The sequence below is a fragment of the Dermacentor andersoni genome, chromosome 3 (assembly GCF_023375885.2).
Source record: "Dermacentor andersoni chromosome 3, qqDerAnde1_hic_scaffold, whole genome shotgun sequence".
Lineage (NCBI taxonomy): Eukaryota > Metazoa > Arthropoda > Arachnida > Ixodida > Ixodidae > Dermacentor > Dermacentor andersoni.
Genome location: NC_092816.1, coordinates 202,865,454 through 203,009,632, shown reverse-complemented (window position 1 = coordinate 203,009,632; position 144,179 = coordinate 202,865,454). Strand labels below are relative to the sequence as shown.

The 144,179-nt window shown below is 46.4% G+C and overlaps 2 protein-coding genes across 3 annotated transcripts; both read left to right on the top strand.

Moving 5' to 3' along the window:
• The first annotated feature begins 35,747 nt into the window (after positions 1 to 35,747).
• Positions 35,748 to 134,163, top strand: LOC126524355 (glycosyltransferase 8 domain-containing protein 1-like). Its single transcript, XM_050172683.3, has 8 exons — positions 35,748 to 36,056; positions 46,812 to 46,916; positions 52,368 to 52,663; positions 58,264 to 58,351; positions 83,713 to 83,813; positions 96,690 to 96,856; positions 116,025 to 116,125; positions 125,323 to 134,163. The coding sequence occupies exons 1-8, from the start codon at positions 36,014 to 36,016 to the stop codon at positions 125,568 to 125,570; spliced, it is 1,149 nt and encodes a 382-aa protein (XP_050028640.2). The 5' UTR covers positions 35,748 to 36,013; the 3' UTR covers positions 125,571 to 134,163.
• A 3,036-nt stretch (positions 134,164 to 137,199) lies between these two features.
• On the top strand, positions 137,200 to 143,748 carry LOC140216817 (uncharacterized). Of its 2 annotated transcripts, XM_072287393.1 has the most exons (3): positions 137,261 to 138,408; positions 138,498 to 140,646; positions 141,103 to 143,748. In XM_072287393.1, the coding sequence occupies exons 1-2, from the start codon at positions 137,754 to 137,756 to the stop codon at positions 138,647 to 138,649; spliced, it is 807 nt and encodes a 268-aa protein (XP_072143494.1). In that variant the 5' UTR covers positions 137,261 to 137,753; the 3' UTR covers positions 138,650 to 140,646; positions 141,103 to 143,748. The 2 variants fall into 2 exon arrangements, 1 of the variants encoding a protein (XP_072143494.1); XR_011893513.1 differs by lacking the exon at positions 138,498 to 140,646 and having other exon boundaries at positions 137,200 to 138,408.
• Positions 143,749 to 144,179: the final 431 nt, after the last annotated feature.

Here is a 144,179-nt window from a genome sequence, read left to right as displayed (position 1 = left end):
AAGGCCTTCTGTTAGCCATGGGTATTGTATTTCAACACTATCAGTGCAATGTTGCATGAAAAAAACCTATTCTTGGAGTGAATTATTGTTCAGCTTGATATCATGATACTGCTGCATGGTTGTTATTTAACTCTGCAAGAGAATGGTCCTGCCATCCTACCAAGAGTGCATTTCATGGGTATTACTCTCTTTCTTTTGGCATTAGTTTATGAGGCTCATAGATATGTATCTGTGTCAACAATAACACCTGACATCTAATTTTGTGCAACATGCACTACATTTAATCAGATAAAAGTTGAATGTTTTGTCTCTTGGACCAGTCTGCTCAGTAGTAGGAGGTCGAGACCACAAATGAGAATGGCTGGCCAAGATCTGTGGTGTATGTCCCGTGTTATGCATCTGACAAGATTTCATGGTAGCAAGAAGACATGTCAGACACGATGTGATCTTTCTAGTTATTGTGCACAGAGTTATCAGCATGATAATATCCTTAATGCTATAAACAGTACCTCCAGCAAGCAGTCTATATGCTTATGCCTTTTTTTTTGCTTATGGCAACAAAATACAACATCCTTTGAAACATGCTCACTTGCTGTCTGATGCACAAAATGAAGAACGCTGCCTTCTCTAAATTTATTAGCAACAAGAAAGCCACTCTGGAAGCAATTATATTGACACGTGTACTTATATTTAACGGGCAACCACGTTTCGCCGCCTAACAAATGTTATCGCACAGCGCGGGACGCGTCTGCATGTATCCGAAGTTTCTGGAAAGTTATCGATGCTTCTATCCGCTGTCTGTTGTCGCCGAACCTTGTATTATCTGATTTCATCGCGTGACTCGAATGTTGTAGAACTTTGTGGAAGGCATGCGGGTCCCAACGATTAGTCTGGAACATTCGACGACTGTTGTATAAAAGCCGACGCGCTTGACCCGCTGATCAGATTTTCGACGATCGCCGAGCGTGTTCGCCGCTATCGTTGTGCTTTAAGTGTAGCCTGTTTTGTGGGCACAGGTTCGCCCGATAAAAGCTAGTTTTGTCTTTCACAGTACTGCTACTGTGTTCTTTGGCGTCACTACCACGTGACATCTGGTGGAGGTGCTTTTTGTTCATGTACCGGACGCCCCCGACAAGCCCGGACCGCAAAAAGGACACCAACGTAGTCCCGGACCATCGAGCAAGCCGCCGTCTTCAACAGCTACCCCCGGAGCACGGACTTCTACCTGAGAAAACCAAGAAGATTGTGGCCAAAGCAACCCCAATGGCAGCCCCAGCGTCCCCCATCGTGCTGCAGCAGCCCAGGGAACCACCGACGTTCCGCGGTTCCACATTTGAGGACCCGGAAAGCTGGCTGGAAACATATGAGAGGGTCGCTACGTTTAATAGCTGGAACAATGACGACAAACTGCGATATGTCTTCTTCGCACTGGAAGACGCTGCCAGGACGTGGTTCGAGAACCGCGAAGCCACCTTGACGACCTGGGACCTGTTCCGAAGCGGCTTCCTGCAAACATTCGCAAACGTCGTACGCCGAGAACGAGCCCAAGCGCTATTAGAATCCCGGGTGCAGCTACCTAATGAGACAACCGCGTTCTTCACGGAGGAAATGAGCCGTCTATTCCGTCACGCTGACCCCGAAATGCCCGAGGAGAAGAAAGTCCGCCTACTCATGCGTGGTGTGAAAGAGGAACTTTTTGCCGGAATGGTACGAAGCCCACCGAAGACCGTCGACGAGTTTCTTCGCGAGGCCATCAGCATCGAGAAGACACTCGAGATGCGAAACCGGCAATTCGATCGCCGCACGAACTCTACAAACTACGCCGTGGTTCAATCACTGGCTACCGACGATCTACGAGAGACTATCAGAGCGGTCGTATGGAAGGAGCTGCAGAAGTTCTACCCAAGGTCGCAGTCCCAAGTGGATCCAATCGCTGAAATCGTCAAAGAAGAGGTTCAGCGATCGCTTGGAGTGCCTGAGGTGCAACCACGATTACCGCAGCCCCAGCCAGAAGCGATGACCTACGCCGCCGTCGCACGCCGTCAAGGTCCCCCTCCGCGACCACACCAGGGCCCTGCAACGACGCAATTCCGTCGTCCGCCGCCGCCAGCACGCCCACCCGTCGCCCAGCGCACCTACGCGAGGAAGACGGACATTTGGCGAGCCCCCGACCACCGTCCGCTCTGCTATCACTGCGGAGAAGCCGGCCATGTGTATCGCCGATGCCCATACCGGGAGATGGGACTGCGAGGTTTCGCCGTCAATGCTCCGCGCCCGCAGCGAGGTGAACTCCCTCGCGATATCGCCGACTACCTCGCCGCTACTCAGTGGAGCCCTCGACGACCGTCCCGTTCGCCGTCACCAGGCCGCTACCTGTCGCCGCAGCGCCGTCCATACACTGGCCCAGCCCGGGGCCGGTCAGCGAGCCCGTATCCGGAAAACTAAAAACAGCAACCGATGGAGGTGCGGTTGCTGTTCGTCGAACTGACGAAGATCCTCCGCCGCCGACGAAGACGCCGAAGAAACCATCTCGACGACATAATAACGACACGCCGCCGTCCCGAGGAAGTCAGGAAGCCAAGACTACACCGACGAAAGACGACTTGACGACGCGACGTACCAGCTTCAGTTCAACACGACGCAGCCGTGATCCGACGCCAAGACCCAACTGCAACGCTAGACAGAGAACCACCGACCTCGACGTGCTTCTCGACGGCCACGCAGTCACCGCCTTAGTAGACGCAGGAGCCGATTACTCCGTCATGAGTGGACCCATCGCCGCCCAGTTGAGGAAAGTTAAGACTGCATGGGAAGGCCCTCAAATTCGGACCGCTGGAGGACACCTGATTACGCCGACTGGGATCTGCACGGCAAGAATTACCGTTCATGACCGGACTTATCCTGCCACCTTCGTTGTCCTCCAACAGTGTTCACGAGACGTCATTCTCGGCATGGACTTCCTGAATCAACATGGCGCAGTCATCGACCTGAAGTCGAAATCGATAACGCTGTCACCAGATCAAGCGATACCGCCGGAGAGCTGTCGTAGTCACCACGCCTTGAGTGTGCTCGAAGATCAAGTGAGCATCCCGCCGCGCGCCAGCATTATTATTTCCGTCGGCACTGAAACACCCGCTGACGTAGAAGGCGTCATCGAGGGCGACCAACATCTACTGCTCGACCGTGAAATTTGCTTCGCAAGAGGGATCGCTAGACTCCACGGAGGGCAAGTGGAAGTTATGCTAACCAATTTCAGCCAAGAGTTCAAGCACATCAACAAGGGCACGACAATCGCATACATCGAGGAAATTGTGGAAACCAGCAATGCCTTTGTCCTCTCGGATTCAGCCGCATCTACCCCGATGAGCATTGTTCCCGAACCAGACTTCGACGTGAATCCAAGTCTTCCTATGAGTAAGCAGGAACAGATCAGAAGTCTTCTCCGACGATACAAAGACTGCTTTTCGACGTCATCGAGGATTCGACAAACACCAGTTGCAAAGCATCGCATAATAACCGAAGAGAGCGCTCGACCACTCCGCCAGAGCCCTTACCGAGTTTCGACGCGAGGACGTGAAGCTATTAGGCAACAAGTCGACGAAATGCTGCGCGACGACATCATCCAGCCGTCGAAAAGCCCGTGGGCCTCTCCTGTAGTCCTGGTAAAGAAAAAGGACGGAACCCTACGCTTCTGCGTCGATTATCGTCGACTGAACAAGATCACGAAGAAGGATGTGTACCCCCTTCCAAGGATAGACGACGCATTGGATCGGCTCTGCAACGCTGAATACTTCTCGTCGATGGACCTCAAGTCTGGCTACTGGCAAATAGAAGCCGACGAGAGAGATCGCGAAAAGACTGCCTTCATCACGCCAGACGGCCTCTACGAGTTCAAGGTCATGCCATTCGGACTGTGCTCGGCGCCTGCAACGTTTCAGCGCGTCATGGACACGGTGTTAGCCGGACTGAAGTGGCAGACGTGCCTTGTTTACCTGGATGACATCGTTGTCTTCGCCGGAAATTTCGACGATCACCTTAGGCGGCTTGCGACAGTGTTAGAAGCCATCAAATCATCAGGGCTCACTCTGAAGCCGGAAAAGTGCCGCTTCGCTTACGATGAGCTTTTGTTCCTAGGCCACGTGGTCAGCAAATCAGGAGTACGCCCCGACCCACAGAAGACAGCTGCCATCGCAAAGTTCCCGCAGCCAACCGACACGAAGGCAGTGCGCAGATTTCTTGGCATGTGTGCCTACTATAGGCGCTTTGTCAAGGACTTCTCACGCATCGCGGAGCCGCTAACACATCTAACCAAATGTGATGTCGCGTTCAAGTGGGAAACGCCGCAGGCCAAGGCATTTCAAGAACTCAAACGACGCACGCAGTCGCCGCCGGTACTTGCACACTTCGACGAGGACGCCGATACCGAAATCCACACTGACGCCAGTAGCCTAGGCCTCGGTGCCGTCCTAGTCCAGAGAAAAGATGGACATGAACACGCGATAGCTTACGCTAGCCGGTCGTTGTCAAAAGCGGAAGGCAATTATTCTACAACCGAAAAGGAATGCCTCGCCATCGTTTGGGCTACAGCGAAATTTCGCCCTTACCTCTATGGCAGGCCATTCAAAGTGGTCAGCGACCATCACGCGTTGTGTTGGCTAGCTAACTTAAAGGACCCTTCAGGACGGCTGGCGCGGTGGAGCCTCAGACTACAAGAATACGACATCACTGTAACATACAAGTCCGGAAGAAAACATTCAGATGCCGATTGCCTATCCCGCGCCCCCATTGACCCACCGCCGCAAGATGACGAGGATGACGACGCCTTCCTTGGCATAATAAGCGCGGAAGACTTCGCCGAACAACAACGAGGGGACCCGGAGCTAAAAGCCCTAGCCGAGTATTTGGAAGGGAACACCGACGTTGTCCCTAGGGCATTTAAGCGCGGGTTGTCGTCGTTCACGCTACAAAACAACCTGCTCGTGAAGAAGAACTTCTCACCAGTCCGCGCCAGCTACCTTCTTGTTGTACCGTCAGCGCTGCGTCCAGAAATACTGCACGCCCTACACGACGATCCAACCGCTGGGCACCTCGGATTCTCCCGGACGCTGTCGAGAATACAGGAAAGGTATTACTGGCCGCGTCTGACCGCCGAAGTCGCCCGTTACGTCAAGACATGCCGAGACTGTCAACGACGCAAGACACCACCGACAAGGCCAGCAGGATTACTACAGCCGATCGAACCTCCTCGCCGACCATTCCAGCAGATTGGGATGGATTTGTTGGGGCCGTTTCCGATATCAACATCCGGGAATAAGTGGATCGTCGTGGCGACGGACTATCTCACCCGCTTTGCTGAAACTAAAGCTCTACCAAAAGGCAGCGCAGCCGAAGTGGCGAAATTTTTCGTCGAGAACATCCTGCTGCGACATGGTGCCCCAGAAGTCCTCATCACCGACAGAGGAACGGCTTTTACAGCAGAGCTCATGCAAGCCATTCTGCAATACAGCCAGACAAGCCACAGGAGGACAACTGCCTACCATCCGCAGACGAATGGTCTCACGGAGCGCCTGAACAAGACCCTCGCCGACATGCTAGCAATGTACGTCGACGTCGAACACAAGACGTGGGACGCGGTCCTGCCGTACGTAACCTTTGCGTACAACACGGCGGTGCAAAAAACAACACAGATCACGCCGTTTAAGCTGGTTTACGGCAGGAACCCGACGACGACGCTTGACGCCATGCTGCCGCACGTAACTGACGAAGAGAATGTTGACGTCGCTAGCTACCTCCAGCGCGCCGAAGAAGCCCGACAACTCGCCCGCCTGCGAATCAAGAGCCAGCAGAGGACCGACAGCCGACACTACAACCTCCGACGACGCTTCGTCGAGTACCAGCCCGGTGACCGTGTTTGGGTTTGGACCCCTATACGACGACGAGGACTGAGCGAGAAGCTTTTGCGTCGCTATTTCGGACCGTACAAGATCATCCGACGTATTGCCGCACTGGACTATGAGGTCGTGCCAGACGGAATGTCGCATTCACAGCGGCGCCGCACACGATCTGAAGTGGTCCACGTGGTGCGTCTGAAACCCTTTTACGGACGCTGACGAACTTCCTTATTTTTGTTTTCTTTGCTACGGGTGTTTTTCTTTGTTGCTTTCATTTGTATGCAGCATCGGGTCGATGCTTTTTTTTAAGAGGGGGGTATTGACACGTGTACTTATATTTAACGGGCAACCACGTTTCGCCGCCTAACAAATGTTATCGCACAGCGCGGGACGCGTCTGCATGTATCCGAAGTTTCTGGAAAGTTATCGATGCTTCTATCCGCTGTCTGTTGTCGCCGAACCTTGTATTATCTGATTTCATCGCGTGACTCGAATGTTGTAGAACTTTGTGGAAGGCATGCGGGTCCCAACGATTAGTCTGGAACATTCGACGACTGTTGTATAAAAGCCGACGCGCTTGACCCGCTGATCAGATTTTCGACGATCGCCGAGCGTGTTCGCCGCTATCGTTGTGCTTTAAGTGTAGCCTGTTTTGTGGGCACAGGTTCGCCCAATAAAAGCTAGTTTTGTCTTTCACAGTACTGCTACTGTGTTCTTTGGCGTCACTACCACTACCAATATACATACACAGCAACACACACTAAAACCTACAAATGGGAGAAAAAACACAAACTAGGCTAACAATAAAAGAAACCTGACACCCAACAAGTGTTACATGTTACTCAAGTATGCACATTCAACCTGAGTTAGAGAGATAGATGGTCGACTCCCGCACTCCTGTGCATGCATGTGGATATGTTAAGCCTCAGCTACTCTTTCCATATAACTATCCCCATGTTTGTGAAATCTGGTGTACAACCGCAAGAACAATGATGGCTTGACAGGTGGTTCACCTTTCAATGAGTTCTATAAGGAGGATGCATCAACTCTTCCAGCCAATGTACACATTACCACATGAAAGCAGCAGCTTATAAACAGCACAACACCATACAGCACAAATTTTATATTTGCCACGTGTTATTAAACTTACATCATTAAAGTACATTAGAATTGGTGCTAAGGCTGGTGCACAATATATGCATATACTTTAAACAATCATAAATAATGCAGGAGCTTGGAATATGATTGACTATTCTCGGAACTGCTTTGATAATACAAAAGTCAAGGCTTTGTTTTTGGCATCACCCACTCCAATTCGGTTTCTTTTTTTTTTTTCCAATTGAAGCATTGGCAAGGTTTGTGCCATGCGCTTCGACTGTGATTCTTCCTTGTTCGCGCACGGCCATGATCATAATACAAGAAAATCGCCCCAGTAACGCAGTGGTCCCTGCCTACTTTTTCATATACTTTACCGCAATACATTACGTATGCTTCACCGCATAACATGACTGTATTGCGGCAAAGCTGATTTTATGGAACTGACATTATGTAACGGATCTTTTGTCCTTCTGCTGCTCGCATGAGCATAAGCTCGAAAAGCCACAAAATACAGACTTGGTTGCTGCTGGTTGATTTCTAGCTAACATTTCGAGACGTCCACGTTGTTTACAAAACATTTGGTGAAGTTTCTCGCGCTCGGACGCGCTTCAAAAGGCAGCGTGACCACCTATAATTAAGGCAGTCATAAGCGCCAACGAAATCCACACAAGGTACATCAACTTCCACAAAGCTGCTGCGCAACGACATCAACAACTGGCACAGGGGCCACCCAGGAGCTCGCAAACGCTGCGATGACATCCACACAAACCACGTCGCTTTCCACAAAGCTATTGGGCAACACGATCAGTCACAGGCACTGGTGAAGTCCGCAAAACACTATATGGGCAGAACTACTACGGCCATACTCAATGACTTCGCCACAAGCTCTCACATTTAGCGACATCAAACAGCTACAATCACTTCTCCACAGCCACGGACACAAGCGAAGACCGCACCATACCGCACGGGCAGAACGGAAGCACCGATTCAGGGCTCTCGTCGCGTTCATCGCTTTAGCGCCACCTATTTAAATATAATATACGGAGCCAAGCCAAACCATTATTTAGCGTCTATTTGGGTGAACCTAACGCTTTCGGGCCCTAAGCGTTCGAACGACCAGGGCACTATAACGGTTACCCCCCCTTTCCACTCCGTCGACCGGGTCGCAGGAACGGCGGCCTTCGGAATGTCCTATTTAAGAGATTCTTCGGACGTTCACACGATTGAACTACTAGGATCTACACGAAATTCACATATTTTAATCCTATGGATGTCCGAAAGATGTTTTCAACGAGATGTCCCATCCCGGCCATATGTGGGACCAACACACGCAATCCAACACGTACTACGTGATTATATCGCGGAAAGTCTCTTCCACGGCTGCCTTCCGCGCACGCTCTTCCGAAGACATCTCACCCAGCAACGTGAAGCTGCTGCATCAGGATCAAACTTTCGATGCAGACGATAAATGGAGAAAGTTGGAATAAACGAACGAAACTGTATAAGCATACGGGGAAGAAACGCCACAAAGCGGTAGGCAGAGCGCCGGAACAGCTGCGTATTACCACCTACCTCAAGGCGTAACCGAATCAATCGTGTCCTACACCCTCCGAACAGGTCGAGAAAGCCGAGTACTGCAATCTCTGCAACGGCTGCAACCCCTGCAGTAGAATAGAGCAGCAACTGTCTTTATCCAGTCCAATTACCATTGTCTGTTGCATGGACGCTTTGCGCTGATTTGCCCGTAATTGGTCACATGATTTAACGCCGCCATCTTTTTGAATCTCTTCGCCCTTCTCTGTAGGCTCGGAATGCCTGAAGAATGTTGGGTTGGTGCGCTCCGCGCTCACAGCCTCTCAGACGCTCAGTTCGCGCGTTCTCTGTGAACGTGGTGGTTGGTGCTCATGAGTTAGCCAGCGTGAACGTTTGTCAGTTCCAGGTGAACGTTTTCGTCGTGCGCTTTGGAGCTCCATTTCCGCGGCGCCTGTTAGTCTTGCGCCTATCAAGAGGTAAGTGACAGTTCATTAAGTCAGTGTTTTCTATTAGCAGCAGCGCAATTTTTTCAACTACAGTGTCGTGTCTGCGCGTAATCGAATGACTGGCATTGTAGATACTCATGGTTTACAGCGATGGTAACACCAATCAGCGATTGACCATCCGTTGTTCTACGTTTGGTCGCATCCTACTGGTTTTCTGCAAACTTCCTACCTTACTCTGTCCTTTATTTCTGCGCAACACTGAGCTCTGCCGAAAAGAAATTTCTGACTGCGAAACATTAGAACGAACTCCTTCCATGTAGCCCACAGGATGGGCCCGCGAGAGTTATCATTGTGTCTTTCCTGAACAGTGGCGAATAACAACAAAATGAATATTATTAATAATATCTTCCCGACACACACTGTCCGGAATAGCCCAGCTTCAGCGTCGTTTGCTTTTTCTTTACGTAACCGCAATTACGAGAGCAATCAATCGTACAACTGCGTAAGTTGCAAGAGGTGAAATTTTGTACGCATTTCGATCACGGTCGGGACACTTGCTGCACATTATGGCCGGCTACGCTGCTGAATTTTCGCATGCCTGTCTTTAGGACTGTTATATTGCTCTTGCCAAACAGGGCCAATCACGTTTCTTGGGATAACGACACTTTTGGGCGGCTTAGACTTCTACTTAGTTAAACGAGATCGGATGCTACCATGGTGATGACATCAAGGGAAGTTTACTCCTCGGCTGTCTGTGACGAACGAAGCTTTGCGCCGACGTAATTGCTCGTTCGCACGTGGTCGTATCTTTTAGTACGATCAGTGCAACCTTTTCTCAGTTGACTGATTCTTTCGCGTGCTCGTACTGATAACAGTGTGGCTTGAATTTCGGTACGTGTGCTGTTGGCGTTTTCTTTGCGTAACAGCGATTGCCAAAGTAACCGTAAAACTGTGTACGTTCGGAATAATAGAACATTTGTTCGCGTTTGCATAGGGATCTGAGAATTTGCTGCCTGTGATGGCCGGTAGCGCTGCTGAATTTAACCACGCGTGTACTTAAAGCAGGTGTTGTTTTTGGCTAACAGTGTCGTGCACGTTGTCGTAATAACGAAACATCTGGGCGACTTCTTAGACTTCTGCTTATTTACACGTGAACGGATGCATGCTAGTGCAGTGTTAAGCTCCACTTCACGCCTCAGCTCTGTAACGACGAAACGTGTACGCTGATGAGCTCGTTCGCACGTGATCGCATATTTTTTTTTTTTTTTAATATGAGAGTTTGTCAGAGTTGACTCTATCACGGGCTCTTAGTGTGTAACCCTGTCGCTTAAGCTTTGCCTGGCATTGGTGTTTTGTTTGCTTAACGATCGCCATAGCAATTGTAAAAGCTCCGTAGGGATGGATTAACTGAATTTCCTTTACTTATTTATTTCCATACCCTGAATGTCACGTAGGGCGTTACAAAGAGGGGTGGGATTCTGTACAAGAAGTGTAAATCGGGGTTGTGAAGGATGGTCGAACAGGTTGTCGCTGTCGCTAGACTGAAGGCATAAACGTGCAAGTTTCTACGTAAACTTTGGACGCCGAATACAGATGTAGACGTCTGTATCACCATCGAAGCACTTGCTGCACGTGACCGTTAATTGGCCGGCCACACTGCTGAACATTGCCACGGTTGTCTTTACAGCTGGTGTACCAGCCGTAAAGACAATGGTGGTAAAGTTCAGCAGTGCGGCCGGTCAATTCACCACCCCGTATATATATATATATATATATATATATATATATATATAACGTAACGAGTAACGAAACTATTGGGCGACTTGTTAGGCTTCTGAGGTCCGACGCATGCTATTACGATGGTAATAGCATGCACCGTCTCAGCTTCCTTTAACGATCGACGCATTTACGCCACTTATATTATAGCTTGTTCGCACGTGGTTGTATCGTGTCGTATTTGTAATGGGGAACGTCTGTCGATCTGCGTTGACAGCTAAATTTGTGTCACACGCCCACCCTCACTGATTAACCGTGTCGCTTGAGCTTCGTCTGCCTTGTCTGTTTTCTTTGCGTAACCGCGATTGCGAGAGCGATCGTAAAATGGCGTGCGGTTGAAATAACTAAACATTTGTGGGCATTTGTATCGCTATGGCAGTACTTGTTGCACGTGATGGTTGGCCGGCCGCACTGCTGAATTTTCTCACGTGTTTCTGTCAGACAATGCGGTACACGTTCGTTTCTGGGAATAACGAAACTGTTGGGCAACTTTTTCTGTACTTCTGCTTGTTTGCAAGTTGTCGGGTGCACGCTAGTATGATTGTGAGGTCACGCTTACGTCTGAGCTGTCCGGATCGAAACGTTCGCGCTATTAGACTGTTGCTCAGTCGCATGCTGTCAGTTTTATTAATGGAGGACGTTTGTCTCGGTTGACTGTTAGTTAAATTTCTGTCATGCGACTTGGCTAGTTAAGCGTGTCGCTTAAGCGTCGTCTGCTGTTCGAGTTTCTTGTGCCTAACCGCGCGATTGCGAGAGCAATCGTAAAACAGCGTAAGGCTACTGTGATTAAACTTTTGTAAGTATCTGTATCACGATCCGAGTGCTTTTGCACGTGATGGTTGGCGGGCCATGCTGCTGAATTCTCAAGTCACTTTTAGGCCCGTTTATTGCTCGTGCCAAAGAATGGCACACGCTTGCGTTTATGGAAATAACGAAACCGTTGGGTAACTTCTGAAACTGCTGCTTATTTACACGTTCTCGGGTGTATGCTAGTATGATGGTGAGGTCAAGCTTACGTCTGAGCTGTCTGAAACGATCGAAACGTTTACGCCTCTTATTAGATAATTGCTCCGATTGCCCACGTTGTCGTATCTTTAGTAATGGAGTCGCGGCCACGGCGCCCGCATTTCGATGAGGGCGAAATCCTAAAACATCCGTGTACTTTAGATTTAGGTCGACGTTAAGAGCCCCAGGTGGTCCAAATTATTCCGGAGCCCCCCACTATGGTGTGCTTCATTATCAGATCGTTGTTTTGGCAGGTAACCGAATAATTTATTTTTTTAGTAATGGAGAACGTTGTCTATTTTGACTGTTAATTAAATTACTGTCAGGTGATTTACCATGTCACTAAAGCTTCGTCTACCGTTTGAGTTTTCTTCGCGTAACCGCGATTGCAAGAGTAATTGTACAACCGCGGAAGTTCCGAATAATGGAACTATATTGTAGGCATCTGTATTTCAATGGCAGCACCTCGCGCACAGGGCGGTTGACCAAGCGTGCTGCTTCAGCTTTCTTCTCGCATTTGCTATCATTTGGGCTAGCGTGTGTGCTGACATGTGTGCGCGACGCGCTGGACAAGATTAGGAGATTGTTACATCCCCGATTTGTGATTGTATTTTTTACTGAAGCTATATAGTCGACATCCGCCTAATTTTTTTTTTTTTTTTTTGCAATACAAATTGTAGGGACACTCTTGACAAAATTCCGCTGACGCGGACGTGCGCCGTGGTGAGTTGTGGCTTCGTGGACGCTGTTCCCGCGCAGCTTAGTGTCGAAGGTCGCGTAAACTTGGCTCTGGAAACGCATTGTTGCCGAAAGCAGCAAGAAGCGATCGCTTGTCGCTGCTGCCCGGCTTCATCACGCCAGCGTTCATACAGCGTGTTAACCGTCAGTGAGATGCGTTCATGTTCGGCTTTGCGCACGACGTCAAGTTTCTTAATGTAACAAGAAAGCGAAGGCTTACTGTAATGTACACTGGCGATAACGCGTACAGCTGCTTAGTTATAGGTGTCTGGTAATTTGCTGTCTCAATCACTGCTTCGCACTTCGGCCGAAACTGCGACATGTTTTGTTATTATCAGCCCACTTGACATAGCTATTCTTAGGTAGAGACTAGAATAATTCATTTTATCTTTGTACAGAGTTGAAATCATTACAACTTCTTTTCTGATAACTGCAAGCTCAGCGAGTTTGTATTAAGCCACAAGGAAGCGAAGTTGTTGTCAGAACCTGCAGATTGCTGTTAAAAGAGCAGGTTGTTAACATGCACATTGTGGATATCAATTTTCGTACAAATTTCTAACACGTTTTTATTGCATACTTTACAGCCATGCATACTGTGTTCCTGCCATTAGCCTGGTGTCACTTTGGGTCGACATCATTCTTTGTTGATGATCAGCAAAGAAACAAGCCCACGGAAATCTACTAACTTTCTTAAACCTATGATCTCAATAGTGTATTTTTGTGTCTGCGACCACTGGAACCGATCCTTCAGGATGACTAGTAAATTATGAAGCGTACCCGTGATCTCTTCTGTTCCGCATCTGCAACCATGGATGAAAGGCTGCACCCAGCCTTTCAAGTGTGGTAACTTCCTTACGGGCCGATGTACTTATGAACTCTGGGTTAATTTTTGTCTGTGTGACTGTCCAAGTAAGTGCACAGAAATGATCCACTAAATTTCTTTGTACAAGTGAACTGCAATTTAGTTGTCTGCGACAGCTGAGCCAGCCTCCAGTGAGCCTTAGTAAAATGTTTAGTCACCAAGATACCTGTGATCTTTTCAGACGTATTTGTATCTGCTGCCATGGAAGAACAGTCATGCTCTGTCTCTGGTACCTTCCATCGAGGCTGTCTGATACCCGTGAATTTTTAGGATGAACTTGTGTTTGTGTGGGGCCGCTGAAGCCTACACAAATCCTAAAGTATATTAAATGATGGGGTTTTACGTGCCAAAGCCACTTTCTGTTTATGAGGCACGCCATAGTGGGGGACTCCGGAAATTTAGACCACCTGGGGTTCTCTAAAGTGCACCCAGATCTAATACACGGGTGTTTTCGCATTTCGCCCGCATCGAAAAGCAGCCACCGAGGCCGAAATTCGATCGCGCTACCTCGTGCTCAGCAGCCCAACACCCCCCAAACCCTGTTAGCTTTTCGTACGAGGGAACTCGTATAATGCATTTTTCTGTCTATGACTGCTGAAGCGAGCATGCTGCAAGCCTTTAGTTTATTGTGCAGTCGCCAAGGTACCTGTGACGGCTTCAGCAATATCTGGCTGCAATCACGGAAACGTCGCATTCAGTTTCTGTTTACCTGCTTAGAGTGATTCGAGCCTGTGAACACTTACGGCGAATTTCTGTTGTGTTTGTCACCACTCAAGTACAGCAAGTATCATCTAACTTCTAGTACCTGTGAAATCAGTTTGGTTTTGTGCCGAAGCAGATGTCTTTTAAGTGCTTTTGTATCTGAACTCTCCAGTCATATGCGTGTTTGCAACTGCTTAAGTGATCCTTTAGTAATTTTATTATTGCGCCGTGTATGTATCAAATCTTTAGTACTTTTACTGTGGGCAACCACTGAAGCATGCCCGCAGAAAGCCTGGAGTAGCCTCCTTCATGGCTGAGACACCTGTGAACTTTCCAGCAAATATTTCATTTATGTGCCTGCGACCGTTGACGTGAGCCAGTCTGCAGTAGCCCTCCTGTTAACTTCCTTTGTACCCCCCATCCTTTAAGAGGGCTTTTAAAATTCTTTTACTGACCGAGGTGCATCTGCAAAATAAAAGCTCAACTGAAATGGTCTCGTCGCTACATCATCATCATCAGCAGCAGCAGCAGCAGCAGCAGCAGCAGCAGCAGCCTGGTTACGCCCACTGCAGGGCAAAGGCCTCTCCCATACTTCTCCAACTACCCCTGTCATGTACTAATTGTGGCCATGTTGTCCCTGCAAACTTCTTAATCTCATCCGCCCACCTAACTTTCTTCCGCCCCCTGCTACCCTTCCCTTCCCTTGGAATCCAGTCCGTAACCCTTAATGACCATCGGTTGTCTTCCCTCCTCATTACATGTCCTGCCTATGCCCATTTCTTTTTCTTGATTTCAACTAAGATGTCGTTAACTCGCGTTTGTTCCCTCACCCAATCTGCTCTTTTCTTATCCCTTAACGTTACACCTATCATTCTTTCCATAGCTCGTTGCGTCGTCCTCAATTTAATTAGAACCCTTTTCGTAAGCCTTCAGGTTTCTGCCCCGTACGTGAGTACTGGTAAGACACAGCTGTTATATACTTTTCTCTTGAGAAATAATGGCAACCTGCTGTTTATGATCCGAGAATTCCTGCCAACGCACCCCAGCCCTTTTTATTCTTCTGATTATTTCAGTCTCATGATCTGGATCCGCAGTCACTACCTGTCCTAAGTAGATGTATCCCCTTACCACTTCCAGTGCCTCGCTACCTATCGTAAACTGCTGTTCTCTTCCGAGACTGTTACACATTAGTTTTCTGCAGATTAATTTTTAGACCCACCCTTCGGCTTTGCCTCTCCAGGTCAGTGAGCATGCATTGCAGTTGGTCCCCTGAGTTACTAAGCAAGGCAATATCATCAGCGAATCTCAAGTTACTAAGGCATTCTCCATTAACTCTTATCCCCAATTCTTCCCAATCCAGATCTCTGAATACCTCCTGTAAACACGCTGTGAATAGCATTGGAGAGATCGTATCTCCCTGCCTGACGTCTTTCTTTATTGGGATTTTGTTGCTTTCTTTATGGAGGACTACGGTGGCTGTGGAGCCGCTATAGATATCTTTCAATATTTTTACATACGGCTCGTCTACACCCTTATTCCGCAATGCCTCCATGACTGCTGAGGTTTCGACTGAGTCAAACGCTTTCTCGTAATCAATGAAAGCTATACATAAGGGTTGGTTATATTCCACACATTTTTCGATCACCTGATTGATAGTGTGAATATGGTCTATTGTTGAGTAGCCTTTACAGAATCCGGCCTGGTCCTTTGGTTGACGGAAGTCTAAGGTGCTCCTGATTCTATTTGCAATTACCTTAGTAAATACTTTGTAGGCAACGGACAGTAAGCTGATCGGTCTATAATTTTTCAAGTCTTTGGCGTCCCCTTTCTTATGGATTAGGATTATGTTAGCGTTTTTCCAAGATTCCGGTACGCTCGAAGTCATGAGGCATTGCGTATACAGAGTGGACAGTTTTTCTAGAACAATCCGCCCACCATCCTTCAACAAATCTGCTGTTACCTGATCCTCCCCAGCTGCCTTCCCCCTTTGCATAGCTCCCAAGGCTTTCTTTACTTCTTCCGGCGTTACTTGTGGGATTTCAAATTCCTCTGGGCTATTCTCTCTTCCATTATCGACGTGGGTGCCACTGGTACTGTATAAATCTCTATAGAACTCCTCAGCCACTTGAACGATCTCATCCATATTAGTAATGATACTGCCGGCTTTGTCTCTTAACACATACACGAAAGTCTCGTCGCTACACGAAAGTGTTAATGTTTGCTCTGTTGACCTTTACCAGAACTTGTTATGGATGCATAGTAAATTTGCTCTATAAATGGATGATCATACAACAGCTGTTTGTGTCTATATGTGACCACCGAACTAGTCTCAAGTATTTTTGGTAATGCCTAATGTAGTTGTGACACCTTTAGCATAACTCAAGTTAGTGTGTGTGTAACTACTGAATATGGCCTAGGGAAAGGCTCTGGCAACCTGAAGTGACTAACATATCTGAACTGTTCAGCAAATTTAGCATTGATGTGCCTTCGACCACGGAAGTGAGCCCACAGCAAGGCTCTTGATAACTTCCGTAATGGCCCCACTGCGAATTCTTTAATTTTCTTGCTACCCACAGTGCATTTGTAAACAGTATAATCCATGCGCACTTTTACTAACCATGGTGCGTCATAAATAACTCCTAGTGACTGAGCTTATATGATGAAATTATTGAGTTTTATTTGTTTGCGTTGATGCACTTTACTGAAATTTGAGAGTTGAACTCGTGATCCTGCAACTGTTTTATTGAAATAAATGCTGTATCTTTAATGAGATTGTCAAACTATTCAGTCACCTGCAGAACTTAGTTCTATAGCTTCATTCCAGCTAGCACAAAAAAAGTATAGCTTGCATGTCCATATGTTTTGAATTAATGCATTTTTATCAAGTTGTATGTAATGTATTAGCTTACCGTAGCAGGTAATTATGCGCACAATGCTTCGCTGTACTGCAGCCTTCTTTAAGTGCTTTGAGATACGGTTGGCTGCATTCCCGGCCGGTCTCCTGGTGCTTCAGCTTTTGCATGACAAAAAGCTTTGGTCGCCTTATTGGGCCGCTGGGATGGATCTTCAAGAGCCATGCAATTATTTTTCATCTTTGCCCCCCAAGCCAACACAAGAGCAGGCAAAACTTACTTTGTTAATGGTATGTAAGATGCAACAGGCCTGCTGCACTGCTAGGGCACATGATGAGGAACGTCTCCATTATGTTAATTTATAACCGACAAGGACATCCTGCGGATATCCTAAATCCACTACCAAATGTCCCACAAAAGTTCTTTGGACGATTGGTAACAATGTCTCAGACGTCCTGCATTCTGACCAAAATGTGCTTAGGAGGTACACGGGATTATACAATAAAAATAATCCACATTTAGACATCTTTTGGACGTCCGAATATACCATTATGACGTTCGTGGAACGTTTCTATGAACGCCAATTCGCGTGCATGAGACAATCCCACGGACATGCAAGAATGATCAGCTGGCTTCTAAGATATGTCCTTGGGACGTTCAAATGTCCCGTTTCGGATCTGTGCTTGACATCTGTAGGACATTGATCGTCCCATGGGTTGTTTACGGAGGTATGAGCCATTGCTTAGGGGGATATATGCCATTCGTTGTCTTACATGACGGACAGATTTAATTTTGAAGCAATTTAATTTTGAAGAATCGCAAGCGGCAGTGCCGGGCGGATGCTGCTAATCACGCCACCGAGCAAAATCGAGACATCGAACGCAAGCAACCTTGCGCCCAATATACAGAGCTTTGGATTAGTGGTTCCGCACATTCCATCCCAGCTACAACTATGGGAAAACCACAATTAGTGCGCACTCCTGAGCAAGAAGCTGCCTACCGCGAGCGTCAGCGAGAATTGGCTCATGAATGGGATCGTCGTCCTAGGGCCAACCCCGAGCTGCGCGCCAGAGATGCCGGGTTTAAACGGCAGCGCCGGGAAGCCGATCCCAAAGTGTGCAAAAAAGAAAGGAAAAAAACTGGGAGAACCGCAAAAAAGAAACCATTCCTAAAGCATGCTCACCACCCGAAGCACGCGAATGCGAAAATGAGGTGAAAGAATGAGGAAACAAAAGATTTACAATACGGACTGCCTGCGAAGTTTGACTTGAATGGTGTAACACTCGGTGTAACTAACACAGCTTCGCTGTTCGACCTTCTTCCCGGACGGGAAGGGGCGGTGTGATATGAAGAACTTTATTTAATTGATTATTTTTTCCAACACTCGACTAAACGCCGCGTTTTTTAGGTATGAGCCATTGCAACGAGCCACCTGAGGCGTTCACTTTAATACATCTAAGGAGAAAGGCGGTTCTGTATCATGAAATCGCAGTGAATACGTAGAACCACGATACGAGCAGCACCACTAGCAGCTATGACACTTAAAGGGACACTAAAGCGAAACAATAAATCAGTTTAGTCTAATCAAGCATTGTTTGAGAACCCTGCAGGCAGTCATTTCAAAAAAATAGTTTGATTATTAGGTGAGAAAATGATGGCCCAAGTATCAGTATTTGAATTTCGCGCCGAAACCCCAGCGCCGGTACGTCAGCGTGACGTCAGGGATACCAAAGTATGTTTTCGCATTTGGGCCGCGTTGGCTGAATAAAGGTTCCCGAAACTTGCCATGTTTAACACTTGGTTCCTTTAGAACACAATGTAGTCAATCTGTTCCGCTATATATAATTAGTAGGCCCTAGAAAATGCCATCAAAATCCAAGACGTCACAGCCCCCAGGTGCGGGAACTTAAGTAGGCGTCGCCACCCGTATTTCGTTCTTGCGCTTTTTCTGGCTTAACAAACGTCTTATCGTTGTAAGAGTGGTGTTTTTGGTGTTGTAGAACGGTAATTTACTGATGCACAAGAAATCATTTTTCACTTTAGTGTCCCTTTAAGAAGGAAGTCAGGAAGTACTGTCAAATTACCTGTTAAAGCCGGACAACAGAAAATTCAGTGCCTGTGGAAAATAGCTTAAACGGCTCGTGTGGATGCTCATGAGGAAAAGGGATAATTTGGTGTTACAAGCGGTTAGGCTGGTATACCCTTCATATAGTTGGCGTACTTCTGCGAGCGCTCTGGTAAAAGAAAAAAACAGGTCTAGATTGCTTGCAACAGCGGCGCCAACGTGACCAATTAAAGTACATGCACTTGCTATTCCACGATAAACTTGGTATACATAAACACACATACGTAAAGCCAATGTCCAGACGATCCACCCAATCGCATCATAATAAAATATCAAAGAAATATTCTAGCCATACTAAAATATTCGCACATTCTTTCTTTCCGAAGACAATTCGTGATAGGAACCGACTACCAGCCAGCAGTGCGGAATGGCCAACTACAGATACATTTGTACAAGCACTTCAGCTGTAATCATTTTAGTAATCAGCTGCAATCGCCAGTGCTTCAAACGCTGCGCGTGTGCTTTACTTGTTCTTTTTCTTTTTATTATTGCTTTTTGACAGGACATTGTAGCAGGTGAGTGCTACATGAGTGCATTTCTTAACTTCTTGTTGGTTTGTGTAAGACGCTTGTTGTGCTCTTCATTTCTCTTATGCATGAAGACATTGTTCTGTTCTTTTCTGTCAACCACTCCTGCTAACAGCCTCATCTGGAGGCTAGCAGTACTGTATAAACAAATAAATAAATAAATAACGTTTTTCAAATCCCCTTCCTAACCTCTAACCTTCTTCGGACTTCGTAGCAAAGGACCGCGCAAGAGAGACTGCGATAACGACACTATAGCGACATCAGAACTGGCGCAAAAGACGCCGTACGCGTTGGCGTACGCAGCACAGTACGGGGGCTATGAGCAAGTGTCAGGGCACCTAGGCAAGTAAAAACAAAAAAAAACGAAGAAAACAAAAGGTCGACTGCACGCGACGGCGCCAGCGCCACCAGGTTACTCTTCTACAGCAATAGGGACACGCAGACCTCATCGCCTGCCCTTGCCGGAGAGAGAGAGAAAAAACTTTATTTTCATGTTGGGTGGTATGGTGGAAAGGCCCTCAGTCCAGAGCCTCGCTTGCGGCATTCTTCAGTGCAGCACTGATAAACGCCGCAAGGTACCGTTGGTCGTCGGCGCTGGCTGTTTCTGTCAGCCAGCCGGCATGCGGTTTAGAGGAAAGATTTGTGGGGGCAGGAAGGGGAGGTGGGGGTGGTCCACAGGACCAGAGCATATGGGATGTGTTCGGGTGTTCGCCACAATATCGGCAGGGTGGGAATCTTCAGTAAGAGGCCGCGGAGGAGGTGCATTCGCGCTGGTGTAGGGAGTGTTTCAGTCTGGGCCTGACGAATCAGTACACCCTGTTCACGGGTGAGCACTTTGCTGAGCTTCGGGAACTTGCGTCTTGCCTCTTCATATGGCCGCAGAAGCAGGGGAGCCCACATTTTCGTCTGGGCTGGTCGCGGAATGCAGGGCGCCTGGTTCAAAGTCTTGCAGGCGAGCTGATTAGCTCTTTCATTTCCCGGCAGCCCATCATGACCAGATATCCAGATGATTTCCAGAGTACCCTGAAGGTGCTCTTGAATAAATGTCGAAATGTGGGCCGGGAGATCGCTGTGCAACAATTTCCTGCAAGCCGCCATGAAGTCCGTAAATATGATTCTTGGGTAGGCTGAGTTACTAATGGGCATGTGTTTGGTCGCGGTTGCGATGGCTGTCAGTTCCGCTAAGGTCGGATCTGTCTCTGGGAGTAACTCAGTATGTACAGTTTGGAGGTCGTTATTCACGACGGATATATAGCGGAGCCCCGTGCACCAACGCTAGCATCAGCGTAGAAGTATATGTCGTCAGGGTGTCTTGCCGTGTACCTCTTGAAGTAGGCAACTCGCTGTCATCGCCTCTCCTTGCCTCGTTCTGGATTCATATGGCGTGGTAGTGGAGCTATGGTTAGGAGTTCGCGTTGTTTCGGGGGTAGTGGGCGCGTGTTCAGAAGGGGCGCAGCTTCTGGATGATGACCGATGCTATGGAGGATGTGCGTGCCTTGACACGTGCGCTGCAAACGCAGTTCTTGGCGACGACGATGAATGCTGACTAGTTCCGCCACTGTGTTATGGCAACCGATGTCAAGGAGGAGCTTAGTGCTGGCACTAAACGGGATGCCGATGGCCAGCTTTGTCGCCTTCCGGATGAGCGCATCAAGGCGATTGATATCTTGCTGACGGAGATTGGTATAGGTCAAGTGATAGCGCAGGCGCGACATAATTAGTGCGTTTTTTAGTTGAAGCATATCCGCCTCTTTCACTCCATTTGCTCGGTTGGAGACCCTACGCATCATGTGCAGCACCTGTTCTCCTTGCCTGAGCAGGTGCTGCACCGTCGCAGCGGGACCTCCATCTTTCTGGATATGGAGACCGAGGATCTTAATACATTTAGGTTGGGAAATCGGCACGCCTTCGTTTACAATTTGTATGGTGGGCGGTCTCCATCTTTTGTGATGGACCCGTAGCAACTCAGATTTTTCCGGCGCACATCTAAGGCCAATAGTTAGCTGGAGGGCTCTGGCGGAAAGATAAAATAATGTCGCTGCCTTTAGTTTTATTCAGGTGGCTTAGTGGCAGCAGTATCAGTTTGAGAAGCGGAGTTCAGTCAACGTTTATAGTTTCGCAGTCTTCTGATCGGCCGTTATTCCCGCGACAACCTCCGGTCACGGCTAGCGCGATTGTGGGGAACGGGCCGACGGCCTCGTCAAAATGGTTCGCAAAACGGATGATTTATAGCTAGCACGTGAGTTCCTCGGTCAGGATCGAGAGGTTTGGGCAATTAGCAAGGCTACGGTCCATCACCTGTCAGCTGCTCAAATCGGCACGGCCACTCCGGAGATGGGGACAAAGTCAGTGTACGATCCACCTTCCCCTGTTTGGGCCCAGTGATGTGCGTGTGTTTCCGGTAGAGCTCCCTTCGGAGGGAAAGGGCAACAGGCCTCCGGATTGGTGGGACTTGATGTCATCGGTCTCCTGACGCCGGATTGTGGGAGGCGACTGAACAATGACGACGCAGGGCATAACAAGAGCAACGGACGGCGGGAGTGATCGGCTACTACAACTTCTTCACGAACTTTTTCTGTAATACACCGAATTTTCTTGTAAATACGTGAATATGAACGTGTTTGTGAAACGTCCTGGACATCGAGCCCAGCCCCGCGTTCCCTTACCCCTCCACGAGTAAAGTAAAGTTCCCCATCTTTGGACCCGCAGTCGCAACAACGGTGATGTGATAGCTCAGTATGCATGATACATTCTTTCATGTATCCGAATTACAGTTACTGACACACGTCTTGCAAGACGCACCATGATACAGATACAAGATACCCAAAGAATATCGAAGATAGTATCTGAGATAATACGGGAGATACGTGGAGATATCTGAGATACGGTAACAGCCAGCGACCGGTAATTGTAAAGAATAGTGCAAACCATCTATTTTTATTTTTGTGTTCAGATGAACCGGAAGGTACTTCTTTCTTACTTCTTTCTTTCTTTCTCTCTCTTTTGAGTTAATTGTGGATATGAACGACTGAGTTTTAAGTGCTTGTGCTCATACATGTTTTTTGAAGTTTCTGCAGAAGATGGCGAAAGTTATAGAAGAAAGGAGAGGGAGAAATAGGTTTTCTATAGTGCTCATATGGTTTGCTACCGCGCACTGGGGTAAGGGGATAACGAGGTAAAAATAGAGAGAACGGAGGGAGGTAAACCGCTAGCTGCGCGCGCATTCTGAACAGAGAGAGAAAGCGCGAAAGAAATGCAGGAAGGTTAACCAGGTTGCACCTGGTTAACCTCACTCTCAAGACCCTCAACATGTAGAAACAGGGGCTAAAGGTAAACGGGGGGGGGGGGGGGGGGAATATGCAAACTCTTACTTGCATCCAGGCCCCGCGGTGTTGACGTTGCCGGTTGCCGCTGATGCGGCGGCTGTCATGCGGCGGTGTTGTAACGGGCTCCGCAACTGGGTCGTGTACCGCTGGCCGTGCCCGGATCGAGCAGCAGCAGCCGCCACTCCTCGTTCTCGAGCTCCATTCTGCCGCCTGCCCGGACGGTAAAGGCAATGAGGAGAGGAAGAGGGGGAGAGCACTGAGCCATGGCACCGTACGAATCGTCGCCAAGCATATGGCATGCTGATCTGTCATATTTAATTTCGTTGCGTATGTTTCCACCTTAAAGGCCCGAAGGAATTACATGAGCGGGGAGGGGGTTCAAGGGTTAACATCAACTGCTTCGATAAAATAAATAAAATAAATAAAAAGAACCGAGAAAAAAGATATTCAGTAAAGAAATAAACCCTGTGTAGATGTGAGTTATAAGTCGAGTACAGAGTAATTATACCGTAGCAAACATAATAAGGATAAACGCACTAAATAGCTAGAGTATGCAATACTCGATTTGTGCTCCATGCGCGAGGCGCCAATGTGTAGGGTTGTTACCGAAAATTGGCATTTATCTTTTGCGCGGATATAACGTGACCTTCATCGTGTCGAAGGGCGGTTCCGTCCGGAGTTCACAAGGCTCGTGTCACTTGTGCTTACAAGAGCAACACCCTCAGTGGATGTTGTTGACCCGAATGTGTTTCAAGAGTTTGTCGGCACAAAGGGATTCTAAAGCCTTTCGGCAGACAATAAATAATCGAAAGTTGAGTTATCTAATAAACAAAATACAGTAATGCACATCGCTGCGAGATACGCGAGATCACGCGTTTCGACCCCCTGCACGGTTTCCGCTGTAGTCAGCATGTATGTAGCCAACGGCTGCATATATAGGGACAGCGAGAGGAAACTAGCGCCATGCTTTGCAACAGTAGCTTTGGAGCTGTACCCTGAGATTGTACACTCCATCGCGCCTATTGCGACCACCTTATCTTTTCTTGGCGGCGTCTTTCTCCTAGGAGCTGCATAGGTTAGGCTGAAAATAGTTCCATCTGCTCCTACTTGCACATACTGTCATCGCTGAATCCTGGCAGCCTACACAAGATTTTCCAGTGCCGTGCGTAAATATTTAGTGTTTTACGAACACTCGATAACTTCTAGAAACTTAAGGAGATTTCAAACATTATTTTAAGATCTCCTTGGCCTAATCACGCTGCAACCGCGGGAGAAGATGCGGTTCTGGGATGACAGCATGCATGATCCAACGTATATGCGATGAACTTCCTCGCACAAAACAAAATATATTTTACATTATATGCACGTGAGTTGCGGCGCACGTCGTGCACGTGTAAACAAGTTACGTGCGAGCACGCGAGTGGTGACAGGCTTCGTCGTCTGGAATACAGACACGCATTTTCTTTCTGAGGTTCCGTCAAACGTACGGAGCGTATTAATGCTTGTATCAGACTGCATCGCGCTGTCAAGGTGTAAAAAGGAGGAAATCGCTCCTTAGTCCGACTGGATCTTGTGAGAATGACTATACCGCTTTCCATTTTTTTTTTTTTCCATACACGAATTCTCTCCTTGTGAACACGGTGTCCACTCTGCGTGTGGTCCGCAAAGCATCGGTGTATACGTCAGGGGCGTTTCGATGCCGTTGGTATCAACGCCGTATAGCCAAGCAAGCACGTGTGAGTTGAGCCTGACGCAGTTCTATCATAAACGGACCGGCTTTCGTATAGCATCGCTTGCGGGGTTATTAATGTGAAGTTTACTTCAAAAATCAGCCCGTGTATCACACGGGGCGCGATCATTTTGAAGTGTTACGGATTTTTCTTTAATCGCCTGTAGCACCAGAGCGTAAGTCTTGTCGATGAACTGGATTATTCGTTAGAGGCCGCGGACGTTACTATAGCACAAGAAATCGAAACACACATTCAACCAAATAACAAGAAATTAACTAATTAACTTCTATATATTTACACTACGGCCCCTATTGCAATTTACGAATTCTATAGCCAGTGAGTATAGCATAACGTATTCACTTGAAATGAATTTCCAGGATGACACCAGTTTCGAGGTATTATTTCCCAGAGTGTGGGAAAAAATACGTGGGCATTCCGGTTACTCTTGTGCTTCAATGCATAAAAGAGTGTTTTGTCAAAAGAAAAAAAATAAGTGGAACAAAAGTGCTTTTTTACGGCGAGTTTGATGTCGCATATCTCCAAACAGGTGTCATTCTAGAATATTATTCCAAGTAAATACGCATGGCTAACTCGCCGGCTACAATTACTAAATTCCTATATGTGTCGAAAACTGATTAATAAGAAATGAATTAGTGAATATTTAATTAGTTGAATATGTATTTTGATTTATAGTGCAAGTAATGTCCAGCTCTTTGAATAATCCAGCTCAAGGGCCCGAATTAGGTTATCTCCAATGCGCGATTTTTTTTTTAAATTCCACATAACTATATCATATCACTCCGTATATTTACAGCAGGATGTCCTATAAAGTTCAGTGTTTGACGGAAGCCCGTCTGGTCGGGATGAAACATGGTTAAAAGGTAAAAAACCCGGGGCACTTCGCCGACCAAATAAAGACTTAAAAGAAACAAGACGTTTCTTTTAAGTCTTTATTTGGTCGGCGAAGTGCCCCGGGTTTTTTACCTTTTAACCAGGATGTCCTATAGTTCAAAAGCTCTCCGACGTCTGCACCCCATCTGTGCGTTCGACTTCGGCAACGCTTTAACTTTCGTAACGCTGGATTAACATATTTAAGAAGAGATATTGCAAAAAACGACAAAGCAATTTAATGTGCTAGTAAACCTGATAACGATGTTTAACAGGTGAGACGATGGCGAAACGCTCAGCCTTCTCAATATCATGAACTGAACCTTAGTTAAATGTTCCTGAAGCGGCGAGCTCCTGAAATCCATGCGAACAATTAATCCAAGGTCCACCGCATAACGTTAGCGGAGCGCCACAAATAATGTCCATTTGGCACTCAAGGCAAGATTTCTCATCAATTCTTCGTCCATTTTCGGTTTGCTGGTCCATACTCGTAGTACAGTCAGAAACCCAGTTATAACGAAAGCTGATGCGATAAAGATAGCTCGACATACAGGGTGTCCCGTCCCAACTATCATGCACCAAGTTTTAAAAATATGCGAATGCCACGTGGCTGGACAGAACAAAAGTAATGCTGTTTGCCGTCGCTTGGAGATACTCAAACTACATTATTTATTCCGCCTGATTAGATAATTAATCTTAATCAATTATTAAACTTCTCAAATATGATGATTAGGTGAAAAGTGCCAATGAGAAAATTGTAGAGCAGCGTGAAAGTCTCCCGATACAGCTTTCTGTTGCTCAATACGTGCTACATAAAAGTGTTTTTCCGAGCGTGAAAGAAGCCCGCGAATACACGCAAAGTTCCTCGAGCAGCCAGTCGCGTGCATTTGAGGGCCTCTTTCATGCCCAGAAAAACACTTTTATGTAGCACGTATTGAGTAATACAAAGCTGTATCGGGGGTTTTTCATGACGCTGTACAATTTTCTCATTGACACATTTAATCTAAGTATAATATTTGAGAAATTCATTAATTAATTAAGAGAAAATATGTAAATAGGCGGAAGGCAGGAAATAATCTTGCGCATCCCCAAGCGACGGCAAATAACATTATCTTGGTTCTGTCCAGCGACGTGGCATTTGCTTTCTTTCTTATTTTGAAATATTGACACGTGATAGCAGGGACACCGTGTATGTATATCAGGCAATTCGATATGTCCAAATTCGCCTATATGACGTTCTGAAACGAACTTCACACGTTGGTCACATATTGATTTGTTATGTCGAGTAGATAAAACGAAGCCGGGAAAATAATCCACTTACTGAAAACGAAACTACGCGTTGTAGGCAGCATCGTTTGCATGTTCGTTAAAGTTTTCCTCTGCGTCACTACAAGAACGGCGTTCTCGATGCGCGATATCGTGTAACCTGTTCCAGTCCGCTTCACTTAATGTCGTCACCGTGTATAGCGGCGCAGCACACTCACCGAAAAAGTGTGTCCTGAGGCGTGGAACGAGGCCGCTGCTCAGCTGGCAGCGGATGGGGTGAGTTCGATGTATTCGGTGTGCGGCTCGTTATGAGAGAGTTATTTTACATGAGTGTCGATCAGCAGGCTTCGCGTGTTCGATAGAAGAGTGGTTTTACTTCCTCCGGGTTCGTTCCGTTTTCTTCGGCCGCGCTACGAGAGACCCCGTAGCAGGAAACTCCGGATTAATTTGGCCCCCGTGGGGTTTTTTATAACGTGCACCCAAATCCAGGTGTAGATGAACTTTATTTTTTTTTCATTCCGTTCCCATCGGAATGTGCGGTCGCTGAGGTGGCATGTTCATCTGAAGTATCTGTAGTGTTCCACCGAAATAATGCCTTTTTCCGCCGGTAAATTCTTGCTGCATGACTTGTCGCCCACGAATCCTCAGAAACGTGTTGATTTTATCGCATATCATGGTCAGGGTTATACAAGCCTGCGGACTACGGAGAATCTCCACGTCCATGGAGAAAGTGCAGCTTTCTCCTCAGGTTTGTTCAAGTAAACACCACTTCTCTTTAACTGATAAAAGTGTAACGTTGTGCGACGGTTTACTTCGTCATCACGTTGCATCCTATTTGGCGACGACGCCGCATCTAGCACGCATCCTTTCAAATGTACTTTGAGCGCGTGTTACGTCGGAGGTGTTGATAAAAAGGACCTCTCAAGAACTGACGTCAATTTTCGAGGAAACCTGTAGCAGAAACAGTGCTAAACAAATAACATACCGTGTCCCGGTTTCAAGTCAGAGCACGAAATTTTGTCCTTAATTCTTCTGGGGTTTAGCTTTGAAAGTGACAACAAACCGATGCCTGCGAGGGTGGATGTGCAAACCTTTTTTTTTTTTATGTGCAAACCCTTCCTCTACCCTTGTCAACCTTTTAGCAGTCCGGCGTTCGTGTTGTCTTTCTGTTCTCGTCCGTGTTCAATTGTGCGCTGGAACGATGTTTCAAAATGCTAATCACAACCAACTAGCCCAGCTCTCGATACATAGCGATATACTTTCTAGTACATTGGGCCCTTTCTCCCTCCTCCTTTATGTGCAAACCCTACCCTTGTCAACCTTTTAGCAGTCCGGCGTTCGTGTTGTCTTTCTCTTCTCGTCCGTGTTCAATTGTGCGCTGGAACGATGTTTCATAATGCTAATCACAACCAACTAGCCCAGCTATCCATACTTAGAGGGTGGATAACAGGTTGAAGGACAATGTCAGCAGCCCAATAGGTGTGGCTCACTATATCCTCTGTAGGCAACTCTCAGAGGGTTTAGAAATTCACGTCTGTGCGCCCAGAAATAAAGCTACAACGTATTTATTTTGAAGTCTCGAAATATAGTCTGCGGTAACATTTCTTGCCATACATTGTTCTACACGGTGCGCTTCACGTTTGATGTGTCTAAAAAAAATTTGGCGTGATTGCCCAGCTAAATGTTATTTTTAACCCGACGCCCTGCACACTGCTGCAAGCATATACGATGTTACAGCTTGCATCCTTTAGCGGGAAGTGTTTATCGTGCAGGCCTCAACAACACACGCGAAAAAAATCTTATTGAACTGCCAAGCACACGAGTACTTATATATGATGACGGCGTGTTGGGCTAATAATGCCGAAAATCAACGAAAGGAAGGCTAAACGGGGCGAAACAGTTCGCAGATATTAGTTATTTGACCGTCGAAGTGATAAAATCAGCCATAAAAGAAGCGAGCCGCTGCGTATGTAGAGTGGCAAATGAAATGCCAGCCAGAGGCAGCGAAGTTCCAAACATCGGCGCACTCAGTTACGTCACGGCAGATGTCGCATGTTTGCTCACAGATGGGAGCGTCTGTCGATACGAACGGCGACAGCCCCCGCCGTGTGCTGCGCACTTGGACGTATTCTGCACATGTGTGCTGTGTTGGCGAGCGGCGAACTGCTACTGCCGTTCGGCAAGTGCTGCGCAAGTCGACGTGCATCCATAGTACGAGTCGTCGCGGATACGCCTATATATAGTGAGGCGCGATAGGGCGTGACAAAACTATAGCGTTGCGCGCTATACGGGCATTCGTGCAAGGTGTGCACACACTAGAATCTGCGTACGAGAGACCGCGTGTGCTAAACATTTCTGCCGACAGTGTTCGGTGAGAGGGGAACTTTTAGCGGGAAAGCTGCGCGTACCCGAACGTCATGTTTTGCGTTGCTGACCCCCCGCCTCTCTCTCTCTTTCCATACATATATCTGTGCGCGTGTGTTTGTAGGTGTGCTGCAGCCTCACTGCCTTATATTCTCCAAACGTTCGCTTCTTGTCGAAAGGGTTACACCGCACTATGTGCTCTGCATTTCTAACTTATCATTTCATACCAGTTTTGCTTTCCAAGATGAGTGCGCCGCTTTATGAAATGAAAAATTGTAAGAAATTAAAAGTTAGCGAGCCCAGAGGCCGATTAGCGTGCGCAGGCACGTACCCTGGCTTTTTTTCGGAGGGGGGGAGCAACCCTAGGTAACTTTTCTATGCAAATGAGGAGGGGGGTTGTACCTTTACTAGTACAAATGTGAATAACGCCCATCATTCGCCATAAAAACACGTAAACGCTCAGAACATCAATGAAAAAAGGCATATCTTACAGGTACGCCTGCGAGATAGACCTCTCCTTTACTTGGCCAACAAAGAACCACGTCAAATGCACTCACGCAGAAAAGAAGCGTAAAATAAACATTACTATAGTAGTATCCGACTTTAAAAAACAGCAGTGGCAACCAAGGCAGACGGACCACACGGGGTTGTTTTACTCCGCCAGCCAATCACAGAAGCAAAAAAATCGGCGTCATGCAGCCTTTTCATAATGGCGTCGTACTTGATACCTCCGGAATGTCTGCTATTTTGAAGTTTTTTCATTGGCGGAAGCAACGAGGTGTGCAACAGACATGGACAAAGTGTGTGGAGTCTGAGCATTTCACTCTTCAAAACTCTGGGGTACAGTTCATTTCACTGCTGAACCCGTTTTCCTCATGAAAATTCACTTCCAAGTGAAGTGAAACTTGACAATAAATTGTTACAGTGAAGCAACCATTTTATTTAGTTCAATAAAGAATTAGGCTTTCGCATTCAACAATAATAGGCGAGGGAGAAACGTATAAAATTACGCGCTAATAATCTCATTTTTGTAGTTACGGCCTTATTTTTGTAACCGGAAAAGTTTGAAGTAAGAATTATTTTCAGTCTCGCGGTGGAACAGTGGCTAGCGGTCGTGAGGGCGTGGGCGGGGCTTCAGTGCAGACTTAAGTTGCATCCGACTGTAGTCGCGTTTTTTAAATGAGCTCTGCAAGAACTATAGAAAAATATATATTTGCGGAACAATCACAGTTCTTTTATATCCCTCGTTTACAGATCTACCAAGTGCCCAAACCGACTCATATTATTATTTGGGAAGTTACGTAACGATGCGTGGCCGCCAGTCCCGTACAACCGTGTAGAGCGCAGAACGCTGCGGTTCTAGACGTACTGCGCCCACCGCGGAAGGTTAGAAAAACGCCCACATAAGCACAGCAGAGAAGTGGCTACGTCAGACCGTTTGATGACTGTAGAAGCGTCAGAAGTGTATGCCGCTTAATTTCGGGGGAGGGGGCCGGGCGCCCCCCCCCCCCCCCTCCCTGGTTGCGTGCCTGACCGTGCGGACCCTTTCCCATTAAGATCTTTAAACTAAATGTGAACTATGCCTCTCCCGTCCATTTTCTCCCCTACCTGCCGTCCCGGACTTTAATTAATTATGTAATGGATAAATAAATAAATCTATCAAACTAATCTCCAAGGGAGGAACGGCGAGTCGGGAAAAGACTGTTTACAAAAAGTCGATGAAACCCAGTCTCTAAGGCCAATAATTTTCTCTCTCGCTCATTTCCCAGATTCCTTAGGCTGACCTCACACTTACACAGGTGGTTTACGAACCACTTTGTGGTAATAGTCGTGGAAGTCATGGTCATGCCATCCCTACAGCATAGGTTGTCGTACATTTGCATTTATCTCCTCTTTCTTCCCTCGTGCTATTGTGCGCTGCAACAGCCTACCCGATACGATTGTCTTATGCAGTGACCGGAATACATCCCGCGCAAAAGATAAATGCTCATTTCTGGTAACAACACTAAACATTGGCGCATTGCGCATTGAGCACAAATCGCGTATTGCGTACTCTAGCTATTTACTGCGTTTAGCCTTATTATGTTTGCTACTGTATAATTGCTCTGTACTCAACTTATAACTGATATCTACATAGGATTTATTTCCTTACTGAATATCGTTATTCTCGGTTTTTGCTGGTCTTCTTTTTGTTCATTTATTTTTTTAGTTTATTTTATCGAAGCAGTTGACGTTAACCCTCGAACGAGCACCCTCCCTCCCCGCTCATGCAATTCCTTCGGGCCTTTAAGGTGGAAACATACGCAACGAAATTAAAAATGACAGATCAGCATGCCATATGCTTGGCGACGATTCGTACGGTGCCATAGCTCAGTACTCTCCCCCTCTTCCTCTCACCCTCCCCATTACCTTTACCATCCGGGCAGGCGGCAGAATGGGGCTCGAGAACGAGGAGCGGCTGCTGCTGCTCGATCCGGGTACGGTCAGCGATACACGGCCCCAGTTGCGGAGCCCGTTACAACACCGCCGCCATGACAGCCGCCGCATCAGCGGCAACCGGCAACGTCAACACCGCGGGGCCCGGATGCAAGTAAGAGTATGCGTACTCCCCCCCTCCCCCACCCCGTATACACTCTTAAAATTTTCACACCCTTAAGGGCGCAATGCGGGTGTATTTATCTTTTCACCCTTCTAAACACCTTTTTTTAAGGAAAAGGGTGTTGAATAAGAAAACACCCTTGGAACACCCCAGTCTTTCTAATTTACACCGTAATTACAAGGAAGTAAGTGAACAAGCTTACAGTATATGATAAATGAACATTGGCAGTTAACGCGTTGATATTGGCTATACATGAAACGCGCGCTACCTGCGCTTGGATCAGGTAGCTGGAATGATTAGATCGGGGCATCTAGGCAGCGGCGCACTGACTTCGAACAACGGTCAAAAATGAAGTTTCCCACGAATGTTGATATCGAACGGATGACACTAACGCGCCGACTTTGCATAGCCAGATATCTGCGAAAGGCTTTGCATGATCAATGGTAAAATATTTACAACACTATCACTGAATACTTAAAGGTGTGCGACCAGTTAGACTGGGAATGGTTAGGAGTGAGGGCTAACGGTAAGTAGCTCACCAACTTACGGTTTGTAGATGACATTGGCATACTCAGCCACGCTGCAGACTATTTGCAACAAACGTTTGAGGACCTTAGCGAACAAAGTGTAAGAGTCTGATTGAAAGTTAGTATGCAGAAGAGAAAAGTGACGTTCCACAGCCTGGCGAGAGAACGAAATGTCATGGTCGGCAGTCAGCCTCTAGAACCTGCGCAGAAATACGTTTATTGAGGTTAATTACTCACAGGGGCCTCTGATCAAGGAAATTAACAAAAATAAAAAATTAGTCGGAGAGCTTACGGCAGTCATTACTAAATCATGACCATGCAGCTTACTGCTAATCATTGCTTTCTACCGTTGCTAATGTATGGGGCCGAAACTTGGAAGTTGCCAAAGAAACTTGGGAAGACGTTGAGGACCTCGCAACGAGCGATGGAATGAAAAATATTAGGCATGGCGATAATAGACTGTAAGACAGCGATATGGATTAGAGAGCGAATGGGGATAGCTGATATTCTAAGAGGAAGTAGTCGTGCTGGGCAGACATTGCAATGCGTAAGGGAGAGAAGTGCTGGTCTATTGGAGTTGCAGAATGGGTGCTAAGGGAAGGGAAGCACAGTCGAGGACGGCAGAGAATAAGGTGGACGTGATGGAATTAGGAAACTTGAAGACACGTGGAACCAGTTAGCACAAGACAGGGGTATTGGAGATTGCAATAAAACACGTTGTGGGGCTAGTTGGTGCATAGCTTTCAATAGATGAAGCGCCAATAGTGACGGCACACAAGAAGGAATACAGACAGGACAAGACGCTGGAGATCGCTGGAGAAGCTTTCGTTTGTGACGCGTTGCGCCAGGGCGAGAACGGCGTGTTGCGTGGATTAGACTGCGTTCTGGAGTGTGTAATCGTGCTTTGAAGTGAGGCTAGCATGTCCTAAACCTCTGAGAGCACATGGCCCACGGCTCCCTCTTGGAGGGCCCGCTTTTTGGGGGCTGGTGTCAGTGGAGCGTCGTGGCTAGAGGAGTGGGACGCTTCGGCGGGTGCTGTAGGAGCGGGTGTCCAGGATTGTTTAAGGTCGCTAACCTCTTGTGAGGGCTTGTGAATTAGGTCGCGCATAATGGCATTTTCTTTTTTGAGGTGAGCTATTTCTGCGTTATCATTGGTGTTCGTGGACTGAGGAGAAGGTGTGTTGCGACCCTCTCGCGAGGCGCCCGTAAGGGCTTCTGCGAAGCTCACCTTGTCAGTAGGAGACTTGGCGGGTGTGGTAGAGGTAGATCTGGATCGGGAACGGCGCTGTCTTGAACGTGAAGGGGTCCGGGAAAAATGTTGCCTCGAGCGTGAGGGAGACCGGGATCTGGAGCGGGGCTTGGAGTTCCAAGTCGGGAAGTCACTTTCTTGAATGGTGCCTTAAGCATTGCAGCTCGGCGTTCGCCGATGCGCTTGCGAATAACGTACGGTGTCTTGTAGCGAGCCGTATACGATTTGTACGCCGTAAGATAGGGGCCGCCGTACAATGAGCATTTGAGTTTACGCGTGTGATCGGGAGGTGGGTTGCGGACTCCTCAACCTCGGCAGATCTTGTTATTGGGAAAAGGGCAGACATCCATGCGGTGTTCGAGGCGGCCGCATTGGTAGCAAATTTCTACTTGCTTGCGGAATAATGAGCATGGGATTAAGGTGGCTCCGTAACGGATCAGATATGGCACGTCGGGGCCACTGAAGGCGATAACAACAGTGGTTGTGGTTCCAATGCGTTTTGCGGCTTGTGCGAGGGGGTTGCGGGTATTGACGATATCGGTGTTGATTTGCTGTGGGGTATCGGAGAGGTGGATTCCGCGGATCACTCCCTTCTTCGTGTCCTCGGCGGCCGTCTCATATGCGTTAACATGATGCGTGACCCCATTGACTTGAATGGATTTTATGAAGATATACCGGTCGGCGTTCTGCAGACTCGGCGTACTGAGAACGACAACGTTTTGTTGGGTGTTGGGGCACACGGTGTCTTGTTGAATATCTGCTGGGATGAGCTGTGCGGCTTGGAGTACGCGGCTGTAGTCACGGTAGGGCTACCAATTTTGGCGATGAGCCAGCCTTGAGAACTTGTGCTTTGACTGGTGGCCTGGTCTTGGAGCGGGAACGAGTGCTTGAGGTTTGGGTGGAGTGTGTTTCGGGTGAAGAGTCGTCCCTCAACTTCGCCGGTTGGCGAAGGCGAGTTGTTCACCAGCCCATCTCGGCGGCCACTTCGAGATCCATGCTCGTTGCTGGGGCCGAGAAACTTGATCGGTGATACTGAGCTCGCTCGAGTGCGCGCCACGCATCCAGTGCGCCTGCCTTGCACGCGCGGCGGCTGTGGTGTGGGCGATTCACAAAAATGTTCGCAGCAGAGGGAAATGGAGTGTCCCACCTGACATTGAAGCGTCCACGGAGTCCTGGTATCTTCACGGATCGACTGGTGTAAAAATTAGGCCACAATTCGCAAGAAAATGCTTCAAAATCATTTCGCGAACACGGAGCCGACGCGAGCACGTCTACACTCCTCGGCGATCGCAGCGCCTCTCCCAACGTACCTTCAGACGCAAAGTTCTGCCTCGTGTTGGAGAAATTGCGGGGCGCGGTAGTGCTGAACTTAGCGTCCCAAGTTGGCGGCTGGACGTAACTATATTTATTCAGTCGTGTTTTTTACTAATTGTAACAACGTGTCATTATTTCGCATTATTGGCGGCTAGGGAGCCTACATTTGGCCCGGCTGCATGGGGGGGAGCGCGGCATGTTGGCGGCGCCTCCAGGACACCAAAGCGGTAACGGGGACACCAAAGCTAGTACACGGACTGGTCCGCAGGCTCGCCGAGGCCTGCGCGAACCAAGGGTGCCCAAGATCGGCTGTCCTCGACAGCCAATTTTTTCTGCGAACACCCGCTGGCACGCTTCGGCCTCCGCGGCCGCAACCCACGGGCCGCCCTGCTTCCGGCTTGGATCCCCCTGCTACCCCTTGGGTGCCCGGGAGATCCTGCGCCGCCTGCTTTATTATTTTATTATAACCTCAGGTGTTTCTCTTGAGGCCTCCGTTTGCCGGTTACATGTGCCCTCCTGGAGCAGTGCTTGCAAAAACTCCAATCTATCGTCACGACGAAGAAAGCGACCCGCGACTTATACAACACCAGTCAGAACTTTGCCCCTTCAGACACAGCGATCACCAAATGGGGCGTCTATGCACTGCCTCACCGCGCAGGCACCCAGTGGCAGGGCGAAACTAACTCTACCGCACTCCGCAATGCCGGCATGACATACAACTCGCGCCAACTGCGTAGTGTCTAGGCTGCAACGAGCAAAAGCCCCCAGATTTTCTCTCTCGCACCCGCTCTTACTCGCGCCTGCGCACAAACGACTGGCGATCCCTCAAATGAACGTCGTGTCTCTAGTGCTGATGTTAAAGCATAGAGTTTCTCACTAGTGAGGAACTCTATGTGTTAAAGTACCGAGCCCCGTCACTGTAGTTTAACCTTCTTGGCGCCGCCTAGCGCCGTCCAAGCCGCTCGTCGCACTTTGTCGGTGGAGTATTGCTGGCCGTCTTTATCCAGGTCTGTTTGCGCGTCTGGCAACGGCGTCAAATATTTGTTTATTTTTCTAAGCACACCGCCGTAAAATGTGTGCCGCCGGCCGTGCGCGGGATGAGTTTCGCCCTGTGTAGCTAATGCGCGATGAGTGCGTTAATGACAGTAAACTAGTCTAATTGTAATACTCCCAGGACACACATACGTAGGAAAAGATGGCGATGCTGAAACGCTCGCACAACACCTGCCTCGTCAAAGGTAAGCGACTTTCTTGGGTCCGGCAGAGGCTGTAATAGCCGTATGCGCGCGTCCAACCGCGTCGAAAAAAGAAAAAAAAGAAAAAGGGGAACGTTTCAGTATGATGTGGGTCCGTCGACAGCCGCTAAGCTTCCCTCATAATTATAGAGAGTCAGCGATTGGTCTCTTCGAGAGCCGCGCTCGTTGGCGTTTCCGTAAAGGTGTTCAGAAACTTTTCGAATATCAGCAGGGGCCTAATCGGTCGCATAATGCGATGACAGCGGTCGTCCTTGAATTTATTCAGGGCGACGATCGGATGACGAGGTTGCTCCATATTCGCGCGTCTGAACAAACTTTCCGGATGTTTCTGTAATGGCATAGTGTTCCTATGCCGTGCGTCGTTTGATAATGCGGTGTACACGAAAGCACTAAGTTTTCTGATAGGCATCAAAGCCTGATATGGGGCTTGTTTATAAGAACAATGATATTGTATTCATGCACAGTGAAGTATTTAAGTGCTTCGGCTGTCGCGAACAACGAGTGATTAAAATGGAGATGTTCGACTGGGCGCTGTAGCTACAATTCGCCGATCGGCTTGTTTCTTGTAATAAACCGAAAGTGCTTCGTACGTACCAAGAGAAAACAGCTATCGGGACGCGGGAACTTGTTCCAGAGACTGCTTGAGTGGAGTCGTATAAGTGTTTGCTTAAGAGTGACTTGCTTTGCCGTTGTTTGCACGCTGTACCAATTGTAGCTACGTTGGTTGTAGTGGCTAACGAGAAAGACTGCCTCCGGAGGAGAAACCTGTGCCTCAGGCTTGAAATTTAAGCACTTTTCGAAGCGAACCTTTTGTGACATCTTTTCTGCTGTAAACATGAAGTGAAATACAATGGTGCCTCGATTCACGAACTCATTTATTTCCGTGGCCCACGTCGCGAACCAAATTTGATGTGAACCGAAGGAGAGTTTCCCTTGGGAAACGATTTATAAATATAGTTAATCTTATTCAGACTCTGATGATGTCCACATAACTTATTTAAACACATGAATAGTCAATACACAAACGTGTTTGCTGTTCATTACTGTACAGTGCAGTATAGTAAAGTGATCGTGTGAATAGAGAGAACACTTCTGGTTAGAGGGACAGGCATGGGAGCAGCAGGCGTGGAACATCGCGTGGATATCCTTTATGAGCTTTCTCCTCTCTTCTTTGTCTCTAAGCTGCAGGCACATGTTCTGGCAAAGTCTGGCAATGGCGCTTGTTTTATTTTTTGGCACAGTGCGCAACCTAACCGTCCAGTTATGAGTGACCACTTTGTTGTTCATCAGGTAAAACACTGGGCTTGTTTCAGGTGTGTTCAGTGGCGTAGTAGGGGGGGGAGTGGGTTGAAGGAGACACACTGAAGACGTGCCCCCCTCCCAAAAAGAAATTAGCTTAGTGTGCAGCCTTCCCAGGCTTTGCCTCACCTAAAAATAATTCTGGCTATACCACTGATTATATTTCAGCAGTGCTTCTCAAAGAAGTCCTGCTATGAATTCAATTTGTCAAGAGTAAATTATAAAGCACTGCTGTTAGCCTCCCTGTCATGCTTTTCCCCGCTATAAAGTTCCTCTGCAAAAGCCTTCTGTTGCTCACAGTGAAGTTCAGCAAGTTCTTCTGTTGTTAGCCTCTCTTTATGGTCTTCCGCAAGTTCCTCCATGCCTCCATGATCGACGTCCAGATCCATGATACTGCATACCACTTCTGCATGTTTCCAAAGTATGAATAGGATACTCCTACCCATGGACACAATCTCCTCAACCTCAATCTCTCCACATGATCCCCTCACCACCTCTGCACCACATCCTTCGATATTACATTCAGTGACACATTCTGGTTGCAGGCGTTCTTTCAAACTTTGCAGTGCTATTAAAAGAACATTGCATTGCATGGATAACTACACTTTAAGCTTAGAAATCAATTCAGATGTAATATTATTATAAGTAAATTTGTTTTATTTAACAATAAACAAGACATCATGCCAACATCACACAAGCTATCTCCATGAACCCGGTACGAGGTTTGTGAACTGAGATGGAGTTTGTGGATCGAGGTAAACTTTTGCAAATGCTGCTGTTTGTGAACTGAATTCTCCATGAACAGAAGCGTTCATAAACCGTGGCATCACTGTATGGTCAGTTGATCCCACAGATTTGACCGTTGAGTTTCTCTCTCTTGCAAGCATGCGGACTGTATATTTTTGTAGAAAAAGAAAGAATGACAGCACAACATAAAAAAGCCCTCAGCGTGGTATAACGTAGCTTCTAAATGTTTGAAAAGTAATATCCACCAAGAACACTTTAGTATTTGGCTTTACTTCGTACCTATGATTATGCCTGTCTGTCACTTCGACGGAAAAATCTGAGATGAACAGTGCAATGGCAATATTTAAGAGGGTACACTAGGACAATTGGACATGCCCTTGTATATCTGTACATGGATGAACCGCACGTTTCTCTTCTCCCTTCAGGGAAGTTGCCACTCTTGGAAGAGTATGGGAACGACGAGTCAAGGCTTTGGCTGGGACACATTAAACAATCTTCGGTGAAAGATTATGCAAAGGCTACCTGGGTTATTATACCTGCCGTGGCGGCATAGTGGCTATGGCATTGTGCTGCTAAGCCCGAGGGCGCAGGATCAAATCACAGTCGCTGCAACCACATTTCGATGGGGGTGAAATGCAAGAATGCTCGTGTTCTGTGCATTGGGCGGAGTTTAAAGAACCGCAGGTGGTCAAAATAAATTCCGAGTCCCCCGCTACGATGTGCCTAATAGTCATATTGCTACGGAACAATGACGAACCAATGACGAAGAGGCGAGCAGTAAGAAGACGACGATTGGAGGCTAGCGCGGGCTGTTGCCTCTTGGCCAAGTGCGGCGTATTACATTGTAAATATACTTGTATATAGCTTTTCATCTGCGTCTTCTTACGTAACATATCTGGTGGAGGTGGACGTTCCCTGTACCTCGTCACGGAGCTTCGCAGTGGACGGTACGTCGAGCCTAGCTTCATGGCTCCCGGCGATGACAACTCGACTCAGCCGCCTCCGACACCTGCTGCCACTTCGACGACCTACATCACTCTCCCTGCTCCTCGTGATCCTGGCGTATTCTCGGGCAAAGATGGGGAAGACGTCGAGGACTGGATCAGCCTGTACGAACACGTCAGCCGCATTAACCGGTGGGACCCTACTATCATGCTCGCCAACGTAGTCTTTTACCTCGGTGGCACACCTCGAGTTTAGTTTCGGACGCACAAAGATGAGCTTACCACTTGGGATTCGCTCAAGCAAAAGCTCCGAGACTTGTTCGGCAACCCCTACGGCCACAAACTTGCCGCGCAGAAGGCGCTTTCCGGCCGTGTGCAGACGTCAACAGAGCCCTAGGTCACGTACATTCAGGACGTCTTGGCTCTGTGCCGCAAAGTTGATGCACACATGACTGAGTCAGACAAGGTATCCCACATCCTCAAAGGCATTGCCAATGACGCCTTCAACTTGCTCGTATTCAACAACGTCGCGATGGTGGATGCTGTTATAAAAGAGTGCCGCCGCCTGGAACTCGCTAAAAGCCGACGTATCGACCAGCAGTTTGCCCGTTTGCCCAACACCCCCGTGACATCTTCCTCTGCCGACGCTCCTCGTCCCAACAACACTGGTGATATTACCAAGATCGTCCGGCATGAGATTGAGGCCGCCTATCCGGCTGCCTTCGATTCCAGCCCCACCAACGCACCTGCAGTCACGGTTTCCCTGATCCAGGCAGTTGTCCGCCAGGAGTTCGAAAACGTGGGCCTTCACACCTGCTCGGCCCATCGCCCTGATACCCATCCGGCTTCTTCGATTCCGCCCCGTCCCGCATCTTCTTACCCACCACGTTTCCGCAACCCATCTGAATGGCGCACTGCTGACAACAAGCCCATTTGTTTTCACTGCTGTTGTATCGGGCACATTTCTCGGCACTGTCGAAGTCGCTGGACTTCCCCGACCCGGTCTGCTTATACTGCCTACTCTCGCCCCTCATGTGGCCCTTCTCGATCCTATTCCGCACGCTCCGATAATGCCGCCACTGACTCTCCTGCGCCGAACAGCCCCTATTCTCGTTCATCTTCGCCCCAACGACGACAATCTCGCTCTCCCCAGCCCCGTCACTCCTTTTCGCCGACTCCCTTCGGACGCCGCTCCCAGCCGGAAAACTAGATGATGCAGCGCCTCGAGGTGACGCTGCATTGCTCCCTATGCCACCAAATCCTCTACTGACGTTGCCCACTCACCTGAACTTTCTTGACATGCAAGTCGACAGTGTTCCTGTATCTGCTCTTATAGACACTGGGGCGCATTTGTCGGTAATGAGCGCTGACTTTCGTACCCGCCTGAAAAAAATAATCACGCCCGCCACGACGCATGTTGTCCGTGTCGCCGATAACGGAACAGCCCCGTAATTGGTATGTGTGCCACCCATGTCTCCTTCGCCGATCGCTCCACAATTGCGCTATTCACAGTCATCGCCCACTGTCCCCACGACATCTTCCTCGGCTTAGACTTCCTCTCCGCACATTCTGCTCTCATCGATTGTTCCGCCAGTACTCTCCGCCTTGACCTGCCTGTTCTGGATCCCACTGAACCACACCCCAGTCGCCTCAGTTCCGTCGACTTCGTTCGCTTGCCACCTTCGGCACTGACTTAGTTGAGCTAGTGTCATCCCCACCAGTGCCCGATGGTCACTATATCGCGGCTCCTATGCAAGACGTCCTCCTTACACACGGGATCACGGTACCTCATACCGTTTTATCTATTACGCCGAATTGTGTCTGCCTGCCAGTGGTCAATTTTGGCTTGACGACACAAGTGCTGCCACGCGGGATGTCTGTGGCCCAGCTTTGCTCATTCGAGGATCACTCAATAGCATCTATTGAGGTAGACGACAATTCAGCCGATCCTCCTCTACCATCGCAGTCGACAACTTGTACCATCGCCGACTTACAGAAAATGATTGCGCCCGACATGCCGTCCGAGCACGCTCGTGAGCTCTACTGCGTTCTGTTTTCCTACAACGATATTTTTTACTTTAACGATTGTCCTTTGGCCCAAACTACAGCTGTTAAACATCGCATTAATACCAGCGATGCCCCTCCTATTCATCGCCGCCCGTATCGAGTGTCACCGGCTGAGCGTCAAGTTATTCACGCAGAAGTTCGCAAAATGCTTGCCAAGAAAATCATAGAACCGTCATGTAGTCCATGGGCGTCATCTGTTGTACTGGTAAAAAAGAAGGATGGCTCATGGCGCTCTTGCGTGGCTTATCGGCACCTTAACAGGGTTACCAAAGAGGACGTGTATCCCCTACCTCGGATCGATGACGCCCTTGACTGCCTCCATGGTGCTCACTACTTCTCCTCTATTGACCTCCGCTCCGGCTACTGGCAGATTGCCGTGGACGATCTCGACCGCGGGAAGACTGCTTTTGTAACTCCGGACGGTCTTTATCAATTTAAAGTGATGCCGTTCGGTCTATGTAACGCTCCTGCCACTTTTGAACGCATGATGGACTCCGTTCTTCACGGTTTCAAATGGTCCACATGCCTGTGCTACTTGGACGACGTTATAGTATTCTCCCCAACGTTTGCTACGCACCTCGAGCACCTCTCGGTAGTCCTGGACGTTTTTCGTCGTGCCGGTCTGCAACTGAACGCATCGAAGTGCCAATTCGGCCGTCGCCAGATTACCGTCCTTGGGCATCTCATTGACGCGAACGGAGTGCAACCGGACCCAGGCAAGATCCATGCTGTTACGCACTTCCCTGTTCCGAAGTGTGTCAAGGATGTGCGTAACGTCATTGGCCTTTGTTCCTACTTCCGCCGTTTCGTAAACAATTTCGCGGCCATAGCACGACCACTAACCGAGCTTTTGAAAAAAGATGCCCCTTTCCAGTGGGGTGATAACGAGGCCTCTGCATTCTCGCATCTAATCGACGTTCTCACAACGCCTCCCGTTCTGGCCCATTTCGATCCTTCTGCGCCTAGCGAAGTCCGTACTGATGCCAGCGGTCACGGAATTGGCGCAGTACTGGCCCAACGCCAGCGCGGCAACGACCGTGTTATCGCTTACGCCAGCAGGCTCCTCTCACCCTCCGAGCGCAACTATTCCATCACTGAGCGTTAGTGTCTGGCCCTAGTTTGGGCGGTTGCGAAGTTCCGCCCATACTTATATGGCCGACCTTTTTCCGTTGTCACAGACCATCACGCGCTTTGCTGGTTATGCTCACTGAAAGATTCTACAGGAAGACTTGGTCGCTGGGCCTTACGCCTCCAAGAATATTCATATACTGTCACCTACAAATCTGGCCGACTACACAAGGACGCTGACTGCCTGTCTCGTTACCCGGTAGACGAGCCTGACGACGCCAACAGTAGTACCGACAACGGCATTTTCTCTGTGTCTGCCTTTGCTAACATCGCCGATGAGCAGTACCGAGACCTACCGCTGCGAGCACTCATCGAGCGTCTGCGCTCTACACCTACCGACGCGTCCGTTCGCCGATATGTCCTCCAGGACGGCATTCTGTACCGAAGGAACTTCCTCCCTGACGAATCTGATCTTCTTCTTGTCGTGCCAAAACATCTACGACAGACTGTGCTCTGTGAGATGCATGACGCACCTACTGCAGGACATCTTGGCGTAACCCGCACGTACGACCGCGTCCGCCGCCGCTTCTATTGGCCTGGTCTCGCTCGCTCCGTCCGACGCTATGTTGCTGCCTGTGATACCTGCCAGCGTCGGAAAACACCTCAGGTGCTACCTGCGGGTCATCTCCAGCCGATCACTGTCCCTGTGGAACCGTTTTTTCGTGTTGGATTAGACCTCCTCGGTCCCTTTCCCACGTCATCCTCTGGGAACAAATGGGTAGCCGTCGCAACTTATTACGCCACCCGATACGCTATCACGTGGGCTCTCCCTACCAGTTGCGCCACTGACGTAGCGGACTTTCTCTTGCATGACATTATCTTACTTCATGGCGCCCCGCGACAGCTGCTCACTGACCGTGATCGTAACTTCCTCTCGAAAGTTATCGCCGACATTGTACGTTCCTGCTCCACTCAACACAAGCTGACTACCTCATACCATCCTCAAACCAATGGCCTGACAGAGCGGTTAAACCGTACTCTTACCGATATGCTGTCCAAGTACGTTTCCAAGGACCACCACGACTGGGACATTGCCCTTCCTTACGTCACATTTGCTTATAATTCTTCCCGGCACGACACCGCCGGATTTTCTCCCTTTTATCTACTCTACGGTCGCGAACCGACCTTGCCCCTTGACACGGCACTTCCTCCTGCTTCGATCTCAACAAGCGAGTATGCGCGCGACGCCATTGCCCTCGCCGACCATGCACGCCAGCTTGCCCGTGCTCGACTGACAGACTCGCAAAGCACTCAGCAGCGTCAGTACAACGCCCGCCACCGTGACGTACAGTTTTCGCCTGGTGCGCTCGTGCTCTTGTGGTCGCCCTCTCGTCACGTCGGACTTTCAGAAAAGCTCCTTTCGCGATACACAGGGCCCTACCGCGTGCTGCGACAGGTGACGCCTGTGACGTACGAAATTGCTCCTGTGAGCTCAACCTCGTCATCTACTCTAGCATCTAGTGATGTCGTGCAGGTCAGTAGGCTCAAGGCCTACTACACTGCTTCCGAGTCCGGCCTTTAGTCGCTCCGGGATGGCGCTTTTGCCGCCGGGGGTAGTGCTACGGAATAGTATCACCAATGACGAAGAGGCGAGCAGTAAGAAGACGACGACGATTGGAGGCTAGCGCGGGCTGTTGCCTCTTGGCCAAGTGCGGCATATTACGTTGTAAATATACTTGTATATAGCTTTTTATCTGCGTCTTCTTACGTAACAATATCTTGGTATTGGCATGTGAAACCCCAGAATTTAATTTCTCAGTTGGGTTATTGCAATGGAAGGCAAACAAGACACAGAGCATCCATATTTCAGTTGCTTATAACTTTCGTTATCTTTTTTACCTGTCATGGACCTTTTGTCTTATATATTCTGCTTTTTGAATATAACTAAGATAGTCACTATTTTCAACATCGTTCTGGGCATGTGATCATATTTCATAGCTCTGTTGTCTCATTAACATGATACAGTGAAGCTTACCTTCCAAGACAATCTTCATAGTGCAGCATTAACTTGTTATGGACAGTATTGAAGTAATGCAGTGGTTGGTGGGACAATTTTAACTCTTTTTCTAATGATTATCACTGCAATCGTTATCGCAATTCATATCACTACAGCCATTGATGGGTGCAGTCTTCAAGAGGGAGCAATCCTCCCATTGTGCACTCTTGAAGAGCATATCCATCCTCTTGCTTCTGGTCACTGTTTTCGATTCTAGATGACACCACGTATCAGATTTAATTGGGGAGCCTATGGGCAAGTGCTTTTTTTCAAAAAAGTTTAGCCGCTGTTCCCCATCAAATTCAGTGGGCTGTCAGTTTGTGTCCCAGGCTGTTCAGAAGTCGTGGTGCATTTCTGCCTCTTTTTGTTGCACACTGACATGTGCGGATGTTGGCATCATATTAATCAAATTTCTGTAAGTTAGTTTTATTGCAACAAATGTGGACAGCCTGCATCCACGTTCAGTGTATATGCTGCCTTATCCTTTAACTGTACACATCAAATTTATTCCTTTACATTTGTATGTTGTACAAAACACTGAAAGCAACAAATTCTGAAGCATGGTGGCTCCATAATTAGACAAGGTAAATGTGTCGTATATAGAGCTCACATAGGCTATAGTATTTCTTTTGTGGCTGAGGTCAAGGTCTATTGAAGAAATGGGACTACTTGAGCATCACCACTCATCGTTGGGAACGTAGCCTGTCAGAATGGTCTCTCACAATTTTGTAACCCACATCACTAAATTTAGTGGAAAGTTTCATCCACAATTTAACTTGTGGTGGCAGATACCCATAGAACGGCTTGTCACCACCTAACACAAGACTTACATGAAGGCTACATAAAGTTCGTTAGAGCTGCTGTATATGCTCACAGAGTAATTCTAATGTTAGTGGCCTTGTCTGTAGTTCTTATCAATACTATGGGCCGCTTGGGATCTTAAATTAAACAATATTGGCTGCCTGTCACTTACTGCATTTCCTACAAGTTTCTGGGAAATTTGGTAAAATTTTTTTCATCCGCTGCAGTACAAAAAAGGATAAGAATAATGTTTAGGACAGTGAAGCAAGAAATGAATTTCTCATAGAGGTAATGACTTCAGGGAAGCATCCACAGCAGTGCTTTATTTCCAGACTGAAATTATGCTTCACAATAATGTTTGAATTTCTGCTCTATTGCCACAATGGTAATTTAATAATGGCAAAGAAATATGATATCTGTGAGGCAGGCATTAACCCTCTATGGAATAGTGTTGCCTACAGTAAACAAAACAATTTTTTTTTTTTTTGCCGAGTTGCAGTTTTGAGCGTAGAGTTTCTTCCTAAATCTCTTTGGCGGACACTGAATGGTAGGCTGTGAGCTTGTTTTGTCGGATTAAAGCAGGAAAAGAGGACGAGGAAAATGAAGTTTGGTGCATGGCTCGCTTTCTCTTTAAGGCACCGTCAGGGAACAAAGACCAGTGATGTGAAATCCCTGGCTGCAATGGTGTAACACAGTTAATGTAGAGGAAATGCAGTGGTACACCTCTGTGTTGCATTCACTGTGGACTGTCTGTACAAGTTCCACAGGGAAGTTTTCCCTCGGTGTTCTGCCTGGTGTTGCCCACAGGTAGAAAGCCTATTGCTGAAATAGTTTCTGCAAATTATTTTTATATTTGTTGAATATTCTTATTCTTGGTATATTGTGCACATTTTAATGAAAAATGAAAATTTCCTTCAGATACTTTTATGTGTGGTCCTTAACGTTTTTTTATAATTTACTGTTGAGGGTACAATTGCAAAAAGAAGTTTGTAGAAAGCAGCCAAGAAAAAAGATTTAAATGATCCTATGGTGTGACCATGCAGCATAACATTGGAGCAGCCATTGCATTGGTAGAACATTTACACATGTAATGTAGCACCCTATTCTCGGCTGCAAGATGTTTATTCATGGCACCATTGGTGTCCAAGCTTTCACTTGAAATTGCACTGTTTGTTTTGTTTTATGGAAGCACTTGTAGTGATATTATCGTCTATCACCAGAGTATACCTCAGTGATAATTGATGAATAAACAAGAAAAAGCTAACAGGTAGTGTCAAATGAACATTTCAAAGTACAATCATTAAAAAAAATGTAAAGAAGGGCTCATGGGAACTGTGGCCTCACCACATGATAGGCAAGCAATAATTTCTAGTCGCCGAGCTAGCCCAGAGAACATATGGGCAGACAGCGGGTGGTTAAGGCTAGTTGTGAGAAGGGAGTCGCTAAGAACTACCTTGAACAAAACAGTGGCTTGGAAGGTCCGGCAGCCTTGGAGGGCCTACTCCCCTAAAATCAATGCACAAGTAGGCGTAGGAGAAAAAAAGGGGCATCACCAAAGAGGGCTCAGCAAGTCTGTCTGCCTGACATGGAACTCCTTTCTAATCTGTTTCCTTCATACAGGTTTGCGATGCTTTCACAGCAAACAGGAGTGCTGTTTGAAAATAGCCTGCACCACATGACCATGTCATCAGGTGCATGTCTGCTTGAATTTGTTCCACTTTTTCATTGTCACCAGAGGAACAATGTACTTTGCAGGTCTCTTCGCTTCCTTGGCGGTGACGTGCCTTGTTGGCCTCTACTATGGCTACCGGCTCATGGTTTCCAACGAGGCCAAGTTCTCGTTTGGCCGGTCTGCGGGTGGTAATGAGATTCACCTTATTTTGGCATGCTGTTTCAGGAACAGGCACTGGAAATTTGCTGCCGTAGCCTGCAGTGTTGCATTTCATGCCTCGAGACATGTTATGGCACATTCGACTGGTCATATTATAGTGCTGTCAGAGCACTTTGATGGTCGTGCAAAATGACAATGAAGCTGTATTACAAAAATCAAGAGACGTTTGTAGCATTATTTCTGCTTTGTTAACACTATAGGAGTGTGCTTATTGTCACACTGAAGGTTAGTTACTTCGTTAAACTTCGTTTTTAACTATTTTTGAAGCTTCGTGTGAGTGCTCTAAAATGGACAGCTCAATTTGCCATTACAAATAAATGCCGTGGCAGCCTAGTAGTTGCTGAACTTGAGGTTGGGGGTTCAAATCTCTGCTGCCATAGTTACGTTTCAATGTGAGGGTGGAATGTAAAAACACTCGCAATGCTTGGGGTGCAAGAACCCTTTCATAATACCTTTGTTGCCTTGGGATGTTAAACCCAATCAATCAGTCAATCATCCTCAAGTGAAAAACAGAGAAATGCAGAGATAAGCTATACTGACTTGCAACGTCCTTTGTGTGACATCTGATAGTGCTAGCACATTTAGTTTCTTTGGAAGTGGTATGACATTAATGAAATTGAAGCCACTAAAAGGAATGATGAATCACTTATCTGTATCTGCTATGATTGTAATTTTCTCCTTGTTCATCTCTGCCTTTTCTTAACTTAAGCTTTAAATTCTTGGGCTTTATGTGCCAAAAGCACGATGTGATTATGAGGCTTTCTTGCTTAAGCTTAAAGGGACACTAAAGCAAAACACTAATCCAGTTTAGGCAGATAAAGCATTCTTTCATAATTCTGCTGTCATTAATTTCGATATGATACGTGGATTACTAGAAGAGAAAATGAAAGTCAATGTTTCACTTTTTGAATTTCGCGCCGAAACTGCAACCCCAGTACATGAGTGTGATGTCAGGGATTTCAAAGTATATTTTTCATATTTGGGCTGCATTAGCTCAGTAAAGGTTCCTGAAACTTGCCAAGCTCAGTCATTGACTCTTTTAGAGCACAATGTAGTCTGGCGCAAACGAATTAACTGGGCCGTAGCAGATGCTGTCAAAATTCGTGGCATTACGGTTTGCTGGTGTGGGAACTTGAAGGCAATTGCCCCACCCATCTTTCATCTTTGTGCTTTTCTCTGGCTTACCAGGTGTATTCTCGTGGTAGGGGTGGTGTCTTTTGTGTGTGTGTGTGGAAGGATAATCTACTAATACAGAAGAAATCATTTTTCCACTCTTTGGTGTCCCTTTAAGCTTAAACTTAAGCTTTATTGTGGTCACAGGAAGTCATAAGGTTTTACTGCAGTAGCGGATAAAAGCTGAAAGTGCGACTGATAAGCCTGCACACCCCGTAAGTAAGCAGGGTCAGTGGACAAGTGTGACTGCATTTAACAGCATTTGCACTTGGGCTTGCTAAAGACACAAGCCTCAAGAGGACATTCGGTACTACAGAGCAAGACCACTAATGAGCATTGCTGCATCGTGATGCCTGCTAACACAATGCACAGTGTGTGTAGTAGCCTTTGGCACATGAATATTTTTGCTAAGCAGGACGTATGCTGGTGCTTTTCTCAGCTCACATAGTATTTGTGTCATCACTTGAAGGCGATTACACCACCCATCTTTCATCTTTGTGCGTTTCTCTTGCTTACCAGGTGTATTCTCATGGTAGGGGTGGTGTCTTTTTTGTATGTGTGTGGAAGGGTAATATACCAATACAGAAGAAATCGTTTTTCTACTCTTTACTGTCCCTTTAAGCTGTCAGGCTTAAGGACACTTAAGGTCACTGACAGGCTAAACGTGCTCAGCCTGTCAGTGACACGGTCAGGCTGAGCAGGTGTCACTTGTGGCGCAGTACCAAGGCAGTAATTCTAAAAGTATACTGGACAGGTGCTCGCACCAGTCCACTGACGCCAAGTGGGGTGGCACATGCTGCACCTGATTGGTCAGTTCAAAAGTGCATGCACCAGGCCACACCTGAACTTTTGTCTGATTGTTGCCATGAACCACACATAGATTTACCAGATCACAAATACGCGACACCAACACCATTTGTAGCTTATCGGGACGAAAATTTGGCTTCTTAGTGGCACATGATTTGTCTTTAACTTGAGCACTGCATGGGAGACAAGGGAGTGGAGACGACATGCCACTGCACTGGCAACTAAAATTTATTTGAAAGTTAACCTTCATAGATAGACCTCACCACAAGCACTCGTGTGGCAGAGGAGATTCTAATTGCCATATGCAAACTACACAATGGAACAGAAATTGATAGGCACAACATCAGGAGACGGATTGAAGATCGTTCTGAGAGGGCAAACAGGTGCAGCTGAAGTGCTAGTGAAGATTAAAGAGACAGTGAAAAGGAATCTTAGGTTGGGCTGTGTTAGGGAAGTATGGTTTAGCAATAGCAAGTACAGCCACTCCTAATTGTGAGAGATGACTTGGTAGACCAGAAGAGATTTGCAAACGAAAGACAGATGGCGATGACACCTTGAAGTTCTTGCCCCAGCACACCATGACGTTTTGACAGTTCCTATTCAGGTCTTGTTAGTTCTTAACCACTGAAGAAGGGGCTACACTCATTCTAAATTATCTGTACACGCACCTCATTAAGATTAGAGAATGTATCCTGCATCAAAAGGTCCTTACTGCAGAAAATAATTCAAAATTTGTGACGCCACACCGATGTACCGACCTGACACAGAGGTTTTAGTGGGAAATTCAAACAAAGATATTTGTTCTTTGTATTTTTCTCAGGTAATCAACCCTCTTTGACCAAATGAATGGAACTTGGATTTTAAAAGAATGTTTGGCCAGTATAAGCGGTTCTAGTGTTGCTCTATAGTGTCCCTTTAATGGGTGGACATGGAGCTTGGCAGGTCATGTAATGCATGGAGCAGATAACTGGTGGTATATTAGGTTAACAGAATGGGTGCCGAGGGAAAGGAAGTCTACACGAGGACGATATAGGTATAGTTTATGGCACAAGATTGCAAAGTATGCAGGCTTAGGAGTGTGAAAATGTGACAGTGGTGACTGGAGATTGCTGGTGTAGGCCCTTGCACTGCATTAAACAAAAGCAGTATCGACACATAGCTTTCAGATTGCTTATGCTTATGCTTCTCATGTGCAAAAGGATCATACAAGCATGAGGGTTGGGAAACATTTAAAAGATATTTTTACTTGATATTGAAGTTGTCTTAGCTGTCTCGGGTGCCATCGACAATATTGTGATGTCACGACACAGAGTAAAATTTGCTGACATCATGTAGCAATAAGGCTAGATATGATGGTATTGCTTGTTAAAGAAAGCTACCGCATAAATAATCTTCAATGATTATCTAAGTTAATGCGAAGCATTTCTCTTCTGAAGGTGGCACAAAGCTTAAACTAATTCGCTTCCTCCTGGGAAAACACTCGCTCGAGGACTGCCACATATGCCGTGAAATTTTTCTTCGGCAGAGTGCTTTTGAAGATATGTATCTGCACTCAGCGATTGCCGGTCCTCTAATCGGAGCCACTTAGTCTCGGCGAACTTCAGCTCGGCGCATCGCTGTTCTTTGGCTGCGCGTCACTTCTCTTCTTGCTCGCGCTTCCCAGCAGTACGCTGCTCCTCGACCGAGCATTGCCTCTCTGCCTGCTCGTGCTCCACGGCCGCGCATATGTCATCGTCCCGTTGCTTTGCCTCCTGCCTTGCCACTTGGGTACCCATCGCACACCTGAGAAGTCTCAGCAGGGCGTTTGCACTCTTACACTTCTCTTGTGCTTGATACTTTCGAGTACCCATGGTAGTATCTGCAAGTAGAGGCCTATTGCCAACATGGCGCACCTAGTGCAACCGAGCCACATCTATTTGTGGTGCATCCACCGATACCGGCTAGTACCGTCGAGTGAAGGCAGGCGGCAGCACCAATGCAGTAGTGGTGAGTGAGCAAGTGTGTGTGAGCGCAGCACACATTGTCAACGAACGTTGCGACCTTGGCTTTGACTAGGCTAAGAAATGCTTCGCATTTAAAAAGTAAGCAAGTGTGCTGCCTGTGTTTTGTCTGGCTACGCTTGTGTGTGGCAGCTGCAAGCGATAGCAGGAACAGAGCCAGCTGCTGTGTCGTAATGTCATGACACATTCACTCTCTACTACCAAAGCCAAAACTGCTTCATAGAAACAAGTATTGCGGAAAATTATTTAGGGCACTTGGCTATTTTTCCTAACTTATAGACTAAGGCATTACAGCCTTCATTTAACATGCACAAAAAAGAAAAATTTTTACAATGTCATGTCATTATGACACTACAGAGAAACACTAAATTCAGTTTAGACTAATAAACTATTCTTTAAAAACTGTATAGTATTTATAATTTTTCAGTGAGAGGTTGATTCCTAAAAAGGAAAATGGGGGCGAAACTTCCTGTTCTTATAAATTTGTACCGAAACCCGAGTGACAAGTACATCATCGTGATGTCACATTTTTATTGTCTTGTATATGGGCCATTGTAACGCAGCAAAAGTTTTTAAAACTTGTGAAGTTCAGTCTTTGGCTTGTTTAGTATATGATGCAGCCCATCTTCACGGTCAAGAAATTAACTAGTCTCGAGAAGGCACCGTAAACGTCTGTGACATCATGGCAAGCTTGTGCGGGAATGTCACGTCTGTGTCGCGAGCCGTCCTTCTTTTTTGGGTTTCTAAGCTTCCTCTCATGGCAAGAATGGCTTTCATGGTATTGGAGAAGGGTAATACACTGTAATGCAGCTCATTCTGATTTGCTCTTTCATGTCTCTTTAACCACTTACTCGTTCTTTTGTACAGAAGGGCACCAAATGTGCTCGTCTTTCTTTTAATTCTAATTCTCACTCGCTTAACTGGATTAAAAAAGAAAGTGATAAATGTATGGCTTACCTTTTATATTCGCCCAAAATATTAGTGGGGCACAACCGCTCTCAGAAAGGAATTGAAATCATCATAGAATGTGTTCAAGTGCAAGAACTCAAATTTACAACACAAAGTGAGTTGATGATTTCAATGTGCAAAACAACACTAGAAAATCGCTCACAGATGAAGGCACATGGAAAACCACATTTCAGTGCAACATGTCCTCCGTGTGCCTTCGTCAGTGTCAGAATTTCTAGCGCCATTCCCGCATTGAAGATGAACAATCAACTAGCTGATACATTTGCTTTGATGATTTTACGAGTGTGGTTTGTCTCCGGCAAGCAAATAAGAAAGAGCTGGGCACTGCATGAGGATGGCTCGTCTTTGGCAATATTGGTACAGACACCCCGAATGAGTACAGCTCGGGCTCGGCTGTTGAAGGGTGAAGATAGGCTTGCAATGGTGACATTGATTGCAGTGTTTTCTTTGACGACCAAATGTTGCAATCAGGTGAACCTCTGGTCGAGTCTGACGAAGGTGGCCCGGGCGGATCCTCTGCTCCTGTGCACGTAGTGCTGGTAACATCCAATGCTGGTCTCGGTGGCGCTGTAGCAGCTATGGTGAGCGCAGTGCGTCACACCCGCCGGCCAACTTCCTCGCTACACTTCCACGTGGTGACGGACAACGCCACCCAGTTTCATCTACATGCCTGGATGCACCAGGCACAGCTCGCGCAGTTCCAGTACGAGGTGCTCACGTTCCCGCAGACACCACTCGTTGCTCCCGAGCTTGCCAGCATCCTGCAAGTAAGGGAGGCTTCTGGATTTTTATATCATCATTTGTGAGAGGATTTTTCACCGTTTCAAAGACCAAGCGCAAGGAAGTTTCATTTTTGCTAAATAGGTTATACATGAGCAGTACGCACTATTGAAGCAGCTTAGGCTAAGCTGCAAGACTTGTTTTTGTCTAGTTTCTTTTTTTGTTAACAGCTTTAAATAGCACTCAAGCAGTCAGTGCAGGCAATGCAGGGTGATTAAAAACACCCGCTGTGGCAGCCCATTGCGCTGCAGAGCTCAATGTTGCGCATTTGATCCCCCACTGCCATGGAAGACGCATTTCGGTGGGGCCAAAAATGTGCAAGTGCACTTAGATTTCATCATCATCATCATCAGCCTGGCTGCGCCCACTGCAGGGCAAAGGCCTCTGCCATACTTCTCCAACTACCCCAGTCATGTGCTAATTGTGGCCATGTTGTCCCTGCAAACTTCTTAATCTCATCCACCCACCTAACTTTCCGCCGCCCCCTGCTACGCTTCTCTTCTCTTGGAATCGAGTCCGTAACCCTTAATGACCATCGGTTATCTTCCCTCCTCATTACATACCCTGTCCATACCCATTTCCTTTTCTTGATTTCAACTAAGATGTCATTAACTCATGTTTGTTCCCTCACCCAATCTGCTCTCTTCTTATCCCTTAATGTTACACCCATGATTCTTCTTTCCATAGCTCGTTGCATTGTCCTCAATTTAAGTAGAACCCTTTTCGTAAACCTCCACGTTTCTGCCCTGTAGGTGAGTACTGGTAAGACACAGCTGTTATATACTTTGCTTTTGAGGGATAATGGCAACCTGCTGTTCATGATCTGAGAATGCCTGCCAAATGCACCCCAACCCATTCTTATTCTTCTGATTATTTCAGTCTCATGATCCGGATCCGCAGTCACTACCTGTCCTAAGTAGATGTGTCCCCTTACCACTTTCAGTGCCTTGCTACCTATCGTAAACTGCTGTTCTCTTCCGAGGCTGTTAAACATTACTTTAGTTTCCTGTAAATTAATTTTTAGACCCACCCTTCTGCTTTGCCTGTCCAGGTCAGTGAGCATGCATTGCAATTGGCCCCTGAGCTACTGAGCAAGGCAATATCATCAGCGAATCGCAAGTTACTAAGGTATTCTCCGTTAACTCTTATCCCCAATTCTTCCCAAACCAGGTGTCTGAATACCTCCTGTAAAAACGCTGTGAATAGCATTGGAGAGGTCATATCTCCCTGCCTGACGCCTTTCTTTATTGGGATTTTGTTGCTTTCATTATGGAGGACTACGGTGGCTGTGGAGCCGCTATAGATATCTTTCAGTATTTTTACATACAGCTCGTCTACACCCCGATTCCGTAATGCCTGCATGACTGCTGAGGTTTCGACTGAATCAAACGGTTTCTCGTAATCAATCAAAGCTATATATAAGGGTTGGTTATATTCGGCACATTTCTCTATCACCTGATTGATAATGTGAATATGGTCTATTATTGAGTAGCCTTTACGAAATCCTGCCTGGTTCTTTGGTTGACGGAAGTCTAAGGTGTTCCTGATTCTATTTGCGATTACCTGAGTAAATACTTTGTAGGCAACGTACAATAAGCTGATCGGTCTATAATTTTTCAAGTCTCTGGCATCCCCTTTCTTATGGATTAGGATTATGTTGGCGTTCTTCTAAGATCCTGGTATGCTCGAGGTCATGAGGCATTCCGTATACAGGGTGGCCAGTCTTTCTAGAGCAATGTTCCCACCATCCTTCAACAAATATGCTGTTACCCAATCCTCCCCAGCTGCCTTCTCCCTTTGCATAGCTCCCAAGGCTTTCTTTACTTCTTCCGGCATTACTTGTGAGATGTCAAATTCCTCTAGACTATTCTGTCTTCCATTATCGTTGTGGGTGCCACTGGTACTGTATAACTCTCTATAGAACTCCTCAGCCACTTGAACAATCTCATCCATATTAGTAATGGAATTGCCGGCTTTGTCTCTTAGCGTATACATCTGATTCTTGCCTATTCCTAGTTTCTTCTTCACTGCTTTTAGGCTTCCTCCTTTCCTAAGAGCATGCTCAATTCTATCCATATTATACTTCCATATGTCAGCTATCTTACGCGTGTTGATTAACTTCGAAAGTTCTGCCAGTTCTATTCTAGCTGTAGGGTTAGAGGCTTTCATACATTGGCGTTTCTTAATCAGATCTTTCGTCTCTTGCGATAGCTTACGGGTATCCTGTCTAACGAAGTTACCACCAACTTCTATTGCACACTCCTTAATGGTGCCCATAAGATTGTCGTTCATTGCTTCAACACTAAGGTCCTCTTTCCGAGTTAAAGTCAAATACCTGTTCTGCAGCTGGATCCGGAATTCCTCTATTTTCATGCTTACCGCTAACCCATTGATTGGCTTCTTATGTACCAGTTTCTTCCGTTCCCTCTTCAAGTCTAGGCTAATTCGAGACCTTATCATCGTATGGTCACTGCAGCACACTTGCCGAGCACGTCCACATCTTGTATGATGCCAGGGTTAGCGCAGAGTATGAAGTCTATTTCATTTCTAGTCTCGCCATTCGGGCTCCTCCATGTCCACTTTCGTTTATCCCGCTTGTGGAAGAAGCTATTCATTATCCGCAAATTATACCGGTCTGGAAACTCTACTAATAACTCTCCCCTGCTATTCCTATAACCTATGCCATATTCCCCCACTGACTTGTCTCCCGCCTGCTTCTTGCCTACACCGACATTGAAGTCACCCATCAGTATAGTGTATTTTGTTTTGGCTTTACCCATCGTCGATTCCACATCTTCATAGAAGCTTTCAACTTGTTGGTCATCATGACTGGAAGTAGGCACGTAGACCTATACGACCTACAATTTGTACCTCTTATTAAGTTTCATAACAAGACCTGCCACCCTCTCATTAATGCTGTAGAGTTCCTGTATGTTACTGGCTATGTCCTTATTAATCATAAATCCGACTCCTAGTTCTCGTCTCTCCGCTAAGCCCCGTTAGCACAGGACGTGCCCGCATTTTAGCACTTTATGTGCTTCATTTGTCCTCCTAACCTCACTGAGCCCTATTATATCCCATTTAATGCCCGCTAATTCCTCCAATAGCACTGCTAGACTCGCCTCGCTAGATAATGTTCTACCGTTAAACGTTGCCAGGATCAGATTCCAATGGCGGCCTGTCCGGATCCAGAGATTCTTAGCACTCTCTGCTTCGTCACAGGTCTGACCGCTGCCATGGTCAGTTGCTTCGCAGCTGCTGGGGACTGAGGGCTGGGGTTTGATTGTTGTAGTCATATAGGAGGTTGTGGCCAAGTACTGCACCAGGGTGGCCAATCTTGCTCTGGTGAGGCAGTGCGTTACCGGTTCTGGTCACCGGGATCAGGCTGCACTCCAGGCCTGTTTATGCAATTTTGTCAGCATGCGAATTTTTTTTTAATCCGGGGGAAAATTGCGCAGCACCAAGATTTGAACCACGGTCCTCTTGCACGCAAGGCGGATGCTCTACTTCTACGCCATTGCGTATTCGCGTAATGTGCACTGAGATTTAGGTGCACAATAAAGAACGCTTGATAGTCAAAATAATCTGCCTCATATTCATGTTGTGGCATTGGCTTTTAAAAACAGAGAATGTAAACTTCTTTAACCTTGTGGTTAACAGATATGACACAGTTACCAGCATTGCTTCTGAGATGTTTTGTGTTGCGTGGGCATCACTAAATTTATGAGGTCATGCTTAGGCATTGTGCTGGTTCTCAGTATTCAGGGTTCTGCATCATTTCCAGCAAGCAATAGTGGCAAATTTTAATGCGTCAGCATTGGCACACTCATGCAACTGGAAACCCGGCGGCACCCGTCTGTTACCTAGCAGTGTGGGAGAGCCTGAAAGAGTGAGGAGGATGATGAAAGTGCGTGTTGTCAAAATTAGAGAGGAGGGATGAATGAGGGAGAGGGTGTGTAAAGGAGGGAGAGGGTGATTAGATGTCGCACCTTAGGAGCTTGTAGGAATGCAGGTGGCATGCGACATAGCGCTTCGGTGTTCCCAGCTGGCAGACCACCAGGGTTGAGGAAGGAATCGCGCTATGGTGGACTGCAGCAGACTTTGCAGGTTGCGTGGGGCATATGACAGGTTCAGAAATGCCTTGTGAAGGTGCGTATCTTTGAGCACAGCGTGAAGTGGCATGTCTAAGGCATTGTTAGGGAGCCTTGTGGTGTGCTTCAGCTGTTTGGTTACTCATGGCTGGTGAAGGGTTAATGCTAGCGCATTTCCATTTGATCAACCATTTGTTTGTTCTTCAAGTTTCAGTGTCAGAAATATCTATTCTTGTGAACATTTTGTGTAACTTGAGCTCATACTTGAAGTGGAAAATATTGCATGACACTCCTATGTGTTATCTACAACATCTGAAACTAGGCTCCTTACATGGTCCAAATTTTGTTGCGCCTTTAATTGTTATACGGTGACCTGCAAATTTTTATGATTCTACTCTCTTTGCACTCAGTTATCCTAAGAAGTTTGAGCTTTACTGTACGCAGCAATCATGTCCTAGAAAATGCAGTTTGCGCATTTGTAATGTCGTTCTAGGCTGTAATGCCCATTAAAATCGTTCTCATGCAGGCTGAGAGAGATGTGGAAATAATATTTGGCATAGGGAGAGTCAAAGAACTGAAGATGAATTCCAGGATCTAGAGACCAAAAATTGATAGCTTGCTCTGTCAAATTTTTTCTTTGTTTTCTTTATGGTACCTAATATTTTCCTATATTATTTACATTGTAGACATTGCACTTGCGCTTGACCTTTTCCATCCCCCCTATGTAATGCTCTAATGGGCCCTTAGAGTACTTAAATAAATAAATAAAAATGTCTGAAAAAATTATTCATGAGCCATTCTGCCCTGCGAAGGTGGAAGACCAGCAAAGCTGTTTAGTGCACTACACAGAGGTGACCCAGAATATTGAACAAAGGTAAAAACATATTTATCAGCCTAATCTGTGGTCATTGTGGCAATATAGATACGGACACACATTCACGTATCACCTCTGTTATTAACTGTGCCTGTCATGCAAGACAATAAATGGCTCATACCCCCTTAAGCAATGGCTCATGCCCCTGTAAACACGGCCTCCCCATTACGGTGGCAGAAGAGAAGTCAAATTCTACCCTGGATTGATGAGCAGCAATGGAGCCAGCTGTAGAAGAATACGATGAACAGAACACGTGAGCAGTGACACTAGCACGTTTGCACGGTTGGCACCGAGAATTTGTCAAGTCCTTTTTGAAAAAGTTGTATCTACAAAATATTTTTTTTTCCAAGAACATCTGTTCTTACCTTTGAGAGTGGGACCTCTTTAGGTCCTACGTGTTGCAAGGGTAGTTAAAGGGTGCTTTACAAGTGCCTGAGCTCACAGGGGTATGTGCCATTGAGCTTGGACCCTTTCTGCACTATCGCCAGGATAGGCCCACATGATGATTTGTTTTTGTTAACATCTCAGGCACATTTTCTTTCCAGATCCCAGCCATAAACAGCTTTGCTGGAATACTTTTGACTCTGTTTTCTAAATGTCTCTGTTGCAACCTGCTTTTCAGCTGCTGCACGCCAAGCTCTACCTTAGCCGGCTGCTGCCTTCACTGAGAGGTCCAGTCATAGTGCTGGATGATGATGTCATCGTGCAAGGTACGGTGGGCCCTTACCTTCTAAATTTCACATTGTTACTTACATTGTTGTCTAACAGTATCTTCTATGCTGCTCCTAAAGTGTGGATTTTATGCAAATACCTGATGTGGCTATAGCAGGTTGTTTTCACAGTAGACTGGTTTGGGATCTTCTTAAAGGCCATGGTACGTTGTCTGCAGTAATATGCATTTGGTGCCTTGAATAAGAAGAAACATCTAGAGTTGCCAGCCACTGCACGCCGACTCACGCCACAGAAGTACACCAGAGGCAGAACGAGATCACCGTGAAACTGTTGCCTGTGCATCACGTGTTCACTCTCCCAGAGTTTTGCTGAGCAAGTTGAAATGCTGAGTACTACACAAGCAACAGAAGCCCCGAATTTTGCAGTTGCATTCCGGAATCTACACGAATGGTTTGAAAGCAATGTTTCTGTTCTCAAAGAATTGTCATCAAGTGGTAGAGGAAGGACAATTAATTATGACATGCATCCTTTGTATCAGGCCTTGAAGAACGATGCTAGAAGATGTGAGCTTAGTGTAGTGCTGTCAGCGTCCAACATGTTACCGTGGATTTACTGGGCCCTACAGGAAAAAGTGGAGGGAGCCTAATGGTGGCATAGCCAGAAATTTTGGGAGGGGGGGGGGGGAAGGGAGGGAGGACATGTTCCACACCTTGAATGAGGAGGAGGAGTAAAGGGAGGGTGGTTGTCGGCTGCATAGTAACAGAAAAATTTTGAGGGGAGGCATGCGTCTAGAGGGCCAGCCCCAGGCTGCGCCACTGGAGCCGAATAAGATTTTAAAATTGTTGCAGTATCAAGCTTAAACAGCAGGTACACTTATATCGGATATAACAATGAGCATCTGATGCGCCGTCAACTTTTCAATGTCTTCTATGGTAGGATCAACCTGACTACAATGCGCTCATGCCGCATTATCAATTATTACAAATAAATATAGCTAATATGTGTGTGCACCAAAAAGAAAAAGAATGCAACATCCTTGGTGAAAAAAATGCGCACCACGTTGCCACACCCACCTTTGTTCCGTGTGCCCCGCACGGCACACCTTCGTCACATCGCACCACCAGCCTCGTACACTCCTCTCCCTTCCACCCTCTCGCTGACGCCGGAAAGGTGGAAGCGGTACGTGAGAGAGGCCACGAAGGCATGCCGTGCTGGGCCCATGGCAGAAAGGCGGGTTGTGGCAAAGCAGCTGTAATTTTTTTTTTTCTTTTCCTGCATTTTGTGTTCCTTTTCTTTCCTGTGCAGACACCCAGCAGCCAGTTTTTAGTTGTTATAGCCATTAATGCACTATGGGAACATTGTAGTAAGAGGTTCACCTTACCATAAAACTCGCACAGCTCATTGTGTAGGTTTGAGTAATGTCAAAATCTGAGTAATGCTAAAAGTGGGTTCGACTGGGGCTTCTGTCTGTCTACCTAAAAGCTTTGTACACTTCTCCTTCCTGCTTTTTTACAATTATCGGTTATAACTGCGGGAAAAACCTCCACCTATGCGCCATGTAAGGTGGAGGTTTTTAACTCACAGGCTTCTTTGCCTAATTTCTTGTGTATGGCCTGGCTGCTGTTGGCTGGTGGGTCGGTCAGTAATCTTGGCAAATAAGTTTCTGGATGTATACATAGGAAGGTTATGTGTGCTAAATGCTGGTACCAGCTTATAAAACCCTTGCATGCCGACTTACAAAGTAGCTTGAGTAAGGACACCTTTGTTCTGCGTAACAGAAAAATTTATTCCTACATAAAACCTGAACAAATAATGTTGCCTTGCCAGTATACTACAGCAACAGCATACTGACCTGTTAATGAAACCGCTCTATATATTTAGTGGATTCTTTGATTTACTTGACCTTCATTGGTTTATCGATTCCATATGCCACACTGGGTGTTTGCCACTCTTGGCCAACCCTCGAAAATTGGTATGGGCCACTGTGACACAACAGGTACAGAATACCTAAATGCACCGAATTTTCGTAGGTTTAAAGAAAATAATAGTGCACCTTAATATAACATGTCTCTGACTTATTTGAGAAAAATATAGCATACCCCCAGCCCCTTAACGTTTGTAATCAGAAAAAATGAGATATGAAGAATTTACTTTCACAGAAGGGCAATCTTTTTGCAAGATGAACTGCTTTCACAATAAAAGAATGCGTCGTCGTCGCTGTTTCTCATTATTGGCCACAGATACCAAGCACACAAAGGCGGTATTCTATACTGATCTATTTTACAGATACAGTAGAATCTCGTTACAACTAACTTTGCGGGACCGCCGAATTTAATTCGTTAATTCGAATTATTCTAGTACTGAAAAACCAATATTTTCATGTCAGTAATGTAACACAACAAAAAAAATTACATACCTTTGCAGCAGATGCATGTGTTTGTATGTAAATACCTTATTTACTTGCATAATGATCACACTCGCATAATGATCGTACGCCTGAATTTTGTCGTCAAAATTGAATCTTTTTTCTTTGCCGCGTAATGATCGCACCCCAAACTTGTCGAAGCGACATGTTGTGTGCCAAGTTTAGCTAATGATGATTGCGCTTACGATCTGTCAAATGCTGTCGAATGCTACGCGAACGACTCTTCAAGACATACGAAGCAACCTGCACCAAACATTCCAAACAATCTTAAGCAGATTCCCCATTTCATTCCTTTCATCACTTCCTGCACTTCCATGAAAAAAGCTACAGCCAAACTTGCCTTGGCTTTATTACTTGTAGGCTTTGAAATGGTTGTGGTCAGCAACAACAACAACAAAAAAGGCGCCTTTCGATTCTTATCTTCTGCACTCATAGGCACGCAACAAATCACAAGCGGCAACAATAGTAGCCACGTTTACACCGATACGCTAGAAATGTACCTTATTTATATGCCGACATTTGTAACACAGCTAAGATATTCGCCCACCCTTAGCGGAAACGTGCCGTATTAGGATAGTAGTGCAGACAAATGCTGAAGTTTCCACAGCATGCCCACCATGTGTTTCTATGTCACTGGCAGCTAAGCGTGCCCATCTCCGTTTTCATCTCCTCAAAGTGGACATGGCTGCGTTACTGCCGCAAACTTGCCGATATTAACAATATTATTCATTACTGATACGGAAGAAACTGTTTCAATGCCCGTGATGTACTCATAGAGAAGAAAAAAAAATCTCGTTTGGTGCATTCGGCTTGCCCCGCCGGCCGCCATTGTTGTTTTGGTGTCCCGCTCTGTTACAGCAGCAGCCGCCTGTTTGTTGACCTGTTGTCATTTCGCGGGAAATTTAACTCACATAATGATCGCACCCCTGAATTTGTGTCAATATTTTTGACGAAAAAGTTTGATCATTATGCGACTAAATACGGTAATAAATGAGAACGCTGGGCACAGGTTAACTACAGTTTATTGCTTGAAGAAGTCTGTAATCTTCTTCTGGCGAGTAGACAGCAAGCGCTGCAGGACGAACGCCTCCACATCCTCGATATTCCTCTGAACATCATCGGGGACTTACAGCGCCCAAGGAATGATCGTGTCTTTTCTAGAAAAATTTAAACATCCGTGCAGGAAACAGTCTCTTCCTCTTCATGTGTTGATCCAGTGTTGGCATCATCTTCGTTACTACTGCAATCTTCTTGCTCACGCTCTTTATTCATAATTTCTTCATTGATGAGCTGCGCAGATGTAGCCGCCGCGCTGTCGCTGTCAATGTAATCATCGAAGGTCACTGCAGTGTCGACGGGGAGCTTCTCGGTAAGCTCATTCCACAGTTCTGGGTTGAGCTCCTGTGTCCTCGGAGTCTTGTGGTGTAAGTGGAGCCTTTAAAAGGCCTGCCTTTCGTCAGCAGTTGCTGATCGTGCTTGCCTTCACGTTCCACCACGACCCTGTAGGCATTGCTGCAGCTTGATGGATGTTTACCTGTGTGGGCAACTTCAGTCGAATATTGATCAGGAGGCGCTGCACAAGACGCTTCCGAAATTCAGCCTTCACACATCTGATGATGCCCTGGTCCAAAGGTTGCAGCAAAGAAGTACAATTCGGGGGCATAAATTCAAGTTGCACATTGCTCAATTGCATGTTCACGATGCGCCAAGCAGTTGTCAACGATGACAATTTTTCTGTCTTTCTTCTTCATTGTGTCGTCGAGCTGCAGCAGCCACTGACTAAACAATCCTCGCGTCATCCATGCTTTTTTTGTTGGCTCGGTAGTCGCAAGGCAACGAGACAACGATTTTTCAAGTAGCGCAGCTTAGCAGACTAGCCAACAACTAGCAGCTTGAGTTTTTCCACGCACATGGAGTTGCAGCAGAACAGAACAGATACATGGAGACGTGATTTCTTTCCGCCCTTGCAGCTGTCACCTTTGAAGTTCATTGCTTTATCAGGCAACAACTCATAAAAGAAGGTCGTTTCATCGCCATTGAAAACGTCGTCTGGAGAGAAAGACTCGATGATCTCCTGAAAGCGCTCGTTCTGCCAGGCAACCACACTGTCGGCATCTGCTGCCTTTTGTTCGCCACAAGCAACCTGCCACGCAATGCCATTCCTTTGCCGGAAGCGGTAAAGCCATCCGGCACTTGCATCGAAACCAGAGATGTCCAAGGCGGCCGCGAACTGTAGCGCCTTCTCTTGAATAATCGGGCCTGACAAGGGCACATCGTTTTGTCTTGCATCCTTAAACCACGTGAGGATGGCATCATTGACGTTCTGGTAGTTGCCAAGCCGCAAGCGTTTTCTTGAGGGAGCCAGCTGTGACTCTCGATGCAATTTCGTGATCTTTGCCCGATCCTTGAGCATTGTTGACGGAGGAATATCACGCTCCCTGCACAGATCGACTTGCTTTCTTCCAGCATTCAGTTGCGTCAAAATGTCCACTTTTTCTTTGACCGAAAACTGGCGTCGCTTCTTTTTATCGCGGGGGCCAGGAGAAATTCTCAGCAAAGCGAATGCACAACACAATCACAGCACCGATAACTTCGCAACTCCTGCCGACGCAACTCCTGCTATCAACGTGGTGACGCTAGGCCTACGACGTGGTAGGAGAGTCCGAACATAACCATATGCGATGCTCCCGCTGATGCCGGTGCTGCTGGGGCTGTACCTGTTGAAACGGGTTCCCCATCGCTACAGTGTACTAGAATAGGGGCAGTGTGTTCAGACGGCGGAGCGCGCCACGCACTGCTTTGAAGCCGGCAGCGTATACAGGTCCCGGATGCATGCGGCGGCGCTGCAATCACACGGGCTGTACGCACGCGTTCTCCATGTGTTTATTTATTAATTTATTTATTTCAGAATACCGCAGGCCAACAGTTATGGCCCATGCAGGAGGGGCTATACAAGGCATGGAAATACACTGCGACATAAAAATAAAAAGAAAAAAGAAGGGCAGTTTAACAGATTGCCACTAATAAACAAGCAGGAAAATGTGTATACAGTAGAACCCCGCTGTTACGTTTCTCACTGCTGCGTTTTCCTGGCTGCTACGTCGTTTTCATCCAGTCCCGGCATAGCTTCCATAGGATCCAATGTGTAAGGAACCCCGCTGTTACGTAGTAGCTGTGAAAACGTTCCCGCATGATGCGTCGCAACCCGAACCCGCCTGGGCTACTTTTTAATGTAGGCAACGCACTCCAACCGCCATTTTGGCTTTTGACGAGTTTTGACCGGGCTTGGCTATGGAACTGGCTGCGAGAAGCCGCACGCCAGTTCGAGAGGCCGCCACTAGGTGGCCATTCGTGAAAAATGCTCTCACTATCATCACTGTGATTACGGTCACCACATGGTTTGTTGAACGGGTCGACTCACGGAGGAAGGAAACTCAGGAGAGGCCCTGACGTCGCTCGTCGTGAAGCTATAGCTAAAGGGAAGCCGGAAGTTGGCGTTGCTCATGGCGTTGCTCTGCCTATCGGGCCAGCTCTCCTCTCTTGTTTACATTTCTCACGATACCACGCCGCGCTGCGCGCAACCAGTGTGCTCGGACGCGCGCGCTCCGCAGCAATACTAAAAATCGTTAGCACGTTAGCATGATTACGCCAAAGAGGGCAAAATTTCCCGCGGATATTCATTCGTCCGTTGCCATTGCCGCGGCGCGGTGACAACGAGGAGCACAAGCCGCATGATGCCGGGGAGTTGCCAAATCCTAGCTTTGGAGAAGCCGTCGCGGCTCTGGACCTCCTCCGCAGGTACGTCGCACCTCACAGCGACGCTGACAGCAATGTGGCCTTCCAGGCTATTGAGAAACGTGTGGTGATTTCTAGCGAGTGAAAGAAACGGCAAGCCACCATTCTAGACTTTTTTAAGTTCTAAGCGCACTCTGTGGAAATAAATTGTCAATAGTTGAAGCTGCACTTTTTTCATTCATCTTCGAAGCTTTCCTCACTGTTGCGTTTTCCTGGCTGTTACGTTTTTTTTCCTTGGTCCTGTGAAAAACGTATGAACGGGGTTCCACTGTACACATGTACATATTTATACATATGTACATGTATACACACATATACAGCACTCATTCACTCAAACAAATACTCTTCTAGAGCTTTAACAAAATTAGAGGACTGGAAAATGGCCCCCGGAAGACAGTTGCAGTCAGAAACGGTCCTCGGGAAAAAACTGTGTTTGAATGTTTCAGTTCTTGCAAAAATTGGTTCCAGTAAATGACTTCCTGTGTGGTGTGTTCGTCTAGACGAAAGCTGTTTAAGTACTGCGGGATGCGAAATGTTTAGTTTATGTGCTAAAAGGTTATGCATGAACAACAAACGGGACATTTTCCTACGTACTTGAAGTAGTTGGATGTTATTTGTTTTCATTAGTGTCGTAGGTGAATCAAGCCTTCTGTATTTGTTATAAATAAACCTAATCGCTTTCCTTTGCACCATCTCAAGCTGGTAAATGTCCTTCTTTATGAACGGGTCCCATAAGACCGACGCGTACTCTTAATTTTGATCTAATAAATGTTAGGTATGCAAGACGTTTAAGCTTACTTGGAGCACCTCTAAGCTTCCGCCTCAGAAAGCACAGCTTGGAAAATGATGAGGAACAAATGTCTGCAATATGCGCAGACCAGGTTAGATCGTTTGTTATTGTAACCCCTAAGTATTTATGATGTGTGACCTCCATAATAGAATGATTTAGAAGGTTGTAAGAGAAAGGAGAAACCTGCTTTTTGCGCGAAATTCGCAAGAGGACAGTTTTATCTAGGTTAAGTTGCATATTCCATTTAAGGCACCATTGATGAACAGCTAGTAGTGAGTTTTGTAAGAGGCAATGATCATTACGCTCGTTTATGCTCTTGAAAAGAACGCAGTCATCTGCAAAAAGCCTGACAGAGACATTTTCGGAAACAGCAGCCGGCAAATCATCAATATAAATTAAAAATAGCAGCGGGCCTAAAACGCTTCCTTGGGGTACACCTGACGTAACTGGAAGCACTTCAGATTTACAACTGTTAACCCCTACGTACTGTGTCCTGTGTTTTAAATAAGCATTAATCCAATTAACAAGGTAAGTAGGGATGCCAATACTTTCCAGTTTATAAATAAGTTTACTGTGGGGAACTGTGTCAACTGCCTTGCGGAAATCTAGAATAAGTACATCAATCTGTCCTGATTTATCAAGCACAACAGAAAAATCATGAATCATGAATCATGTTGCGGCCAGTTGTAGCGTGCTTGCCATGTGCTTGCTCTGAAGGAATTTCTCGAGTTTCTGTCTCGTTGGGAGTCGCATGCAAAAGGATTGCCATTTGTTGGGCGTGTTGGTAGTCCGACTTGGAAAGCATATTTAGCGCCAGCAAACAAAGACAGAAGGGAAACGACACCACAATGCGCTAACTTCAACTTGATTTTCAGGAAACGCCCGCCTATTTAACTGTGCATGGGTTAAATAGTTGGGTGTTTCCTGAAAATCAAGTTGTTGAAGTTAGCGCATTGTGTTGTCGTCTCCCTTATGCCCTTGTTCGCTGGTGCTAAATATACTTTCCATTGCAAGAGGACTTTGCGGCTTGAGCCAGTCGACGGCAGATGGGCTCCGTGTGACATTGTGCAGCACTTTGGTTCTGTTAGAATACATGGAAGGAGAGGGTTTAAAATACCTATTGACATCTAGACTAAGCCAGTAAACGTTGGAGAACTTCTTGTGAGGTAGTCGCGCGGATCCAACATTCACCCAACGCCGTCTCAATTTTTTATTGTTGTGAATTACTTTTTTATATCTTGGCGAAGGCAATGAAAACAGGGAACACAGAGGTCAGTAAAGGTTTGGTATCGCTACTTCACTCACCTGATAATTCTGACATGGAAGGGGACGTTGCGTCACAATTGACAAGTTAGTTGAAGATGGAAATCTGACACTGGTAGAGCAAAGGCTAAACAATACTCCGGCAGAGCACTGGGCTTATGTGGAGGAAAGGAACGATGACCACCTCATCCATTATATATGGCAGGGTATGTCGCGCAGAAATTTTTTACTCGCAAGATATATGAGGACTGCCGCTCTCTTCTTTTGCAGAACTCTAGTGTCGGTAGCAGTCTCAAAATTCACGAAATTTTTGACAGGGAAGGATTGCTGTATCCCTCCAAGTTGCTTTTTGAAGCACTAAAGAAACTTGAGGGAATATATTTACAACTTTCTTCAACAAAGAGGAGCTTTGCAGCGACAGCATAGTTGATGTCATGATTCTAGTGAATTCAAAACTTTAAATTTGGCTTTGCCATAGGCTGCAAATTACATGCTGATGATTTCACATCAGCAGTTGTGCATTTTTATGTCTTAACAAGGCTCCACTTTTACGTTAAAGGTGTTAATCAGTGAAGAGAAGCACGACGAAAAAAAGAAATTGCACTTTAAAGTTAGCTATACTGTTCTTAGCAGGCTGGTGCAACATATGTATGCTGACTCTTCTTTGTCTTTTTTGTCTGAATGCACAACTTTTTCTGGTGCATTCAAAGAGCTAATTTTGTGAATATAATTAAAAATGAATTAAATAATTTGTTTGCGCATATTAATTCCGCTGTATGTTTCTATTGTTTGGGTAGGAATGTACTTGCACTGTTCTTCTGTGTTTTGGCATACTGTGTGTAGTTTTGTAGAGATCCCTTTTACTTGGCGTCTTTCCTACCTGTTTTATTCCTTCCATAGAAATTTAGGATGTCGGTCTGTCTCATGCTCGCACATGAGCCTGACGTTCGGGAACACTTCATGATGTAAATAAAAAAATTCACGAATAAACTGTGCAAATATAGTTGCGAGGGGTTCGCGAAACAGAATGGAAGAACGAGGGACAAATGTTTATCGCGAAAGAAGGTAAATGCCAAGCAGGAATGCTCTTTGGCTTTGGGCTATGTACGTACATGTTATTTTGCCTTCTCTTCTACAACAGCGGCTGAGGAACTAAGCGCATGACTTTGGGTGGCGGATGCCGCGGCCGCTTTTTTATGAATGCGAACCGCAAAAGAAAATGTGTGCACCTGGAATCCGAGTTGGTTTAAATCAATTTGATGTGCGTTACTACGGCGTTATTTGCAGCCGACTTTCCCGTCCGAATAATTTCTGGTTACGTGGCAGCGTGGCTCAAAACAATTTTAACGGCTTTACGCCGGTGTCTGCAAAACATTTGCTGTCAGGTTAATAAATCCGTCTACTGGGCGTTAAGGTGCGCTAGGAGTGCACATACAATTCATCTCTTATATGAAGTGAGTTTCGGGGATGCATCTTAACATCCGCCGAGCATTTGCACGTCTATTTGATGGCGACAGAAAATGATTATCAAAATATCATCATGCAGCGCTGGCGCTGCGCCGTATGTTCCGTACAGCCCATATTCCTACAGCGCCATCTCGTGCTATCTACAGGAAGCGCCTCAGTGGCGACCGCTTCCTGAACACACTGCCCCTATTCTAGTACACTGTACCAGCGCATGGCTGCTGCTGCTGGGGATGATGATGATAGGTGTGAGCCTCAGGGATTCGGTACCGAAACTTCAACGGAACTTCATAATAACGAAGCATCTTGGTGATTGCGGGATTAAATTACGTACGTTATTCTGAAATATTCAGTAATCTGAAATTCGTAGTACTGAGTTTTTTACATTGAAAATATAGGCATTTTGGCAGGGATTTAAAAAAATTTTTTATCTGGAAAGTTTCTTAATGTGGTGTTCGTAGTAACGAGGTTTTATTGTAATACTGTAATTTTCGTGAGATCTTGCAGGACTGCATTTATTGGACATATTGATGTTGAATCGGACGGCGTTTCGGCACTGTGCAAAGATAGCGAGCTGGGCACAGCCTCAGAAATGCTGACAGCCATATACGCCGGCACATCTGGTGCAGAATTGCACGAAAATCTCGCGAGAACGATAGCACCTCTCAAAGTGATTGACTGAGAATACCACTTCAGGTCGTAGTCGAGCACAGAATGAACCCACGGCAACCTTCACGAAAACGTGCTCTGTCGCCATCTTGTGATAGTGGTGAAGCTGCTTGTTTGTAGGAAGCTCCCACATTGTGGCACATTTCACGTGTCATATGACACAGCTGTGCTCCTGCTGTTATTGTTTCTTCAGTGAATCATGAGGGTAGGATTGTGCCTACTTTCGAATATTTTATCACTTACTATGCTATTCAATACTCGCTTCGGCACTCATTTCAGTATTCGAAGCATTTGAAACGAATGGACACATATTTTTTTTTTTAGTATAAGCCTCACCCTCAATCACAATGCCCCATAAAGAAGTGAAAAATTCATAGAAATAGCTGCATACAATGTCAAAAGCTGTGCAACACCGGTATCCATTTGGGGATGCGCAAATTATTCACATCGTATCTTTGTGTAGCGATTCTGTTTCCCACCTCTTCTGTGATGCTGATGATGGCGGAGGGTCTGCGCTGCCATGAAACCACACCTCAAGGCAAAAGAAATTGCACATAAGCCATACCCTGATCTTACTGTTAAACTTTTAAAATTTTTACTGTGTGGTAAAGCGCAAAAAATATGGTAGCATAGCTTATAGCCAAGAAAGGCAAAGACAAATTTGTTTGCAGTCACTTACTCATTTCCGCACTGGCTTGATTATTCAAATATATTATTTTCTGTGCCCGTATGCCCGCTGTGGATAGATCTGCGTTGATGCGTCACTAAACCGCAACTTTGGTGGCCAACATCTGGCTAAACAACGCTGGTTAGGCCCAACAGCCAAGGCAAGCGTGGCGGTGTTTGCTGAACTATAGCTGAAAGTCAGCCCCTCATCGGTGATTTCACCCCATATCTTCCGCGCTGTTAAAGACGCGTCCCCATGGCTGTCAAGGTAGTGTGCGCCTGGCACTTTAGAATTTGACCAGCATGGAAGGGCCCAGGCAGAGATACAAGATGATCCACGTAACGAGTAACAATTAACTTTTAATTGCATCATTATGGAGCGGTCAGCTCTACAAGCTTTCTGACAGAGTGCGACACACACTCTAGCTTGTGCTCAAGGCTGTTGAAGGCTGAAGTCCTTTGGCAAGGGCGTCCTTTATCGAGTCTGGAATGCCCTCGCTCAGAAGAAGGAGAGAGCGAACGCTCTCCATGCCTGCAGCCGGCACTCAGTACACGGAAGCCAGTGCAACATATTTTCTAACCACCAGGGGTGCCGCATAGGGAAAGGCGCACATGCAGACACCACCAGCGTCTTCTGTGCAGAGGAGAGGAAGGAGCGAATGCACGCGCGAAGCGTAATCATCGCGCGTGCCATGGGGAAGGAGGCAACAGTGTGCATGCAAGGGCTAATGTCTTTTCATTGTTGCGGCCTCCTAGGCATTTTTAAATGGTTGTGGGAGGTGCGGCATATTTGTAATGTCCGGGCTTTCGCCATGGCATTGGCGGCGTGACACAATTTCTTCACCACACAAGCCGGTCGTAGCAGACTGTCCCTCAGGGCAAGGGAGATCCCGACAGGCAGGGGAGTGCATCCACTGTCCAAAGAGATTGAACTGGCAGGCGGTTGTCCCACAGCTTGCATCCGGTAGACAGTTTCTTCCAATAGCGGTTATGTTCTGTAGCGAGAACTCCGCCAAATGTATTGTGAGGTCGAGCTGCAGCCTCAGGTTCGCGGAAGGCATCCGTCGGAACCACACTGAAAACATGACTCGGCTGGCAAGCAAGAGACATATTCTGACTAAGCTTTGCCAGGCTTACTACATCCCCATTTTAATACCACGCCAAGCTACCAAAATAATGCAGCAGCAACAATATCAAACATTAATTAGTGACACTGCAAAACACATTCTTAATGAATAGAGCAAAACAAAAGCCATAGTTCAAAAACCTGAGTCAGGATGAAAAACAACACAAAATTGATACTCATCACGGTATACAGTAAAAGCTCATTAATTTGGATCTCACGGGACCGGCAAAAATGTCTGAATTATTGGAATGTCGAATTAACGAATGAGCAGGCAAAACAACATTAATATCAAGTTGGAGAAGCATACCTTTATTTACAGAAGTACCGTATTTACACGACTGTAAGTCGACTCGAATGTAAGTCGGCCCCCCAATCATGTGACAGGAAAAAAAGAAAGCATACTTGAGGGCTCATTCCGTAACGAAAAGTTATCAGTCGCTGGCATGGTCACTGGACTACTCGTCTTCACTTGTGCCATCGTCATCGCTGCTACGGTCCCACAGCATGCTGTCATCCACCGAAATTCCACATTTGGCAAACGACTGCACTACGACATCTTGTGGAGCACCAGCCCATGCCGAATGCACCCTAAGACATGCAGCCGTCAGAGAGGCTCTTTTGACAGGTCCGGTTGGCGTAAGTTCTCGGTCTTCTGCCGCCAACCACTCGTTGTACTCACGGCGGAGCAGGTCCTTAAAAGGTGAAGATCCGGGCTTGTTTCATGACCATGTCGCACTTCACTGGCAGGGACCGATCACCCATTTCAGCAATGCACCCCACAAGCTTGGCCTACAGCTCCGAACTTCGGCCCGTGGGAAATTCTTCGCTTGGCGTCACAGGCAAAGCTTTTGCCAGTCGCCACTCTCGCACCACCCATTCAGAAACATCCAACTTTCGGCCCGCTGCGCAGTGATTTGTTTCTTTGGCGTAAAGGATCACAGCCCTCTTAAACGCTGCTGTGAATCAGGGCCAAATGTTTAGTGGGCCTGGAGCACTCATGACGACTTAGGAAGCATGGAAGTAGCACGTAGCCAGTAGTCGAGTTGAACACGTCAAACTAGGAGCTACAGGGAAATAGAAACACGTGAGCGGCGTCTGCTCTCCCATGAACTATCAATACTCCCTGCAAGCGCCACCGTTTTGGGGGTGCCGCCACAAATAGAACACCGGCACTTCCATCGACTATCGACATCCCCCATGGGTGTTGTGTGTGCTGTAAAACTCTAAAAAATGTTTAAATACCCTTCTGAAAAGCAAACAAACACGCGCGATAGCGAAAACTACGAGTAGGACCATGCAGCAAACATAAAATTGAAACTACGTTGCAGCTCCCCTGATATCTCGTTGCTCTCGCTTTTTTGGTGGTGCCATGTTTTGGTTTCGATTGTAAGTTGAAACCCCCCCACTTCAGATTTCCAAATTTTAAAGAATAGGTCGACTTACAATCGTGTAAATACAGTATTTTGCAATAGCCGTCTGCTTTTTTGCGCAGATTCTAGCTGACTTCACAATTTTTCTTAACTTTTCCAAGTGGCCAACAGCCCGCAAACTGTCGGAAGTGCTCAGGCAAACGTCCTCCAATATGAGAAGCGCATACGGGACTTTTTGTGAGTTGCAATGAGGTCGTGGCTGCACCTCCTCGCATGACTCTTCGTCTGAATCATGGTCTTCCTGGGTGCCCGTGACATCATTAATAATTTCTTCATCGGTCAGAAGACCAGTCATGGCGACACAATCATCAATCGCGATGTAGTCCTGAAGGGTCAAATCTGTGGGAAGGACAGCATCGAAGGTCGGGCAGTCATCATCGATGGACTCGGCTGACACCTCATCGGCTACTGCCGCATGCTCGGGCCTCACAAAACCGCTGTGCCGAAAACAGTTGGCGATGACTTGCGGAGGTGTATTTTTCCACACGTGAGAGGTGTATTTTTCCACATGTGTATTGCACCGAGTAAGTCCACTTCATACAGCTTTCCAACTTCTGAGCATAAGGTCATTCGCTGTAGCAGGTGCTCTCGGTACTTCGACTTCACGTAGGGAAGGATACCCTGGTCCATCGGCTGAAGGGCATATGTAGTGTTGGGCGGCAAAAAAACTACCTTGACGCTCTTCAGTTTGACTGCACAGTTATGTGCACTGCAGTTGTCAACAACCATAATTATCTTGCGGTCCTTAGATGTGATGTGCCGGTCTAACTGCTGCAGCCAGCCTCGAAAAATGTCCGAGGTCATCCAGCCTTCCTGTTCGCTCTATACTCGACAGGAAGGCTCTTGAGGTTTTTTAAAACAATGTGGCTTATGCGCCTTCCCGATGACGACAAGTGGCAAGCGCTCCATGCCAGTCATATTGGCAGCAAGAAGCACAGTTATCCTTTGCTTGCACTTCTTGCCACCAATGCACGGGTCCCCTTTGAAAGTCACCGTCTTGTCGGGCAGAGCTCTGAAAAATAGAGCAGTTTCGTCTGCATTGAACACATCACTTGGTTCATATACGGCGATGTGCTCAAGCAGCTTCACATTTTTCCACTGTTGTGGTCACGCTTTCATCAATGCTGGCCTTTTTCGCTGCACACACTTCTGAAGGCAAGTTTATGTCTCTCCCGAAACCTCGCGAACCACCCTCCTGAAGCTCTGAACGATTCAATGTTCATCATTGCAGCCTACTTCTCACCTTGTGCCATGATGAGATGTCTGCTCAAAGGCAGATGCACGTTGTGACAGTCAGTAATCTACTGGAGCAAAGCTTCTTTGAGCTGGGGATGAGCTGCGGTTCGCAACCGCTTTCTTGATGCATGAAACTTCTCACTTTCGAAGGTTTGAAGAATCTGTTGTTCATTTTTCACGTACGTTCCCAACGTGCTCCGCTTCACGTTGTACTTGGTATAACGTGCTGTCGCGATTTGCCGTTCTTCAAAGCCTGCAAAATTTCCACCTTAGTCGCCAAGTTCTTGGCTTCGTACTTCTGTTGCTTTGCTGGTGTTGCCATCACTGTAGCACACGATGGTGGTGGAATGCAAAACACAGTCACAACGAAAAAAGAAAACTCCGCAAGAAGAGATGATGCTGACTCGACAACACAAGAGAAAATGGCGTCGAAGGCGCAGTGGAACGAAGAAAGAAGACACTGACGTTCAGTGATGTTGCAATTGCCCCCACTAATTAATGACGATGGCGATGCCTCTCAGGTTTCGATTTCACTCCAGTGGTGCCAGCGCTGCTATACCACACTTTCGTGTAGCGCCAGCCGTCAGCATTTGTCCGAGTTAAGCGGTGCGGGGCCAAATTCTGATGAATTAACGAAATGTTTGGTCCCATAGACTAACATGCACTTTGGCCGGGACCAATAGAGGCATCTGAAATATTAGAATTAACGGGTGTCAAATTAACGAGCTTTTACTGTATTCATTTGTTGACTGTTCGGATTTGAGCCATGGGCTTTTCCTTGAGACTCCCATTTTTTACTCACCCCGAAATGTTCCTACAAGGCAAGGCTCCAGTGCAGGAGAAGGCTCGTTGGGGAGAAATTTGTTAGCATTGACCCGTCTCAATAACGGAACACGGAGCTGCACGGTCGCCTGACAATTTAGGAACAGCCCGCATGCTCTCTCTTTCTCAGTGGCACTGTGCAGCTGCTCACAACTGCATTGTCCATTTACAACTCGCACGGAGAATGGGGTGCTCCTCATCTCCATCTCCTACCTGGCACGCAACATCGGCCCTGCCGTGCTCACGAGCGTCTCCCTGACCCACGTATTCAATGTAATCCTGTGATTTCAGTACTGGCTCACTATCCTTTGCTCTCACTAGGGCACGAAAAGACCATTCAGATTTCTCTTCACAGAAAACAACATTTCCCTGTGCTATCCAGCACCTTGCAGCGTTGAATGCTAAGCATGCTTGGCATAGGCAATTTAGCGCTGCATCGCCTAGCTCAAAGTGATGCGTTCGTGCTGTACATTCGTAATACATCTTGGCTCTGGTCTTGCCTTTAGACCTTGCCTCATCTGATGATTCCTGTGTGTCATGATAACTTTCCACTATGTGAAGTGCACCCGTCACAATTGCATTGTCCACAAGCCACTGACATAGCTCTGTAGTAATGCATACTAACTTCACTGGTACAGTTGCCGACCGTTTATTCGGACCTCACGGTGACTGCGGAAATGTCCGAATAAACAGGTGTCCGAAAAAGCAGATTAAGAAAAAAAAAATGAAATCCTTTATTTCCACGCACTTATTCGGGCTCGGCAGTAGGCTTGAAGAAATCGTGAGTGCGCCGTTGCACGCTGTTCGGTTTACGCGCAATCAGATAAGCCCGAATCTCGGAGATGGTCGAATGGTCATTATAGGCGGCTGAAAGCACAGTCACTGCTTGTACACACTCCGCATGCGACGGCAGCGTAGCACATGGTGCATCATCTTCGGACTCCGAGTCATCGTCCGACGGTGCAGCATAGAGAATGGGTGCAGCAGAAACCTGACGAATGATCTCGCCGTCGTCGAGTTCTGCGCATGTTAGTACAGCAGTGTCAGCACCTGTGAAACTGTCAAATGAGACCACTGCACAGGTCTCGGCAGAACATTTTCCGCGTCAGTAGGGAGCACATCGGAAGGCGACAAATCTTAGGCCTCCCGGCACCCGCTTGCCGGCATTCCCCAGCGCAGTCTGCGCTGGCACTGTCGGCGCCATTAGACACTCGACGTGATGTTTCCGTACGCTGCGTTGGAACGCCGAAACCACGACACAGTACACAAAGCAAACACCACCGTGCCGACACCAGTCGCACAAACGAAAAACGTGGCCTGCTCGCAGCGTCGTGCGCGAAAGAAATCAGCTGCTGGATTGTCTTGACATGGCTTACTGTGATGACCCACTTATGGGGGCAAAGGTTCGTGTACTCAATGTTTTAACGGTTCTCTTAGGCGGAGCCTCCGAGAACCCAATTGAGGACAAAGCCGTTGGTTTGAACACACACACAAAGACTTTTAATCAAACTAAAAAAGGCTTAAGATAAATAGAAGAAAATAGAAAACATGCCTAAAATAAACACTCAAGCAGACATAGCGGCAAGGAACACACATAGGGCTTGTATGAGGTTAACGAGTGTGCGAGTCCGTGCTTGCGCCGAGGGCAGGGACGCGTCACAGTCTCGACGCGGCGACGCGGCGACAAGCTGGCGAAAGGAGTGATGCCGGTCTCACTATAGGTCGCGGTGTATGCTGACCGACCGGGCGACCGGAGCGCGCCAGCTCTGGCTAGGCGAGGTAAAGTGGGCGGCTTGGTGGCAGGAGTGGACGGCGGCGGCGTTCTGGCCGGGCAGCTGGGTGTAGAGCTCGGGCCCGTAGCCCGACTGCTCCTGTCTCGCCCACGGGCACGGAAGCTCGAACGCCGGCCTCGGGCAGCAGGCGGCACGACAGACGGGGTGGCGTTCTGGCCGGGCAGCTGGCGTAGAACTCGGGCCCGAAGCCCGACTGTTCTCGTGCTGCCCACTGGCGCAAAAGCTCACCGGCCTTGAGGAGCTGACGGCACGCTCAGGTAGACGGGCGACACACAGGAACAGGTTGGCAGGAGGCCCCGGTCGGGTGAAGTCCTGGTGGGCTCGGGTCCGGAACCCGACGGCCCGTCTTCAACGCCCGCTCCGGTGGTTGACCTCCTCCTGCCGTCGCTTCCTGGGACTCTCCTGGCATCTCCCCGGCGTCTCCCTGCGTGTCCTCTTGCGTGTCCCCCCGTTCTGCCGGCGCACCACGCTTTTTCTTCGGGTCTGGCCGATTTGGCATTCTCGGATTGGCTGCCTGACGTCCCGTGGTCTTTTCTAATTGGTTGTTTTTCATCTTTTTGTTGGCTTTCATGTGCCGCGCGTTCTCGTGCCGGACGCTCTTCGGCGTCGTCGTTTTCCTTCTTCCACCTCGGCGCGCGTGCACTCAGCGTCGTCTGCTCTCGACCGTCCCGATCACCGCACCATGTCGCGCACCACACATCACACTTACTAAGCTGAAACCGGAACTGCTGTACGGCCACTCTATCGAACCAGGAAGAAACGATGATGATGAGCGGGGATTTCCAGTAGCGCCACTTCGTGGGGCAGCAAGGAGGCTCCGTTCAAAACAAAAATGGCGTTCAGCAAGTCGAACTATGCGCCGGTCAGAGTCGGTGCATGATGCCCTCGATCGAGTTGGCTCAAGGAGTGTCCGAAAAATCAGACGAGAGGTTGCAAGGTGTCCGAACTTTCGGCAGTTGTTATACATTATGGTCTATGGGGAGAACGGCGGTGCCGCGAAGCTGACCGAATAATCGGGCATGTCCGAATTTTTGGAGTCCGGAAAATCGGTCGACGACTGTACTTCCGCTTCATCCGCTGACTTGTCTACACATTCACATATGTCGCATGTCCTGACAGGTTGCTCTGAATATCGGAAACAGCTGGTCTCTTTAGCACCTTGCTGCTCTAAACACAGACTATTCGATAAGCACAGCATGCCCTGGCAATACGGCTGAGGCACGATGATCAGACTCAGTTTCCCTGGCTTCCGTACACTTTTGCTGTAGTGCAGCACTTTCTTTTGAAAGCATACGTTATTCCACACTGCAACGTCACATCGCGCTGGATGTTTTGCGGGCTGAATTCCTCATTTCGCTCGGACATCAATGCGGAACTACTTCTCTGTAGCATCTTTAGACTCCGTGACATGGGCGCGACAACAACCGACTCTGTCGACTCATCTACCTGTTTCGTTTTGGGCTCTAGTGTTTCCTGCAGTTGCGCTGCGTAAAGGTCATGCCCGTTACGCGCCTTCACGACTCCAAGGCCGTGTGGCTCCATCTCGTGGTGTAAATTATCTACACCGTGCTCTATCGCAAAGGTGCTACCATTCTTAATGCAGCGCCTCTGATTCATCACGTGAATTCGTAGTCGCTCGAACTACTGCTTTCACTCTGCTGCCTCGGAGTGCCGGGCCTATTACTCACACTCGCCGCTTGAAAACCACCATTTCCCCTAACACTGCCTTTGCAGTGTGCTCATTGAGCTCTAACAAGGCTGCGTCTGCGATCTCCGTGTGCTGCACCACTGACTCGTGTTCACTGCTTGAAACTGTCCGCTCTGGAACTTACTGCTTTTGCAGTGAGCTGAATCAGTTCTAATGCGGAGGCTCTCTCAATCTTCGCGCGCTGTGTGTCTGACTCATGTTTGCCGCTTGGAACCGTCATTTCAAGTACTGCCTTCGTGTTAAGGCCGATCAGCTTTAACACATGGGCGCTTTTGATCTTAGCACAGTGCGCTTCCGACTCAGTTGCATCACTTGAAACAGTCGTATCCTGACCTAATGTCGTTTTGGCGAGCTCACAAGCGTTTGGTGGAAACATACTCACGACTTCACGCTGTTTCGATTTCAAGCATTCACGGTCTTCGTGTTCTTGTTATTTGCGGCTCAACTCCTGTAGAAGTTCTTCCAGCTCTTTGTCCAATGCTTCCATTTCCTTGGAACTTTCTGCCTTCATGAGACCTGGTCTTAGAACCGTCTTCACAAAGTATTTGATCTTCGTCCAATCATTTTCGCTTTTAAATTGATTGTATGAATAGCAGCGATTGTCATATCTTGCACTGTATCTAGATCAAGCTCCCTACACAACTCCAATAGCTCAGCCTTTCACAGCCTTCCCAACTTCAGGACGCTGTTTTTTTTTTTTTAACATTGATCAAAGCTTTTTCCTGCCCTGGGTGCCTTGTGACCCAAAAATGCTGCTTGAATGTGTTCCATTTCAGCATCAAGCCGCACCGCTTCAAGTGCGAATTGATGTTCTCACTCTTCACCCTCTTGCTTTTTCCCTTTAATTTCTTACTTTTCTCTTTCAGGTGCACGATAGCACTCTTGCATTGCACATTCACGCCCTTGTACCTGTCTCTATGCCCTCTCCCGAATAGAAATTCCAAAAGCTAAAAATCATTAGCCCCAAACTCAAGAATAGCCTTTATCAACTCTGGTTCTTTGAGTGTGTCCAACACATCCAGACACAACTCCTCCGCAAGCCCCAGCAACTCCGGTTTATGCAGCTGCTTCAAATTCATGATTGAGTTCAGTGCTGCTTTCTGTACAGGACACACACTACTGCTTTGATGCTAACGTGAAGTAGATGACGACGGCTTCTACCCGCTTTGTTACCTACACTTACAAAAGCCTGGTAAAAGCTCAGTAGAGAAAAGCCTCACACTCGTCAAACCTCTCAGCCAAGAATCCAGCCTAGAACATCCTGATGCACTGTTGCATCTCACGTAGACAAGCAGTGGATGTTGTATCGCACCACTGGAACCAGTTGGTAAAGATGGGTTCCCATGCCTGTCAAGGTAGCGTGGGCTTGGCGATCTGGAGCTTGATCAGCATGGAGGGACTCATTCAGAGATGCAAAATGATCCATGTAAGAAGTAACAAATAACTTTTAATTACACAAAACTTGTTGCTGAGCTAGTTGGTTCGTGACTTAAGAACAAAGGTTGCGGCACTAAGTAGATGAGGATGAAGTGAGACGCAAACATTGGTGCCTGTATATGTCGTTTGCCTCTCACTTCACTGTAACCTTTGTTTTTAATTACACTGTTACAGAGCGGTCAGCTCTACAAGCTTCCTGACAGAGATCGGCATGCTCTAGCTTGTGCTCAAGGCTGCTGAAGGCTGAAGTCTATTGGCAGAGGCATCCTCACTCAGGAGAAGGAGAGAGTGAAAGTTCTCCTTGCCTGTTCTTATTGAGTGGTACGCGGCTTCCGTGTACCACTCGGTACACGGAAGCCAGTAAAATGGATTTTCTAACCACTACTGCCCCACCAGAGGGAAAGGCACTGATGCGCATGCATGCACACACAGACACCACCGGTGCCTTCCTTGTGGAGGAGGAGGAGCAAGAGCAAATGTGCACATAAAGCTTAACCATCCCGCTCACTCAAGGGGGGAGAGAGAGAGTCAACTTTTATAGATGCCAGCAATCGCGGAGGCGGACGCAGCCTCTCTCCGCCTAGCAGACGGCTCAGATCCCCTGGGTCTCAGCGGCTGCCTCGGCTAGTTGGATGGCCCAAACCTGGTCTCTCTGGTCTGAGCTGTGCAGCAGGGTCTCCCACTGCTGCCAGTTTTGAATTTTGCAGCCTTTGAAAGGAGCCGCCTTCGTGCATGCCCATAGAATATGTGGCAGATAAGCCCTACCCTTACATAATTTACATTTATCATTCTATTGCCCTGGATAGAATCTGCTGCAGTTCACCGGGTTAGGATACATGTTTGTTTGCAGGAAGCGCCGGGCTACCGCCTGTTTCTTGGTTAGCTCGGGATAAGCTGGTGGGTACTGGGCCCTTCCCAGCCGATAGTAATTGGTGATTTCTTTGTAGCTGACCATGCAGTCTCTCGTTCTCAGCTGGGCTGGCACACTTGTTTGGCAAGTAAGTACTCAAGCTGCGTTGTGAGCCGCCTCGTTGCCGGGAAGAGACGAGTGTGCTGGTGTCCAAATAATTTGGATCATCCCGCGATGATGGTCGCTGTTATTATTTAGAATTTTGAATGCCTCTGACGAGATGCATCCTTTCGCTAAATTATGAACTACAATCTTTGAGTTGCTTGTGGTAATTCTAGCTTTGGTGGAGGCCACTGCTAGTGCTATGGCTGATTCCTCCGCAACTTCATGGTTGTCCATTTTCACGGTGTTGCTCATGAAGGGTTCTCCTTATGCGTCTACATAGACCACGCCTTCTATGTCATGGTATGTGGCGCAATGCAGCACACCTTTGCCTCTTGTTGCTCATTGTGGTGCTCAGAGTCCATTTTCTTTGGCAGTGGAGGAATTTTAATGTTCCTCTTCATCTTTAGCGGAATGTTGAGTTTCGTGACCTGTTGCGCTTTGTATTGAATGTTGAGTTTCCGAAGAATGTGTCTCCCCATGGGGCTCTGTACGAGTCTTTCGTATTGGGCGATGGTGTGCGCCTCAGTTAATTCGTCAAGTGTGTTGTGTAGCCCCAACTCTAAGATATTGTCGTTGAATGTTGTGACTGGGACGCCAATTGCCTGTTTGAATGCTCTTCTGATGATGCATTCCATCTTGTTTTCTTCTACCATGGCAACTGCTAGGTATGGCGCCACATAGATGACGTGGCTGCTGACGAAGGCCAGCACTAAACTAATTAGGCCGACCTCCCTCATGCCATAGTGTCTATGGCAATCTGTTTGATTAGTCTTAGTGTTTGCTCTTAGTGTTAGTGTTAGTGTAAGCACGGATGGAAAGCACTCGCTTTTGTTGCAACGTGGAAAGCGCGTGCAAAGTCTTAGAAGCCAGCACTGCCGGCATAAAGCAGAAGCTCGCAAGAGCTCTAATAGAGACGGAAAGCCTGCAAAATCCAAAACAAACCACGACAGCTTGCATGCACATATTGGGAGCTCTTCCTCCCAAGGTCACCTACACATGCACTCACACCACATGCGAGCGAGTGAACTGTGGTGGCGTGGACAGACGTTGTCTGCTCCGGGATTGCTACTGGTAGCTCATTTCAGGCACAGTGCGGCATGTAATTGGGACAGTATTCAATAATAGCTGCTGCTAAAATGTCCGCCACTTCCGTTCATTCACATTGCAGAATGAAATATGGAAGAACTTACAATATAGGAGACGATATCTTAATTTTTGTGAATCGTGTCCATAGAAGAACATGTAAATGATGGCAACGCACCCGACGTGTCATCTGTCGGCCTGCGGCGAAAACTGCATTTCCTCCTCCCCCAACCATGACTTTATCGGGCTACCCGCGTGCACTGCCGCGGCCTAGCAGATTCCTCTCCTCAAATACTTCTTTCTCCGTGTCTCGGAAGTTGTCTAGGACTACCTTGCGCGTAATATTATCGAAGGCTTTCGTGAGGTCCAGCCCTAAGATGGTTTTTAGTCCTGCTCCTGAGCTCCATGTGTCAAAGATTTGATGTTTGATTTGGAGTAGGATGTCCTGCGTGGACAGTTTTGACCTGAACCCGATCATCGTGAGTGGATACAGGTCTCTGTCCTCCATGTAGTTGCTTAATCTAATGAGAACAACGTGCTCCATCACCTTCCCCATGCAGGAGGTCTGAGAGATGGACCTGAGGTTCTCAATCGGTAATTTCTCGTTGAAGGGAGACAGCACTGGCGAGCGTACGCAGACATCAGGGCGTTGTGCACGCCATAGGAAAAAATTTTTAAAATTTAATTATGGGGTTTTACGTGCCAAAACCACTTTCTGATTATGAGGCACGCCGTAGTGGAGGACTCCGGAAATTTCAACCACCTGGGGTTCTTTAACGTGCACCTAAATCTAAGTATACGGGTGTTTTCGCATTTCGCCCCCATCGAAATACGGCCGCCGTGGCTGGGATTCGATCGCGAGACCTCGTGCTCAGCAGCCTAACACCATAGCCACTGAGCAACCATGGCGGGTCGCCATAGGAAAGGAGGTGAGAATGCACACACAAAGGCTAATTACCGACTTTTTGCCGTTGCAGCCTCCTAGGCGTTTTTCAACGGTTGCGGGCAGCGTGTTTGTTACGTCCAAGGTTTCACCATGGCTTTAGTGGCACGACACAAATTCTTCACAACACGGGCCATTCGTACCAGCTCGGGCTAGACTGAGGACCGCAAAAGCATCAAGCATGCCTACTAAGTTCGTCTGTGTAATAGCATGCTCGCAAAGCACCAAGCTGAATTTGCGTAGCACTGCATAAACTGCTGGTGTCATGCAGTCAAGGTTGCACTTCACAGCATTACGACGGCACATGACAAGCAAATGCGGAGCGCTTCCGTGGCCTCATCTACCACAAAATTTGAAGCACAACAGTGAGCAAGGGCTTTTAACTCTTTCTGTACCGCACCAATTGGGCATTGCTAGCCCGCTAATGGTGGTTTGAAACGCCACTTTCATGACCTCCTGTGGCGCTCAGACACAATGCATGGAGACAGGTAAAGGTAAGGAGAAAGAGCGAAGAGGGGACGCAGAGTGGTGTTGCAAGGACGAGCAGGAAGGTGATCTTGTAAGCCACACACTGACGCTCATTGGCAGTGCATGTCGGCAGGGAGAGGGTAGCTCACTTGAGAAGGGCACGAAACAAATAGTTTGCCTCTGAGGAGGCTCGGGAAAACAGCCTGTGTGCGCAAAGGGGTCGGAGGTCGTCGTTATCTCGCATCGCGGCGCCGTATTTATGCCGTCTGTTCGCTGTAATTGATCGGCAGGGCTCAAAGACATCGTTGTAAGTGAGATTTTGTGCTGTCGAAATAATGTATATTCGGGCGGTCACGCGGGTTTCGCTCATTTTAAACAAAAGTTTGTCTTAAGTGGGACCATCATATGTGGGCTCGACTGTACATAAATTCAAGGTAGCGACATGGCAGAACCTTTGTGGTGGCCACGGTTTTTTTCCCTACTCTTCCTCTACAGTTACTGTACTAACTCTACGATTCACCCGTTGCAAAGCATAAACCATGATCATCATCATCAAGGCTGTCGCCTTTTGCCAGGTGCAGCTGCTGTACTGCTGTTTTTTTTTCTTAACAAAGAAGGTGCTAGTGGCCACTCAAACACACTGTGGCAGTAGTTTACACATTTTATGGGCACATTAAATGCATTTCAGAAGTTTTGGGACACTAGCATTATGTGAGTGGATAATATGTGGACTGCCGTTTCAGAAAATTTCGTTACTGTGGGATTACTGTCAAAGAAAGTTTTGTTGTCACAAGATATGAAATGCATTGATTCCTATGGGCGTTCGCCGAAGATAGAAAAATATTTTGTGGCCGTGAGAATGTTGTTGCCTCGGGATTTCATTATTGCAGGTTTTGACTGTATTTAGTGTTGGCTTTGAACCAAAAAATTTATATTCGGACAAATCTATGTGATAACGAAAGGATATGACAATAGGAGTGCCAAGATCAAAATGATGCGCTTTTCCAAAGGCCCAAGCTTTTTATCTGTGTACAATAGCCATGGACATACATTGCCATGTTACAAGAGCGACCTTTCCAAAAACCTTGCAACTTAGAAGTCTTCAATGCTTACAGCTTACTTTGGCATATTCTTGCGTAACGTTTTTAGTGCTTCAAATTGCTGATGGTCTTTGATTTGACTGTAACAATCTTCTATTGCTCTGAGCAGTGTGAGACTGAGCAGTGTGCTTAGAATGTCTCTTTACTCCCTTATCTGCGTGCCCAGGTGACATATCCGAGCTGGCCACCCTGCCCATTCCTGATGGCAGCGTAGGACTCTTCTCAAAAGACTGTGATAGCGTGTCCAGGAGATACAACACAGCAGGGGTGAGCTTTTCGTCATTTGTCTCGCTTAAGAGGGTACACGGGTCTTAAAAAACGAAAATCGCGGGAAAAAATTTTTGATTTTTGGGAACTACAGTAAAACCTCGTTAAACCTTACCCACTTAAACAGCAGTTTCGTTTTAAAAGTAGTAAAGTCAAATTCCCAACTCAGCGGCCATTGAACATAATGTGTTTTATATCCACATAAACCGTACCAGCTTATTGCATACGTATCGGTTAACACGTAGGGTTTCCACTTTTCATTGCACAAACACGGCGGTGCGTCATCTCCATCGGGCAGCCCGGCAGAACAACCAGCCTCAGAGATCGGAAGAACGGCCTCCAAGTGCCCTGTACGTTTGCGCATGAAGCCACATCAACATCATTCCGGCACCGTGCTAGAGAGCGTAGTGGCGCCATGCAAACAAAGAGTCGCGTCATGCCGAAGCTCGGATAAAAAAGACGCCAGGTGCTCAGTTTAGAAGAAAAATTAGACAACGTTTGTGCTATCGAACGTGACACGAAGAAGTCGGCACTGGCACGCGTCAAGGATCTACTGTTGCCTACGGTGTGTGGCATTTGGAATGCGAAGAAGGTGCTCGGCAGCGCTGCTGCGACCACAGAAAGATGACGACTACGAGGTTCGACTTTTCGCCATCGTTGCCTCTGTTGTTGCCGAAGTGTCGACTAGCGACAGTGATGAGGACAACACGGAAAGCGACAGCACAGGCAATTCAGGCCCGACAGTGGCAGAAGCTGTACGTTATGTCAGCCTCATGAATGCACTCTGCCGCAAGAACAGCACCCCACAATGAGAAAGGTGCCTCGCGACTTCTGCAGCGCTGCCGCGTCCAAGCACAGAGAATATGCAACGCCAACGAGGAATCTGCCATGCGAGTGTTTGCCGAGAAGAGAGGGCTGGCTGAAAAGCTGGCTCGTAGTTCTAGTAAAGTTGAGGCCGCTGTTGTCGCTGCTAGGCTGCCACAGTATCAAACGAAAATAACACTTTTGTCGCGCGAAGTGAATAAATACTGCATGTCTTTTTCCTCTTTCATCGCATTCTCTCTGAGTTCGGATTTGGACAGGTAAGTGGGCAATCTCATGCTATTTCGGTTAAGGGGGGACACTGTTTTTCAAATAATGTGCATGATGTTTTCCATCAATATTCATGAAACTTTCCATTCTTGTTAAGACTTTCGTGCTGATTTCAAATATGTAATTATTTTTACAATAGGCCATTTAGTTCTGAAGATAAATGAAATTCATTGTTCATAATTTGCAGAAACAATAGGGGAAAAAAACGCGCTACGAAATTCATATTGGCACATGCCTGGGTACTAGAAAACATAAGGAACACAATGGTAGGAATACTATTTTGATACATCAAATATTACTAATTTTATAGCAATTCAATCTTTACTGTTCGAATTGTGGCTACCCTACTGTCTGATCTAAAGCAGAATTGAAAATTTTTAAAGCATAAATTCGAAAATCTGACCCTACCACTGTGTACTTTGCACACTCAGCTGCAAGCCACAACAAAAATTATGGCTCTATCTGCTTTGAAGGCAGAGATATCGCCGCTGCAAATCAGCAACAAGTCAAAAGTCGGTGTTTTGAGAAAACGAGAAAAAAGGAATACATTCACTTTTAATCAAAAGTACAGAAATAATTTTGCATTATTTTGCAGTGAAAGTGGCTAAAAGCCACCAGGAATGTAGTCGCTCTGACCACGGCCACCCAAATGCGGCAAAAACATCATTTAGCACCATTCGCCGATTCCCGGTGGCTTGCACCGCGCGCGCGGCAAGGTTGTCGTTCACGCGGGTCGAGCTTCACGCCGACGCGATATCGCCGTAACACGCGCACGTGATAACGATCTTTATGGCAAGGCCAGATTACCGATTGCTTTTGCCTCCTGCGACGCTGCCGCCGCACACCTTGCACTTGACAAACGACACCAGTGCGTTCACTGAGTCCTACTGAGGAAAGCGAAGCCTGCCTCGGCGTCGACTGGCGCGGCTGCAACGCCGTCGGCGCGAGTGAGCAAATCCAACACCCGCTTTGTTGCTGGCGTTGACGCAAGAACTTGAAGTTATTTTGAGCATTCATCTCCCTCTGCAACAAATCCGCACGCTGCAACATTGCAGTGTCACGCAGAACGCGGCCGCTGTCCGTAACGATTTCACTCATTTGTGAGCTGGCTAGGCCTACTTCGGCATCATTTGCGGTTGGCGGCGAGCTACTCTCGATGCTTTCAGAAGGAATGGAGCGCTTTTGAAAGTTATAAGCTGATCGCTTCTTTGTTTTGCCGAACTTGTGCCTCGTGGCGAACTTCCCCAGTGGATCGGACATCGTTCGGCATGTGCCAACAAACCTACGAGACGCGCCGTCGCGTCGCCTGCGGAGTGGAGCAGACGATGGGAACCTCGCGCAGCCAACCACAGCACGCGCTTTTGGTCACGTGCGCTAGTCAACGAATCGAATCGCGCGTTCGGGCTTTTTTTCCTCCCCGGATTTCAACGTCACTGGCGCACCGACGGAGTCACTTTTGGCGGGAAATTCAAGGAGGAAAGCTCCTCTTTCCAACGAGACCAAGATGGCTGCGATCGCGCGCATAGAAAGAGAGCTACGCGCCGCGATAAAAAGGGCTGTTTTTGCGCGGAATTCAGCTCACAGTGATGTTATAAATTGATATTGCGGACGAAATACTCTTCCCTGAGATACGAAACTTGGTGAATAAAAGGAATATTAGCTGTAGATATCGAAAATGTGGTTTTCAAAAAATCATTTTTCTCGCGATTTTTTCGCCGCAAAGAGCCGTGTGCAGTACTGCCGTTTAGTGCGTACTTTTTCTGAGCTCCGGCCAACCACGGTTTAACGAGGTTTCACTGTACTTGTTTCGGCATCTGTACTGTCTAATCTACACTGTATCAAAACGATTTGCCTAAAAACGCACTCTAAGTTTCTGAAGAAAAATTATTTTGTCAGCGCGGACGGCGAGAAACGACCCTAAAGTCACGCAGAAACACTGGAGTTCACAGAGTTATTTCTTGTCTTTCCCGCCGCTGAGTGCCGCCATCTTAGTATCATTCGAAAGCTCAAAGTTCCGCCTTTCAGTTCCCCACATCCTCGCCGACGATGACCGTACAAGAAAAACCGCAAATGTAAACAATCGGGCCGGTCTGACGAAGCATGCAGCCCTCCGATTGGCTCAGTTTACCAGCGCACTGAGAGGTGCCTTCTGATTGGCTGTTGCTATGGCAACCAGGCCTAGCAGATGAGCTCGTCTGCTAGGCCTGGCAGTGGGTCGCTTCGAAAACCACTGATAGGCCGTTTATTCATTGTATTGCAAATGTAAGTGGCAAATCTGCACTCTAAAAAAAAAGATGTTTGAAACCGAACACACATCCACGAAAAGTGAAGCACAAGCGAGCCTGACGAGCCTGACTAGGCTCGTTCAATCCTTCGCATTTAGCCACATAACGTACGTGGCTGCCTTCCACAAATGGAGGCTGAGCGAACGTAACAAGACAGACGCCACCATACGCAAGGCGCATGAGGCGGCACTCGGTTTCCTCGGAAGCACGAGCACCGAAAAATTCATGGCGCTGGGAGTCCACAACACGCTGGACGAAATAGCTGAAGCACAGAGAACGGCGCAACTCGAGCGTCTCTCTGAAACGAGAACCGGAAGACAGATACTGCGGGACCTTGGCCTCGAGCCGAGGGAAGGCAAGCAGCAGAAAGACGTACCTATATCGGATAGCATCAACAGAAAGCTCAGGGTCTGCCCGATCCCGAGGAACGTGAACCCCAAGCACAACAAGGAGCGGAGGTTGGCGACGGCCAGGGCTCTCGTGGACCTCCACGCCAGAGAAGAAGGCGTCGTCTACGTGGACGCGGTGGAGTATCGAGGGAGCAGCGACGCATACGCGGCGGTGGTTGTCGGGGCATCGACGGGTGCAACGAAGACCGCGGTGAGCGTCCGGACTCGTGAAGCGCACCGGTCGGAGGAGGTGGCCATCGCCTTGGCTGTCTCCGACCCCGGATGCACTACAGTGTTGTGTGACTCTAGAACGGCAGTGAAGAGCTACGCCAAGGGTAGGGTATGTACAGTCGAGCCCACTTATAACAGCCCCACTTAAGACGAACACTCGCTTATCACGAACAAGTCCGGCGTGACCGTCAAAATATACGTTTAGGCTATGGCGCTCGGTCTCAGCTACAACGAACGCCCGCAAGCCTAGCCGATCGGCTACAGCGAACGCCTTGGTGTCGCGGACCACTTTCCACGTGGCGAGATCCGCCGACCCTGTGCTGTGCACGCTCCGAGAATTGGCTTTCCCGCGGCGTCTCGCCGGAGGCACGGAGGAGCGGCGATGCGGCGAGGGGATCGCCGCGATAACGAGAGAGAGAAAAAAAAATTCCAGCCGAGCACGCATCAGCAACGGGAACACACAAGTCGAAAGCGACAGCTCATTCGCCACGGGACCCCACTCGCCATCGTCGACGTCAGGGCAGCGGCGAAGTTTTCCACCAATTGACAACGTAGCACATGATCACGTGCTTTCGTACCCCCTCTTGTCCCTCCCCCCCCTTAACGCCGCGCCTCACACCTCACACGACTGCGGGACTGTCTTTTTCTTACTTGTGGTTGTGCTAGCGTTGTCGGCGTTGTTTCCTACTGGTGTGCTCCCGTGCCTATCCGAGATGGCAGATTCGCCGGCGTCTACATCGACAGTGAAGCGAAAAGCTTTGGACTTGGCCACGAAACTGTTAATCTTGAAAGACCTTTCCCAAGGCGCGAAAAACCACGAACTTGTGAAAAAGTATGGTTTGTCGAAATCGACAATATCCACGATACTAAAAGAGAAGGACAAAATCTACAAGAGTGCCGCCACGGACTCCGCGACAAGGAAGCGCCTACGAAAAGCCACATATGCAGACGTTGAAGACGCGCTTCTAAAGTGGTTCCTTGATACTCGAGCACGCAATGTTCCCATCAGCGGGCCGCTGATGTTGTCCAAAGCAAAGGACTTAGCGTTCCTCCTGGACTTCCCAGATTTTTCTCCTGGCAATGGCTGGCTCCATCGCTTCAGGATCGCCACGGAATTATTTTCAAGACCATCAACGGCGAATCGGCATCGGTAAGCGACGAAGACATCAACACGTGGATGTCTAAAAACTTGGCCCGTGTATCAGGTTATGCTGAAAGGGATGTGTATAACACCGATGAAACGGCACTATTCTATCAAATGCTGCCTGGCAAAACGCACGCTATGAAGGGTGATAAATGTGCTGGCGGCAAGCACAGCAAAGTTCGCATAACTGTGCTTTTGTGCACCAACATGGATGGAAGCGATCGATGCTTGCCATTTGTCATCGGTAAATCAAAGAGGCCACGTTGCTTCCGCACATATGTACCAGTGCGTTACAGGCATAACTTGAAGTCGTGGATGACACGCGAGTTGTTCGCAGAATGGCTTATTGACTTTGACAGCAGCATGGCGAAGAAAGGGCGCAAAGTTCTTCTGATTCTCGACAACTGTACTGCCCACCATGTCCAAGCTGTCTTAACAGCAGTTGAGTTGCTTTTTCTGCCACCAAATGTAACTTCAAAAGCGCAACCGCTGGACATGAGTGTAATATGGTCGTGTAAAGCGGCCACCCGGCGCCGTGTTGTGCAGCGGATGCTGATTGCAGTTGATCGCCCCGCTGCCAATGTGCCTCTGCAGGTCTCGCTGTACTTGGCGATAGAAATGATCAAAGCGGCGTGGATGGACGTGACACCCGAACGCATCCGGAATTGTTTTCGCAAGGCCGGCTTCGCTGACGCACCTGAAGCAAGCATTGAAGACACTGAACAAAGCCAGCCTGACGACGACTTGTGGCGACGCGTTGTTCACGCTAACCTGGCCGGCTGCGATCTTGATTGGCAAGATTTTGTTGATGTGGATGACGCTGCTGAAGTTGCAGAGTCGTTTTGCGACGAGACCGCCGTCCGGGAAGTGCGGGCATCAAGCGACGCTGAAGCATCGGACGATGACAACGATCCGTCGGAGCCAGCACCCGTAAGCGCGACCACAGCAGTGAGCCATATTGAGGCACTTAAAAATCTTGTGTATTTTAAGTCCTTGGGTGACGAACACATCGCAGCTTTGAACAAGCTTGAAACCGCCGTCATTGGGTGTGCTCTGACGAGGCAGACAACGATCACCGATTTTTTTTCTCAATAAATTTTTGTTTTGATTGATGTCAATTTTTGTGTGTGGCCCACATACCACGAACTTCTGTATAGAACGAACGAATTCCGCGCAACGCTCGGGTTCGTTATAAGCAGGCTGAAGTGTAGTGAGGCCGCGCGCATACTGCGCAAGGCCGAAGACATCAGACGCAAAAGTGCTGTGGTGATCAAGTGGTTTCCGGGCCACATGGGCAGTGACATGTCGGAACGTGGGAACGTGAACCACAACGAGCCGGCCAACTCAGCCGCGTGAGAACTAACCAACCGCGCAGCTGCAAGCATGGCCGACTCGGACTGTTGGTCGCAGTGCAGTGCCAAGGACAAGATGACCACCTTCAACGAAATAGTGAAGTGGTATAGACTGAACAGACAGACTATGCCGCCATCTCACCCGGGGCTTACCCGGAAGGAGACAGTGTTATACAGACAGTTACAGACGGGGTCCCTGCTCACCCCGGTGCTAGCTAAGCACGTGTGTCCGAGCGTGTACGCGAGTGACGTGTGTAGACTGTGTGCGAAGGAGAGAGCCACCGCAGCTCACATCCTTTGGGACTGTAGCGTAAATCCGCGAGAAGCCAGTGAGAAGCCAGCGAGAAGACGACGATCCCGCCGCAGCTAGAGGCTGCAACAGGGAGCTATGATCAAGAGACACAACTCAAGGCCGTCCAGCAGGTCTCGGCAGCTCTAGAGAGGCAGCTACCACGCGAAACCGAGGAGAAGGGTGGCAGCACCCCCAGGAAGGGGGCGGCGGCCCTCTCGGACCCGCAGAAGTAGCGATGGACCAAGACCTCGAGGAGCACAGCGCACTAGACTGACGTAGTGGCCGCATCGCGATAAAAGCTTGTCCTCCCTGCGTGGAGGGAGCCTAACCGATTCTGCAGGCATTTTAAATAAAGTTGTTCTCTCTCTCTCTCTCTCTCTCTCTCTCTCTCTCTTTGTTCTTACGCAGAGAGCAACTGCCCTTCCAGCTAGGGAACTTTTGAGGGAGCGAGCCCTAACGCCAAAGGATTTCAAAGCCAGCCGGGGCTGGCTTCAGAAATTGATGAAGCGCTTCGGCTTCATCCTCCGACGTCGCACTTCAATCACCCAGAAGCTGCCAAGCGATTTCGAAGCAAAAGAGAGAAGCAGCAGGCTACAACCTTGGGCAAATCAGCAACGCCAACCAGGTGGCTGTGTATTTTGATATGCCAGTGGCATACACCGTAAATGAAAAGGGTGCCAAGGAGGTGAAGGTGCGCTCTGCGGGCTACGAGAAGCAGCACACAATTGTGATGCTGTGCTGCACAGCTGATGGACATAAACTCCCTCCTTATATAATATTTAAAAGGAAGACACTGCCTGCTCGAGAAACTTTCCCAAGAAATGTCATTGTGTGAGCAAATGAGAACGGGTGGATGACGGGTGCGATGGTGGAAGAGTGGGTTAAGATTGTGCGGCAACGGTGTCCAGGAGCCCTTTTGACGAAGAACTCGCTCCTTGTCGTCGACTTTTACCGTGGGCACTTGACCGCCAACGTGAAGGCTGCACTCGCCCAAGCGAACACGGACCTCACTGTCATACCGGGCGGCATGACAGGCCAGTTGCAGCCACTTGATGTCTGCATCAACAAACCTTTCAAGGATCGTCTGCGGAAATATTACACGGACTGGTTGACTGACGAAGACCACATGCTGATTGCAATGGGCCACATCAAACGTGCATCGCTATCGCAGCTGGCGGGCTGGGTAGCTGCAGCGTGGGACGACATCCCAGGTACTTTGATCGTGCATGCCTTTAAAAAGTGCAGCATATGTAATGTGCTTGACGGTACTGAAGATAGTGCACTGTTTGAAGGTGACACTGACAAGGAACACAGCGACGAGTCTAGCAGCGACGACGACGTTGAATGAACTCTGCACGTTCAGATTCAATAAATGCTGTTTGCATTTTGTCAATGCTGTCCTCGCTTTTTTTGTTCGGCCTACATTAGAGGTAATATACATTCTTTTTTTTTCTTGGCTTCGGGCTTTAGTGGGTCGGCTTAAAATCAGGGTCGGCCTAGATTCGAGTAAATATGGTATGTCATGTCATATAATATGTCATATATGTGCCATGTCTCTCTCTCTCTCGCTCTTTTATTTTTTCAATACACCGTTTTGTTTGCCGGTTTGAGTTGTCTCTTTCTCTGGGCATTCTTATTTTCCTTCTTTTTTTCAATTTTGTTTGTTTTATGTGCTTGCACTATGTACGTTATTTTGGCGTGAGTGATGTGCCGCTTCTTATATTACCGTGAACTGTACTTTTGGTTTCCTTTCCTGACAACTCTTTGTATTGCTTTAGCGTTTTTATTTGTAACACTGTTTTACAAACACATTATCAGTGTAAACATTTTCAGCTCTCAAATTTTTAGCTCTCATGTATCGGTTTTCTGTTGTCATTTGTTCAACAATGCCCCCCTTACTCAATGCTCCCCCTTGGGCCTGTAAGGTATTTTGAAATAAATAAAAAATACATCAATCTGTGTAGTAAAACACAAGGACTCTGTGAAACCAATGGACCCAAATGAGAAGCTTGGAGGATTCTGCTGATACAGCTGTAGAACTAGCCCAGCCTTCAGCATGCAGGGTCTAATTAGTTTGTTGCACTGCTATTGGGATGCGTTTGTTGTACATTTCACCTAACGAAACATTTCTGAGCTGCAACATGCTATTTTAGGATTTCTTTTTGAAATTGTAGTATTTTTGGCATCTAATGTAATACAGTCAATCCTAGGTATATTGAGGTCGAAGGGGACGGCAAAACAGTTCTATAGATCGATAATTCGAAATATGGTATATGCCTATCTGAGGGCTTATCTGAGATCTCTACAAGCATCGGACAGTTTCCCGAGATTGTGAAATGAGGGAATTTACGGATTTGCTTCTTCAAGGCCATGTTGAATGCATAAAAGCCTCCCTCTCTCTCTCTCTCTCTCTCTCTCTCTCTCTCTCTCTCTCTCTCTCTCTCTCTCTCTCTCTCTCTCTCTCTCTCTCTCTCTCTCTCTCTCTCTCTATCTATCTATCTATCTATCTATCTATCTATCTATCTATCTATTTCTCTTTCTCTTTCTTTGTCTTTCTTTAAGAATTTTGCAATTCGCTCACAATGCAGAATGATCTTCGCAACGCTAACCCTAAAAGCCCGCACTGCCAAGATCTGAGACCGCGGTATGCCTCACAGGCTTCGAAGGGCTTGTTGCTTGTTTTTATTCAAGATAAGATAGAAATTGGTGCAGCGCAGAAGCAAATTAGCCCGTATGCATATGTGCCGTGTCGCCATCAACACACTTGTACTGCAAATGGCGTGGAAATGTGCGTGGCCGTGTGTCTGTTACAATACCAACAAACGCTGTCTAAGCAGCCAATTGTGATATGTGGTCAACAAGCCATGGACTATTGTGTCAGGTGTCAAAACTGACTTCCTGTTTGAACCAGTCGTCCTTGCTTCTTTGCTTCTTGGCCGCTGTAAAAAGGCAGCGCATCTCTTGCACGTCGCTCAGTTCTCTGACGTCTCGCAGCCAGTTTGTCTGTTGAGTCTTAGCCCTTCCCCTCCACTCCCTGCGTCGCCGACAGTACACACCTAGTTTCGAGAGTGGCTTTCAGCTTGCAGGACACCTCAGTCTCTTACCACTCACGTGTAACCGTGCGAGCAAGAATGAAACGTGTTCAGCGTCGACTCGTGAATTGTACAGCGGTGAGTCTCGCCCGTCACTGACACAATGGGGGGGGGGGTTCCGTAAAGTGCAGATGTAGTGTGCAGCAGTTTTGTTAAATTCAAACTGCTACATGAAGATTCCTCGAAGTGGAGGTTGGAGTTGGATTCACTTTGGCTGCTCGCAGAATCCTAACATGTCCTTCAAATGTCCTTTGTTTACAAGAACACAGACCCAGTGGTGCAGCATCCCATGCCCTATACAACTCAGTGAAAACATCAAGTTTCATACAAGCTTTGTTGTGGAATGCAGATCGGACCGGGAGGCCTTTTGGTTCTTAAAGCAGAGTGGCAATCTGCTCTTGCTGGCAACAAACGGCCGCAGTTTGCACAAGCCATCCATGTGCGCAGCGAGCAAAACTGAAAGCGTGCTGCTCATTTTTCCTCCATGGCCTGTACTGGCCTTCAGATTCGTTGTCTTGTTTGACAGATCTGCCAAAACAGTGCCATTTCACAGTGTCAGTGCCCTAATAATTTCCAACGACACATGAAGTGATCGTGTTCCTGTTAGATGAAGAGCACTTGCAGGGGTGCGGCGTAGTGTTCAATATACTTAATGTGGGGGTGAACGGTAGTTCGATGTATGCATAGTATGTCGCTATACTTTTGCATAGTATTTTCAAGGGGATTTTACACCTGTTCAGTATAAACAATAATTCTGTGTATCAGATTTTGGTATATTCGGGATCGCCTGTATTTTAAGCGTTGCGGTGTTAGAAGGTATGTCGAATAACATGCAACGCATACAGTTGCCATTTGGACTTTCAGACCTAATGGAAACAAGATGGTGTTAAAAATATTGGACAGTAGAACAAACGATTGGCAAATGTGTACAGCACAAGCACACAAACACATAGGCAGAAATGAGACAGGACGGACTTCTGACTAACAACTATGTTAGTTGTAGGTCAGATTAAGTTAGTGTGATATCCGCTTGACGTTGTACTTGTGTTGTGAGATGTCCTTGATGAATGCAACATGAGCCAAAGAAGGAACAAGCCACAGCCCAGAAAAATAGGTGGTGTCAATCGGAAAAGGGAGAAGAGAAGGAAGAGGAGAGCGTTGGCTGCGGGGGCTCAGAAGACTGGCGACAAGAACATGGTGCCGGTTCATGGAGTGGAGAAAAGAAAAGCTTGCCCAGGTGGAGCCAGAAGGCTGCCCTGCTATTCCAAGGGACCGGACTGCTCCGGGGATGTCCACAAACAACAGTCCACATTCGACCTGAGCCTGATGGATGGAGCCGACTGGCCAGTCAGGCAAGACGACCTGGGCCTGCCCCACAACCTGGGCCCCGCTGATCGTTGTGGAGTGGACCGACGCTTCCCGAAGAGCGCGGCTACAACCCGTGCGCCAAGCATTCCTAAGCGTTGATCTAGCACCCGGCCGTACTGACGTCTCCCGGAGAACGCAACTGGGATCTGTTCATTAACCATGCTGGTCGCGACTACCAGGCATCGCTTTGAGGCCAGCGTCAATAAGGGACCCTGCGGTTCATCCACTGCTGCATCGTCGGGAACTGCCCCATCATCTGGGCCGATGCAATTTTTTCCTGGTGAACCTGTGTTTATACCATCATTGTGACTCTATGACTTATCGTGTCTGTAACGGGCATAGTAGAGAAACATTTAGAGCAACACTGCAGTTTTGATCGCACCCTGTTTATTTGTTCCTACCAGCTATAGCGATGTTTTCTTCTGAGTGCTCGTGCATGTGTTGTAAATATAGCTTATTCGATCTTAGGAGAGTAGTGTGAAAAGACTGCATTTTATGTACGAACGGCTCTGTCTATTATTCACACCAACGTTGCCATTGCATGCTCAATATTTTCCCAAGAAGCTGATATTACAGTTAGTCAGCACTCCAATCTGTCTTGTTCCTTTCTGTGTCTTCGTCTGCTCATTCCATGCGCACTTCCAGTGTTGTACCAACTAGCCCAAAGGAACGTGTTTTAACCAATGAGAATTAATTGTGGCATTAACCCATTTGCATTTTCACTCTTTCAGCAGCTGGAAAGCTGAGCAGTGCGCTCCTTTGCTTGGTGTTCCACTCAAACGCCGCAAATCTGCTCAAATATTTTATTAATGATGCATTTTGCATTCACCAGTGCACATTATGACACATGGTCACAATTTGTATTTTTTATTTCGAATTATTTGTATATTAAACTATTTCACAATCTGCTTCCAGTTTGATACTGTAAATCCTCGTTGTAACGACATTGAAGGGGCAGCCATAAATATTTCCTTATACATATTACTTTGTTATATCCATTACAGCACGCACTGAGCTCTGAATCTCTTTGAGGATCCCTAAGGGAAGTTCACCTACTTTGTTTAGTTATATTGCATTTCATTATAGTGAGGTTTTGCTGTACCTCCAAGATCAACTGTAAATAATCCAAAAAAATTCAGAACAACCAAAATGCAATAGCTTAACCAAAAGATTAGCACTAAATATTGTAAGGCACAGACATGTCAGCATGCCATTCAAACTTCAAGATGCTTGAGCCGAACAAATTGGTTTCTCTTTAATTTGGCTGATACAAAGTCTTTACTTCTTTAGGTGTGGTCAAGCACAAAATAACAAAAGTCATTTTCTTTTCCTACTGACTGCTGTAGTTTGCACTACTGTGCAAGGCTGTAATGTCCTAGAGAAATGAGTTTGAGTGTAACAATTTAGGGAACAATTCTGCGTACATGAAGCTGTACTGTAACGCAATTTGAATTGTCCCGATGGGCAGCTTAAGAGAGATATACAGAGATAAGATTCTGCAGATTTTTACAGTGAAATGTCATCACCATGTCGCAGTTGTTGTGAGGTCATCATTCCGTCATCAATTGTTTCGCGCACTGAAATAAGGCTGCCAAAGGCGTCCATGTTGTTTTTTATATACCATTTTGCAGAGCCGTTACCACCAGCTTCTAGACCTGAGCCGGCCATCGCTACGTAACTTGGGTCTGGGGCCCAACGAGTGTGCGTTGAACCTGGGTGTGTTCGTGGTGCGGATGGTCGACTGGGTGCGGCACAATGTCACCGAGACGGCCGAGAACTGGATCAGAGCAAATCTCAGGTGAGTACCACAGATGCAGTATGGCTGATTGCCACACACTGTTTTGACTACGACTTTGGCGGTGTGTTTGCCCAAAAACTTGAAGAAAAGCCACGTGCGTAATGTAGAAACAGACCAGAAGTGGTACCTTGCATACGTAATGTGTCACATAATCTTATTGGGCCTTTATACTGTATATACTCGAATCTAGGCTAGCCCCGATTGTAAGCTGACCCCCGAAATTCTGAAGAAAAAAGAAGAAAAAACTTTCCTCGAATGTAGGCCAAATAAAAAACCGAGGACAGCATTCACAAAATGAAAACAGAATTTATTGAATATTAACATGCTGAGCTCATTCTACACCCTCGTCGCTGCTAGCCATCAAATGCCATCCTCGTTGCAGCGCAGGCACAAAGCATCTCCCGTTGCTCTCTCCAACGACAGACAATCTTCTCGTCGATGCCGAAGTTCCACCCGCTTTGAACGTTTGATGATGCCTCCATGGCTAGCAAAACTCCTTGTTTGAAAGCAACACTATAGTGGCATCACCTGTTTGGTGCCGTTACAATAGTGCCACGCTAAGCCACCTAACAGCCGTAGCCACGCTGCATGTCGATTTCACACAGGTCAAACTGGTGACGTCGCTCTTGTACTTCACTTTGCTACTGGTGCGGCTCATAGCGGCTGTGATACTGACTTTTCTAGATGGCACTAGCTATGTACCATACTTATCAATTTCAGTTAAAAACTGGCGCGTTCTTTTAAAATCCTCGAGTCTAATCCAGCCCTAGAGTTTGCTATAAGATTATTTGAAAAAGAACTATCGGCTTAGATTTGAATAAATGCGGTAAATTTAATTTGTTAAATTGTTAGACAATTCCCTTGCAATATTTCTACGAATACAGTCAATACCGTATATATCGAACCCGGATATATCGAATTATTGCCTATATCGAACAGTTGAAAAATCCCCTTGGGAATCCCATGCAAAAGTATAGCGCTATTGTTCGCCTGTATAAAACTCCCGTGCACCGGCATATCGATGTACCGAACTCTGTGCTGAGCTGCGTCCCGGCAAGTGCGCTTCTCCCACGATACCCCACCCCCGCAAGTGCACTTCTCATCACGAAGATCTCGCGATGTTCCCGCGATCTCACGCGCGCCGCCCCGCGCTCTCAGAAAGGGGCATGTGGGTAAAAGGCACGTGACGAGGAGCACTTTGAGTGCAATTGGGTGGGAAAGGGAAACGGGAGGGAGAAACCACGCTGACCGCAGGCGCCCGTTTCCTGTGTTTTGGTTGGCGGACACCGCTGGCGCAGCGAGACGAATGAGGTCAGTGCAGCTTGGGCTTGTGGTAGTGCAGAGACACGGAGCGGTGCGTCTTTCGATTCGCTTTGTTCCTTTTATTCACGAGGCCAACGCGATGGCTTGAGACTCGTGTGGTGCAGTGCGTTTTTCTTTCCGCTTTTGGCACGGGTTCCGGATCCATGGCCACGAAAAAATGCAAGAATTTCGATTTTTCAACAAAGTCGGACATCATTCAGCGGGTGGAGGCTGGCAAGAAAAAGTCGTCGGTAGCCGCAAGAACAAAGCTGATGTTAAGCTCAAGGCAGTGCAGTCCAGTCGCCCTGGAGCGTGTCGTGTGCGCGTCCCAACCTTTTACAAGGTCGAGAAGGCATTGTACGCCTGGTTTTTGGAGACACGTGCCAAGAGCATACCTGTTGACGGCCCAGTGGTCATGGAGAAGGCCAAATGGTTTGCTGTGGCTTTCGGAGAAGAAAGCTTCACTGGTGGCACTGGTTGGCAGCAGTGATTTAAGAGTCACTACAGCATCGTCGGAAAGATTCTTTCGGGCGAAAGCGAGGCGACTAGCACGAGTCACATAGAAAAGTGGCTGTCCGAAGAGTGGCCAAATATTTCCGACTGCTTTTTGCCGTCACAAATATTCAATGCAGATGAGACAGCACTGTTTTGTCAAATGCTGCCAAACAAGACTCTGCATCTGAAGGGCACTGCATGCCATGGTAGAAAGAACAGCAAAGTGCGCATATCGATGTTGCTTGCTGCAAATATGGATGGGTCATGTAAACTACAGCCGTTTGTTATCGGTAAGAGCAAGTCGCCACACTGCTTTAAGAATGCAAAAGGCCTCCCGGTTTGATACGCTTCCATTAAGAAAGCTTGGATGACACACGATTTTTTCGTTGAGTGGCTACAGGCGTGGCATGCTGAACTGGAGAAGTCTGGCCGCAAAGCTTGTCTTCTTCTTGACAATTGTTCAGCCCATCATGTCGTCTGCCCATTAAAGCAGATCACCCTCAAGTTTCTGCCGCCAAACACAGCGGCAAAACTTCACCCTCTCGATCAAGGCATTGTGAAAGCGTTTAAGGTTGGGTACAGACGACGACTGGTGCAGAGGCTCCTAATCAACCTTCGATTAGGAATTGAACTCAAGGTGAACCTCCTCGGAGCCATTCAAATGCTGGCTGGTGCTTGGAACGACGTGAAGAAAAGCACAATTGTGAACCGCTTACGCAAAGCAGGCTTTGTGGTAGCTGCAGACGACGGATGTCTTGACAGTGAAGACGATGACGCTGGATGCCTGGACAGCGAATTTCGCGAGCTCTCGGCATTCCCAGGCGCCATCCCAGGCTGCATTACAGCACGCGATTTCGTCAGCGCTGATGACGGCGTGCAAGCTGTAGCAGATCACGCTGATGCGGAGATTGTGGCTGACATCATGGGTGACGAGGATGCGACTCGAGCAGCGGCGAAGGTTCCGATGAAGAGGACCAACCACGATGCACTGCAGCTGAACTTCCATAAGCTTTCAGCGTCATTCGAGGCTGTTGTGGCACAATGGAAGGAGCTGGCCTTTCTCATTTAGACAGTGTCAACAAGCTTGAGGATAGCTTAATGAACTTGATGGTGCAGAAGAAAAAGCAAGCGAAGGTTACAGATTTTTTTCTTTCAAAATAAAGTGCTCTGGTCATCGCACTGTGTTTTTGTTTTTTTACGCGCCTTGGAGACACAGATCGGTAAGTTCCTGTTAGTCATGACATCGGGAAACTGCCTTGAGATGTGTGGAGTTGTAAGAGAAGCTTTTGACTTGCATATTTTATATTTCGAATTATCGATATATTGAACTATTTCATGATCTCCTTTGAGTTCGATATATCCGGGATCGACTGTAGTGCCATGTACCGTCCGAAATGACGACTGGATTCTAACTAGTGCTCAGATGTGACAATTATTGGCAGATTGGCAAGTCTGGAAAAATGAAACTTCGACTGAAGGTACCATCGAAACCATAGCTTCAGTGCTCCTTGCAATTCCTCAATAAAACGAAGCGAAGTTTGCACTTTCGTTGACTTGACAAAACGGTATTTTAGTGACAGCAGCTTCTGTTATGTTCTCTAATTTTCCAGTCGGACGTCTAGGCTGTTTTAACGATGTCTACAGGAACGATAGATGCTCATGAATGCATGGTATTTTGATAATTGCGTTATGACTAATATCAAGTGCAACATTATTTTTCCCGCTATAGGCTGCTTTTATCCATCAGCATTTCAACACCATATGTGCCAGCACTCTTTCCTGTCGTGCGGGACTCTCTCGCACAAGAGCACACAGTTGATTTCAGACCGACCTTCAACTGAAGCTTCACTAACTGTCTAATCTCTTAAATTTCAAACACTGACTGTGCAAGTGGCCTTATTCATTACTGTAAAATATTGTGCAACACTCCGCATGAATGTACAGCTGTGTACAAGAACTGAACAAAGTATATGAAGACTCCAGCACCAGTTGAATGCGCACTATATCAGCTTGCTTGCACAGAAAAACAGATCAAACGCAATAATCGAGTATCGTGAAGCTTCTACGTGCTCTTTGACCTGAAAACCATTGCTTCGCAAGCCTAAAGAATGCAGTAAAAAATAAGCCAGGTACCTGCTGCCATTAGCAAAAACAAATGCACTCTGCCTAATACCAATTTATCCGTTTTCTCATTTGCGAAGCTGCTGCTTTCTCACATAGCATGGGCATCACTATGGCTAGTATTGATGCCAGCAATTCTGCATAATAATGTTTTTGTGTAGGCAAACTTACAAAAGTTAGCAACTAAAAGCCAGGCATATACTTTGTATATTCCAAATTTTTCACTCTCAGTAGTTATACGAAAATATAAAATTATTTTCATTCAGGTTCCTTGAGTTGCTTCTTTGAAGTTTCACATAAGAATTATAAAAAACTATCCAAGCATTTATTGCTGCCTTAGATCCATTGAATACCCCAGTGATCAGGTTGTAATTTTACGTACAGTTAAATCTTGAAACAACGAACTAAATTCTTGATATAACGAAGTATTCAACTTTTGATAACCGCTTGTTCATAGAACAGCATATATTTAGAACCTCAATATAACGAAGTGTGTCTGTGTGCGATTTCAATATAACGAAATTTCACTTCCACCACAAAGGAATGCCAAGACAATAAATGGAAGCTTCCGTCAACGCATATCGTCAAATGATTGAATTACAAGCGACTGCTTGCACCTCTGCAATCGCACGCGGCGCAACAAGAGCAACCGCTAAAGTGGAGCCACATCATGTTCCGTATAAAGTCCAAGTGCGATGAGATCCTGTCGTGGCCCGCGCGCTTTCTGCTTTAGGTGCGAGTGAAAGTGTGCGAGGGTGAGACGAGAGATTCTGGCTTCATGAGTGCCGCCTTCCTGCACGAGCAAAGGAAAAGAGGGGAGGGGAGCTTACTCGCAGTAACGCAGTCAAGCGCGTGCGAAGGGCGGGGGGTAAGTTGGCATGCGTCGCAATTTCTGGCACACATCTCAGCCGGGGCTGCACAAGGCTGTAAGCATGGCTGAGCACATGCGTAGCCGTGCACCTTGCTTTAGAGGTAATCTGCGGCGTGTGCAAAGAGTGGGCGTGCCGAGACGGCATTGCACCATGTAAACTGTCTTCTCACACGTTTACTGTTGGAGGTTGCGTAATCTAGAGCTTCAGTGGCTTATTGGAAACGAAGCATTAATTACCCACTGTCAGTGCATTTAATGATGGCGTCTTCCCAGTGCGGGTGTTGCTATCAGCTGCGAGGGCGGAGTGCACGTGAAAGCGTGGCTGACTTCACTTCAGGGGGGACCCTGCGCCTGAAAACTTTGTTTAATTCTTTGTTGATTTTGATGAAACTTGCCGCGTTTTTGTATTTCAATGTGCTAGTTTTAAATATACATCCAGTTTTCTTGCACAGTAAATAACTTTCCATAAATTGAAGAAATTCAGCTTTATTGCATAGTTTGTTTGGAGGTGAGCTATCTACCCAACTATACATGGCATAATAAATATCGACATACAAAAATGATATGGCACTAACATAGAGTGCAAATAAGTAAGTATGGTGTTCTAACGCAATTTTATATCAAATGAGAACATTGCAAACTTTAGTGAGAGAAATTCATCTAACTGCTAAAAAAAGAGACATTTTTTTAAAATGTTCTAATAAATGCAACAACGTTATTTCGTTTATTTGCACGCTACACAGCTTTGCCTTCCTGAAAAAAAAAAAAAGAATTACTGTGATAGCATCAGTATAAGCAGTGATAATGCACCTCAAATGGGGCATAATCATCAAAATTGTGGTTTTTAGAAAACAACAAATGACATTTCACAACTGATATATTGAAAGAAAGTGTGGAAAAAAGAAAATGGCACCCATGGCCATTTGGTCGTTTCTGCTCGACTACATAGTATGCACTGCGAGTACGTTCACTTCAAAAGGATTACACGTTTCCGGGCCCTCAATTCTCCACAAGCTCCATCTCGGCGCAACTTCACAGCATATCTCGCGAACCACAGTCAGTTTAGTAGCGAGACCGTAATCCTGATCGCTCCGCACCAGCTACGCAGAACCACCGCATGTATTACATGAGAAAACGCCAAGAAGATTATTCACTGCTGCAAGTCCAACGGCAACGTACAAAGTAGCGGGCTTCGTGACCGAGGTTGTTGCATTATCGCCGGTCGGATCTTCAAAATAATGCTGAATATTTTGCTCTGTGGCCGTCGTAGATGCAATCTTGTTGAGCATAGCTTTTTCATGTGCTCTTATCTTATCCACTTCCTCTTCAATTAGGACAGCCGTGTTCAATTCTTACGCGAGTGTAACCGGCGTGTGGATATGCATGATCCGTCAAAGCAGTGAGGCGTCGACGTTCGGCGGCGGTACGACTTCAGCGGTGAGCTGCCGGGTATCCTGTGTCGACTGCAACGACCGAATTGCTTTCGGAAGTTTATTGGGTCTCGTATGTTTCCGCCCATAATGATTCACGGAACAGAACTTTGTTGGACCTCTAGCATATCCAGCGTCGCAGTCGCGAGACTAAGACAAAATGGCAGCTGTTTGCCTCATTTGAGCGCTCGGGGTCCTTGGAGCCAATAAATGACTCGCCATCTTGGTCACGTGCTCAAACTGGTCAATAATAGCGTGCGGCACATTTTTTTTTGTGACCGCAGTGCCAGCAATGTTGCTGACCGACGAATAAAAAAAGCCAGGAATGTCACCTTTCAAATGATACCAAAATGGCGCTGGCAGAGTGCGTAGTTATCGAGTTATGTGTGACGAAAATCGGCCGCGATTTGTCCCCAGTTTAGAGGGCAACACTTGCAGATTTGCATCTTTAGATCACGATAAAGGAAGAACTTCATGGTATTTTGTAACCAAATTACGGAGATAGTCGCGGAAACGTGTCAGGAACGCTGAAAATAAAATTGAAAATTTGAATTTTGGGCCGATTTTGGGTCCCCAAGACCCGGCTCCCCCCTTAATTCGTACCGCCGATGTGAAGATATCGTCAACGTGGCATGAAACCATATCATTCGTCACCAACTCCTAAATTCGTTGAAATGAATTGTTTTCTCATTAAAGTTTGCTTGTTTTGATTGCCCAATAATTCAGAAAATTGTGTGGCCCCTTTTCCTTGTAAGAAAAATTGACTGGCATCTGTACTTATTTGCAAAAAAAGGTCAAATTTCTATACAATGAAATTTCAATATAATGAAGCAAATTGCCGATTTTACCTACTTCGTTATATAGAGGTTTAACTCTATCACAGCATACATTGTGACTACTAAGTCTTAAAATGAAATGTTAAAACATAAAAAGACCGAACGTAAGCGCATTTGTAGTGGTAATGAAAGAGTTACGAATGTGGCAAATAGGCACAATGTGCCTATCGTATTCTTGGCACCTCATAATCTTGCTGAGCTCTGCGCATGCATTCCAGACAAGAAATGAGTACAAGGCTGCGAGAAAAAGCATGTAAAGCCATTTGTGCAGTGCATAGTCAGGGTGGTTTACAGGGTCCATTACTAAAGTAATGCGATGATTTTATTATAATGCGACTATCTATGGCAGCGCACGGTAAATCCAGTTAAGAAATGTGGTGAGGGTTCTGCCTTGCCAATGCAGCCGGTCGCCTAGTTTACTCCAAGCAGTGTGAGCGGATAACACGGCACGGTGGAGCGTTCACTTGAACAGCAATACACTATCAAGTTTTGCCTGAAGCTTGGAAAGAATGCAACCAAAACATTCCAGATGCTAAAAGAGGCCTTCAATGACGACTGCATTTCAAGGTCACAGTCCAGGAGGTGGCACAAGGCATTCAAGGAGGGCCGGGAGGAGTTCGCCGACGAACGCCATTCTGGGCCCAACAACGACCAGAACCGACGAAAACGTCAATTCTGTGCACGAAGTTTTGCGTTCCGACAGTAGACTGAGCATAGAGCGAATTGCTGGCAGCCTACACATGTCCACGTTTGCGGTACATGGTATAGTGACCAAGGATCTGCAAATGCACAAGGTCTGCACAAAGCTTGTGCCGAAAGTTTTCACAGAAGATCAGAAAGAAGTTCGAGTTTTGCGCTGTCAAGAATTGCTGGATTTGATTCAAATCAGCCTGACTTTCTTAACTCTGTCGTAAGCGGAGACGAATCATGGATGTTCGAGTACGACTCAGAATCGAAAAGGCAGAGCAGCGAGTGGCACACAAAATCATCCCCCCGCTTCAAGAAAGCGCGAATGAGCAAGTCCCGTCCTGCATCAAAACAATGCTCATTGTCTTCTTTCCGAGGAATCGTCCATATTGAGTTTGTACCTCAGGGAGAAACTGTCAACTCAGCCTTTTATCTGAGGTGCTCAAGAGATTGAAACGCCGAGTCGCGTGCGTGAGGGCGGACATCAAAAACACGGTCAAGCTCCACCATGGCAATGCCCCCAGCCACACGTCCTTCATCGTTACCAACTTCCTGGCCCGGAGCAACATTCTGGTGGTCCATGATCCCCCTTACAGTCCCGACTTGCCTCTGTGCCACTTTTTTTTTGTTTCCCCGGCTGAAGAGAGCGCTGAAAGGAAAGCATTGAGAGACCGTGGAAAACATCCAAAAGCATGTTACAGCGTTCTTGAGAGACATTCCCGTCGAGGACTTTCAGGTGTGCCTTCCAGGCATAGCAGACACGTCTCCTTAAGTGTATTGATACAGGGGAAGAGTATTTTGAACAATTTTAACCATTTTTACAGGTCTGGTCAGTAAATCTATTTTTCCCAGAAAATGCGCATTACCTTTATAATGAACCCTGTACCTCTACCTATACCTATACCTCTGCCTTGGGGAAGGTGGGGCAGTCTGACAGGTGTGTGAACGACAGGGCCTGAAAAGCACGCCATATCACTAAAAAATCAGGGATATACACAACTGCCCACACACTGCGAAAGCTACAAGTATGTGCCATCGTTTGGTGAAAAATTCATGAGCCATTCCACTGTGTGAAGGTGGATGGCCAGCAAAGCTGTTTAGCACACGACAAAAGTGGCACAGAATTTTGAACACACATACAAACACATTTATTGCCCTGATTGGTGGTCATCGTGACGAAAGGTATGCACATAGATCTATATTCATTCTAGTGAACCTTATATATATATATATCCTTTGCATTATGAGAAAAATTAGCCATTGCATATTTTGCTTGCATGGTGCGGGGGGGGGGGGGGGGGGGGCGTATGGGCCATTGCTGATGTTGATAGTTTTTGCTCGCGTACACGAAAATTCCACGGAACCCTAGCCACAAACAGCTTCGCTGTGTAATGAAGAAGAAGAGCACAAGGACAAGGCCAGCCAGGTCGTCTGTTCCATGCCTGCAGTGCAACCAGTGGGCCAGCCGGATCGCCAGTGCTTAGCACGAGCAGAGTCCTTCCATGTTTTTCTGGTCACGAAACTCCGCCGTCACGCTATGGGAGAGGTTCATATGCTGCCCAAAAGTGCCGCGACGCGGCGCCACTGTGCCACAGAGGGCATCGTTCGCGTACCGAAACGCGTGCGCAGTGCGAGGCGAGCTGAATGATCGGGTGTGTTCTGTGCATGTGCTGCGCTATTTTTCGAGTATTCGGCTGTTGCAAGTAACGTGTTGCAAGTAACAGCTGAAGAAGTATCTCTAACAAGCCATTTAAAAAAAATTGCTGTATTTGTGATTTGGCTACTTGTGTTTTGCCATGTGTTATGAAATGCTTATGCTTTACACTATCTTGTTTATAGAAACAATCGATTATGCATTCTGTATTTAATGCCATTCGTTTGCTGGTGTTTGTTTCCTGCCCCCCCCCCCCCCCCCCCCCCCCCCGATGCATATCTCTCACGTTTGATGTTATTTCTTTATGCTTATTATATCAGTGTCATGCTTTTAACAAATTTCTTGCATTGTGAATGGTGGACCATTCGCGACCGGACGCCTCTCTGCTGTCTGTATTTCGCTCCGCTTATTTTACATGATAAATAAATGATCGTGCTTGTTTGTTGTTTTTGCACCAACACGTTCTATTTCTTTTCTTGATCGAATTATAAAGTTTTTAACATATTGTAAATAGTTGCGCATTAAGAACCAAAATACCTAGTCTCATCGTTTCTGCGTCGAAACCACGAGCAGCGTGAATAAGTGCTTGGCTTACGTACTGACGCTTCTAAACGACTGCTTGCTAAGGCAATTGCCTAATTAAAATACAGCTAGTTCCAACTGTGCAGCTCCTAACACTTCACGTTCGCCTTAATCCGTTGCTAAAAGCTGCACCGAAGACATTTAGTAGCGAAGTTTGTCTTGCATTAATCCTACCTAAATCTCATTCAGAAATGGCATAGCTTTGCCAAGAAATCTTGAGCGCACGGAGCAGCTCAATTTTCTTTTCTTTGTCATTAAGTATTCTACGGTAGCAGCCCTTTGCAATAACAATTTCATTCTTTTGATCTCCTTATAAGATACTGCCCACAGTCAGAGTCCTCTGCCACAGTTTAACAGAAATTTAGTGAACAGCTGTGCGCATGCTCGGCGAACAATCTGGCGCTATGCGCAACGGAGAGTTGGCGCTTACTTAGGGGTAAGCGGGGGTGCAACAGCCCATATGTTTGCATCTGGTGATAAGTTGGGACCACTGGTGCTTTGTTGCGAATGCGCGGTGTTTAATTTCAGGCAAATATTAAAAAGCGGAGCCCACCGAAGTGTTGAGGCGAACAGCGATGATGAAGAAATCTGGACCGAGACCGCCCGGCCGTGTACAGCGGACGCATTTCGACGGGGGCGAAATGCAAAAGACCCGTTTATCTAAATTTAGGTACATTTTAAAGACATTTAGTAGCGAAGTTTGTCTTGCATTAATCCTACCTAAATCTCATTCAGAAATGGCATCGCTTTGCAGGCCTTTAGGTGCATTTAAAGACATTTAGTAGCGAAGTTTGTCTTGCATTAATCCTACCTGAACCTCATTCAGACATTTATTTACGTTTATTTAAATTTAGGTGCATTTTAAAGGATCCCAGGTGGTCAAAATTAATCCTGAGTCCCCCACTAGGGCGTGCCTCATAATCGTATCGCGGTTCTGGCTGTTAAAATCCCAGATTTTTTAATTTTTTATTGGTCTGAGACCGCCGCAAGCTCCATGTTATGAGCGGCTTTTCTTTCGTCCCGGGCGCTCATATCATGGCAGAAGACGCGCTCAGGCAGTAATTTAAGCATATTCAATGTTAAAGATAATTACTTGAAGCTATAGCGATGGTTGAGGAAGTTGAGAAAGCTAGAATACCGAGGCTGCCCCACACACAACCACAGCGGTAGCGGCGTTGGCATGCCCTCTCATGCACGGTTGCGCCTCTAGCGGCGGGCGCTGGCTCTATATGAAACTGAGGCGGCACTTTCGTGACCAGAAAAAAAAATGGAAGGACTCTGGCACGAGTGTGAGCCGTTTGGGCAACCAGCTCTTTCTGCTCTTCTCGATTACGAATAGACGCTACCATCTGAACTGTTTAATACACTCCATTACAGCTGTAATAAAGGTATTAGGTAGAAGCAGGGATACCGTGGCATGTGAGCTCTTGGAGGCGTTTTTTTATCAACCAGAAGGGTGGCGGTAGCATTAGTAACACATCTGTCAACTTGAGAAAAGGTGAGAATAGGTTCCTGAAAAAGCTAAGTTGACAAGCTCCTCAGCTGTGATGAATTGGCTGGTTCTTTGTTTCTTTCATTTAAGCACCCCCGGTGGTGCCTGTTTTCATGCATGTGCACACCATGAACTTTTTTCTCAAATACCTCACCTGTTAGTGAGTGCTTCTGCTGTTCTCTGTCTTGTCTATTATTGCGCTCTTTTTTATTTTATTCTGTACCACGAGCCAACTTTGCCATAAAGTTGTCTTGTGAACCCTTTAGTGCCATTCACTTGGGCACCCACCCATGCACTGCCCAGCCGCTGCAGCTCCTGCGACTCCAGAGTATATTTGTCTTGTGTTTTCAGCACACTCTCTGCCTCAACAAAGGCAACTCCTGCAGAAAATAACATTGCGTACCTGTTGTTCCGGCTATGGAGAGGTCATCTAAACACACACATCTTTTAAGCTAAATTTCTGACTGCAGGTGGAGTAAATGTCTCAGTGCTCTGTCGCTCTTTCACAGCAGGGCAGCCAGGGCAATCCGGTGTGGCAGGTCTGTCTGCACTTTGACAGGCAAAGAGATTCATGAATATTTGATCAATTATGAATCGGCAGAAACTTACGACTGAGAACCAGCTTTATGTACAGTCGAACCTTGTTACCGTACTTATTCGAATCTAGGCCGATAGATTTTTTCAAATAATATACGAAACTCTGGGGTCGGCTTAGATTCGAGGATTTTAACAAACATGCTAGTTTGTAGTTGAAAATGATATATATAGTGCATAGATAGTGCCATATAGAAAAGTCAGTATCACAGCCACTATTAGCCATGCCAGTAGCCAACTGAAGTACACGAGTGATGTCGCATATTTTGTCCTGTGTTGTATTGGCGTGCAACGTGGCCCATAGCGTGGTGCTGTCATAATGGCACCAAACAGGCAATGCCACTACAGTGCCGCTTTCAAACTAGAAGTTGTGCTAACCACAGAGGCATCGTCAAACATTCAAGCCGGGCGGGACCTAAGCATTGATGAGAAAAACGTCCGTTGTTGGAGGGGGCAACGGGGAGCGCTTTTTGCGTGTGCCGTAACGAGGAGATGACAGCGATAAGAAAAATAAGCACACGATAACAGAGAGGAGCTGTTCACCGAGATCGCGCCACATTTTGATTCGTGCGAGCCATGCCGCACTGTCTACACATGCATGGGCACGCGGACGCGAGCTCACGCTCGTCCGCAAGCGTACGTGTGGTCTAGACTATGGCGACGAGGCTAGCAGCAATGATGACGTAGAGTGAGCTCAGCACGTTCATATTAAACAAATGCTGTTTTCATTTTGTGAACGCTGTCCTTACTTTTTTGTTCGGCCTATATTCGAAGTAAGTTTCTTTATTTTTTTCGGGCTTTGGACATTCGGGGGTCGGCTTAGAACCAGGGCAGGCCTAGATTCGAGTAGATACGGTATATTGAACACTCCGGTAATTGGGAAATACAACGGTCAGCTTTCGTTAATTTGACCCTGCCAGGACCGATAAAATGGACAGAATTATCCGGTGAGTCAAATTAAACATGATGCATAAAAATTCTCAAAACACACCACCGATTCATTTGGCAATATAGTCGAGCCCGCTTCTAACGAACCTGAGTGTCACGCGGCATTCGTTCGTTCTATCACAATGTTTGTAGTAAGTGGACCACAGCTTAAAAGGAAGTTGCTAGCCAAAACACAAAATTTATTCCTTTGCAGAGAAATCCGTGTTGCTCATTTGTTGCATTTGTGCAGATCCAATAAGGTAGTCTCCCGTTTATTTAAAGCACAAGCTTGCACATTGCTGAGGTCCCTGGCATAGACAAGTTGCCTGAGGCCCTAGCCCATTACTACAAGCGTGCTTATGGGTGCTGGCTACAAAGTTTCATAGTCATCTGATTCCTCCGTGTCGCTCTCAGCCCGCACTTCACAAATGATGCCCTCGCCCGTGCACGGTTCGACAATGTGAGCGTCTTTGTCAGCAGAAATAAAATCATCCCAGCCATGGCCCCCCATGTCGGAGTCGACGATGTGCTGCCACAAATCGCTGCCGACGGACATCCTCTTAAGATACATCATGCTCGGCATCAGGTGCTACGTCAACGAAGCCGGCCTTGCGGAAACAGCTACGTTAAAACGTGTCCATTACCTCCGCCCAGGCCGCCTTCGCCATCTCAGCGGATGAATACAGTGAAATTCCTAGTGGTAAAGTTGGAGGCCGGGCAGTCTACAGTGATCAATCAATCAATAAAAAGTCTTTATTTTCTTTTCACCTTGAAAAAGAGGAGACAGGACAGAAACTGAGGTACAGCTTGACAAGGGTCCTGCCCCCTTATACATTTGACAGCAGAGCACTGCAGAGCATCACAAAAATGCGACACTTAAAAACAAAGTAATGCTTGGAATGAAATGCACTTTCAAGCAAGAAAGAAAAATCCGTATGCATAATACACATATACATACATATTTATATTTACAAACAGATATATTTATATATATAGATATACATTATGCACATATACACATACATACCATATATACAAGCATACGCACATAGATCTATATACATGTACAGTCGAACACACTTATAACAATATTCAGATATCACGAAAATTCTATTGTTATAACCGGGTTGCAAGAAAAAATCAAAATAGGGGATGGCAGAGCTGTTGTGACAAAACTATCGTGGGGAGGCCAGTGCCCCTTTCTACCACCTTCCTCCATCCGGCTGCTGATTGTGTTCACTCGTTTAGCTTCCTGGGCGCTACGATCGCGTGTAACAAGCCGCGGCTGTCGGCGTGAGAGAATGGCACTGCTAAACAACTGCAAAGAGGTGTCACGGGTGGCAAGCAATATGCGAGTACCGCCGAGGCATCGCTTTGGTGGCCCCAAAAGGGGCCTGTCGGCTTGAGAAATCTGGAAGAAACACTGAGGTGAGATCGGCACACCCCTAGCCTGCGGCGTGCCGATTTCTACCACTGTTACATTTGAAGACTTTGCAGACATCGACAGTGTGGTGTTGTCGTGTGCCGAACTGAACGATGATGAAATAATTGAGCAAGTTCTCCCACCGTCAAACAGCGACTCTAACTCGGATGATCATGATGTGCCGTGTGCTGCGGAGCCTTCACATGTGGACTCGAGCCTTTGCAGCCCTTGCATCGGTGTACAGCAACAGCACAAAACTGGCAGAAATACAGGCGTACTTGGTTGCACATAAGCGAAAATGTGTGCAGCAACGAATCAACCACTTATTCCTTGCACAGCAGCCTTAAAATGTAAATAAAATGACCTTTTTTGGATACGTTCATTTTTTTCGGACAATCGAGAGTTCAGACCTATTTACATTCCCTGTGGAGTCCGAATTATCTGTCATCGACTGTATGGCCATCAGAACAGCAGTGCCGAAAAATGGAGAAAGCCCAGTAAAAAATTATGCAGATCCCACGCACTGTAGGAATCAATGTAAGCGAAACTTTCCATGCTGGATACTTTGATTGACAGTAATTAGTGGTGATGTTGATGGCTAACACTTAATTTCTTCAACATTTAGGCTAACTCAAGAGTGGTGACTTGATGTTAAACGTTACCTTACGTGCAACACTGCTGTTTGTCAGTGTAGTACACAGAATACAAGGAGAGATGTTTGGTTGAGGCGTTGTTGTGCGCCATATTTTATAACCCCTGAGAGGGTTGAGCGTTGTCATTTCCTCACATGGCAGATCGCATTGTGGCAGAAGTATTAAACTTGAATTGGATTATGGGGCTGTACGTTCCAAAAGCACACTCGGAATATGAGACAAGCAGTAGTGGCGGACTGTGGATTAATTTTTACACCTGATGTTCTTTAATGTGTCCCAAAATCTAAGTGCACATGCTTTTTCTATTTCGCCCCCTTGGAAATGCGGTTGCCGCGATTGGGATCAAATCCACGATCTCTAGCAATACCATAGCCGCAAAGCTAATGCAGCGGGCACGGAAGTGTTTACTTGACGGTCGGCTGCTTCCGTAGTGTCTTCTGGACCGTGCAGTGCACTTTAATTAATGCGGCTCTGCTTCTGCACGCCCTGCGTAAGTTGCCCGCTTGACATATTTGCATAGCGTTTATTTTTCAGAAATAGCAGCAACATACTGTACCGTATCTTGAACTTAAGCTTATCCTGTTTCCCCGCCACCACTGTCGTATAGTAGTGGGGTTTCCTTGCCTTCTCACATCACCTCCCCCCTCTCTTATATGGGAACTGCCCCTTCTCTTCCTCTCTGCAGTTCTATCTGCATCCCCTCTGGCCTCGCACGTTAGTAGAAGTGGAAGCGCTGAAGTTTCTGCAATGCTTTCAGCAGTGCTTCGTTTGATATGCTTGTTAGTACATTTGTAGAGTGCGTGGTTGGGCAAAAAGCGTAGTTATGTCACGTGAGTCACTAGTGATCACCTCATTCAACTTTGTGATAATGGGCAGGTTGTTACTTTTTGAAAGCCATTTCATTTTATATGCATGTCGGCAGGTTAGTATGAGTACATGTTTGGGTGAGAACGTTGATGACGTCATGTGAGTCACTAGTGATCACTCATTGGCTTAGTTATAGTGAGCCAGACATTGAATGAATGAATGAATGAGGTTTTATTATTAATAGACAAGATATAGTACAAAGCAATAATATACAGGAGGAGGTCCCGAGGTCAAAGACTGTAATGGGACCTCCTGTACAGTGTATAAGTAAAAATATAAACAGCAGTTGCAGCAAATAGTGTAAAAGATGCAAAAGATAACAAACTTAGTATTGTTTTAGGTTTGGCAGTACTAAACAAATCAGCTGCAGACATGCTAATAAAATATATAATAATTATTATTACATTCGACTCATTACAGAAATATAACACCATTATGAAAGCGAATGGATAATGGGACCTAACCAAATGAACCTTAATTTGTGTCACATAACCAATGTACATTTAGAGGGGAAAAAGATACTTATCTGAGTGGTTGCAGATGATAAAATTTGGCCTTTTAGTTGTCGTTTAAATTGAAATGATTTACATGACTTAATAGTAGGAGGTAGTGTGTTCCAGAAGGAAACGGACGAAAAGTGGACACTCTGCTTACCATAATTTGTGCGTACCATGGGAAGAATAAAGTTATTGTTTAGTGCAAATTGCGTACGATTAGTATTCATTAGACAAGACTGAGGTATCAGACTGTTGCGGTAAGCGTTATCTGGTTGTCAATATAAAGACGTACCAAGACTAAAGTTAATAAGCTCGTCCACAGTAAGAATATTGCAGTTATGTAATAAGTATTTGGAATTGAAATGGTTAGGACTAAATGTAGTTATTCTAACAGCCTGGTTTTGTACTACTTGTAATGATTGTAAGTGGGTACGATACGTATTGCCCCAGAATGCAATGCAATATTTTATATGTGAATGGATAAATGAGTAGTATAAAAAGAGTAGTGTTTCCTGGTTAAACACATACCGAGCTTTTAAAAGTGTCCTTATTCCATATGTTGCCTTCCGCCTAACGTTGGCTACGTGTTGATGAAATTTAAGGTTAGAATCAAGTTCTACACCCAAGTAGTTGCAGGAAGTACTACGCAGGATAAGATTATTACCAAGGTAGAGCGAAGGAATGAATGCGGATGAGCGTTGGTGGGACGTGAATAAAACAAATTTAGTTTTAGATGAGTTTATATTGAGCTGGTTAATATTGCACCAGTTTAACACGTTGTTTAAGTCGGTATTAAGTTTAGAAACTAGGTTCTGTACACAAATGTCAGAGTTAAAGATAGTTGTGTCGTCTGCATAAAGAATGCAGTTAGAAGAAAGCAAGCAATTAGGCAGGTCGTTAACATATATTAAAAACAAGAGTGGACCAAGTATGGATCCATGAGGTACACCAATGTTTGTTGTCATTGATTTAGAAAGAACACCATTAATTCTAACTCTTTCTGTTCTATCTTTTAAGATTACCCTTTATAAGCCACTTCATTTTATATGCATGCTGGCAGGTTAGGATAGCGCATGCATGAGAAGCGTGGTGACGTCATGAGACTCACTAGTGGTCACCTCATTGACTGGGTGATAGTGAGCCGGTTGTTACCCTTTGTAAGCCACTTCGTTTCATATGCATGTCGGCAGGTTGGGATAGTGCATGCGTGAGAAGCATGGTGACGTCACGAGAGTCACTAGTGATCATGTCACTTGAGTGAGTGATAGGGAGCAGGTTTTTAAGCTTTGAAAGCCATTTCCTTTTATATGTTAGTAGGCAGGTTACGAGAGGTGCGACGGCGGCTACGTCGAGTTAGTCACTAGTGACCTGATCATGTCACTCAAGAATAAGCTGTTACACTCTCAGAACCATTTTGTTTGATATGCATGTTGAAAGCATATTAGTGGATGCGAGGTACAAGCTTAGTGAGCTATAATGAGTCGCTTAGTGATTATGTCAAGTGCCTGAGTAATAGTGAGCAAGTTTTTACCCTTGTGAACGATGTCAATCGATATGCATGATGATAGGGAAGGAAATCGCATGTCATGATTGCAACCCAAGTCGCGTAATATCCGTCACGATTCTGACTCACTTATGTGAGTCACTCTTGTCACTCAGAAATGCGACTCGAAAAGGAGGAAATGAGCAAGCGGTATACCATGCGGAAGTGTTTCTGAAGAAGCCATGACGACACTAGTAGCGTGGAAACTGTGCTCCTATAGTGCTGAGACCAATACAGTGATCACATCAATGAATAGATGGCATTCATGAAGCCTGTTGTGACCTCTTCTGCAAAAATTATTTGTTTCTCAATCAATTTCCAACAGAATTAAATTGACTGGCACTGAGATTAAAATGTGTGGCACTTGGATTAAAATGGCTGGCGCAAGGATTAAATGAGTTGGCATGCGGATTAATTTGGATGGCGCTGGGATTAAATGTGGTGGCGCCTGGATTAAATTTTATTGGCACTTGGAGTAAGAATGCTGGTGCTCAGATTAAATTGGCTGGCACCTGGATTATTTTCAATGGTGTTTGGATTAAGCTGAGTGGGAAAACCTGTAGTTTGGTATTTTGCTAATTGGTTCACACTGCAGCCATTGTGGCTGTATTTCCAAGCCCTATAGGCTCTAGAAATGCCTGACAGAGAGTATGTTTCAGCCATTTGGCTTTAATGTAACGGGTGTCCTTGACTTAAGCCGGACACTATATTAACTATCCTGCCAAAAGGTGATTGACATTTTTACAAGGGCAAAGCCAACTTTGGAAAGCCACTTGAAATTCTTGAAGCCAACTCCAACTCAGCAGCTTCTTAGTTGCAAGAAATCACAGCTAAGAAGAAGATTTCACTAATTTTCAGTGTATGTGTAAGAATAGGTTTCCTTTCCCCTCCTTGAATTTTGGCCATTGGCATCCTTGAAATCCTTGCATTACCTTTGAACTTTGAGCCAAACGTTCTGTACGAACCCTGATGAGAAGTGAAATTAGTTGCTCTGCCACTGAAAAGAAATTGTCAGTCTACAAGGGTAACAATGCGTAAAGGTTCTTATATGGGGGGATTGTGCGTCAGTCCATCCTAAAGTGATTTTTTGCTTTCATTGTGAAGCTTATTTGGAAGCCGTCATTCAACCATTATTTCTTTCTTTCCTGCTTTGGTTCTTTCTTTTTTATTCCTTCTTTTCTAACCTTCCTTCAGAGAGAAAATCTTCAAGCGGGAGGGACCTCTGGGGCCCCTGCTACTGGCACTTCACAACAAGACCAGCGCCCTGGACCCCCAGTGGCACATCCGCAATCTAGGTACGGTACGCACTTTCGTCTTGGAAGCCTGCCGGGACACAGCACTAGTCCACTGAGATCTAAGTGCTGCCTTGCTTGTGGTGTTGTACTTGCCTGTTTCATTCTTGGCATGCAAGCGTTTGATACAGTTTACAGTCACAAAGAATGGAACATGGAGAAAAGCAGCCGAGATAAAACAAGCAGCCACTATGGCTAACTGCTTTCATTATTCAGTGAAAGCACAACGTGTATACCATATTTGCCCGATTCTAATGAACCTCTGAATCTAATTTGTGCCTACCTTTTATGGGTTCAAAATAAAAAAATTATGTGCTCCTATTACTAGCAACTGATTTATGTCACTGAAAAATTAGCATGCCCTCGATTGAAAACGTGCAGAATGTACATTCACAGAACAGAATTTTCTTTTTGACACTTAATGCCCATCATTGTAACTATCAGGCAGATTTTTCTGTCTGTCAACGAAGGATAGTATGTTCTCTGAGCTGTTAATGTGTTCAATGTTCCACATTTGTTGAATGAATTCATAACAATAATAAATTGGATGCTATCTTATGCATCAAGCAACAACTTCACCAGTTTCTCCAGCAATGCATGCATGTTAAATTAAAAGCTTTTCAGTGGTGATCTTGTGGCTAGGCTGTTGACTCTGCCAGTAGCCTGTTATTGATGCTGTGTTTGTAACTGGTTTCATGGCCTGTCATAACAGACAACCAGCTTTTCGCCTGGTTTTCTTGAAAAACAGCTGTTAGTGCTACAGCCGCTGCTTGAGTAGGCATGGTAAATATGTACTTGGGTAAACATGGGCGCAAATTGTGGAACATTCCTTTTGTAGTATGACAATTTATTCTGACACTAGACACAATCGAGGTCACAGCGGCGGTACACAAACGCTGATCGCACGTACAGCAGACACAAAAGCATTTTCTTCATCCTCTTCTTCACTACAATGGCCCCCGGGAGAGAAGGTGAGCCATCCTGGTGAACCATGGCGTAGGTAGGATCAGGGGATCACAGTACGGCTTAACTCTTTTGTTACCGCAAGATAATGGTAATTTTTTATAGGCCTCAGAAAAAAATTATTTACCAACACAAATAATATTCCAGCACACATTACAGCATAGCATATTGTGCATAATGAAATGCTGTTCCCAAAGGCATAGGTTGCCAAACAAAACAATTTATTAGGTAAAACAAAAATTCTATAAAGCACAATTTTTGCTGCCAGTTGATAAAACCAACAATAAAAGCGTGATATCTACAAAAACATCAATATCAAAGGACATTCAATATATACATTTCAAATATAAATAACCCAGGAATAGCGTCTGAAAAAATAAATGCTCAGTACACTGCTGTTATTCAGATACAAAAAAGAAACAAAGACCAGTTAATCGCTCTTGCCACGCGGAGATGCAGTTCCTGGATTCTGTGAAGCATTGGTGCACTCTGCACTATTCCCACAAGACATCTGGTTTTTGTTCAACATTGCGGTGCTCGTAACACATTTCGCACTTCCGCCTTTTCAGCATCTTCTGAAGGTGGTCCAATGAGAAATACGAGGAACGCACTTCACCATTTCATCTACAGTCATGCCCCTCTTCCAGGACCGATCGCTCTCAGCGTAGCTGGGCAACTACAAGAATATGCATCCAAACGTACCTGTTTGCATTTCTACAGATTGTCTTTATCACCTCTGCTGGGAAGAAGAGTTGAAAGAAATTTCACGCTGTTGTAAGCTGTCTTGCGCTCATCCGTAGTGCTGGGCCGAGATGTGCTACGGGCGGCGTTCTTGGCGTGAACGGAAGTTTGTTTGCTGCTGATGGCAGCACATCGTAACCAAGCGCAGTATGCTCCCTCAAGATAATCACTAGAGCTCTCAGGTTGTGCAAAAAGACTGGTAGATAAGCGTGCACAAGGAAGGAGACCGCTCAAGGCCGTAAAGGAAACTCGCCAGTGAACAGCTGCGCATGTCGCATGCTGACTCATCGCCATCGGAGTTTGATTATGGTTTGCTGTCATCTTCGTAGCTGTAACTTTAGTCCTCATCACTAAATTGAAGTGCGGGTGCAGCATAGCTTCGAGCACGACACTTTTCTCGCGGTGCAGCCACGCAGGATGATGCCATGGGGGCAATTTTCAATAACTGCAGTGACACTGGCAGCGCCCCTTGCTCTTGGAAGCTCTTGGAAACTGGTTGAAAATGCTACATGCTACATCTACATGTTGGACATGTGGCGGACCTTCAGAAATACACTTTGGCGGAATAAAACGACTCAGGGCTCCAAATCAAAGCTCACTAGTGTACAGCTGGCGTCATCTTTGGTTAATTATCATCACTCAGCACTATCGGATGGCAATGCTGGTGATATTTAATTCTTGACTCGCTGGGAGTCATTTGATCACAAAATTCTGATGCTAGTATAGCGTAATCATGAGTGGCAAGCTTTTTTCTCGAGCATGGCAGAAGATAACAGCCACACCTCTTTTTGCTACAACATGCGCATATTAGTTTGCAAAAAGGTCCGTCAAAAGTCACAACATTGATGTATCGCAAAAATTTTAACTGATTATGAAAGTGTAATGCCTGTACTAACTACTGGATGGCCTTAAATGGATAAGAAGTGACTCCAACATGTTGAAATTGGCGATCTAAAGCATCGATCACCAGTGATTGATTTGAATAGGCGTGGTAACAAGAGAGTTAAGTCATGAGCTGTGTCACGCCCACGATGCCTAAGGTCGAGTGATTGCGTCACAGGTTCTGAAACGTGGGTGACAGCAGAGCTGCCGTCTATGACGCCGTAGAGGCCATCATAGCGTGCAACTTTGGTTGAAAGGCCAGGGCTATGAGGTGGGACCCACAATCAAACAAGGGAAGTTGTCATAACACGTGGTGTAAGCGCGCCACTGTAAATTCCGCAGCTTTTGACGACCTTGAGCGGCAGTTGTAAGGGTTCGAGCGAGCTGCCTGCAATCCTCTGCATATTTGGTGGCTTCAGACACAGATGTGCACTCAGAAGCGTCAGGTCGGTATGGAAGCAGTGTGTTCATAGTACACAAGAGCTCTCATCCATACAGCAGAAAAGAGAGCAATAAGCCAGTGGTAGCTTGTGTGGCCATATTATACGCATACGTTACGAATCGTAAAAGTGTCCCAGTTACTGTGGTCCGAGGCAACGTACACAGTCAACATGTCACCGCGTGTGCGGTTGAACCTCTCTGTCAAGTGGTTCGTTTGTGGGTGGTAGGCTGTAGACTTGCGGCAAACGATGCTGCATGCGGCGAGAAGGGCTTGGATTACTTCGGACAGGAAGACGCCCCCGGTCGCTGAGCAGTTCACGTAGTGCACCATGTTGAAAAAGTTCCGCAAGATGAAAAACACAACCTCATGTGCAGAGGCTGCCGGGAGTGCGGCAGTCTCGGCGTAGCGCATCAAGTGATCGACACCTGCAATTATCCATTGGTTACATGAGAAGCTGCAGTGAAGTGGTCCTATAGGTCTATGCTGACGCGATCGAAGGGTTGAGCCGGACCGGGCAGTGGCTGTAGCTCACCAGGAGGGTGCTGTGAAATTTTACGCCGTTGGCATGCCATGCAAGCATGCACGTAATGGCGCACGAAGTGATACATGCCGTGCCAGTAGGAACATTGCCTTAGCCGAGCATACATTTTCAGAACGCTGGTGGGACCATTATGAGGAGCAGCATGAAAATAAGCGCATATGTCAGAACGCATGTGTCGTGGTATCACAAGGAGCCATTTGCGACCATCAGGGAAATAATTCCTGCTGTAAAGGACGTTGTCGGGTACAGCAAAGTGAGCGACTTGGCGATGAAGTGCTCGAGAAGAGGGTGTGACGAATGGATCGTGGAGGAAATTCAGCGTGGTTTAAAGCAGGTGATCCTTATGCTGCTCGTCCATATCAGCGACGTTGATGGGTAACATGAATGCGAAGGGCGAAGACACTGAAGCCACATCAGAAGCAATCGGTGATTGGGAAAGCACATTGGCATCAAAGTGCTTCCTCCCCAATTGGTAGACACTGTGGATGTCACATTCTTGTAAGCGAAGTACCCATCGGCCTAGGCGACTTGACAGATCCTTCGACGAGGACAGCCAGCAAGGGCTTGGTGGTCGGTGACAATGTCAAAAGGGCAACCATATAGGTACGGACGAAATTTGACGTGAGCCCAAATAATGGCCAAGCACTCCTTTTCTATTACAGAGTAGTTGGCTTCTGCCTTCTTTAAGGTATGGCTCGCATATGCGACTATGTGCTCATCATAGCCGTCCTTCCGTTGTGCGAGGACAGCACCAAGTTCGGTACCGCTGGTGTTTGTGTGTACCTCTGTAGGTGCTGTGGGATCGTAGTGTCGAAAAATCGGTGGCAAAGTAGGCGACATAGTTGCTTGGAGGCTTCGTCACACGAAGTTGACCCCGCGGAGATGCCGCTGGTAGCAGTAAGCAAATTGGTTGGTGGTACGATGATTGTTGAAAAAGTGCATACAATGCACCAAAAATAAGAGCAGAGCCCTATAAAGTTGCGGAGCACCCTAAGAGTAGGGGGCATCGGAAACTCTGTGACCGTGTGAAGCTTGGCTAGTTCAGGAAGCACACCGTCCTTCGATACTTGTCTCAGTATTGTTAACTTGCGGGCAGCAAAACGGCACTTTTTGATGTTGAGTTGAAGGCCTGCAGAGGTGAGGCAGGTCAGTATCTCATGGAAGCGAACGAGGTGCATTGGGAAATCTGGTGAAAATACGACGATTTCATCAAGGTGGCACAGGCATATCATCAACTTGCTTGTTAATCATCTGTCGCTCGGCTGCCAGCATGCAGTATGGTCGCTGGTGCAATGGCGGATGCGAACCAGTGTGGACCAGTATGGTTGCCGTACGCCCCGGGATGGTTGGTCGCAATCAAATGACAAGAAAAAATTCTGAAGAAGCGCGAGGACTTGGTGGTGATACGGAGGTGGCAGATCGCTGTCTATGACAGATTCAAGAGCGTCTGATGATGACGACAACAATGATAATGATGATGTGCATAGGACGGGAGAAGTGTGGACATCGAGCTGATAACAGGCCGTGTCGTCGAAAGTATCGAGGATGTGAAGCGGGTGAAGGTGCTGAACATGACCTAGTGATTCTCCACGCAGCAAGGTCACAGGGTATTGAGACAGCTTACACACAAGCATAGAGGATAATCCAGATACAGTGTTGAGAACAGCAAGCGAGAGAGGCAGAGCCTTGCGACATAGAAAAATAGGCGATGGTGTAAAAAGTACTGTAGTGTGTGGCACGGTGGAGCAAGAGACGGGTACAAGAACCGACATTTCGGGTGGCATGTCCGTTTCGGGCTCAACGGTAAGCTTGAGAGCTTATATGCAGAAGGGTCACGCAGCGGGGCATCAGCAAGTGGGAAAGGCACCACTTCAGCCTGGGCACAGTCGATGATGGCACGATCATGAGACAAGAAGTCCCAGTCGAGAATGATGTCATGTGAACATGAAAACAGTACGAAAAATTCAACAACACAGACAGTGCTGTCAATGACCACCCTTGCAGTACAGTGAGCAAGCGGTGCTATATGCTGCACAGTTGCGGTGCATATAAGTATTGGTATACTTATATGCACCTTATATGTATACAGCGCAGTTGTGACCTTGTGGAGGTTACGAGAAAGCTTTTTGTCTGTGACAGAAACTGCAGCCCCAGTATGAATAAGCGCAGTTGCGGTGGTTCCTTTGACCAAAACATTCAATAAATTGCATGGTGACTGTGCAGGCCTTGTAGAAGTCGCAAAGTTCTCAGTTCATGGCTGCGGAACTGCAGCAAATAGTTTCCCTTGCTAGGTGAGTCACGACGACGTAGGGGGGAAAGCGAGCGACGACGCGGTGACGGAGAACAATGGGTGCCAACAGGGCGTAAAGGAGACGGTGAAAACTATGGGTTGGGAAGCATGGCATGCCCGGTAGCATTGTGGGAATAGTCATATCCAAGTGTTACGACAGCATGGTTAGCAGATTGCATGCGACAATGGCAGAAGCACGCGACACGGCTGGCAAAACCGCAAACGAAACATATGGGCCGATTTTGGCGTGTGCGTCAAAGGTTTTGAACATGGCTTCGAGATGGAATTAAAGAAGATGAAGGAGGAGGCACAGCTTGAGGTTGCATTGGCACAGGAAATTCGAATGTCGGCGGCATAGGTCGCACTGCCACTGCAGCATAGGTCAGAGGTGCAGCCAAGGGAGGACAGGCTTGAGCTAGAGGTAGCGACTCGGCAAGTTCCTTGCGGGTGGCCCGCCTAATGGGAGCAGCCAGCGATGTGTCAGGCTGGAGAGGTCGATCGCTGAGAGGCAGCATAAGACAGTTGGTGCGCCACCTCCTCACAAATGAAATCCTTAATCTCAGCGGAGAGCAGTGATGCGGTCGTAGAGTTGGAGCGAAGCGTGAGGCCTGAGGGAGAGTCGCCAGGTGCAACAGCGCTGTGCGCTAGGACCCTTTGTCGACATAGCTCATCGAAGCTCTGGCAAAGAGTAACGACAGCAGCAACAGAAGTAGGGTATCGCCCTAGAAGCATTTGAAATGCATCATCTTCGATGCCCTTAGGGATATGTTTCACCTTGTCCTCTTCACTCGTGGTGGAACCGGTGCGGGCACAAATATCCACGACATCTTCTATGTAGCTGGTGTAAGTCTCGCCAGGCTGTTGAGCCAGCTGGCGTAGACACTGTTCAACACGGGAGTTTTTGCAAGGCCGGGCGGCCGAAGTCTTCCGCGAATGCTGTCTTGAAAGTGGACCATCTTTGTAGTTCCCGCTCATGATGAACCAGAGCTTTGCAACGTCAGCAAGATAGGAGGTGATAGCTTCGTCGGGTCATCCCACTTGTGATCACCGACACGCTCATAGATAGAGAGCCAATCTTGCACATCAGTCTCACCTGATCCGCTAAAGACAGGAGGGTCCTGCTGCCACTGGATGGCGCAGCAAATTATAGGAACGGCAGATGCTCCAGGCAGAGTGTTGGGAGCCTCGATCATGGTAGTGGCTGGAGCAGTTGGCAGTGTTCGGCTGTGAAGTTCCAGGGCAAGGTCGGGGAGTGCAGCGCCTTCCACCAAGTGCAGTGTGACGATTTATTCTGACACCAGGCACAATCGAGGTCACACCAGCAGTACACGAATGCTGATCGCGCGCACAGCAGGCACAAGAGCGTTTTCTTTGTCCTCTTCTTCACTACACTTTCATTAGACTGTTTCCTATTCTTATGCAAGCAGCCCCTCATGCTTTCTCGCCTCAGAGGGTGCGCGATGAGTGGCAGCATATTCTGAAAGACCCCTTGACCAGACCTAGAGATACGAGCACCTCAGTAAGGATAGAAAGGCATGTCGCCTGTCTGGGTCCACATATTCTTGTGACCATTTGTAACTAAATGCCTGTAATCAATAAAATAAATGAATGCTGTTGCTATTACTTTTGCACGAACTATCTATGGAGACATACAGATCCTTTTTTACTACTTTGGTTATTTACATAAAACTCTTTACTGGAAAAGCACAAAAGCAGATGACATCTACCAAGAACGCTCGTGTCATCACCGCGCACTGGCTCAAAAAGGGCACGCATCTTTCCTTGTGTTTTCCTTCAAGTGGCGGTTGTATTATCTCCAGCGGGGCAGTAATTCGCGCCCTCGCTTGCTCACATCAATGATACGTGCTGCAATAATGTAGTACTCGCAACAAAATGATCTTTGAGCGCATGCGGCATGTTGCATGCAACCGTGGAGCAGCTCTTTGTAACATGCAAGAAGGGGCACTAGGAGAACTTATGAGGGTATGCGGAGAGGTAATAATCCTCTAGCCTGTTCCTCTGCTCAGAAGGAAGGGGTATGAGGAGTGGTGATGAGGATAGTATGCGATTACACGAGAGTTGGCATGTAAGCTAGTGAGACGGAAAGAAATTGGATATCTTGAAGAGGTGGTAAAAACCCACTTTGAATGCTAGTTTAAGGGCCTTTCCTGCCTGTCCTGGGACATGTGAGAGGGCCACATATGAATACTGCCTTCTTTTATGGATATAGGTACAGTCATTGACAATTAACAATACAATTTCTGTCAGTACAAACCATTCAGCAGCATGGTCATATTTCTTGGAGCATCGTCTACTGCTGTGCACGACATTGTCGCTGACAATCCCAGTGGTGCAGAAAGTTTGGGAACTGGGCCTGCACTTTACCTGCATTTTTTTAAACAAACTGCTCCATGCCGAGAGTGGCATCTTTGCACCACAGAAATTAACGGTAAAGTACAGCATTCCCTAAACTAGTTCACAAAATGCAGGCAAATCGAATGGACTTAATGCTTACTGCATTAGCTTGCCATTGTTTACTGAAGAAATCTGCAACCCCCATCCATATTTTGCACAGAATTGACAAGAAAGCGTCAGTTCGCATAATCTCGTGACTGACAAGCTTTCATAGCGGTGAGGGCCTCCTGACTTCCTTCGCAGAGAGGAAGCAGTGGGAGGCATGCCTCTTCATCCGAGTGGATGTGCTTGTCACTGCTGCGCCCACGTTCCGATTATTTTTTCACTTGTGAGCTGGGTGGCAACTGATCCCCCATACGATGTAGCCAGTGGATTTGACGCATGCATGCTGGCCGCAGTAGTAGCATCATTTTTCATCCTTCATAGCTTCTGCCTTGTTTCTGACGTTCCACACATTTGCACTGAATCAAAATGAAACTACTGCTTGCCACAACTGCAGCTGATGAAGATTCCATGGTCACTATAGACACTACCATTTATGGTGCCCACGCAGTTTTGAACATACGCGGCCAATGCGGTGTCACATGTTGCAGTTAACACAAGAATAAAACGGTGCAATGCATATTTAGGTTTTTCCCATACTGTTCCCACTGATGATGATGCAGACTCCATCACTTAGTTTCGGCATGACACTAGCATTGCTTTTACTCAGTTGCATTGTACATTTGCGACATTTCACGCTTGCCACGCTCCGCGGATTGTCCGGAGTAACCAATGAGTAGCAAAATACATACACATTGATGGGAGTTTGGTGCCCTCAAATAATGTAGACACTTGCCAGGACCACAGCACAACTCCAGATTATCTGATTTTTCGAATTAACGACAGTCAAATAAACAAGATTTTACTGTATTTGTGCAATGCAGGGGTAACACCAGGGAGCCAGTACTCACGCCTCTTTGTGACCAGTGCCAAGCTGTTGCAGTGGTCAGGTCGCTTTAAGCCCTGGAACGCCAGGTCACCGTACTCTGACATCTGGCACCGGTACTTTGTACCAGATCCCACAGGCCGCTTCCGGCCGGCCTCTCGAGTGGGGGCGGCCTCACCTGCATCCAGCCAGCGTTCCCCGAGGCCATCGGCTGCTCAGCCAGATCCTCGGCTCAACCTGATCTGAAAAACAGGATGGCAACCCAGGCCAGTCTGCTAATACTGGTTGTGTTGAGTGAAAAACTGCACAGCAGGTGACAGAGAGAAGATGTAAGAAAGTATCAGGACAAGCACTGCAGGATTACCACAAGTTAAGACACTGTGCTTACATGCATGATCCTAGGTGTGGAAGTGGCACAATGAAAAGGCAATGGACCAGAAACAAAAGAAATGAACAAGACATGTGCTTGCTTCCAACTGAACTTGTATGTTAGGGAAAGTGAGAGCAAGTTTTGTATTCTCTGGTTCTCTTTTCCCTGGCCACAAATTTCGTTGTGAGGCAAAACCTGGCCCTGTTCATTTCTTCGTTCTGCATTCATACGTTCCTTGGGGACATTTTTTACACTTGTTCTCCTAGTTCTGGCAGTCGTGAGCATGCCAGCCTTACTTCTAACTCTGCTGAATGAATCTCGGCTGTGATTGTCTTCAGCTTGAAGGTAAACTTTCACAACAGCTTGGTCTAAGCTGAAGCTCATCAGTCTTTCCACTTGGAACTCTTGAACTTGTCATGGGCCAAACATTTTGCAAAGGCCTCCAAGAGACTGCTGCTTTACATAGTGCAACCAATGCCAATAACAACAATGACTGGTAAGAAGCACATAGACCTGAAGGTTCTGCTTTGCAGGGCCATGATTATTTATTTCAATTTTCACTTTTCAACATTTTATCTAGGTCGAACTACTACCATCATTTTCATAACTGCTAATAGTTATGCGCACCATTAGAGCAAACTGTTGTTATCTGTTGAACGTCTCTGAGCATAAAACACCTGCAAGGCTTGTTAATGATACAAGACACTAATTGCAGAAGTCAACCATTAAAACGATGTTTTAAGCTCAGCCTAGAAGGCACTGAGTACGTCACTGTGGATCCAGTGCCATTGTTTCGTGCATCATTCACAACGGTGGCTCGCTTTTGCATCCTGCGCTCCTTCTCTGTCTTAGCACTTGAGCTGCACTCAAAGCCGTACTTTCATGACCATGCAGAGCAATATCGCTGGGCCTAGCCAAACATTGTACTGACCTTTGGTATCTGCATAGCCTCTATGGTTGGTCGGATCTAGGAGGGCATGCAGCATTTTCACAGCAGTGTCATTCTGTACCACCAGATGGTGCCACTGCCACACAAGTGGTGAGATTTGTCAACTCTTGCTTCTCAATTGGTCATAAATGTGCAGAAGAAAAGCATTTGCAAAATGTATGTGTGAAATGAGCATACGCACCCAGAAGGAAGAGTCACATTGGGATGAAACATAGCAAAAATTGCAATGGTTACAAGATGTACTGGCAAACTATTATAAAGTTCTGGATACATTGGGGAAGCCGCAAGCGATGATTACTCTTACTACAGTCAGCGACCAATAATTCAGACTCAGTAGAGGTCAGAATAATCGAGAGTTCGAAATATCAGATTCACCAGAAAACAATTGACAATCCAGAAGTGACCAAAAAGGGTATGCCATATTTTTGTACCATGACTTTTGGAAATGCTTGCACTTTTGCATGACTTGCATCAGATGCATTGGCATCAACAAGCAACGGCATTCTTAGTACAGTGCCCAGGAACACTGTCGTTCGTCGACACGTCTGAAGCTGCTCACGCAAAATGTTGGAAAAGGGAAAGTATCTTCGAAATAATCATCTCAGAATAAAGCCCAGGTTTGACAATGCATTGCTGCGTGTAAATGAGCTCACGTATGCTTGCCAGCAACCTGGTTCGTTTGTATCTCGACCATTGTTATGCTGTCAGTACAGATAGGCAAAAGACAGTCAATGCATGCACTGAATCTTCATCCCCTGGCGGCAATACAGAAGTCATCCGTGCTGTGATAGGTAAACTATCGCAGGTTTTTTTCGCAACAGTCATTCTCTAGCCCTTGTCAGTACAGACATTGGGGATAGAGTTGACACTGCTTGAAACAGCTTGAAGAAGTCGCCGGAACTGTGTAGCTATTTAACATGCGAGTGAACAAACGCTGGGTGCATGCAGCTATCACCAGCAGAACTTGCATGACCATTAAGCTTGCCAAGCTTGGCTTGGCTTGTTCTGCGATTTGGCTTGTCCTGCAAAGCCTAGTTGGTGCTGGACCAACCAGGCTTTGCTAGTTTCAGTATCAGGGAGACCCCAACAACATGGCCAACAACCATGCCACGGCGATGCCGGCGACACATCAAAGCCAGAATATCGCTATTTCAATTTAGCATGCAGCCATACAGGCGGTGTTCAGAATATTAAATGGCCCGCCATTAAGGTGTCCAAAATTTCTGTCGTTCTTATAGATTAAGTCTATGGAGCCAGTTGTGGTGCCTCAAGGCAGTCCGAATAGTCAAGCACATCTTGAGTTTTCAGTGTCTGAATTTTCGGTTGATGACTGCAAATGATGCCTACTGGAACCACCGGAAGTTGTTTTGTTTTGCGTGGTTGTCAATCTAATGTGTGTTGTTTTTGCATTTTTAGTTGTCATCGGTGTCAGTGAAACCACACACTGTTGCTTAGTAAAAAGTCACCTACAGTAGGTCACGACCAGATTGCACTTCCCTCCCTCCCCCCCCTCCTTCAGCAACAGTGCAGGGGGAAATGCAGTCAAACCTGACACAGAAGTAGCTTCGTTATATCCAATATTTGTTATAAGCATATGTAAATTACACAGTAATAGTGGTATGACAATTCTTGTTTACTGCGTTATATTCCTGTTCATTATATCAAGGTTTGACTGTAGCATCCAAAGGATGAGAAAATTTAGCATCAGCTCTGAGCTGCCTCATGGCTTTCTCATTGCGGAAAAAAAGACAAGTAGGGAAGCCATGTGCAAGCGTTTTGTTTTTATTAGGCCCTGTGCAACTTCTTAACAGCACAACAAATCTCTTTATGTGTAACTGTCTTGCACGACCTCTGAAGTGGCGGTGTTTTACTGTTGCTACAGCATGATGCATCGTAATCTTGGAGACCATGCTTTTGGCATACTGCAATGTTCTCACTTGCCTTTATAGAAGTGGAACATGCTGTTCACAAGCTGAAATGCATTAGGATGGCTGAATTTGTTATGCTTTGAATTTAAGGTGTCACTGATGTCAGTGGTTGAGAACATGCTTCAAAACACCCCATGAAATTGGCTTATTAGGATAACAGTATGAGACGACAGGCTCCAGGAACTGTTGGTGCCACAGCATCTGGTGAATTTTGTATGGTACTACCCCTCCAGGATAAACAAATATGCATGGAGTGCTTCGAGTCAAATGCCAGCACAGCCTGTTTCGTTTGCCAGCCCTGCCTTCCTCTTATAGTCTGACATTTATTCATGCTGACCTGCAATTTCATACAGAAGGATTTGTTATTGGTTCTGGACACATGCTGTGTTGTCTGTGTGCCTCTGCTTTAAATATTAGTCCACTATGGGCTGCTTTAGACATGCTGCTTTAGTACAGGATTTTTCTTTTCTAAATAAGATCGTGCTTCTGATTTTGTTAAGCAGCATCCAAAACGCACAGTAGTTTAGTTGCACCATAGTGAGCAAATGTTTGGAAACCACAGGAGCTGAAAAATTTTTAATTTTTCTGACGTGACCGTGCAGCCTGAAATTCTGTTTTCTATCACAAAGGTAAAAGAAAAATGGAAAGCCTGAAATTCCAGCATCTGTGGGAGACAGGCACACCTGCAGTGTGCCACTCCATTTCAAGCTGTAAGTGTGGGATAGTAATTGAATTTCTTTCATGGCATCCATGGTGTCAGAAGGTATGCTGGCATTTCTACGTGAATGTACACCTACCAGCCTTTGTGTCCCTGGCAAAGTGCTTAGAAAGAGATAGAGAGAGAACTTTATTTACGGAAAGGCAGAGAGGTCAGGCAGAATGCTTAGTCACGTATGTATTGTCACAGGACATGTATGGCGCAAGTATTAACAGCCATTGAAATCTTCTCTTTGAGAGAAGCTGAAATGGAGTGTAGGAGGTGCATGGGGTGCTTCGAGTCAAATGTCAGCACAACCTATTTCGTTTGCCTGATCACACATCCTAGAAAATTTCTTTGTTGCACGCTTAAATATTTCATTATGGTTACGGGTGAAGGTCAGCATACTCTATACTTCTCAATGCATTTAGTAGTATCAAGTGAGCAAATTGGCCCTTGAATGTAGCATTGACTTATCAATGTGCTACTGGATCATTTTGGCAAGTCCTTCAGTGTATTGTGCAGTATGTGTGGCACTTCTCTTGAAGACCATGACAGAGGCGTGTGCAGAACCTCGTCATGGCTTATTGCTGTCATTGTAGGAGTGTTTGCAGAGCATAGGGAGTGTGATGGTCTACTTATGAGATTATTAGTTATTTATTTTTTTTCTAATGGGCATGAGCATATTTTTGTACTGTACACAGCGTGCCTCCTCACATCTCTGCCTGCTGTATGTGCACAATGAGTCAAGGCAGAAAAATTGCAGTTTGTTGTTTATGAGCAGACGACACTTGACAACCGTCATAACCTTGTTCGTCTTGTGAGTTTTTATTTTGCCTCCCCCGATGCATTGTCTCAGTTTCTCAAGTTAGGCAGTGCCACTTATTCTGTTGGGGATCATCATTTTGCCTTCCTTACTTGCCTAAGGTACCATGCTGTCACCTGTTTTAGATCTCTACTCAAATGCTTCAGTGTTGACGCAAGGCAGATAAGAATGGTCTATCCTATGTGGTCAGAGCATAGGCCGTTGCGATCATAGTGGTCTTTACTTCTATGCCCCGTAAACATTTCCCTTACCTTTAGTCTGATGTATCTGAAAATATTTCATCTGACTCTTTTGTACCTCATCTCACTGTATAGTCAGTTCTGTTATCAGTAGGTGTGCACTTCTCAATTTTTTGAAAAATCTATCACAACTGAAGCATTTAGTAAAAAGATGGTTGCAACGCATGCTAATGATGCATACAGTTTATGCCACATGAACGACAAACAGCATAAGCGAGAAAGATTTTCACTTTTGTATTGCTGAATGCCATTGTCTGTCTGTCTGAATGTGCGCAAGGTACGTGTTAGGCCTAGTTTCGACATCTTCGAAGCAACAGCTTATGAAAGCGAGAGAAGGCAAAAGACAAGTGTGGCGCTTGCCTTTGTTTTTCCCATCTGTCCTGTCTTGTAGTGCTGATACTTCGCTCTAGGACGATTGCAAGGCATGCAGTAAATGTTGTTCTAGCACCTACCATTGTGAGCCAGTTGGCCATGGCGTTCTGCAGCACATGAGAAGGTGGGTTTGATTCCAATCAAAGGCGACTGCACTAATGTAAAAAATGCTTGTGTGGCACACCTTGGGCACTTCTTAAAGAACCCCTTGCTATGAAAACTAATTCGGAGCCATCCAGTGCGGCATCTTTCGTAGCCTCGTGTTGCTTTGCTGTGCTAATCCCCATCTATCAATCAACGTGTCAGCACAGGCTAAATCTGAACATTTATGAACTGCACCTCTTTGGAGCAGGATATTGTTCCTTCTCTGTGTTCAATCTCTGGCTGTTTCTCCGTTTACTTGTTTGCAAGGGTGCGTGCAACAAATGATGTTTGGTTGTATTGTTTCCTAGATATAGAGCAGCGTTTAATGCAGCATAATGTACCTTGCGATGACTTTTGCAATCAGTGTGCACTGTTTTTGCTTGTTAATGCCACTGGTTATTGTTTCCTATTCTACCTCTGTTGCTAGATCTCAGTCTCAAGCCACTTGGTCCCTTTGCCTTGTATATTAAGTATTACCTCTGCACCGTGTTTTTTTAAATCAGCTGTGATATAAATGCAGCCTTATGCTCTCACTGTCTTGGAAGTTGGCTCTACAAGGTTGAGTATTACGCTGTTTCTCAAGCATTGTCTGTATCCTGTTCTTTTTTTTACACAATATATGGTGATACAAATGTCTTAAAATATTGTGTTTACACAAGTATAATGTTACCTTCTTGTACAAAATTTCAAGTTTGAGCAAGTACCTTGCACTATTATATAAGGACCCATGCTCCACACACTTACTTGAGGTTTCTCCACAATTTTGTACCAAGCTCAGCCATTAGGCACTAGCCCATTGTGGGAAAGCACATGTCAGCAAGGGAATATGTGTGTGACAGAAGTGTCTTGTCACCCTCTTTAAGCTTCAACCACACAAAAAAAAATTTTTTTTCAACGCATTTTCGATGTGGCATAGCAGCATCTATTATCTTATCCTGTGTCATGACAACACTACAATGATGAGTGATTCCCGCATGCATTCGAGTACGCAGTGGAAACGTCATAGTACATGATAGCAAGAATATTGTGCAATTCAGAACAGACACCTCAACACCAGGCCAGGCAATGCCATGTCAAAAATATGTTGCAAATATGCACCTTGTGTTTGCTACTTTGTTTTGCAGTGCACGCCCTTGCACTCTCACCTGCACCGAGCATCTGGGCTGTCAGAGCAGTGCATCATTGCATTGCCCGTGCAAGCCATGGCATAAGCAGTCCCTCTGTGCCAAAGCGTGGGCATGCATTGTGAGCCCTTGACTACAGTTGCACTACGCATCTTTAGTTCACATTGCACTTGCATTATTTCATTTCTTGTTCGTCAAAAGCCCTGTTACATTTATGCAGATGTGGTAATATGCTCTTGCTTTTACAACACTGACATTGCCTGTGTATGTGAGTGAGGGCTGGAATAATTTGAATGAGATGGCTGTCATTGCCTTTCTGGGCAAGAACTTTTGAACAAGGCTTCAAAGTGTTGCACACTTTAAGAGTGTCTTGCGTGTTAGCAATTGTCCACTCCCAATGCCTCAAAAAACAAAGAAAGTAACAACAACACCCCATTTCAGTGCAAGCTTTGTGCACCTAGTGTACAGCTCAACCTTGCCCGTGGCTTTAAATATTCTGTTCCTGTTATTGATCTGCTTGCTCGTAGCATTGCAAGGTTCAACATTTTTGTACTTCCTTCCCCTACGTCAGCACCATGTCAGCTTGTTCATGGTTACCACCTAGGGCACAAATTCCTGCAACTGCTTTTAGGTGTCAAAGGCTGCATCTCCTACGGCAAAATATTGCTAACTACTCCTTCAATGACTGGCGTCGGTGTAAGGCCTTGTTCTGGCGATGGTGCCTGTCCTGCATGGACTCTGTAATTTCCTAAAGTACCAGAACTGACCAGTCTCTACTAGGCTTTGTAGGCTGTATTCTAGTCCGAGCAGACTCCCTACAGTGCTCTTGAAATACCAGAGCAGGCCAGCCTCCACAACTGCAGCTCAGCCAGAGAGCATCGAGCTAGGCTCAGTTGCAGCTACAGCACACTGTACTTGTTGGCACAGGCGGCACATCTTGTCGTGAGCCCCATTTCCTTGAGACTCAGTTATAAGGAGAAGTGCTGCTTGCATCACTGGTGCTTCATCTCACTGTTTTGAAACATGCGATCTTTCAGTTTCACTAATGTTTATGCAGATATTACATATGTCAAATAGTTGTGCAGTCCTCTGATTCTGGCAAATGAAGCACCTACAGTTTCAAGTACACTAATTTTTCAGTTGCTTCAACAAAGCACAACTTGTGATCAAGGGGTGCTTGTCTGATGAAACCTGTCGTTAAGTAGCACCTATGATGGGGACATGAACCCTTGTGCCATGTCCTGATTCTTGGAACCTTTGAGGTATTGCGAATGAATATGCATATCCATTGTTTTGTTGTTGCACGGAACACAGGCCAGCTCTAACTACTCAGCAAAGGGATCTAGCCCAGGAGCTATGTGAACATGCAGCTGTTTCTCTTTTTTTTTTTTTAGTTTGAATCGTGTGTGTGTGTGTGTGTGTCATCATCACACATTACTGGAAGAATGGTTCTGTAAACTTGTATCTCTCTCTCAATGGCAACAAATTTATGGTTACTGCTAAAGTGCAGTATGCAGATTATGAGATATTTTCTTGGCTGCAAACATGATAAAAGAGCCTAACTTTCTGGAAGAATTGATGAAATTACACACTACTATCTTAGAATATGGTTGTTCAACAACACTCGGTGAGGTTTGGAGGTTGTAAGAAGTCTGCACCCTCCTTTCTTATATGGTTGTGCAGTGAACTATGCACAGTCTAGAATTGTGTCCAAGACTACCAAGGCATACTCCTTGGGGGTTTGGGGTTTTAGTTTATGCTTGTTTCATTACCACGTCTACTGGCATTACACAGTGTTATTTCATTACAACATTGTGTTATGCCTTTTCTTCACTGGCCTATCTGCCACAGTGAATTTATTGCAATTGCAGCAATGTGAGCACCCCTGCGTGCGGAGCTGTGCATGTTGCAAAAGTATTGCAATGGCATAGCGTTGAATCTCACGGTTCTAAGCTGAGTGTAATGATCTGTTGACATGTTGTGACTCGACCTGTCTGTGGGTGTGCATGTTTGTTTGGTTGTATTTAGTGGTGTCATTTCTGGCCCTAGTGAGGTGGTCATTTCTGGTGTTCTGTTTGTGATGCGGTGCCTCCGTAGACTGTTGCATCGTCCAATGCTTCCTGATTTTGCTGTATTTATTGTAACTTATTTGAACAGAAGTCTAGAAATAAACTGTGTGTAAACTTTTCACTGCACTAGTGTGCTTTTTTTCATTTTTTCCCCTCCCTCCTTCCTCTCCCTCTCTTACATAAGTGCTTCTGAAGCACAAAGATTCATGGAAAACAGCACTATAGCTTCCCTACGCCTCTTTACTTGCCATTATGTTGGTAGTGGCCTCTCATGGACAGATCACTGGCATGATGAGTAAAAATGTGAAACAATTAAGCTTTATAGGTGCAGGACCACAATGTAAGAACTCTCAAGGTGGTGGCAGTGTGCCCAAAGAATGTCAAGACACGTTTGTGGTTTTTGCAGTTTCGTTCTCTCTGAAAAGTGCCGCACATGTGCAGAGGCTGACATAGATTGGCCGCGAAGACAGTCACATCAACTTAATCATCCATCAACCTTGTGGGTTGATGGATGATCAATCAACCCACACCTTGTGCTTTGCAGTGTGTTGCTTCACGAAACAATAGAGATCTCACTGCCTTAATCATCTTGCGTTTTATTGCAATTATAACTCTTAGGATCCCTTAGGTGGTTCGTGGGATATAGCAAAATTAAAAGAGCGCAACACAGGACATGGACACGACTGAATAACAGAAGTGAATGTCTGAGTTGTCGGTCATACCGTTTTCGTTGTCGGTGCCAGCGCACTGCACAGGCCATATTTTCATACCCTGGCCCGACCCGAGCCCGAAAGCGCCGTTCGTTGGCCCGCCCGAGCCTGGCCCGGTGATTTCAAGCCTGGCCCGTACCCAGCCCAGGCTCAAAATATTCAGGGCTGGCCCGTGCCGGCCCGGTATGTTTCGACCCATTAGCCTTTGAGCCTGCACAAGCTGGGTTGACTTCTGGAATATTTTGAAGATACTGTCATGTGATCAAAGGGTGCGGGGCTGTCTTGAAGGTTCATGAAGCAGGTTTTTGCCTTGCGTACCCTCTTCACAGCTACTCTGTAACTTCGAGAGCAATAAACATTTCACTACTAGATGAACCAATGCAAATTATTGTTCGATGTGCAAACACACATATACAATGGACAGTGAAAGAAAATAGGGAGCTAACAGGCTGGCAACTGCCGCTGAAGGTGGCACAGCACCTGCTTACTGTTGAGGAGGGGCGGTAGATTAGAAGATTATTTGTAAGAGGCAGACTTCACTGCGTCAAGTTTACTGCTAAAGTTGCTGCTAAATAAAAAAGTAAACCCTTTGATCACAATGCTCGGGCTTTAAAGTGGGATATGAACGACCGTACTAGGCTTTCCAACTAGTTGCGTGGCAATATACAGTTAACACTCGATCTAACAAAACTCCAATGTTACGAAGTTACCGATCTAACAAAAATCTCCATTCCTCGGTAGGTACCCAATAAAGTTTTTCCATCTCCATCCATACGCAGTAGGTTCCCATAAGGACCGAACAAACCGTTTCTTGATTTTACGAACTTCCCGATTTAACTAAATTCGAGTGTGGTCGTCGCTTCGTTAAATCGAGTTTTAACTGTATAGCAAAGGCATAGTGAACACTCCTGTACCTACCGCTAGTGATTTCTTCTTTTGAATTTCATAAAATCATTTCAATGTACAGTGATGGAAGTAAAAGGAACAAACTTGGCTCGAATGTAAATTTAAGTACACTGGTTTATGGTTTCATAAATGCCATAATGCACGGCCATTAGAAGCTTTTTTTCATTAAACAGGAATTGGTGACACTCATGTGCTATCATATTGTCAGATGGAACATGCCATTTTATTGCTTTATTCAGCTTTATTATAATGGTATAAATTTAGGCATCTTCGTCTTGGAATGTGAGCTAATTTGTACTTTGTCTACTGTTGTCTAATTATGTAGGGTGTCAAGCTCAGCGCGTGTACAGCATAGGCCACGTAGTTATTTTTCTCTTGTTAAGTTCGGATATGATATGATTGTTGTTTAACGTAAATTCGCAGGGAACCCACCTAGTTCAAGAAAATCATACAAGGCTATGAACACATGGGTATAGCCATTTAACATGTGAAAATAACATTTAAAAAATGCAATGCGAGTAAAACTTGCTTTGTTCTGTTTTTCACATCCCTCTCACTAATGTTTCAAAATTCTGCAACATCCGTGTAGGTTTAAAATATTTATCTAAGAATAATGGACAATTCAGTCTAAATTTCATTAGTTTCACTAATCGTGTGATATGCTACCACAAAATATTCAGTGCACTAAAGTAAATAGTGAAGAAATATAATGAAAACCAGTAGGCGATTTGCGCTATCCTTTAACACGAACTATCTGTTGATGAATATTCAAGAACTAACTAAAGTCGGATACAACTTAAGTCTGCAGTGAAGCCCCGCCCATGCCCTCATAACCGCCAGCCACTGTTCTTCCACGAGACTGCAAATAGTCCGTACTTCAAACTTTCCCTGTTACCTAAATAAGGCAGTAAGCACAAAAATAAAATTATTGGTTCGTAATTTTATACGGTTTCACTCGCATATTATAGCGGAATGGTGAAACCCTAATTCTTTATTGAACTGAAATAAAATGCTTGCTTCGCTGCAGCTATTTATTATCAAATTCCACTTCAGTCGGCAGTGAAGTTTCATGAGTAAAACGGGCTCAGCAATGAAATACCGCGTACCGCGGACTTTTGAAGAGTGAAATGCTCAGACTCCATACACCTTGGCCATGTCTCTTGCACACCTCATTGCATCCGTCGATGAAAAGACTGCAAGAACAGCAGACATTCCGGAGGCACGGCTGCTCAATGGAACGTGCGTTTCCATTGAGCGGCCGTGCCGGAGGTATCAAGTACGACGCCATTTTGAAAAGGTCACATGACTACTATTTTGTTTGCTTCTGTGATTGGCTGGTGGAATAACAACCGGCACAGTCCGTGTGCCTTCGTTGTTAACTGCTGTTTCTTTAAGTTGTATGATACCACTTTATTTCACTACTTTAGGAACTTGTTTGAAACTTATTTCATTTATGTTTTTGTATTAAAATAATCTTGCACAAGGCAGTGCCGAGCGGCATATCAGTGACTCCAGCCGGAAATCTAATATAGGCAAAGACTGCTGCAACGCGGTGCTCCCCAGACGACCCCACACAGTATCGACTCCTGCAACGCACGGAAGTGACGTCACTAAATGTCAACGTCACATGCACGCGTATTTCCGTTTTTCGAGGGCGCGTGGTTTGATTGTTTGTTCGCACGTGACATTCAGTACGCATCCCGTCAGCCGCGCTTGCGGGTCGTGCTTTTCTGCTGCCGCTGGTGCTGGACCCAAGGCCTGGTTCTGCTGCATTCTCGCAAGCCTTTGACATCATCCTTTTATATGCGCGAAAGCTGCTTTGCAGGGTTATCTTATATTTGCTAGCGTTATATATATCTATTCTAATAAGTATTTTGATGGTATTTTGATTGTGTTAGTCGCGTATTTGCCGATCTTGCTGTCCTTGTTCGCGACCTCTTGCTTTGTTCAACCCTAGCGCGGATTTCCCTGATTCAACGTATATATAGTGCTGACTAGAAGGTAGCCTCCTTTCGTTTGTGAAAAAGCTCAGATTTATTTTCTCGCAGTCTTTCTTTTTCTTCTAGGTGTCATTTTAGATTGCACTGCTTGCAACATGACACGTGTTTTGGTTGCCGGTGACTCGATGGTGAAATACGCGGACCAGTATTTCCCATCGCGTCTTAGTTTGTCAGTCAGTGTTGCCGCGCATAGAGGAGTAAGGATTGAGCATTTGCTGTCAATGATTGCTGACAAGCTAGCTGGTTTTGATGTTGTCATTGTGCACGTTGGCACTAACAACACTGTTGACAGTGTCAGCGTGTGCATGGACAAGTATCGCCAGCTCGCTCAGGGGATCATTGAGAGAAATCCCATGGTGCATGTAGCTTTTTCTGCCATTCTTCCTCGGGGGCAGAATCAGTACAGCTCATGGGAAGCTCAGTCCTCATGGTTGCATGACCTGAATGGTAACTACAAAAGGATTAACAGTGCCCTGATGCAGTACTGCCACGAGTGCGGCTACACATTCCTGGGTGGTCTCGTGGACAACTGGCCCAGTTGCCTGAGCAGAGATGGTGTCCACCCGAGCCGCTTTGGTAACAAGGTGCTGGCAGACTTCCTGTACCAGGGGGCCTGCACCCTGTCCATCCATCTGGAGAGAAGCCGCATCCAGCAGTCCTACAAGGAGACCCAGGCACCTTCTTCATGGACCAGTTGGACTCGGCAGGACAGCATCCCTGCCATCTCCGAGGCTGACTTTCCCCCGCTTGGTTTGCATATTTTAATTTCTTCGCATGCAGCAAGTGGACCTTCCACAGCACCAGCTCCTGTCTGGAAAGCCAGCACTGCTCCTTTGCAGAGGCACGGCACCAACCAGCCTACCAGAACCCTTCAAGGTGCTGGATTTTCACTTGTTGGCGGTGTCCGTGTCCGTTGCAAGGGAAGCAAGGCTTGGTTCACCTGGGACAGCCTGCCTTCCCCCACTTTCCATGGCACAAGTGTACCAAGTAGGGGAAAAGCCGAGGGGAGGTCTGCTGAGCCAATGATCCCTGGTCGAGGTGCAAGCACCACTTGTGTCTGGAAAACTAGGAGAGCCACACAAAAGCATGAGAGTGCTCCTGTTGTGTGCTCACCTGTGGGGGAAGGAGAGGCCAGTGCTCAAGAAGCAGCTGTGCCAGAGGCTGTCTCCCACTGTGGCGACAGGGAGTGGAAAGTGGTAGTATCGAGGAGGAGGCGGAAGGCTGCAGCACTGCACAAGCAAGAATGGAGCTGTGACCTGGCTGCAGACAGGAAAGGCAAAGTTCTTGCTGTGACAGCTGCCAAGTTCTTGAAGTTCGCTTCACCTTTGAAAGCAGTTGTTAGCCAGAAACAGACATGCATTAACAGTATAAAGTCTGAGTCTGCTCCTTCTGCTGTCTCTGGTAGCAAGCTTGAAGGACAAGCCAGTGCCCCTCATGACGCCATTTGTGATAGTTTTGGCAAGGTGCAGCATGTGGCTAGCAGGCAGAATAAAGACTGCTTGGTAGTTGCTATGGCTGAGTGCAGACCTGTCATAAATGGTGTTCCAAATGAGGTCATTGTCTGCAAATGCTGTAGGTCAGAAACAATGCAAGATGGAGGGCAGATGACGAGCAATCCTGGCACAGAGGCTGGTGACCTTGACAAAGCTGCGTGCATTGCTCCCACGCGACGTAGGTGTTGTGAGGCTGCTTTGACATCCAGCTGCAGGCCTGCCAGCTCTGATGCCCAGGCTGTTTGTGAAGGAGCTGGTGCTAACACAACCAGAGTTCCTAACACTGTCACTTTATTGCATGGTGGAGGCAGCAAAGTTTATTTAAATGCAACATTTGATAATTTTATTTCTTTCAGGCAAAGCTTTGATGAATGGTGCAGGGAGGGCAAGCACATAGTCACAATAAGTAGGTCTCATAGAAGTCCATTTGCAACAGAATCTAAAGAGTTTGAGTATATTAGGATTTCATATAGCTGTGTTCATGGTCGTGCTATAAAACCAAGAGGCACAGGAAAGCGACCCAAGCAAGCATACAATGGTACTGGTTGTGAAATGGCAGTTTCAGTAAGCCTGTGCAAATCACCTACTCTTCACTACAAAATAACCAAGCTGCAAGCTAAGCATAATCACGCCACGAAGTATTATGACTTGTATCCTCAAAGCAGGCTTCTAAACGATGCAGAGAAGGTAGAATTCTTTGATTTTGCCAAATGTAATATTGGCCCAAAGTATTTTAAAAGTTTGGTCGAACAGAAAACGGGCAAGAAATTAACTACAAAAGATGTTAACAATTACAAGCAAAGGTTTTCTATTCCTATTCGCAACGAGCAGGCTCACGGAGAAATGGTTTTGGAAAAAATAGACACCTTGTTAGCAAATAATCCAAACTGGGTCATTCACTATGAAAAGAATCAAAGTAATAACCTGCAATTTGTGTTACTTCAGACAACGCACATGCGTGAGATTTTGGAAAAGTACCCAGAGATTTTATTTATTGATGGAACATATAAAGTAAACATTGAAGGCTATATCTTGTACTCTATATTGGTTGAAGATGGTGGAGGTCGTGGGAGACCTGTGTGTTATGCCTTTTTGCAGAATGAAACGACTGAAATTGTGCAGGCTATGTTTGCCAAGTTTGCAGAGTTTAACCCGTTCATTGTATCTGCTTGCAGAGTAGTCATGATAGATAAAGACATGAACGAGCTACGCATTTTGACCAAGATTCTTCCTAATTCTGAAATTTTGTTGTGTACATGGCATGTGCTGCAATGCTTTCAGCAAAAAGTCAATGAGAAAGCTAGACTGCAGCGTGATCAGTTACTCCCTCTGTTAAAAAAAATTGTTTATTCCTTCACTGTGCAGGACTACTTAGACAGGCTTGCTGAGCTCGAAGCTATGGCGTCTAAAGATTTTATTTCTTATTACATGCAGAACTGGCACTCCTGTAAAGAAATGTGGGTACATGCATATCGGCAGAAACTTCCTACATTTGGTAATAACACGAATAATCGCATTGAGTGTCACAATCAAAAAATTAAAAGTTATCTCACTTCAAGCATGCATTTGGTTCAAGCAATAGAAGCATTAGTAAGTTATATTGAGAAGGATTTCTTATCTCTAAAATTTTCCAAGTTTAAGGAAATGAAGCTGAACTTAAATGTAAATGATGTCAGTGAGCCATTTCAACTAGACTTGGCCCGTAATTGCACTTCTGAGGCCACAAGTAAAGTACTTGAGCAGTATAAACGGTTTAAAGAAGTAGGTTATTTGGTTACTTCCACTGCTAATTCTTATGTAGTGGCTTCAGCAAGTTCTGAGCACAGTGTTTCATTATGCCTGACGCGTTGCATGTGTGCTTTTTATAATCAGTACAGTTTGCCTTGTGCACACATTATAGCAGCTCGGCATTTTGCCAAGCAAGACCTTTTTGACAAAGCATGCATACCAGACAGGTGGTGTAAGGATCATTTCCTGAGTGACAGCTGCATGGTCTCAAGTGCCACACCAGTGGTGACAAGCAGCATTCAGCTGCTGCCATCTGTGAAGCTCGACACTGCTCAAGAAAAGTATTCTTACACCTACAAGAGGCTTTGTGAAATGTCCAAGACTGTGGCTAATGTATTATCTAATTGTGGTGAGAAGGAGCTAATGGAAAAACTTGCATCATGCGAGGCATTCTTCAGAAACTTAACCACCTTTCCTAGTAATCAAATTACAGTTAGCTTACAAGGTACACCAGCTCCATTACCCCAGTTGACTGCTACAAGCAGTTGCAGGCATTCGAATAGTACAAAACTTAATGTACCTTTGGTAAAAGCAAGAAGAGGACGGCCAAAGAAAGTCAAAGCTGTTAAGCGTAAGTTTTTGCCATCGCAAAAGCAAATGGTAAGCCTTGCAATGGTGACAGCAGACATGTTAAATGTCTGCAAACGCTACTCTCTTTCAGATGCCGATTTAAATGCTTTAGTACAGGGCACCTCAATATCAGACAGCGTGATTAACGTAGCACAATACTTGATTCATAAAAAGTTTCCTCACTGGGATGGCTTTCAAGATGTGCTACTTGGCCATCGTTTACTATTTACTAAAGTAGAAAGCCCTTTTATTCAAATCTTGCATGTCCGAAATCCCGATCACTGGCTTACGGTAACCAATGCTGACGCTGATGAAAACACAGTCTTTGTATATGACTCAATTGACCAAGGTACTCCTTCTGATGCCATCAGGCAAATCTGTCACATGCTAAAATTGCAGTCACCAACGCTGACCATTTGCACTAAAGGGGCACAAAACCAGTGCAACACGCTTGACTGTGGCTTGTTTGCAATTGCAAATATGTATTATTTAGCATCAGATTGGAGACCAGAAAATTTAAACCTTAGTCAGAGTATGCTGCGCAGACATTTGCTGAAATGCATACAAAAAGGCAACATGGAAGATTTTCCACTCACAAGCTCCCCCACTACTCGTGTGCGGCCAAAAGATTGTATTTATGAGTTGCATTGTGTATGCAGGCAACCGCTGTATGGCAGAAAAGTACTGGACATTTCTTGTGCATACTGTTCAAAAACCTTTCACAGGGAATGCCTTTGCCTTTTACCAGATAATATGGATAAAAAAATAATTGTGTGCTCTAACTCATGTTTGGCTAGTGCCAAGGAAAAAATCCACACTTGTAGTACGTAGCATTTTTCTCTTTGTACGGCTTTAGCCAAACCTGACTATAACAAGCCAGCATAAAGTGAATTATCCTGTATATTGCGCACACAAAACTTCCTGACTGATACTCATGCAAAACACTCACTTGTAACAGAGGCCTTTTTTTTCATACTTTTTTTTTTAAATACTGCCTAAATGTTAGAATACTCGGAAACATACCAGCAGTGTACTTCAAGCAAGCTCCTATCGAGTCTCTATTTTGAGTGACTGGCAAGCTGTTTAAGGCTAAAGATTGCTGTCTACTATGCATGGTTTTGTTTACAAAAATGCAGGTAACTCTGACTTAATTTTTCCACTGAGGACAACAAATTCATGTAGGACAAACACAATACAAAAGTTTGTTTCCTTTCGTTATAGGTGCATTTGGATTTGAAGAATTACCTGATATAATGAACCTATTTTTAGTGCATAGGCCAGTTATTATCGAGTTTCAGTGTATCTACAAGCTACCAGTAAACACTGACACAAACCGGTGATGTGAAACTTTTATTGTTCCAGAGCCCCGTTAGCAATATGCCTGTATACTTCGATGCTGTTAAGAGGTTTATTTGTTAATTATCAATGCATTAACTTAGATCCATTAGCAGCTGTGCAACTGCTTTATGGTTACCTGCGGCATCGGGATTGCTTAGGCCCAACCACAAGAAACAAGTTTACAACATATTTTTGGCCGGCTATTTGATTTGACGTGGGCACAATTCAGCATCTAGAGCATCAACCCCAGCATCTCATCATTCTTGACGATGGCAGCTGGCGTCAACAATCCGTCAGGAATGTGTTTCTTGTGGTTGAAACTTTAATGTGGGCAGGTTCACTTTGTATTATTCAATTTGAAAACCTGATCAATCTGCTTCTAAGTAGTAGCAAGTATTTTGGATATTCAACTGTGTTACAAAATTTGCTTGCCATCGGTCTGGTACTGCTTTAGCAACCGAAATCTGTACTGACATTGCCCCATTACCTTCCCGTTGCCGCAAGTCTCTCGGCGGAGCCTGACCGCTACAGAGCGCGTTCTCGGGTGGCGGATAGAGAAAACTCTTGTCATGAAGCTGCGCTAAGCAGCTTCATGCAAGACAGGCACTTGTGCCCGCGGACCAACAGGCTAAGAAAATCCTCAACAGCAGCACTCGGGTTGTCACAGTGACATGTTCATCTCGGAGTGCAAGTTGCAGATTCTTTTTAATCCTTTGTACTTCACCTGCGTTTTTTTCCCTCTTGTACAGGTCCACTGATGTACCAGCTGCATGCATTCACACTACCATCAAGTCATCAGGAGCGTCTGTACCTCTATCTAAATATTACACTATTGTCTAAGGTGGAAAATGAGACTTGTATATTTTGCTGTAATGGTTCTGCCAATAAAAGATTGATTATACATATTTCTTTTCTTGCAAAGCTGGCATTGTGTATGTAACAGGCCAGTGCAGCATATAAGCTATAACTTTTTTTTTGCAGATGCATAACGTTCACCTGCTATGAAACCAACTTGCACTGCATAGTTAATATGAAACACAGAAGATGATTGTGCACCATCTTGAGTGCCTTCACATTCTTATTTAGTAATATTTTGCATCAGCTATGCAGCACAACTTGGCTTCCATGTTGAAGAACAAACTAGCCTACACACGTTTCCTTTTGCACTAACTACGTTAAGTATGTGCCAATTAATTCCTAGGCGAGTCTTTTTAAATACTCCTCCTTGATCAGGTGCTTGTCACTGTCAAAATTGAGGCAAGGTATAGCTTTGTCTACAATTTTTATTGGTTATGAACACAAATGAACAGAGACAGCATAAAAAAATTCATG

Bases quoted from the DNA above. Each gene is read 5' to 3' on its own strand.
- LOC126524355 (XM_050172683.3), top strand. From the start codon at position 36,014: ATGGCGATGCTGAAACGCTCGCACAACACCTGCCTCGTCAAAG. The intron at 36,057-46,811 runs GTAAGCGACTTT...TGTACTTTGCAG, and splicing joins CAACACCTGCCTCGTCAAAG to GTCTCTTCGCTTCCTTGGCG. The intron at 46,917-52,367 runs GTAATGAGATTC...TGTTGCAATCAG, and splicing joins GTTTGGCCGGTCTGCGGGTG to GTGAACCTCTGGTCGAGTCT.
- LOC140216817 (XM_072287393.1), top strand. From the start codon at position 137,754: ATGACACGTGTTTTGGTTGCCGGTGACTCGATGGTGAAATACGCGGAC. The intron at 138,409-138,497 runs GTTTGCATATTT...GCTCCTTTGCAG, and splicing joins GGCTGACTTTCCCCCGCTTG to AGGCACGGCACCAACCAGCC.